At 44.2% G+C, this 144179-nt stretch overlaps 1 non-coding gene and 1 pseudogene across 1 annotated transcript; both read left to right on the forward strand.

Annotated features, from left to right (window-relative positions):
• Positions 1-40866: 40866 nt before the first annotated feature.
• LOC124596956 lies at positions 40867-40984 on the forward strand (annotated as a pseudogene).
• Positions 40985-42959: 1975 nt separating this feature from the next.
• On the forward strand, positions 42960-43034 carry Trnat-ugu. Its single transcript has one exon. It is a non-coding gene; the product is annotated as a tRNA-Thr (tRNA).
• The last annotated feature ends 101145 nt before the right edge of the window (positions 43035-144179 follow it).

The following is a 144179-nucleotide window of genomic DNA, read 5'->3' on the forward strand; positions in this document are numbered from 1 at the left end:
AAAAATTAAATCGATTTCTAACCATTGTCATACTGGTTCAAAAATGGTTCAAATGGCTCTGAGCACTGTGGGACTTAACATCTATGGTCATCAGTCCCCTAGAACTTATAACTACTTAAACCTAAGTTACCTAAGAACATCACACAACACCCAGTGACACTGGTGAAAGACACGTTTGGTGTGATGTCCACTGCTTTCTGACACAAGTTGAAATAGCGAAACAGCATGTTGGACAACAGATTGGAGGGTCTGAGTGGTCACGTTCAGAATGCCTTGCGCAGTGCGTGCCTTCAGCTCAGCTATGCTTGTAATTGGAGTAATGAACACAGCATCTCTAAGATAACCCCCCCGCCACCCCAACTGCAAGTCACACTGATGAAGATCAAGTGATCTGGGCGGTCAGCCTGTAGGGAAATGATGGGTGATAATTCTAGTATTTCTAAGATGACTCTCTAGCAGTTGCTCCACTCGCTGTGTGGAGGAGCGCGATCTTGCATGAAAATGGTTCTACTCACACACTCACGCTTTTGAAGGGTTAGACTTGGCGCACAAAAGACTGTCATCAAAAAAATGTCCATACTATAAATGATGCCACCAGCCCGAACGATACAGTTACCTTTGCCGAATGAAATAGTACCTAGTGATGTGCGAGCGGACTTTCCGTCCCCCATATTCTGCAGTCCTGTGTATTGACATATCGTTGGAGACAGAAATGGTCCTTGTCTATCCACAGAATTTTCCATGGCCATTCAAAGTCCATTTCAATTCTTCATCTTTTGCTGGTGCCTTATCCCGCAGTTGCGCAGAGTCGGCGTGGGTAGAATAGGATTTGTCAAGGTTAACTTTAAGGGGTGGCCGGATGTCCTTCCTGCCACCACCCCAGACCCCCCAGGATGGAATTAGTGTACCGCAGCCGTTTGCGTCTAGTGGAATTCATGGAATAGTGCGAACGTGTTCAGATGTCTGCGAGCCGTGTAACTGAGGCAGAACGTAGGGACCAGCCCAGTATTCACCTAGCAGGATGTGGAAAACCGCCTAAAAATCACATCCAGGCTGGCCGGCACACCGGCCGACGTCGGTAATCCGCCAGGCGGATTCTATCCGGGACCGGCGCGCCTACCTGAGCCCAGAAAGCAGCGCATACGCGCTCTCGGCTAACCTGGCGGGTCATTGTCCACTTTTATGCGAATAAGTAATTCTGGAGCAAGCGTTTGTCTTACTGACAGATCAGCATGAAACAACTCATGAACATGGGTAATACTGTATGTAAAGAAATGCTCACAGACATCTCCGAAGTTCGGGCAGTTGCCTGTGCACTGGATGTTTGCAAACTACTGCTTCATCCCTCCTGCAGTACTGTCACCACATCTGCTTACGCCGAATCAACTGTTTTGCTCCCTCTACCACACTGCACTTCAAAAGAACCTGACTTTTCGACTTCTGTAATCATTTTCTCCAACTCTTGGCAGTCATTGGGCCAATGCGTTTTTCCGCACCCTTGAGAGCCCGGTATTTCTTCAGAGTTACTGGCGCACAGTCACCGTTCTTGTAGAAGAACTTTACCAGTAGAGCGCGTTCCTGCATTGCGACAGTCATGCCGAGCTTCTTAGACTCAAACTCAGGAAGAGCCGCGTATGCGCATCTTTTATTTTGCATATTCTGCCTCTTACAGTGCTATATAGATATAAAATTTCGTTTCCTCCTGCCTCGATAATATTCCTTTCAAATTTGACATCGTTCTGACCAGTGTTTTTTTTTTTCATGGAGTTGGAACTGTAGTTGTAATTACTCTATATGCTTCCACTTGTTGAAACAGCAAAGAGATTTACTACCATGGACACTAGGTACTGTAGTGTCTGGGTATCGAATCTAAGCTAGATAGCCATAGCTGTTTATCGAACAGCGCCGGCTCTAGGCACTTCAGTCCGGAACCGCGCTGCTGCTACGGTCGCAGGTTCGAATCCTGCCTCGGGCATGCAAAATGGCTCTGAGCACTATGGGACTTAACATCTTAGGTCATCAGTCCCCTAGAACTTAGAACTACTTAAACCTAACTAACCTAAGGACATCACACACATCCATGCCCGAGGCAGGATTCGAACCTGCGACCGCAGCAGTCCTGCGGTTCCGGACTGCAGCGCCTAGAACCGCACGGCCACCGCGGCCGGCAGCCTCGTGCATGGATGTGTGTGATGCCCTTAGGTTAGTTATGTTTAAGTAGTTCTAACTTCCAGGGGACTGGTGACCTCCGATGTTAAGTTCCATAGTGCTCGGAGCCATTTGAACCATTTTTTTATCGAACAGCATTTTAGTCGATATGTTTGCCAAACTTGACAACGACTATTTCATTCAGAATCATATTCTTGCCCACTTTTCGCTGTCGGATACGTCAATGAGAATTGTATTGATGGGTGGAGCGGTAGAAGATCTTCTTCTTCCTTGCCGTTTTTCCTACGCGGTCGATGTCGTTACGTGAGTTTTGGCAATGTTGGCGGTATCTGGTGATCGGATGCCCTTCCGAAACCACAACTTCCACCAGGACTGATTCTATGTACCCAATATGTCTGTATCTAGAGTAAATCTACTTTCAAGTGTGAGAATGTTTTCTAGATGTTGGTGTAACGTGTCAAATGGTTCAAATGGCTCTGAGCACTATGGGACTCAACTGCTGAGGTCATTAGTCCCCTAGAACTTAGAACTAGTTAAACCTAACTAACCTAAGGACATCACAAACATCCATGCCCGAGGCAGGATTCGAACCTGCGACCGTAGCAGTGTCGCGGTTCCAGACTGTAGCGTGTCACTGAGGCGTGACGTGGCAGCCCGCTATTTGCTTAGTGGGATGTGGGAGACCGCCTGAAATATCTAACCACGCTGGTCAGCTTACCATCCCTCACTGTTAATCCTCAAGGTGGATTGGATGGCAACGGTACAAGGTAAGGCATTAAAAGAAAGCGTGGCATTCCTTTCGGTCCACAGGGAAGACTTTTAGGGGTAATTGTACCGATACTGACATGGTTTTATATTCTCTCCTCGGTGACACCACTGTCGATGATCACAAAGCTGAAAATATAACTGTGTGTTGAATGGTGTTTGGTCAAAAATACACAGGACACCAAAATTTAGATTTCGTGAACATACATACATTTATTCTTCACCAGCCTGTTATATGGCCGGCAGAAAATTTTTTGTTTTTATTTAATCTTATTTTTATGTTGTTCACAAATTGCAATAGCTTCTAAGCTTTTCACACTAATTAAGACCATACAAGCATGGTCTTTTCCGAATGTACTTCTGACCAAAAAGCTATTCTGATAGCTGGAGCCGGCCGGAGTGGCCGAGGGGTTCTAGGCGCTACAGTCTGGAACCGCGCGACTGCTACGGTCGCAGGTTCGAATTCTGCCTCCGGCATGGATGTGTGTGATGTCCTTAGGTTAGTTAGGTATAAGTAGTTCTAAGTTCTAGGTGACTGATGACCTCAGAAGTTATGTCCCATAGTGCTCACAGCAATTTGAACAATTTTTTTTTTTTTTTTTTTTGATAGCTGGAGTCCAAAGTTTTTATTAATCGTGTCTTTTGCGTTCTTGTAGAAATATTTCCATAGCAACTTTCACCCCTAACAAATCTGTCTTTATATCTAACCGAGGAATGAAATACCAGTTTTTATAGATTTAGCTTTAAATTGTTTTTAATGTAACGAAGTATTTTCTTAAGAATTTCCATCCCCTATTTCACTCCCTTAGGATTTGAGTTTCCAAAACGACTGAAACACGTATTTTTTATTTCCAACCGCGAAATCAAATACCTATGTTCATAGATATAGCTTTAAAATACTTCGGTAGTTCTTTAATAATGATAAATTTTCAAAAAAAGCTTCCACGCTCTGTTTCACCTCCCATAGGGTTAAATTTCCAAAAACGTTAAAAAACATATAAACCAAATACCAATTTTCGTAGGTCTTACTTCAAAATTGCCTTAATAGCGACAATTTTTCAAAAATCCCTTCATTACCTATTTCACCGTCTTACGGATGGAATTTCCAAAAATCCCTTCTTAAACGACGCCTACAGCATCAGATCAACATTTTCTGCAAATTTCAAGTTTCTGTCCTTGGTGGTTTGGGCTGGGCGATGGTGAGCGCGTCAGTCAGTCGGGACACTGCCTTTTATATACAGAGATTTCGTTCAGATATTCATAACGGTGACCAGTCTTACATATTAAAAGGCCGGCCAGTGTGGCCGAGCGGTTCTAGGCGCTTCAGTCTAGAACCGCGCGACTGCTACGGGCGCAGATTCGAATCCTGCCTCGGGCATGGATGTGTGTGATGTCCTTAGGTTAGTTAGGTTTAAGTGGTTCTAAGTTCTAGGGGACTCATGACCTCAGCTGTTAAGTCCCATAGTGCTCTGAGCCATCTGAAACATCTTACATATAAAAGGAAACGTCCTCCCTGATTTACTGACTCACATCGCCCCATCCAAACCGCTGTGAATAGGAGAACTTGTGACGCGGTGTTGATCTTATACTGTAGCCATCGATTAAGAAGGGATTTTTAGAAATTCCAACCCTAAGGGAGTGAAACAGGGGATGAAAAGTTTTTTGAAAACATGTCGCTGTTGGGGCAGTTTTGAAGCTAGAACTACGAAAACTGGTGTCTGGTTTCTCGGTCAGAAATTAAAAAGTACGTGTTTCAGCATTTTTGGAAATTCAACTTCTAAGTCAGTGAAATAATGGATGAAAGTTCTGAAAATAAATCGTGATTAAACAAAAAGTAAAGCATTTTTCAGCTACATTTATGAAAATTGGTATTTGACTTATCGGTTGGAAACAAAAGAGAACACGTGTTTGAGTTTTATTGGAAATTCAACCCCTAAGGAGGTGAAGTAGTGGACGATAATTTTCATGAAAATATTTCATTCTAAAAATTTTAAAGCTACATCTATAAAAATTGTTGTTTGACTTCTCGCTTAGAAACACAGAAAAGGTGTTTAAGCGACGAAATATCACCGTAAGAACACAAAATGCAGAATTAACAAAAACTTTCGACTCCATCTACGAGAATCGCTTTTTGGTAACAAGTACATCCGTAAAAGACCATACTTCTATGGTCTTACTTAGGATGAAAAGCTTACAACTTGTTGCAATTTGCGAGGTAAATCAAAGAAAGCTATTGAACAATCCAGAAAAAGGAATGGCTCTATAATCGTTACTGCGGGAAAGGCTTCTGGCTGCTCGGTTCCTATTTAAGCTAGGAACCTGGGGTAAAAAGTTTCTGTTTTGGCTTGGACCAGCTGCTGTTTGTATAGTCAGTGGATCATCTGTCTCACTGTATGTTTAGCAAGATTTGAACGGCCAATTGGAGCTGGCGCCCAGGTAGATTGTGCGAATCGATTAATTCCTTTTGCAAAAGATTATAATTACGCTGAAATTAATGTTTGTGCCATTTATATGTGCACCGCTTGAATTTCACGTGCAAAAACATTGACACCTGTTCGGATTTTACGTGAAAAAAGAGTCATCCCTATGTTATTCCGGCCTGGAGCGAGAAAGATGGTTCAAATCTGGTCCACCAGTGTATCCGTCCTTGGTGTAAGATAAGTTTCAACCGCTTGAATAATCTTTTTTCGTTTGGATTTTGCGTGCAGGAAATACGTTTTTCAGGAAGGCTTTTAGGGTGCGTCACACCTGTACTTTAAACATGTACTAATCGGTTAAATCTTTGCTCGAAACTGTATAAAGGGATAAAGTCAAAACGGAAGATACGATGGTCGAGATAAATGTAACACGTAAAATTTGTTCTTATGTGAATTGAATGAGCAGAACCTGTTTAAAATGAATCATACAAATAAAAAATACATTCTTATGATGAAGCTGATGACTCGCTTTGAATAATATAGCTTCGCCGGGCGGGGTGGCTTAGCGGTTCTAAGCGCTACAGTCTGGAACCGCGCGACATCCTCGGGCATGGATGTGTGTGATGTCCTTAGGTTAGTTAGGTTTAAGTAGTTCTAAGTTCTAGGGGACTGTTGACCATAGAAGTTTAGTCCCATAGTACTCAGAGCCATTTGAACCAAAAACACGTTTTTGTGAGTTTCTTACGCGAACCACTTCTGTGTTTCAGACTTGTGTGAATCTGTTTAGATTGTGTGAGAAGATAGACGAACACATGTAATTAATGGTCGTCCTGTTTTGTGAAAGTTTTATACTTTGCCATGATATAAGCAACTTGGTTCCAAGGATAACAAAAAAAGACAACATACAAGGATCAGCCGACGCCCAAGCAAGCAAATATCTACATCGGTAGCCAATCTGTGACGGTCCAATTTCAAAATTATGGTGGAGTGAAACCTCGGAACTAGATTTAAAATTGATCCTATCGTAGCAGAAAAAGACGAGTATGTTCTAGGTAAAGTCAGACATCTTGACACTTGCGCTTTTTTTACGGGTTAACACTACATCTCCAGCTCAGTGAGCTCTCTTAACTTCAAGGTATTGGCAAACCTGCATCTTGCAATTTACAGTCTGAAGTCCCTGATCCTGTTCCCAAAAAAAAGATTCGCCACCCGTAGTAAACAATATGTAATATATTATGTGGCTGAAGCGCAAACATGTAATAGCTAAAAAAAAAAATTCTGGCAGGCATAGCATTTTCGTGGATGGATTAAAAGCGTGAATTTGTCAAGATGTTTTGATTTAAATGTTTTTGAATCTACCAGATAAGATCCCCTCTTTTATGTCCTTATCTCTGCACGAGACATATTCGCCTTTCCTGTGCTAGGATAGGAGCATTTTTCATTGTGGTTCATCAATTTTTCATTAGGCCTAATATATGTCTATTAAATTATTTGTATTGTAATTACTACTCAAACGAAATCGAAGCAGCGGATGCTAACCTAGTCAATTATATAAATTTATTAGCGCGCAGAACCAGATCAGCACCTGCAATTACAGTGATGAAGTGAATTATTTCAATGTGGCACAAAATACAGTTCACAGTTACTCGACAAAGACGGAGTTTGCACATAGCACAAAACTGTAGAAGTTTGTTATGCTGGATCACACTTTGGTATTTCTTTTAATTCAGTCCATAATGAGCATTACCACTACAATTCTCATTTTTTCCATGACAACGACCTTTCACACCACTTGTTAATCACAACACAATTGACTTAGAATGTTCATTAACTTAGGTTACTTAAATCATTCGAAAGTTATTTAGCTTTAGAGTTCTTCAGTTTTGCAGATGTTGGTGCGCGTACTTCGCCTAAAGTACGTGATCGACTGTGACGTGAGCCAATACCGAGACTGCACCCGACAAAAATCTAACCCCGAACTACCGGTTTTGGGTGACGACCGAATACTTACAGAAAGGCGTAAGAATAAAGTGTTATTTCGTAAATTACGTTATGCTTTGAAAAACGCAAAGGTTGTATTTTACTGTTTTGAATGAATTACAAGAACTAATGTGACTTTGGCTTATAAAAAATTTTCCTGGTCAGAAATTTAGAAAAATACATTCGCCCTATTACTCTTACGGAATGTGAATGCCCTTGTTTACATTATTGAGCGCCATACAGCAAATTAAGGCAAATTATATTAAATTAATAATTCATGAGAGAATATCATATTTTGCACAGAAAAATTAAAGTAACAAAAGAATGTAGCTGAAGTACAGAATCTAACGGTAGTTATGACAAAATTTGTAATCGACGTTGGCATGGTTCTGAAATTTTGGCAATTTGAGATGTTACTGGAAAATAGGAATGCTTATCTTTCGGATGACATGTGTCATATGAAATTATGCTGATTAACTCACAAAGCCTTACATGTATCGAAATGTAATGCTAACTTTAATTAGCAGTAACTTTTAATTAACATGCTCCATAGCCACACTAATGTTACTCCTGGAGTAAGTTTAGCCAAAAGAAGTGTCCGAACAGTACATTTAAACGAGGAAAGCTTAATTACGTTTTTGGATTATCAGTACATATACCACATACGATTTAAATAAGAGTATTGAAAGTATAGCAGAAAATTAGAGAAACGGAAAAAACCTTAGATATTAACAGAGCTCGAAAACATAATCTAAATCACATACCTCTCCCCCCTTTGTGTTATATAGACATATGTTGACAAAAACTTACTATACAACCTAATTCCAGACAGTTAACTAGAGCTACACACATCAAAAAAAGTTTTGCATCACCCCAGATAGACGTTGACTGTGGATATTGTGTCACAGACAGAGTCCCTTTGACTGTTCAGAGATGTCACTAGACCCGCCCAAAGATGTAAACAACCATGCATGAGCAGCGCCTATTAGACGGAGGGGGTCCGAGAGCCGATCAGTTCCAGTCATTTCACCAGGAAGGAGATACACGGCTCATGTTGGCTGTAGTTCGACCGTGCCTAGACGATCAATACCGCGGTCCGATCGCGTCCGCATTGTTACTTTGAGCCAGGAAGGGCTCTCAACAAGGGAAGTGTCAAGACCTCTCGGAGTGAACCAAAGCGATGTTGTTCGGACATGTAGGATATCCAGACAGACAGGAACTGTCGATGACATGCAGCGCTCAGGCCGCCGAAGGGTACTAATGCAGTGGATGACTGCGACCTACGGATTATGACACGGAGGAACCCTGACAGCAACGCCACCAAGTTGAATAATGCTTTTCGTGAAGCACAGGACGTCGTGTTAAGATCAAACTATACGCAATAGGCTGCACGATGCGCAACTTCATTCCCGACGGCCTTGGCGAGGTCCACCTTTGCAACCACGACACCATGCAGCGCGGTACACATGGGACCAACAACTTGCCGAATGGACCGCCCTGGATTGACATCACGTTCCCTTCACCGATGAGTGACGCCTATGCCTTCAACCACATAATCGTCGGAGACGTGTTTGGAGGCAACACTGTCAGGATGAACGCCTTAAACATACTGTCCAGCGAGTGTAGCAATGTGGAGGTTCCCTGCTGTTTTGGTGTGGCATTATGCGGGGCCGACGTACGCCGCTGGTGTTTATGGAAGGCACCATGCCGGCTGTATAATACGTGAATGCCATCCTCCGACCGATAGTGCAACCATATCAGCAGTATATTGGCGAAGCATTCGTCTTCAGGGACGACAATTATTGCCCACGTCGTGCACATCCTGCGAATGACTTCCTTTAGGATAACGACATCGCTCGGCTAGAGTGACGAGCATGTTCTCCAGACATGACCCCCTCGAACATGCCTCGGATATACTGAAAAGGTCTGTTAATGCGCAACGTGACGCACCAACCACTCTGGAGGGATCTACGCCGAATCACCGTTGAGAAGTGGGACAATCTGGACCAACAGTGCCATGATGAACTTGTGGATTGTATGCCACGACGAATACAGGCATGCATCAATGCAAGAGGACGTGCTACTGGGTATTGGAGGTACCGGTGTGTACAGCAATGTGGACCACCACCTCACAAGGTCTCGCTGTATGGTTGTACAACATTTTGTTTTAAACCTAGAATAAAACATGCTAAAGAAAATTTCATTACGCAAGTTGTCACATATTACTACTATGTTACAGTATACTACATTGTAACTTCATTTAAGGGCATGGAAACTATATCATACAACCCTGTACATTTGCTCAAAGCACAGTACTCACTTTACTTAATCCAAAAGAAAAATTTCAGTACAATTTTCAGAATGTTACGTACATTTTCCAAAATTGCTACTTTACTAGTGATAGACACTGTCAAAATATTCATGGTATTTTTCAGTTATTGTAGTTATTTAATTAGCAAAACATTTTTGTCTAGCGCATCAAAACTACAAACATTAAACTTGCAAAGCGTGAAAAACCAAAGTCACAGCCCTAAATAATCAATACTTTGTCAATATATTAATATTTCAATACATTTTTCCTCGGAAGTGCCGTTAATTACATAAACAATGCTAAATGTTGTCACAGTCAGTACCGATGTTTCACCACAGAAAAAACTATATTTTTGTATACAGAGTTAATATAAGACTTTTATTCTCATCAAATTCCTTTGATAACAAACAGCTTTAACTAGGGGAGTGCGAAACAAGCTATTGCAGCGTCAGGTTCCCTAGCCGACGCTACTTCACATGATATTTTTCATTGCTTATGCTTCACAAATTCTATTATGCTTCATTATATCGTCACTATATTATTACCTCATTACTTTATTAAAAACAAATAAACAGCTGCTTTGCTTAATTTCTAAAACGTTTAAAAAACTATTAAGGTGTGCGTGTGTAGCTTACCTGTAAAGACGATTCGGTTTCACTGTACATCACAGTAATCTGTTCCTTGGTGGCGTTATACCAAAAGGGTATTTTTTGCTACCGATCTGTAACTTGTTATAAAAATGCGATACCATCCTCAGAAAATTATCGTATTCGTCAATTTGACTAGAACTTTTCTTAATTATTTGAATAAGCGGCATGTTGTGTGGCATGCGAGCCCAAGATATATTTCATAGACATGTATCGTAAGTTTCTGAATACATCGTCGATCCAGCCTTATTAGTATTCAGAGTAATCGTCGTTTTGCGGCATTGACATCACAAGGTGGCAGAAGTTCGTTCAGGTTGTTAAATCTCCAAGTGTACCTGAACTCATACCACCTGTAGTGCTCCCTTTAGCGTCTGAGAGATTCTTGAAGTGAGGAGAGTTAGGGGATGGAAGTGGTGGGGACCTTCACCTAGCGAACTTGCCGTTAGAAGTGGCTCCAGAGAGTTTCAATTAAGTGAAGATCCAGGAATTTCTAACGTTGATAAACTTCTGGCAAGGCGAATTACCCTCTTGGATAGTTTCGCCCTTCCCCAGAAGCGATAACTTCGAAGTGTGGGTGCAGCTTGACACAGTCACGTCAATTAAACGTCTAGTCGTAACGTTGCAAAGCGGTATGAAATGGAACGAGCAAGTAATACTGATATTAGGGTGACGAATGGTCGACTTTGTTTTATTGGGAGTATTCTAGGAACGTGCAGCTCATCAATGGAGTAGTCCGCACTATAATTGAGTTAAGCTTGTTCTGCGCGCCTACGTCACGCGTTCTTCGACAGCCAGTGAGTGTTCAGTAGTGTTTCGTCCGCTCTGCTGTGAATTTTGTACGCAAAGCGAGCCTTATACGCAATCTTAGCGATTTATTTAGTGAATTTCTGTGTCATTTGTAGCGAGTTGTCACGCCAAGTAATGCTGGTGAGCGACAAGTTCTGCACAAGCAACTGAAAGGCGTAATTTACGGGATAAACGCTTTCGTCAGACGCAAAGCGCGTGTGTACACTTACCGCAACTGCCACTTGGAACCGGCAACAATGCAGTCTTCATCCTTGTTTCGACCTGCGTGAACCGCTATCGTTCCTGAGCCAATCAATAATGCGTACCATTGTTTGGTACTGTTTAAATGTTTGGAATCTCCAACAGGTCGGAAGCAATTCAGAGGCTTGTCAGTGGATTTGTTACCGGTAGCTTCGATCAATAGGCGAGTAGTACGGAGATGCTTTGTGAACTTCAAGAGAAATCCTTGGAAAGAGACGACGTTAGTTTCACGAAACACTACTGAGAAATTTAGATAACCGTCAAGTGCGGCTGATTGCTGAACGATTCTGCAGCCACCAAGGAACGTATCACGTAAGGGTCACAAAGACAAGGTAAGGGAAATTGGGGCTCCTACGGAGGCATATAGACGATCGTTTCTCCCTCGTTCCGTTTGCGAGTGAAACAGAAAAGTTGATTACTGGTAATGGTACGCTGTACCCTCTGCCATGCAGGATATGTATATATGTAGATGAACATAATCTCCGAGGACGATTGCACGTACAGAAGTGTTTTGTGCGTTCAAATGCAAGCCTAGGGACTGCAATGAGAAATTTCCTCTAGTGGGCCCATTGTCAAATCAAAACTCTGTGGCGGACTGGGTCTCGAACCCAATCCCTTGCCTTTCATGGTCAACGCTACCACTAACTAAGCTATCTAGACAGGAAGAGAGAGGAACTGCCAGAAGTAAAGCTGTGAGGGAGGGTCGGAAGTCGTGCCTGGGTAGCTCAGTTGGCAAGAGCATTGCCCACCTAACTCAAGGTTCTCAGCTCGAGTCCTGGTTCAACACGAAATTTTTAACTGCCACGAAGTTTCAAAAAGTGTGCACCACGCTGCAATTAGAAAGGTTTGGTCTGTAATTGCGTAAGTGTTTGTCCCAAAGTGAACGTTCTCCGGCGTTTCTAGCACGACACGCTACCATTCATTCCTGCTATCAAGCAAACATCATGTGCACAGAAGAAATATAACAGGCAACAATTAGCAGCATCCTGTTTCGAAGTTTGACGAAAAAGCCAAATCTTTTCGGTCAAGCCACAAGCTTCAGGATGAGTAAAAACCCTTCCACCTCAGAGTCAGTTTCACAATAGGTTTTGCTGGACTATGCTGCTATTTTGTCGAAAATTGAAATTTTGTGAACTGGGCTGTGATACTATAAGGTTTATAATGGAAACAGCAACCAGCCAAAAGTATGTTTTAAAAATGTTTATTTGCATCAAATTATGACCGATTTCGGATGAGGAACCGATAAACTAAACTGCAATAACTGTCCCAAATTTTACATTGGCAAAACAGATAGAAGTTGTGAAACAAAGTTTAAAGTACACATGGATGCCCTACGACTGAAGAACTTAAGCAAACAGCCTTTGCCACCCATCTTGCAGAAAATAATGACACAATAAAAAAATATAGAAAACAGCCAGCAGATCTTAGATCTTACAGATAAAGGTGGCAAAATGAATCTCTTAGAGAGATTGAGAGTTATCGACATAAAAACACCTTCCCTGATCCCATTCTGAATGGACGAACAGAGTCGTCCAACATCTCCTTCCTAAATAATTTCTGCGAGGTTTTCTTGGCGTTTACGGTAACCTAATATTCCCAAAGTTCAAACTGGCCAAAGTACTTTAAAAGTTGTTTCATAAAAATGGTTTTTATCTATCTTGTATAAACGCAATATAAAATATTTATGCCTTTATTGTTAAATGCAAATATAAATGTCATTCGTAGTTTGAAGTATTAAAACATTCACTGCTTAAACTTAGCTTCATCACTATAGTAGAAAATGTATCTTACTGTGCTTATGTAATATACACAGTGTTTGTTAGGGTTCATAACCTTTGAATGAGTAATCATAAGTATTCAGCACATTAGAAGTTATTGTAAATAATTTTATTTCTCTTTTCGATTTTTGAGTTAATTCCAGTGCACTAGCAAAGGTATATTTTCGCAACGCTCATACAGTCTTCACAGCATCGGTAACCTAAGATATTCGCCACTGTAATGTCTTTGAAAATACTCTTCATGTTACTCACATAAAGCTGGGTCACATTTTGTAAATGTTTATCGCGTGTGCTGCCTTCAGAAAGAAAGGAATGTGGTGTACAGTGTTTTCGAGTGAACTGAGTAGCACTCACATAGCGCATGTACACGAAATATGTCGATTTTAAAATTCATAACAAAAGCACAGGGTGATTTCGTTATACAGAATCGTACACGAAGTAGGTTTTCACCACATTTAGCGTTTTAATAACTTTCAAACGCATAAATGTTTTCATACGGGAAAAAAACTAAATCTCAAGTAAATTTTCCCAAATAGTGAAGAACAAACTTTCTATCTATCCCAGTGCAACAATCCAGTAACCAATACAAAACAAGACCCCAGCAAGAAAACAACGAAACCTGTAACAACCATCTGAAGATGGATTTATCAGAAACCCGAAACCGTTCATGGTTTGAATCAAATAAACCTTTTTGAACGATACTTGCGACTGGTTGTTGTTTCACTTATAAACCTTATTTAAATATGGTAATTGGAGAGATTCTAGTTTCTGCATGGGTCACTTGGACAGATAGGGTCACAAAATTATTGACACCATAGTTTGCAGTCTGGCTGCTGGCGCAATTACTGGCAGTGTCTTAACTTTGTTACACATTTTGTTTTAATGGACTGTTATTTAATCTATTTAATTTTTTTCACAGGACATGGTTCGTGTTTTTTTATTTTTTATTTTTATCTTTAATGTTTTTTAATCGAGTTAAAGCGAACTAGCGCCGAAGGCGGTTCGTCCACTGCATAACATAGATTGCTGCTGTTGAATATGCTGCACATGCCAAAGATGCTGAGAGGACGAGCACCTTTATGTTAAGTAGATACTGTTTTTAGCTATGAATTATTGTTAGTTGTTTTTGTTGATTGATTGGAGGAAGCTTTCAAAAAAGGAATAACACTTGTTTATTAGTTCCGTTGAGTAGCGTGTAACATTAATTGTACTAAAATGTAATATGTATAGTAGCAACGAAAAAGAAATCATAGTTACATCTTTTTTTCTGAGTTAGTTGCCTTTTCTAAGAATGGATTGAATCTACTATTAACAAAAGCCTCAAAAACGACAGCCACTGTATCTGGTGACCATGACAGGACTAGCCTTGCTAAGCATATGGAGGACACTCAACAGTCACCTCCAAACAGACACCACAGGAACTCTCAAGGCAGCTGAAATTGTGTCAAAGGTACAGTTCTCTCCCATAGACTGCCTCTTCACACACATCATAGTTGAAGGTCACCTCAGACATACGGAGCGCCTAGCTGCGCGTCAGTAATTCAGAATGGTGGACTAGTCATCGGAAAGTCAACTGTCTTCACTATGATTCGACAGTGTTCGAAAAATTTGTGGCTTACAGAAAAACCTGAAATGACTGCCGCTCCCCAGAAACTACTGTCTTTCGTCGATTGATATATAGACACCGTTCACTAATGGATATGAGCATATGGCGTCATTGGCCGGGAGGCCCCTTGCGGGGCAGGTCCGGCCGCTTTGGTGCAGGTCTTATTACAGTCGACGCCACATTGGGTGACCTGCGCGCCGGATGGGGATGAAATGATGATGAAGATAACACAACACCCAGTCCCTGGGCGGAGAAAATCATCGAGCCAGCCGGGAATCGAATCCGGGCCCGCAGAACTGCAATCCGTCACGCTGACCACTCAATTACCTGGGCGGACACTGTTGCATTGAAAAGAATAGAGCTACGTAGAAGCGTTAGTGTCACTACCGGTCACCCGAGCGAATTAGGCTCATGAAACAATGTTTTAGTCAGAGTGGAAACACATTTCGGTGGGTTCACCGCAGGGTAATATCGTAAAACCCGGCGATCGTGATGTTATGGGTTCCCGTTGCCATCTACACGCGCTCGAGGCTCTGCAGTAGCGGCCGCGCCGAACCAGAGTGCACCTGCTTTACGGCCTCGGCCGCAGTTATGCCCCACAAATTGCTTCGGAACGTGCGGTGCAGCTGACGTTGTTTTGAAACAACAGCTATGGAATGCGTATTTATTTATGACGCCACACGCAGGGCACTCCAGAAGAAAAGTTGGCGGTGTTGCATATAGGAGAAGTTAATCTATTTTTATACAAAATAGATTTACTGCTAAGAAACTACTAGATTACTATTCACAGTGTCTGTATTACACAGCTGTATGAAATGGAAAAAAGTATTGGCAACTGCGAATACGATTGGACTTCATCTCTGCAACTGATTAGTGAAAATGAAAATTTGTGCCAGACCGGGACTCCAGTCAAGATTTCCCACTTATTGCGAGTGGTCACATGAATAACTTCGGCTGTCCGAGGACGCCTCTAGGAGCAGCCCAGACTTCCACAGGTCACTGTGTGTCCACGTCCTGCACTCGCGTAGTTTCGGTGCTTCCCGCGTAGGGACAGATTTTTATTGTTACTATGACGGCATGAAATACTATTTGCAGTGTGTGATACAGTGTATGATGCAATGTCAACACACACGCACCCACAGTGTGAGTGCAGGACGTAGGCAGACAAAGACATATGAAAGTTTGGGTCGGAAAAAAAAAAAAAAAAAAAAAAAAAAAAAAAAAAAAAAAAAAAGCAGCGCGGTTCCGGACTGAATCGCCTAGAGCGACTTTGGGTCGGCCCTCTTCTTAGATAGCTGAAGTGGTTAAGGCGACCTTCCACGGTAAGGGGAAACTGTGGTTGGTTGGTTGGTTGGTTGGGGAAGGAGACCAGACAGCGAGGTCATCGGTCGCATCGGTTTAGGGAAGGACGGGGGAGGAAGTCGGCCGTGCCCTTTGAAAGGAACCATCCCGGCATTTGCCTGGAGCGATTTAGGGAAATCACGGAAAACCTAAATCAGGATGGCCGGACGCGGGATTGAACCGTCGTCCTTCCGAAGGGGAAACTGTGGATTAAAGTCCTGGTTCGGTACAATTTTTCATTGTCACTTATCAATTGTGCAGCTGAAGTCTAATCGCATTCGCATTTCTCTGATAAGAAATTTTCCTGCATATTATTTCATAGCAACACGTTCAAAGTTTCAAATTTCAGTCCTTCGCTTCAAGATTTTCCATGAAAACCGCTCAGCAGCAGTGAATGTTATTTCTAGTAAAATGATGCTGTTCGAGGGGAAAAAACAAATACTTGGTGTTGTTCTTTCCAGTGAATCCACTGTCCAGCTACAACACGAATTCCGTGTCGATTGCATGAATGTATCTCTTTTTAACAGGCGGAATTACGAATAACGTAAAACAAGCGTGGCATAATATGCAAATGGATAAGCGATCTCGTGCCTCACGTAATAAGATAAAAGCATCTAATTTAAGTGAAACTTGGAAAGAAGGGAGCTCAGTAGTTTAGAATACCCATAAAAACATTGAAAATGAAAAGTTAAATCGTTAGAGAAGGAACAAGCAAATAATTTTCTTATGAAAGGAACCATATTGATGTTAAAATGAAGTGATTTAGAATTGTCAAGGAAACGCATTAGAGATATCCTACGGCTGTTTGAACTACATTTCTTCTAAAAGCAACCGTTATGGCACAAAAAAATGGTCTGAGCACTATGGGACTTAACTACTGAGATCATCAGTCCCCTAGAACTTAGAACTACTTAAACCTCACTAACCTAAGGACATCACACACATCCATGCCCGTGGCAGGATTCGAACCTGCGACCGTAGCAGTCACGCAGTTCCGGACTGAAGCGCCTAGAAACGCTCGTCCACCACGGCCGGCGTTGTGGCACAGCTCCCGCTTCAGTGAACTTGGCTTTTCCCAAACAGTGGTACGACGTGATACAGTGCACCTGCTTGTAATGAGGTCGCCTAAGTTAAGTAACTGCAGTACATTAGTTACTTACTGGCAAACTTAACAGAAGACCGAGATTCACGAAGGATTTCCGAATGCAATTTGAATAGCCATTACTTTCGGACCACTCGTCAATATATATATGAGCATCTATTTCACTTCTGTATAAGAGCTTTAGACTCTCGAGCATTGAAACGTCTTCCTGAGCAGATAAGCACGAAGAAAAAAAAAGAATCACTGAACGAAGTGGCGCAGTAATTACGGCACTGGAATCTCATCCTTACTCTTCAGACGTTCTGAATTAGGTTTCTCACAGTGCCCTGTGGGCTTGTTAAGTTTTATGGCCGCTGGAGAGAGTTGTGACTGTGCCATTGTTCACTGCCAGCCATCTGTTAGCCAACAACAAGCCTGAGATCCCTCCTGCTTTTCCTTCACGGCCCGTAAGGTCGTATGAGATGAATCCTTACTTCACTCTTTCGGCCTCCCGCAAGTATAGGCATATTACAACAATCACACCAAACGCAATGCATTGCTGCTGAGTTAACACTAGAGTTTCAACAAAATCTCAGGTATCATGTCTGATGAATTATTCCACCTCAGAATGACTTTAAAAATCTATAGATCGTATATCAAAGATAGGAGAACAAAGAAGACGACAGCTGAGGTTAAGAAAGAAGAGGTCTTACGATAGATCAGTTAGGTAAAAAGATACAATGTGATGTTATCTTAAGATATCACCTGTCTCTTAAAGCTCTTGATTACCGTGCATTCTGCCATTATAGTGACATACATCTGCAAATCTCTCTGCAGTATTTCATGGAATGGGAGCATAAGCCAAGGAAGGGAACATTAAGCTCGACTACCATCTCAGTACCAATACAAAAGAGCCAGATGTATTTGATACCGAATTCCCAAAACAACATTCTCCTTTTAAAAACTTTCTAAAGCCAAGATCTCATAAATATTTCTTTATGTACAACAACCGGTTTCGGCAGACTTTGGTGTCATCTTCAGGTCAGTCACATAGTGCTTTTACGTGAAATATATCTCATATCATAAGTTATGACGTTATTGTCTGGCATTACAAGAAACAGAAATAGAACTCTACATTTACATATCTTAAATTTTTTTTAATAAAATGTGTTCATTTTAAGTTGGAACCTCGTGCAAAGTTCTCATGTTAGTGGGCAAGCTGTCTCTCTGTCATCTTCATCCATTACTTAAACAAAACAATACACTTTATATATTCATCCCAGTCATGGAAATGAGTCAGCTATCTTTACTATATACCAGTCATAGCTTTCAAACGAAGGTGTTGAGAGTGTACAAATAAAGAGAACTTTTCCCACGTAGATAGTTGGGTCTTTCTGAGATGTCATACCACATTTGTATTTATTTGCTATAAGAAGTATACCTTCAGTCAAGACAACTAACTACGTATCGTGTCAACGAAAAAGTGATCTGAGAAAGTCTTGACATGTTGCACAGTGATAAGTATACAATGATATGTAAAAGGAGTTTAAAAACACACTATTGGTGTAATTACTCGATTAGTGGCACAAAAATTTCAAAAAGAGGTGTGGTGCCCTTTGGGAATGGTTCCCATATTCTGAATAACACCATTGACCCTCCATTGCTGAGCGAGCACTCTCTGGAGGTCAACTATTGTTCGTTGTGTCGGTTCATTGTAATCGTTAGACCTGAAGCGTTACCTGCGTTCTTAGTCAGATTTAAGATTGTGAAGCTACGTATCTGACTACTCTAGACACGTCATGTATTGTTTTTTCTTTATTTATGATTTCATTCCCCCATCGTTACTCCTATCGGGAGGAAGGGGCGGGTGATTGCTAGTACGTGCTGTGAGGTTAGAAAATGAGGATAAGGGGATACGTGGGAATACAGATGGATGGATCACTACGACTGAAACGGGGTGAATGGGGAGTGAAACAGGAAGTAACAAAGATGGATTTATAGCAGTGATCAGGAAGCTGGCAGAGGTACAGGACCTTTGATGAAAGGAAAGGTAATAGGAATTAGGGCTATATCTGGTGAGGTAGATAGCTGTCAGGACTGATTTCGGAAAGGTAATAGGCAATAGGGCTATATCTGGTGAGGTAGATAGCTGTCAGGACTGATTTCTTTATCAGGAAGAGGGAGTCCGCTGAGGTTACCTTGGAATAGGATATGGAACATGTGGCATCAAAGGAAGGTGGGAAGAAGCACGCGGTTGAGGAGGATTAGACACACACTGCGATTTTGTTCTTCAAGTTTGCATACTGTATAAAATTTATGAAGATGTACAAAGAATTGACAAGAGGGAGATGCATGATGTGCTCATGTTGCTGGTACTCATATGGACGTGTACCCAAACACTCGAATGCTGTGCACCTAACGCGCCACCAGTCACAGTCGCTCTTCTCAAGACCTCTCCCTACCCGGACTGTTGCAAGTACAGTAAGCGGTCTTCTGTAGGCATTCTACCTATGCCACATATTTCCTTTTTGTCTCAATTTCTAGCCGCACGGTGTTGTCATGACACAGTGCTCTTTCGTGTTCTATAATTCTCCTTAATTTGTGGAGGTGAGTGTACTTGTAAAGAAATGAATTTCGTCAACACTATTATCACGAGACATGTTCTTCTGTTGCAGCCATATTTTCATATGAGCTAGACATTAAACTGTTATAGCTGGTATTCACTGGAACTAAGGAGGCCAATCAGAATTGCTGGAAATTTTTCTATGAGATAGGAAACTAAGAAAAACTTAAATGACGATAGAACTGTAAAACGTGTATATTTTGATAAAATTTGGTTTTTAATAGTACCCGTAGGATTGAAACAGCCGCTATAATGCAGCAATAAATAAGGACTCGTTAAAAGTGTGGTGACTTACCGCTTTTCAGTCTCTTTCTTTACACACAGTATAGCTTTACCGAACAATCTGCAATACATAACATTAGGAAACGATTTTCAACGGAATGTTCATAGTTCTTGCGATGCTTTGGGAGGTAAACTGAACAGCTTTATCCTGAAGAGCAGCCTGTGAAATCTTCTATCACTTCCTCGACGAAAACAGCAGGATGATATATAAAAGGTGTACCGCACGGTACACAGTATCGATTACATTTTACAAGTAATGTATATTATGAGAGGCAACGTTCTTCCCTTTTTACACACCCGCAGGAGATAGGAAGGAGGTGGAATACTGCAAACATCGTTTTATGAAATCTGATGCATTGTTTCATTCCCTTGTGTTAACCTCATCTTACACAAACACTAATTTATGAAACTATAGGGTGTTTACCAAACAACAGTACCTTTCCTTCTCATGTCTCTCCCAGTGCATTAATGAGAATTTAAGCTATTGGCACAAGAGTGCACGCAATTAACCAGCGTACGCTGATGTCTGTGAAAATGTGAAATATCAAGAAGTAATCACCACAACTGCGTCAAATTTAGAACACGTATGACCGATAGTGATGCAAAATAGATTAATGTACAGCGCAATAAAGCGTAATTGCATTTCTACCACGTTAAACACTTGAGCGCTGTGGTAAAAGGCTGTGCATGCTATAACATTGAATTAATCAGGCTTTGAACCTGTTCTTGCATACTTTCTTTCCAGCAAGTGAGAATCTGAGTACAGTCACAACCAAAGAAATCACAGTACTGTTCGGAGGCCGACAGTTGAGTTGAACTGGCAGTGAAGCGACATTTTTAAGTACAGACATGAGACCTTGAAAATTACTTACGCTGCTCTGTTGGAATACGCCTCCCGACTGCAGGAGAATGTGTACCACTCAGTTATCAGCAAATAACTGCTGTTCGAAGCAGCTGCAGTACACAACGTGAGAAATTAATGATTCAGAAATGTTCAAATGTGTGTGAATTCCAAAGGGACCAAACTGATTAGGTCATCGGTCCCTACACTTACACACTACTTAAACTAACTTATGCTAAGAACAACATGCCCGAGAGATGACTCGAACCTCCGGTGGGAGGGGCCGCTCAGTCCGTGACATGACGCCTCAAACCGCGAGGCTAATGATTCAGATAATTAAATGAAATATATATGTGCAATAGTTAAAAGAGAAACCTCGAAATCAGGTAAGGAATACCGGGACTTTATTATTAAAGGAAGAAAGCAAATAATAAGTGATAAGACTCAGCTAGGCAAAGTATTTGATAATAACTTTCTGAGAGTAGTTCAGAACAATGGTGAGGGAGTGCAAGGGATAAAGCAATAGAATACATACATGAAGCAATTCCAGTGCCATGTAAAAAGGAAGAAGGAGGACAAGAGCTTAACGTCCCAGTGACGAGGTAATTACAGACGATTCACTGCCATTTACATAACGGCAAATCACAATACTCTATGCTATGCCAAAGGAATTAAAAATACAGTTAACTCCCCCAAAATAGAGAACTCTCTCAGAGTTGGTAATGTCTCAACCAAATTACTAAAACCCTGTTCCACTCAGACACGCAGTGTATTCAGTCACCCATACAACACATCACCATCACAAGGAATATTACATGAAAAATTAGAACATCTTATTGTCAGACCTCTTTACAAAAAAAAGGTAGTAAGATATTAACAATTACCGAATATTAATAATTATCGACAGTACCATTCCCTTTCAGCTCTTGCCCAGCCCATTAATGAGAATTTAAGCTGTTGTTACAAGAGTGCACAACTGTCACTGCCACAATGTTCTCCAAGAAAAGCTCAAATAATACGCTGTCACAGATCCTGGTGGCAACCAGTTTTCATTCTAACTCGAAGGGTGCCAAGTGCCGCTTTAAGAAGCCCAGTGGGTTGACACAAGAAAACAACACATTCAGAACGGAGAGCAATCACTACAGATGTACCTCACAGATCGATATAGGGCCGTTTCTTATCCTCGTTTGCAAATAAATGACCTAACGACATGCATCCAAAAAGCGGAAATAATTCTTTTTGCTGCCAGTGAGATTATATCAAGTCTAATGGACAAACCTCATCACTAGAAGACGTAAATAAAATACAGTAAGTTCTGTGTAAATGATTCGTTATCGAATGTGCACGAAACTCATTACATGTGCATTTGCACCACACAAGGTCTGATTACACCATTAGAAGTCATGATTGAGATTCGGTCAATAAGAGGGACAGAATATTTAAATCCTTAGGTGCTTGTATTGATAAGAAATTGAATTGAATTACAGGTTATACATTTTCTTAAACATCTATAACCTGCAACTTCTAAAATGTTAAAAATTTTATTTATTTTCCTGTTTCCGTTCATTAAATATCTTCTGACATTCTATTCTGGGGTAACATGCGACGTCCACTCTAGCACCTCTTGTAGGCAGCTCTTTTAACAGTTGAGCATACAGAAAACAGCCGCATAGTTCATTTGCTAGCTTATAAAATTTTTTCTTCACAACCAATTCCAATTCGAAAACAATAACAACATTCATAAATATAAATGAATTACACTGTCCGTTATTCAACCTTAGAGTGACACAGAAACGATATGAGATATTCAGCCGTAAAATCTTTGACCACCCACCCACCGATATTGTGAATTACATAGGTAGTAAAATCAACTTTAAGAACAAACTGAAATCATATCTGGTTGAACACTTCTCTCTGTGTCATAGAATAATTTCTGAATATATATAAAATGAGTGTGTCTGTGTCGGCGCACCTTCGAGAGACAGAAATATTAAAAGTAGTTAGTTAAGTACAAATTTCTGTAAGTTATAAAAGAAGAGTAGCCCAGACACTCATGATGCATATTGCTTTATTTTTGGCTAAGAAAGTTTACTACAATTTTAAAGCTTATTTGTTCCACGTGGAAGCATAAGATAGCAGTTACCTTCCATGGAATACGCCAGTCATTGAACCCAACTAAACTAAGCCTCAGTCTATCACGCTTTACGTTCGTCCAGTATGGCACTGGATAATCTATTGTGTCTAAGGAGTTTCACACCTGCTGCATTTCGAGTGAGATGGCACAGTGGTTTAGGCTCTAGACTGCCGTTCAGGAGGGCCGAGGTTCAATATGTCCTTCTGCTATTCATGTGTAGATTCTCTGCGGTAAATGACATAAGGCAAAAGCGGGCGTAGGTTGGAATTTCCTAATCATCCTTTTATTTCTTTATCCTGCGACCGTCATAGTAGACAAACTGAAACTAGAGTCATTGTAAAAATAATTTCATTCGTAATTAATACAATAATGTCGGCTTTTATGATCAAGTTACAGCAATTGAAATATTTCTTTGGAAGCTGGTATGTTCCACAAAAGGAGCGTTTTCGTGCATTCATGCGACTACATCCCAGTTCACGCCACCATTACCTGCAGGCACAACAATAGGATAGGCTATGTGTCTCAGTTCTAATGTGAACGAGATGGCTATCAACGAGCAATGATGTCACACATTTTGGCTCGTGGTGTTTAAGACTAGATCGCTCCCCTTTGGCCCACGTTATCCGCTCTTACATGAGATACGCTTTAAATCTGGAACAGGTTCTAATTTCACGATCAGGTAGGTGCACGATCAGGTAAATCGCTTCTCGCTTTCATCCTAGCTCTGCAATTTAGGCACTTGTTACATCTAAACTGAATGGCACATAGTTTTGACTGTAAGAAAGTCTATACCTGAAAAATAATAAAGTACACCTGCCAAATTTTCATTAGAGAAATTTATGCTAGTTGAACACGAATGTGACTATATCTAAAGACACAAATTCTGATTGCGAAGTAATAGGAAGTCACGAAAGACAGCTATTCAAAATACACATGACGAGAATCTGGAGAATGTGCTGGCCATGGCAGCAGTCGAACATTTTCTGTATCCAGAAAGGCCCGTACAGGACCTGCAACATGCGGTCGCGCATTATCCTGCTGAAATGTAGGGTTTCGCAGGGATCGAATGAAGGGTAAAGCCACGTGTCGTAACACATCTGAAATGTAACGTCCACTGTTCAAAGTGCTGTCAATGCGAACAAGTGGTGACCGAGACGTGTAACCAATGGCACCCCATACCATCACGCCGGGTAATACGCCAGTATGGCGATGACGAATACACGCTTCCAAAGTGCGTTCACCGCGATGTCGCCAAACACGGATTCGACCATCATGATGCAGGATTCATCCGAAAAAATGACATTTTGCCATTCGTGCACCCAGGTTCGTCGTTGAGTACACCATCGCAGGCGCTCCTGTCTGTGATGCAGCGTCAAGGGTAACCGCAGCCATGGCCTCTGAGCTGATAGTCTATTCTGCTGCAAACGTCGTCGTACTGTTCCTGCAGCAAGGTCGCGATACGATAAACCGCAATCGCGATAGGCTACAATCCGGCCTTTATCAAAGTTGGAAACGTGATGGTACGCATTTATCCTCCTTACACGAGGCATCAAAACGTTTCACCAGGCAACGCCAGTCAACTGCTGTTTGTGTATGAGAAATCGGTTGGAAACTTTCCTCATGTCAGCACGTTGTAGGTGTCGCCACCGGCGCCAGCCTTGTGTGAATGCTCTGAAAAGCTAATCATTTGCATGTCACAACATGTTCTTCTTGTCAGCTAAATTTCGCGTCTGTAACACGTCATCTTCGTGGTGTAGCAATTTTAATGGCCAGTAGTGTAGATGTCAACCATCGATTTCCAAACATATACTGCTTTACAATATGAATCAATGTTTACTGAGTTTGCTCAGCTAACCGAAACTGCCGAAATGTTTATCTTTAAAGGTTCAGTTATCGAGTAGTGATGTCATCCGAGTTGTGCGGGGGAAAAGTTGAAGCCATATGTTTCAGTTAGTACTAGTTGAGAAACCTGCGTTGCCCAGATATTAATTTACAGCTGTGCCCGGGACATTGTGCATGTGGAATATATGTTTGACTTATAAAGCTTCTTCGTAGACAACGTTTCAGGTAGTACGACTGCGTATATGAGCAAACAGCTTTTGTGGTTCACTAACGCGGGAGAGAGCCACATAGAGCTGGCCGAGAGAAGAGCAATTGACAATGAGGTCCACGCCTACAACACGCAGTGTCTGGCCTTGTACTTTGTTGATGATCATACCATAACATAAGATGATGGCGATTGTACATATTTAAAGAGAAATGGTAAACCTTTAGGAATAAGAGGGATTAGGGGTATAAATACTAGCTCTCCTGCGCCACTTCTCGTCAAAATTTCCGCTTCCATGATGTTACGTTGTGGAGCAGTAACTTTAAGACTATGTGAGTGTGGGGTTTGAGAACGAAATAATGCATGACGCACTCGATCAGAGTGACGTCACGCCTGGCTTTCCAATGAAGTTCCCAAACAGCGAGTTAAAGACAGATGTTCCCAATCCGCATGAAGTCCAGTGATCTTCACTGGAGCCTTGAGACCGCATAGTTCTCAGTCTTTTAGCCATTCTGGTGCATGTAGAAAGACTCAGTCTTTTTCTGGACATTTTTGTCTGTAAAAAGAAGAAAAGAAATCGAATTGTAATGAGGAGGCAGCCAAATCACGAAGTAAAGTTAATAAATCCGTTTTTTGTAGCAAAGAATATAAATAAAACCTATCGAAAGACGCAAAGCAATGTTTTTAAGTCTCTAATACACAAAAGTAAATCGGTAAACCCATACATCATAGCTAAGTAAATTCGCTGTTAGTTTGTTTTCATAAAGATAAGACTGTGGCGTTTAGTTCCGTCACTGACCTAAACATTTTTTGTTAAAACTTTAAATCGATATATCTGTTTTGGCGTGATCCGACTTTGATGAAATGAAGCATATAAGTCGCCTCAAGCTACGTTCAAGTTACGTATAAACATCTCGTGAAAATTTGTCTTGTAGATTTAGAGATTGGCGTGTTCAAAGAGAGACATGACGGGTTTTCACTTATATTATTAGTATAGATATAGATTAAGATCGACAACTTACGCCTACTCGAAAATACGGAGGACTGGATCTTTAATTAATAATATGTACTCTTTGTCAATTTTCCTTTTCAGACACATTGGGAGATTGGTTTTGGAAACGCTATGTCGTTCACCGAAAGCACTCCCCCACATTTTAATTCTTCTGTTTACCCTTTTTTGTTGCCCAGCAAGTCGTCGTTTTCGACATTGCTAAATACAAACTTGTTCTATGACTTCATTTGTGTTTTATCTTCGTGCTGATCAACTAGGATCATGTAACAGCTTCAGTTCCTCTTCTTTCTTTCTTGTTACCTATTTTTTCAGTACTCTTTCATCTTCTCCCCTTGCTGACTTTGCCGCGCGGAGTGGCCGCGCTGTTTGAAGCGCCATGTCACGGATTGCGTGCCGCCTCCTGCTGGAGGTGGAGTCCTCCCTCGGGCATGGGTGTGTGTCTTGTTCTTAGCGTAAGTTATTTTAAGTAGTGTGTAAGTCTAGGGACCGACGACCTCAGCAGTTTGGTCCCTAAGCAATTCACACACATTTGAACAATTTTGCTGCCTTTCGCTTTACTTTGTCCAAATTGTTTCTGGTTTATTTTCTTTATTGCCTTGAGAACTTAGCACTTAATTCTTAAAAACGTTCTTCCAGTTGTTTTCTATTCTTGTTTTTTTCATTCTGTCTCCATTCTTAATTGTGTAATCCATCCCATTCTTGACTTCTTTTTACTGAAATACAGGAATATTTCTGAGGTTAGTCTGTTCTCATTCATATTATTTTAGTCACAATGGTGGTGCAGACACAGTTGTTTCAGAGCACACCGTGCAGCGCACTCTGTTGAATATGGGGCTGTGCGCAAACCGAACCGTACGTGTTCTCGCGTTGACCCAACGACATCGTAAATTCTGACTGCAGTTCGATGGTCGTGCTGGATATCTCATCATGCAGGCAAACGGCTGCTCGAAACGTGGACAGCACCAAGGACGTAGGTCGACGGCGGAAGTATTACGCAACGGGGATCATTCACTTACGCTTCGATCGGACCTGTGGCAATGACCAAAGGCACCCTGATAGTTGTGCACTACATTACTACGAACCACCTGCACCCTTTCTTGCTTAATGTCTTCCCTGACGACACTAGCACTTTCCCGCAGGACAACTGTCCATGTCATAGTGGTACAACCATGCTACTGCTTTGAATAGAGTGATAATGAACTGACCTCGAGATGTCGACCACCAAATTCGCGCGATCTGGACCCGATGGAAACATCTGGGATACTACTGGACACCAGATCAGCACCCCCAAAGCATCGGCCCGTAATTTACGTGAACTGCGCGACCATTGCATTAAACTCCTCCAGAAACCTACCAACGACTTTCGAATCAATTCAAGCCAAAACCACTGCTGTACTGCATTCCAGATGTCGACCAACACACTATCAAGCAGGTGGTCATAGTGATTTGCTTCATTAATGTATGTTTTGTACATGTTATCCACCAAAAGTTTTGTATTTCAGTTTGTTATTTGTCTATACATAATTCTGAGTGACTCTACAGTTTCATGAATTGCAAGTTTCTGTCGAGGTTTCTGATAGTAGTGGAGCTGTCACACCTGTTTTTGTGGCATTCTGCTTCACTTTCAGTCCATGTTGAAATTCCGCTATATTGGTTGACTCATAAACACAGCCACGACATTCTAAAATACGAAAATATTCTCCAGGACATTATGGAAAACCCCTATTGAAAGTTGTAAGCTCTGAAGATGAAACTTCAGACCTTGAATACCTACAACTAACGAGAAATCGAAATATAGTGAACTGAACGATTTTTATTCATTTTAACATATTAATTATATGTCAGTACATGTTACTTTCTGCTTGCTAATTCACTTCCGGGTACGGCCTTTCCCGAAGCGTACAACAGTTACGCTTTCAGCTACGTTAGTTGCTGAAATTGAGTGGAATATGCCCTATGGTCTCCTGAAATTATCAGGAATAGCATTCAGGAAACGAAGGTTGCAGTTACGAGAACCGAAGTACAGGAAAAGGAAGCAGTAATTGAAAAAGTAGTGAGACACTGTTGTAGCTTACGTCTACGTTATTCGATCTGTACGATGAGCTAGCAGTAAAGGACACAAAGGAGGAATTTGGAAAGAGAATCAAGGTCATGGACGAGAAATAAATACGATAAGATTTCTTGATGATACCATAATTCTGTAAGAGACAACAAAGGAAGTTCAGTTGAACGGAAAGGATAGTGTTCTTGAAAATAGTCATTAAATCTAATGCAAACAAAAAGTGGCAAATCGCATGTGGTATTGTTCAAGTAAAGGACAAAAAACATTTAATCTATGCGATACTGTTAGTGCACGGCAGCGTTCGACGTGCAAGGACATCGAAACATACTCTGTTGCCATCGCTGTCTTACGATGTTGCTGCCACTCCAGCTTGAAGTTCAGCGGCGCTTGTCAGGTAAAACAACTGGATACTGTGTCGCTGAGTCTCCTGGTTCGCGGCATCGTACCGATTATCTACGCCGGAAGAGGTAGAGTTTCTCGGGAGTAATTAACTTGCTTTGGAGTAGGCCTGGGACAGAAGTGTCTCCTTTGAAATAAGAGCAGGCTAACAGGTGGCACGAGAGAGCTCTGGTGGGTCTAGAGCGGGAGGACGGAGAGGAAAGAAGGGAACGGAGGCAGTGCGCCAGACACCACGTAAATTGGATAAACGCCCAGAGCGGCCAACAGCTAACGAGCCATACTCGTGCCGCGATTGGTTCCTCCCAAACCCAAGCAGCCGCAGCCTCCATCTACAGCATCGTGACCTTTCTGTTCGTTCTCAGGTATCTTCGACAACGCTCTGCTCCAAAAGCTAGTCACTGCTGTAGCCTTCAGTCCACAGAGACTCAATTCTCCCACGCTAGTCTGTGTCGTGCATATCCTTTTCTAACTCCTGTACTCTACATCCATTTGAAAACATTGCTTTCTGCATTCAAGCCTTGCTCTCCCTTTATAATTTTCAACTCCTACACATTCCTCCAATATCAACAATTCCTTGCTGCAATTAACAATTTGGATATGGTAGTAGCGAGATAGCCGATTAAAGAAATTAATGCTAGACATAAGCTAGTCGTTAAAACTGAACAATCAAAAGATGGACCATATTAATGAACAGATGAATCAAAACTTAAATCAACTATCTATTAAACTGGACACAGTTGAGGTACGAGTGTAGGGCGTTGATAAAGGCCTTACTAAATCAAAGTTGGACAATTAACAGACGAACTTACTAGTGACAAGGAGAGTGCCTTTGATGAAGTACATTTTGAAATTACTACTGTCTGTGAAAACCTACAGAAAAATATTAACGCTATTGAAGAAAATACGAATGTGAAGCTAGTTACAATTACTAGTAGCCTAGTACAGAAAGTAAAATCGGTAGACGAAGAAGCTGAACTTTTCAAGTACAACTTAGAAAGTAATTGTACTAACCTAGCGAACATGTAGAAAACCTCATTGCGGACATTGTCAATAGAAGCCTAATTTTAACACTGGTATGACTTGGTGTAATACACGAGTCATGGGCAAACCGTTTTTTTTTTTAACTGACATATCATTTGAAGCTTTTGAAACGAAATTTTTGAGACAAATTTTGATCGGAAACAGAGCGGGCACGTGTCAAAAATCAAAAGCGAATTTTTAAATTTACCAAGAGAAGAGAGAGTATGAAATAACTTTTTACAGGAAGCAGATACGGCAATTAGCACAAGTTTGCCTAGCGAAGTTTTCTATGGCCGGTTGTGGTCAAAGATGGACGAGTGTCGCACATTATGTCTAAACAACAATGCGTAAAAGTGGTTTTTTTATAATTGTAAAGCACAAAGAAAAAGTGTTATTTAAAATTTGTGAAATGATTTCAGGAATACAAGTGGAAACTGAAATGTGTTCATTGTTTTGTGCCGGCCGGTGTGGCCGTGCGGTTCTAGGCGCTTGAGTCTGGAACCGCGTGACCACTACTGTCGCAGGTTCGAATCCTGCCTAGGGCATGGATGTGTGTGATGTCCTTAAGTTAGTTAGGTTTTTAAGTAGTTCTAAGTTCTAGAGGACTGGTGACCACAGATGTTAAGTCCCATAGTGCTCAGAGCCATTTGAACCATTGTTATGTTTAGAATTGATGCAACAAGATCAAACCCATTAATTCGTGCAAATCCGAATATTTTGTCAATATTCTACAATGAAATGTGAAAGAAGACCCTTGACGTGAACCACGAGAAACAACGAAGAAGAAGCAATTATTTCGATCAATCAACATTTCTGAACTTTACCCCTGTTTACTCAGTGTGCTGTTATGAAGGACGAAGCATATAGTCCGATGAAAATCAACAGAGACAGAAATTAAATAATTAGTAATTATAGGGTGGGGGCGGGGCAATCTATGAAGCTATCCCTTCTTTTAATCAAATTGTGTCCATAAAGCTTCTTTCTCTCCACCTCGATTCAGCACATCTTTATCAGTTTATGGACGTAGGCATCCCACGTAAAGCATTTCTTAGTAACATCTCAATTCGAAGCTTGTATTATTCTTGCTAATACTCCCAAGTTTCGCTATGGTATAAGGCTAGATTCCAGAGAGTTTCCTTCAGAAAATACTTACGAAGACTTTTATTGCTACTGCCGATCGGCATTTTATATCCCCTCTGTCATCGTCAGTCATTCTGAGAACGAAATAGCTGATTTCGTGTACTACTTTTAGAGCGTCATTTTCTAATTTATTCCTTCTGCATCATCTGATTCAATTCGACTAAATTCCATTATCCATATTTTAGTTTTGTTAATTGTCATCTTATAGCCTCTTTTGAGGACACTATCAATCCCGTTTAACCGAACTGATAGTGTATTCTCTGCATCTACATGCACACTCCGCAAGCCACCGTGCGTGGTGGAGTGTACCCTTTACCACGACAACTTTTTTCCCCCCTGTCCCTCTCGCAGATAGTGCGAGGGGAAAATGATCAGGTATGTGCCTCCGCATGAACCCTAATTTCTCAGATCTCACCTTCGTGGTCCCTACACGAAATGTATTTTGGCAGCAGTAGGATCGTTCTGCAGTCAGCTTCAAATGGCGGTTCTCTAAACTTTCTCAGTAGCATTTTTCGAAATAAATACCTTCTTCCCTGCATGGATTCCCACTTGGGCTCCCGTAGCATGTCTGTAACACCTGAATGCTGATCGAACCTACCGGTAAAAATCCTAGCAGCTTGGCTCTGATTGCTTCGATGTCTTCTTTCAATCCGACCTGCGGCGGATGCCAAACACTTGAACAGAACTATATACGATCTCCTTTACAGATACAGGAAAATTTCCTAAAATTCTCCCAATAAACCGAAATCAACCATTCGTCTTCCCTACCACAATCCTCACATGTGCGTTCCATTTCATATCGCTTCGCAACGTTAAGCCGCCGACACACGGACCGTGCAACCAAACGTTGAGACCGAGCGAGGTGGCGCAGTGGTTAGCACACTGGACTCGCATTCGGGAGGACGACAGTTCAATCCCGCGTCCGGCCATCCTGATTTAGGTTTTCCGTGATTTCCCTAGATCACTTCGGGCAAACGCCGGGATGGTTCCTTCGAAAGGGCACGGCCGATTTCCTTCCCCATCCTTCCCTACTCCGAGCTTGTGCTCCGTCTGTAATGACCTCGTTGTCGACGGGACGTTAAACACTAATCTCCTCCTCCTCCTCCTCCTCCAAACGTTGAGCGTTGAGCGTGCCGAATTTCTGACGTCATAGCGTGGAACAGCACGTTCGGGAGTCTTTCCGAACGTGACGTGCAAAGCAATATCTAGCATGTCAGATATTCTCAGCGCGCGTCTGAGCATTGACCAATCAGATGGTAGAACGCCACCTACGTCACACGCACGCCATCTCTCTTCAGCGCAGAGCTATGAGGCGCCATATTGGCATTCAGTTCAAGTCTATACGTACATATGCCGTTTCTGAGCCCCAGCAAATTGATAATCACTCGAAAACCCGTTGCTAACTGCGTGATTCGTTGCAATAAAATAATGAGAAACTTCATATTCGTGGCAAAGGAATTATTGTATGTCAATTGAAGTTAGCGACATACTGAGGATCCACCGAAAGCACATTGTTCTTGGTACAATTTGCTATAATTAAATTTCAATTAGTAACATAGCTACGATTAAAGCATTTAGCATGTGGTAACATGTTAGAATTGGCCACAGGTGCATTGCTGTCACTTTAGCGTAGTGAGCAGCGTCAATGATCCACGATGGTTGGTGTCTCGCGAATTTAAAATATTTTTTTTTCCTAACATTCGCGTGTTTAATAGGTTCTGATGCTCTATTATTAGTTTAATGTAAGTATGTACTACATATATGATGTTACGTAAATATAAGTTCACCTTTTTTTGAGGAGTGAGTTTGTTCGATTGGCTTAATCTACAGGACAGCTTGAGCTACTTGTATAAAGATATTTTGTTCCTTTTTCCTTTGAGTTTCGTAATCCACGTCTTTTAAAGATTCTGCTACTGGGTAGGAACAGTGATCTAATAAGAATGACCTTAGGGTTTTACCAAAATGTGGGAAAGATAAAATAATGTTTATCTTATGTGAAGAACTATTGCAAATTTGTGTCGCACTGTTTGTAATGGAATTTTTATAAGCCTGTGACCTTATTGATTGGACATGGTACTTTGCTTTTTGCTTAGAACATGTACATCGATATTGAAGTTTTTGTGTATATTACATATTGAACAAAGTCACTAGGATATGGACAAGGGAAACGTGTGTTTTAATAGAGCTAACGTGGGGCTTTTACGCGCGCCCGTTGAGTAAACAGTGTGATTTACGAATAGAAACATCCCACAACTGCTGCTGGAGTGCGTCGCGATCACGTATACCACGTTGGGACTCACTCACCGTGTTTACTAGTCGCATCGTTCCTGAGCGATCAGCAGCACGTTGAAGTCGGCACGCTCAACGTTGACGTTCGACCGCACGGTCCGTGTGCCGACGGCTTTACACCCAGATATTGAAACGACGTGACTGTGTCAAGCAGGACACTACTAATACTGTATCCAAACATTACGGGTTTATTTTCCCTACTCATCCACATTATCTACAAAAAATGGTTCAAATGGCTCTGAGCACTATTGGACTTAACATCTGAGGTCATCAGTCCCCTAGAACTTAGAACTACTTAAACCTAACTAACCTAAGGACATCACACACATCCATGCCCGAGGCGGGATTCGAACCTGCGACCGTAGCGGTCACGCGGTTCCAAACTGAAGCGCTTAGAACCGCACGGCCACACTGGCCGACCACATTAACTACATTTTTCTACATTAAGAGCCAGCTGCCATTCATTACACCAACTAGAAATTTGGTCTATGCCATCTTGTATCAAGCTCCATCTCTCACTGCGCAGAGCGCAACACGCAACCACAGCCCCCCCCCCCCCCCCCGTGTAATATGGTACTGGAGATGGGGAGCTGTATTCTATTGGCGCTCCGTGACTGCTCCGGGACCTATATTAAGTTTGCTAGCTGTGTGGCCGGCGGCAAGGCGGGCAGTGGTCGGGGCTCGCCTTGTGGACTAACCGGACGTGAAACCGCGGCCGACAGGCGCGGTCGGTCGCCTTTGCTTACTCTGGCGGAGGCCATAGGGTCTGGCCGCTGCTACCAGTGCGAAATTGCCGAGCTACGCGAATCCGTATAGCAGGAAGAGTCAGTTTGCCCGGTAACAAATTGTAACACCTCCGCACTTATTTCAAAGTGGCTTGATGTACTGTGGCACGCTAGTGGGTCGTGTTACTTTGATTTCTTCATTTAAACATTTGCTTGCCCTTCCTTGCAAAGATCGTTGTCGCCTTTCATTTTCACTGACGTACCATTCTGTGATTTGAATGCCCATGTGTTTTTAGTGGAAAATAGGCCAACAGATAAGATTAGCAGCACTTAGTTACTGGTAGTATTACGTTATCTACAGACGTTGCAGAAGACGCAAAGAATAACGCAAAAGGAATCTAGAGGCCGTCAGAGAAAGGGACGTACTAGTTTTAATTGAAATAGTGTCTGCCATTTGTCTTTCTATGGTGCGCAGTTACTGCAAAAAACTCTTGTGCTTCGCTAGCCAACTTTTCATTTTTATTGAGAATTGCTCATAGGGTTCTCTTTCAGACATTCAGGTTCAAATGATTAGAAGAGAAGGGTATTTGATTTTTTTTAGGCGATGATGACATTTGTTTTTTAGCTTGGGAAATCAGACGATTGACAATGAATAAACAAGAACTCTTTCGTGGCTCACAACTTGTCTACGTATTTCTTATGCTGTTTCAATTTATAATAATAAAGCCGGCCGGTGTGGCCGTGCCGTTAAAGGCGCTTCAGTCTGGAACCGCGTGACCGCTACGGTAGCAGGTTCGAATCCTGCCTCGGGCATGGATGTGTGTGATGTCCTTAGGTTAGTTAGGTTTAATTAGTTCTAAGTTCTAGGCGGCTGATGACCTCAGCAGTTGAGTCGCATAGTGCTCAGAGCCATTTGAACCATTTTTATAATAATAAAACATGTGCCTTTGATCTGGCACAAACCTGAGCGAGGAAAGGGTTGTAAATTAGGGAAAGTTTGCGGTCTTAATTCGGATTCGCTAATGTACGTTCACATGCACTGGATGTAGGCAGGTCGTTAAAACTGGACAATCAAAAGATCGACCATATTAATGAACTGTTGAATCAATTTTTGGATCAAATATCCGTTAAACTGGACACGATTGAGGTACAGGTAGGTGTCACTGAGACACGAGTGGAGGAAGTTGATAAGGGCCTTACTAAAAAAACTGAAGATTTAACAGACGAACTTGCTAGTGATAAGGAGGAAAATGAAAGTGTCTTTAATCGAGAGGATTAATTAATAACAGATAGCGATTAAAAAGTTAATCGAACAGCGCTTGATGGTGGTTATGGCGAATTATGTGTAGGTATGTGAGGCACAACTACATTCGCTTTGGCACGCAAAGAAACTCATGTTGGACAAGGAAAAATGCGTAAAATCTGGACAAAACGGTCTCATAATTAATCACACGATACCTGAATCAACTGCCTACTAGGTAATTCAAGAACTGCACAATCACAGGGATTTATGAAGGCCAAATGTCGCATTTGAAAAATCATTGGTCGCACCTAACGGAAGCCATACAGTTTCAGTTAGACAAGTCCCTATCCGACGAAAATCAATAAAATCATGACCCCTGTTCTGTTTGTTCGATGATAATAGACCTGTGAAGCAAATAATAATTAGTCTAAGCTACTAAATAAAACATTCTGATACCTTTGTCCAATCGTTCGACGCAGGCGGCTCTGATGGAGCGTCTGGTCGCTTAGCCGTCTTCTAGCTCTCTCTCCGTTAGCGGTCTCGAGGACCGGTCTTAAGTCTAGCACGAACGATGGGAGGAAACAAACCAGCCACCATGACCAACCTCTGCACACCAAACCGTTAGCGTTTGCCCATCTTTGGCTTGACCATCCTGTTCCTGTTTTTGCCTTCCCCAGACAGAAGTTGGTGCAAGATTGAGATTCCAGCTGCCCCTCTCTCGTTCGTCTACCACCGCATTCAAAACCACTCATACTTGACATCATGCTCCAGGAAACGGTAGAAAAGGAAAGAGCGGTCCAGGATGTGCGCAATATCCAATTAAAGAAAACCCATAATTGTCCCAAGGTGGTCTGTCGGAATTGAAACGCCGTAGCACATTTAATTACGTGAAAATTGTTGATGTCATGTCAAATAAAATGAAATAAATTATTTAAACGCGTAACGAATAAAATGGAAAACAGGGAGAGGGGATATATGGTAATAATAAAACAAAAATAATGAGTACATGGCAGGAAAAAAGCACAGAAGTGCCATTTTCAGTGATGGAATAGCAGCAGTTGTGGCGTTGTAAAATTCAGAATTTTTCAGATAATCGGGCGAAGGTCTCTATCTCTCTCTCTCCCTGTCTTCGTTTTCTATTTTCTTCAGTAAGCGTTTAAATAATTTATTTCATTTTGGTTGACATGATATCAACATGAATTATTCCACATTCAAAGATTAAGTACTGATAAAATATACTTAGAACAAACTATTATACACTGCCTGACTACTGTTTGTTATCACTTCTGGTTGGCTAAATAAGGGGTGTGAACAGCGTCAGGTACTTAGTGATCACAGTGAAGGACACCAAGGTGCCACACAGTTGTCTGAGACAGCGTTATCAGGAAGTGCCAGAGATTGAAAGTGGTCCCACTGTTGGTGTCAATTTGGCCAGGTGATCGAATCGTGCAATATCAAGATTTGTGAGGCATTCACATGTGACAGTGGTCGGAAATTGGACTCTATGGTAACGTGAAGGCAGGAATTCTTGCCCTCGAGGTTCCAGTGGACTACATATGACCACCACAAGGGGGAAGCACCGTGCTGTACACCAAACATATCATAACTGCTTCTCATCTGCAGTCTGCTACCTGTGAACACCCAGTGCACTTTGTAACACACTGTGTCATCCAATACCATTTGTCTGAGGCTACCAGCAGTTGGGCTGGGGAATTACCGTCCCATGGCTGTCATTAACACACAATACAAACAGCTGCGTTTGGATTGCTGTCGTCACTGGGAAGCATGGACTGCCCATGAAGGTCCAATCTTTTGGAGAGGCGCGGTGGCGCTGCTCCTAGCGTTATGGTGTGGAGAACCATCAGGTATGGCTTTCTACATCTACATCTACATTTATACTCCGCAAGCCACCCAACGGTGTGTGGCGGAGGGCACTGTACGTGCCACTGTCATTACCTCCCTTTCCTGTTCCAGTCGCGTATGGTTCGCGAGAAGAACGACTGTCTGAAAGCCTCCGTGCGCGCTCTAATCTCTCTAATTTTACATTCGTGATCTCCTCGGGAGGTATAAGTAGGGGGAAGCAATATATTCGATACCTCATCCAGAAACGCACCCTCTCGAAACCTGGACAGCAAGCTACACCGCGATGGAGAGCGCCTCTCTTGAGTCTGCCACTTGAGTTTGTTAAACATCTCCGTAACGCTATCACGCTTACCAAATAACCCTGTGACGAAACGCGCCGCTCTTCTTTGGATCTTCTCTATCTCCTCCGTCAACCCGATCTGGTACGGATCCCACACTGATGAGCAATACTCAAGTATAGGTCGAACGAGTGTTTTGTAAGCCACCTCCTTTGTTGATGGACTACATTTTCTAAGGACTCTCCCAATGAATCTCAACCTGGTACCCGCCTTACCAACAATTAATTTTATATGATCATTCCACTTCAAATCGTTCCGCACGCATACTCCCAGATATTTTACAGAAGTAACTGCTACCATTGTTTGTTCCGCTATCATATAATCATACAATAAAGAATCCTTCTTTCTGTGTATGCGCAATACATTACATTTGTCTATGTTAGGGGTCAGTTGCCACTCCCTGCACCAAGTGCCTATCCGCTGCAGATCTTCCTGCATTTCGCGACAATTTTCTAATGCTGCAACTTCTATGTATACTACAGCATCATCCGCGAAAAGCCGCATGGGACTTCCGACACTATCTACTAGGTCATTTGTATATATTGTGAAAAGCAATGGTCCCATAACACTCCCAGGTAATGACTGAGGAACTGTAACGGCACAACAGTGTGTCACGGAGAATCTACATCCTGGTGGATTACTTTTCATGTGACAGTGCTGTGGTGTCATTTTTCATTGAACTGTTGGTGTGATGATGACGTACTCCTGTGGTCAGCAAGATCCCCAGACTTGTAGCCGATAGTACCCATATGGCACCTGCTGGGACGGCAATTCCGTCCCAGTGCCAGCATCCAGGATATCGAGGGCTAGTTGCAACAATAGTGGGCCAGCTTGCCTCAGGAGAAGATACAAAGGCTTTATGACACCCTACCCAACTGAATCAGTGCACACATCCAGGACAGAATGCGTGCAACGTCATACTGATATTTGGACTGATACTGACAACCTCGTTGTGAATTTGATTCGGTCTTCGACTTCGAATAGGTGAAATAACATCACATACCGTCCCGACCCGTGATTGTTCATTCCGTTTCCTTCTCCCCTTATGGATTCTTTACTTGTTTTATGTTAGGTAGTGTGAAAATCGAAGTCACCTCTGATTTATTTAAAGATTTGCATTACAATGGGCAGTATCTACTCCTACAATTCTCAAGACATCTTATGGTGCTTGGCAGAGGATACTTTTTATACTAGTGTCACGTCCCCATTTCTTGTTCCAGCGGTGAATGATTAATAAACCTCCGTATGAAAGAATTTCTACGTTCGTGGCACTTTCGCAAGATATTCGTAGGCGGAGTCCATATATTAAATGACCCATTTTCGAACATACACTATCGGAAGCAACGCCATAAGTATTGAGTATAAGTGCGATTGTAAATTTTTGAGCGTCTACCACAGAACCTGGATGCTTAAGTCTGTGACGCTTTCGCACTTACTAAATGAACCTGTGATTAAATATGCTGCTTTGGTCTGGGTCTTCTCTGTTACCTCTCTAAATACTGTCTGATGCGAGTCATAGAGGAACAAGCAGTTTCCAAGTATCGGTCAAACAAGGGTTTTTTATGTGACACTTCGTCGTTGGATTACGGTTTCTGAGGATTCTTCCCGTCATTGTCAATCTGGCAACGGCCTTTCATGCTATTTGTTTTGTGTGGTCTTCCCACTTTAAATCGCTCCGAAATAATGCTCCCAGATATTTAATGGATCTGACTGCTTCCAATGATATTATATTGCAGAGCCTGTGTTGTTCAGAAGTACGATGCAATGTCGTTTCAGACATGCATGTATGTCGTAAGGAAAGGGGAGTGTCACAACTACATCCGTTATGAAATACACGAAATGTATTCCCAATTGCGATTATCTAAATACACATCTATACTCCGCAAGGCACCTGACGGCGTGTGGCGGAGGGTACCTTGAGTATCTCTATCGGTTCTCCCTTCTATTCCAGTCTCGTATTGTTCGTGGAAAGAAATACTGTCGTTATGCCTGTGCGTGGGCTCCAATCTCTCTGATTTTATCCTCATGGTCTTTTCGCGACATATACGTAGGAGGGAGCAATATACTGCCTGACTCCTCAGTGAAGGTATGTTCTCGAAACTTCAACAAAAGCCCGTATGGAGCTACTGAGCGTCTCTCTTGCAGAGTCTTCCAAACAGCAACATCCGCAAAAAGTCTCAGTGGACGTCCGATGTTATCCACAAGGTCATTTATATACATTGCGAATAGCGACGGTCCTACGACACTCCCCTGCGGCACACCTGAAATTACTCTTACTTCGGAAGACTTTTCTCTATTGAGAATGACATGCTGCGTTCTGTTATCTAGGAACTCTTCAATCCAATCACACAATTGGTCTGATAGTCCATATGCTCTTACTTTGTTCATTAAACGACTGTGGGGAACTGTATCAAACGCCTTGCGGAAGTCAAGAAACACGTACCTGTGAACCCGTGTCTATGGCCCTCTGAGTCTCGTGGACGAATAGCGTGAGTTGGGTTTCACACGATCGTCTTTTTCGAAACCCATGCTGATTCCTACATAGTAGGTTTCTAGTCTCCAGAAAAGTCATTATACTCGAATATAAAACGTGTTCCAAAATTGTACAACTGATCAACGTTAGAGGTATAGGTCTATAGTTCTGCACATCTGTTCGACGTCCCTTCTTGAAAACGGGGAAGATCTGTGCCCTTTCCCAGTCTTTTGGAACGCTACGCTCTTCTAGAGACCTACGGTACTCCGCTGCCCTTCGCGTACTCTGTATAAAGTCGAACTGGTTTCCCATCAGGGCCAGCGGACTTTCCTCTTTTGAGCGATTTTAATTGTTTCTCTATCCCTCTGTCGTCTATTTCGATATCTACCATTTTGTCATCTGTGCGACAATCTAGCGAAGGAACTACAGTGCAGTCTTCCTCTGTGAAACAGCTCTGGAAAAAGACATTTAGTATTTCGGCCTTTAGTTTGTCATCCTCTGTTTCAGTACCATTTTGGTCAGTGTCTGGACATTTTGTTTTGACCCACCTACCGCTTTGATATGTGGTACCATCAGCTGTATAATGGAATGATGGGAATGAAAATTTGTGCCAAATCGGGATTCGAACCTCAACTTCCCAGTTACCACAAGCGGCCGCCGTGTCACTAGTCTATCCGAGCACGCTCCACGGCCAGGCCCGACTTCCGTATGTCGTTAACGATTTGTGAATGTCCGAAGGAAAGCTGCATCGTACTTCTGAACAACATAGGCACTGCAGCATCGTATTTATCCGCCAACACCGGGCAAGCAACTTTGAATTGAAATGTATCCCCTGTGTGCGAACATACTTAACGGATGTACGAATACAAGTTGTGGACTCAAGTTGACGCCTTATTGAAGATTGCGTCTAGCCGTGGAGCGTGCTCAGGCAGTGTAATGAGGAGACGAAAGCTCGCGATAAGCGGGAAATCCGCGTTCGAGTCCCGGTCCATCAAAACTTTTTTCCTCATTCTGTTATACCGCTGATGGTTGTCCATATTCACAATTGCGAATTTATTTCATGGCTTCCAATGACTTTTTGGTATTCGTATAATCAAAAAAGACGGACCTTTTCCCTTATTTATGCACAATGGGTTGCATTTGTTTATGTCGAGGGTCCACTATTAATCCCTGTAGCAAACGTTGTTCCTCTGCAGGTATTTTCGCATTTCGCCACAACTTTCTAATGTTGTTGCCAACGGCCTTGTCGCAGTGGAAACACCGGTTCCCGTCAGATCACCTAAGTTAAGCGCTGTCGGGTTGGGCTAGCACTTGGATGGGTGACCATCCGGTCTGTCCAGCGCTGTTGGCATGCGGGATGCACTCAGCCCTTGTGAGGCAAACTGAGGAGCTACTTGATTCAGAAATAGCGGCTCCGGCCACGAAAACTGACAACGGCCGAGAGAACGGTGTGCTGACCACATGCCCCTCCATATCTGCATCCAGTGATGCCTATGGGCTGAGGATGACAAGGCAGTCGGTCGGTTCAGTTGGGCCTTCATGGCCTGTTCGGACGGACTTCTAGCGTTCTTAATTTTCTGTATACAACAGTATCAACGTTGACCAGTCTCAAGAAACTTCCAGCGTTATCTAGTAAACACTAATGGTCGTGTAACTGCATCGGGGTGTGTCCGAAATTACTTTCGAGTCATAAGATTTCTGTCTTTTAATAATGGCATTCTGTTGTCTATTTGCTAGGGAATCTACAGTTAAATCACAAAGCTTGTCTGATACACTATAAGCTCGTATTTCGTACATTAGGCGAAGTCCGGAACTGTTTCGACCTCCTTCCAGGAGCCAAGGAACCCACGGCATCCACCGGGATGGTGGCATCTACTTCTTTCTGGGACCCAGGCACAAACATAGTGAGCTGAGATTCACCCTATCCTTATTTACAAAACCCACGTTGATTCCCCCGAAGATTTTCGGTCCCCAGAAAAGCTATAATGTGTTGCAAAATTCTACTACAATTGACATCAGTGATGTAAGACTATAATTTTGTGCGTCTACTCGACGACTCTCCTTAAAAATTGGGATGTCCTACATATTTTTCCTGTCACTGGGAACGTTTTGCTCCTTTAGTGGTTAACTATAGACTGCTGCTAGAAGGAGAGCAAGTGGTTTCACGTACTCTACGTAGAATCGTTTAGGTGCCCCTGCAGATCAGTGTCTTTTACTGTGTTGAATGATTTTAGTTGATTTTCTATCCCAAGGCCGCTTATTTCAGTATCTGTCATTTTGACATTCATGTGATTGTTGAGAGAAGAACAGCAATACGATCTTTATTGGTAAAGCAATTTACTAAAAAGAAATTTAGTATTTCGACCTTCTCCCTGTCATCTCCCATTTATCTACCATTGTAGCCATCAAGTGTCTGGACGGATGATCTGGGTATGTAATGTGACGTAATAGTGCAACGTCAGAACGATTAGTTAAAATTCTTCACTTCTCAAAATGGTTCAAATGGCTCTGAGCACTATGGGACTTAACATCTATGGTCATCAGTCCCCTAGAACTTAGAACTACTTAAACCTAACTAACCTAAGGACAGCACACAACACCCAGCCATCACGAGGCAGAGAAAATCCCTGACCCCGCCGGGAATCGAACCCGGGAACCCGTGCGTGGGAAGCGAGAACGCTACCGCACGACCACGAGATGCGGGCACTTCTCTTCTCGGACGAACTAAATTAACTGCAGAGACTTTCAATTTCTCTTTCGTCTCAGCAGTGGCAATTTAAGGTATTATCATCACCCGCGGTTTACACGCTAAAAGCAGTCTTGATAGGAAAAGATAGCAACATAGCGTTACAACAATTTACGAATCCATGTATTGCGTCCTTACAAGGCCCCTAATAGCAAAAGTGATTAATCGGCTGAATTATTATGGCTGATGTACTGCTATTTAAGACACCTAACATAATTACCTACATTACGCTTTCATTTATCTGTTTCTAAACTTCCTTAAATCACATGTGACGCTGTAAAATATGATGATATTACTATGAATGATTTTTTTGAAGATGGTATCTGCTCTTTCTGACATGTTCGAAAGAACAGACACCATCTTCAAATTGTTACGGCTAATCGGCCATTGACCTCCTCCTTCTGTGCTGGATACACACGCATTGCCCGAACTCTTACGGGACTGGTAAGATAGTCTGCCGCGAGTAATAAGTATAATGTGCAGGGGCACTACGAATGAAGTGTGTGGGCATTAAGTTGGGTATGTGGGTCACACGAAGAGCGTGCAAGGGATAAATCCCTGCAGTCGCACTTTCCTCTGTGCCCTCGGTGGCTCAGATGGCCAGAGCGTCTGCCATGTAAGTAGGAGATTCCGGGTTCGAGTCCCGGTCGGGGCAAACATTTTCAACTGTCCCCGTCGATGTATATCAACGCCTGTTGACAGCTTAGGGTCTTGATTTCATTATCATTTCATAATATGAATGATGTTGTGAAAACTGCATTAGTCGTTTTACGGTTTCCACGTCATTTAGCAGGCCTTTGTGCAATATAGCAATATTCCTGCTAATGATGATATGCAGGTGTGGTCCAGTCATGGTGTACTACCACTAAGCTAAAAAAAAAAAAGTATGTTGAAGGTGAAGCACTTAATGCATGCCAATCCCAAATACATGTTTCCTCTATGTTGTACAGTAAAATACAGCGAATTTTCCGACGTACATAAGTTCAAATGGTTCAAACGGCTCTGAGCACTATGGGACTTAACTTCTGAGGTTATCAGTCCCCTAGGACTTAGAACTACTTAAACCTAACTTACCTAAGGACATCACACACACCCATGCCAGAGGCAGGATTCGAACCTGCGACCGTAGCGGTCCCGCGGTTCTAGACTGTAGCGCCTAGAACCGCACGGCCACCACGGCCGGCACGTACACAAGTGAGTTTAACGTTTATAACTACCGAATTTCAGGCCGATTTTTTTTTTCAAATCGATACTTCTGCCTGATGGAGAAACTCACTGTCTTCCGACAACGCCACATCACAAAATGCTGCCAATACCGACCTTCAACGCGGAAATCAGCAACAGGGCCTCTGGGGGTCCACGTTGCTGTTCAATACTCAGGCGCCTTTGAGTGCTGCAAACTATCAGGGGTGGAGAGGAGATCAACCGACGCAGGGCTACCAACACCAGGTACATAGCGGACGGTCGTGAAGGGTCATCGTAGAATTCGGAGTGGGACTGAGGAGACTCCAGTGGCCAGCGCGAGAACCACTTCGCCCTGGGCAACGGCCGCCCCTGCTCGCCGGCAGTCCGCAGCGGCGTCGGGGTCTCTGACACCTCTCTTGGGCGCGCAACCGCTGCGATGACTCGACGGACGTCAGCTAGAAACCAACAAGCAGCTGAATGAGCAACAACCGAGACTGGTGCGGAAGAACGACGACTTGTAAACTGTTTTACTAGCGTCGTTGAGGCTTCACAGGTTCCTAACAGCTATCCTGATTTCATGCAGAGGTGTCTCCGCTCTGCCCTCAATAAATATGCTTTCAGGGACTTAACATGTGTGGAGCTTCATCAAGTAGTAACAAGATAACAGAGCCGCAATGCACTGTCCCATGGTCTGCAGAAGAGGTCTAATCAACGTTGCCCTACTGCACCAGGCGCAAACAAACACCTAACTCAAATACGATTCGTGTGTTCGTTTGTGCAATTGAAAATCATCAATCGTTTCTCGGGTGTTATAGTGACCAAACAACTTGATCTTGAAGATATCCAGACTTTTGTAATGAATACGATAGCTGAAAAACGTATGTAAAGAAAACATACTTATCCCCAAAATGGAAACATACTTTCAATGTGTCTGATAAGATCAATATACAGTAGCCATTCCAGTGTGCTTTTATTCACATTATACTCGTACTGTGACTATTATTCTAGGATAAACAGTTATTGCAGTTCATGTATAGTAAATTAATTCAGGTAGCGTTTGTGACGTACCTCGAATTCTCTCGTCATCCATTCCGATACACACACAAAAGTGAATATCGTTAATCTTCCATCATTTAAAAAACGAAAGTATTCTCTAGTTTAGTTAGGTGCTAAAGTTGATGATAGTTCGGGGAAGGGCAACAAACGACAGGGAAGGGGAGTGGGGTGGGGTGGAGGTACTACCTAATGTATGACTGCACTCAGGGGTAATGGTCTAAGAAAGGTTGGGGAAAACTGATGTAGACGAAGCTACTGGTCCTCAAGCCATCAGTCAGCCTGAATGGTTGCAGACTTCAGACTGTATCAGTCAAGGCGAGGCCAGCCGCTGTTACACTGCATCAGCATTCATCAGCCTCCTCGCCCACTCACTCCCTGTCCGCTAGTTGCTGACTTCTCCTGGGCCGCAGTCGTCGATCTCCTGAATGAAAGAGTTGAATAATAAATAATGTTGTTCAGTAATCATTCTTGACTCACCGCCCACCAGTGTACTGGAGATGCCATCCCACGGCTCCCCGATCACCTCACTTTGGAGTGGCCATCCTGCAACAGTGGTGTCAGCGGAGTGGTCACTGCCTGCTACAGCAGAAACAGTGTGGGTCCAACTTGTTTCTTTTACGAGAGTCAAATAGAGAAAAATAAAAAGTGATTAGTTCTGACAACACGGTAGAGGTACGCTTATGAAAATTGAATCATTAAAAAAAAAAAAAAATTTCGGAATAAATCTAAAAACAGATTCGAAGAATAGCATACTAGTAATAGGTTATCGACGTAATAGGGACATTAAGCATACTAGTAATAGGTTATCGACGTAATAGGGACATTACTTACATGAAAGCCCATCACCATTCTCCATTGCATGAGCTTTGAGGTATGCATTAGGCAATCTCAACACTGAAAGAAACGTCAAACGAAGTCTTGACGAGGCCACAGCAGCTGATGTGGTCCAATGATCGTAAACGGTTCTGTTGCTTATTAGACCGATGGCATGCGTATCATTGATGGCTGGAAAGAGTCGGAGAAGCCGATCTGGAGGGGGGGAAGGGGGGGGGGGGGAAAGGGATCGGTTTAGGATAAAGGTAAATGTAGTAACACATGAAGCAATACTGATCCAACTACTTGCCATAGCAGATGGAATTCGGAAATCTACAAAAAAGTTTTGACGATGTTAATGGGAGACACAATTTACAGTTCTGATATTATCAGAGATAGAGTAAAATATAGGTGACCAAAGGTTCTCTACAACTTTTAAAGAAACCGCCCTGCAGTTATAAGGCAGAAGAACGTGAAAGGGAGGTAGTCATCGAGAATGGTGTGAGGCAGCGTTGTAGTCTTTCCTCAGCGGTATGCAATCTTCACACATATTAAGCACTGAAGGAAACCAAGGAGAAAATTGGAAAAGTAATTACATTCCAGAGCGGCGAAATAAAAATCTCAAGGCTTGTCGATGATACTGAAATCTGTCAGAAAAGGCAATGCACTTGAAAGATTAACGAAATGGATAGTGTCTTGAGAAAAGGTTTTAAAATGAAGATAAATAAAAGTGAAGCAAGCGTAATAGAGAGTAATCCACTTAAGTTAGGTGACGCTGAGATAATCAGGTTAGGAAATGAGGCGCTTAAAGTAGTAGAGCTTTGCTACGTTGGCAGCAAAATAACTGACAACGGAAGAATTGAACAGGATATAAAAGTAATGTAGACTGCTAGTAGCAAGAAAATCCGTTTTGGAAGCGAGAAATATAATAACATTGAATACAGTTTTGGGTGTTACGAAGTCCTTGCTAGTAGGATCGTTCGTTGCGCCCTGTGATTTAGTTTTTGACTTTTTAGTTGCAGGGATAGTGTCTTATCTGTTACAACTATTTGTTGTATGATACTGAACAATGTCACAAACAAGTTCGTTAAATGTTATTCAGCGGAAAGTTCAACGTCAGCTTATCGAGAGAAATTGTTTGCACTTCACGTACCCACTTTCAGAAAAATACAGTTGAGAACCGCTTCTCTTTTTTAATAAGTTCGTATAAATAACTGCTGCATATCTAAAGGTAAACAAAAACACTGACATGAAGGAAAGAAAAAGAATATGGGACATAAGGGGAAGAAATGTTGTATGGATAAGTGGATTACTAAGATACATTTATTCGCGAAGGATTCATTGCAGTAGCATGTTTGTGATTATTATCGTATGTAGTAACAGCCCGCTCAGCAAATTTTGACCTACTTGAAAGCAGTCACATATCGCTATTTACGGTTCTGTATAAATTGGGTTTTCGTCATTGATGTTTCTGCAGGTGTAAGCTGCTGATGGAGGGAGAACCGCCGGCCGGAGTGGCCGAGCGGTTCTAGGCGCTACAGTCTGGAACCGCGCGACTGCTACGGTCGCAGGTTCGAATCCTGCCTCGGGCATGGATGTGTGTGATGTCCTTAGGTTATTTAGGTTTAAGTAGTTCTAAGTTCTAGGGGACTGATGACCACAGCAGTTGAGTCCCATAGTGCTCAGAGCCATTTGAACCATTGTTGGAGGGAGAACCGTAGCTAGGTGGCGATACCAATAGAACTGTTTAAGGGTTACTTTCCAAGAAACAAAAGAAACCAGTTTCCATGCAGTCGAAGCACTCGCCAATTAACCTGTTAATGGCGTCACCTCTGAAGACTGGAAGAAAGCCACCACTAATACGTAGCGCATTATAGGAAAATGGCAGAATGATGTTATTTTGGAAAATTCGGTAGACTAAATGATCACGTCATTGAAAAACTACGGTGGCACAGTCACTTCAAAATGATACATAGGCTTATTCAGCTAAATGTTTGGAAATCACCGTTTAAGTAACTGCACAGATAAATTATATTTTCGTAAATTTTAATTTCTAGTAAGAAAGCTGTTATCAGCGTCTGTGTCCGAATGAAATTCAGCTGTGGGAGTCAGTGGCTACCACACACAAATCAGATAGTCTATCTTTCTATTGACAACACAGTTGATGCAATCATGAGGCACTGTGTAAGGTACTATCAAAAAGTTCTCGTTCGAATGCAGTACGTTCCAGAACCGGTTTACCAGTTATACAAAATCGCCGTCTTCACTGAGACTATCACCTCACCGAGGCACCAGGTTCCAGATACCCGTTTGGTAAAAGACCGCCTCCTGATGCGCGAAGAAGTCCCTAATTGCCTGCCGTACACCTACGTCGGACAGGAGTTGTCGACCATTCAAGACATTTTTAAGTGACCAAAAGGCATGACAATCGCATGGGGAGAGATCAGGACTGTAGGGAGAGTGCTCGAGTGTCTCCAGCATGAGTTGGCGTAACTTCTACGTTGTGACATTTTCGATATGGGGACGTGCGTTATCATAAACTTGGTGCATCGTTCCACAGCCGTCGTTTTAGGTTGATGTGCTGCCCCATACACATTCTTCATTCTTCGATGGATGTCTACCTATGTTTGTTCTTCGGCAACCAAGAAAAGAATAACAGCACGATGGTCGTCTTTGGACATTGGCATAGTCCAAGTTTCCACATATGCGCACGCACGTCGAAAAGTCACGAATGCCACACTGATTGCTTGCTTAATGTCGGTGCTTATATACCCGCGTCGGATTTGTGCTATGCTGCATGTACGTTGCAGCAACACCCTCGAACGTAAAGTTCTTGACTGCCCTTATATTTTTTATAATTATCCATCTTTTTTCCAGACCTACAATGGTTACTACGGTTAACACTCATAACTGATGCTATGTTACAAATTAGCTCAAAGTTTTATCACAGAAGTTGTAAGAAGTTAGTTACAAACATAGCGATTTGTTTGACGTCATGAAAAGGCGAGTGCTAAGGTTTCGAAGCGTGAGCCGAGCAGTTTGCTTTACATCTATTTCAAATTATCCCGTGTTGACAGAGTTCCTGTTAGGAGCAATTAAAGCATGATGTATTCTTAAAGTTTGGTGGACGCTATATTATCGCTGTGATTCAAGAACAAAAAGATTTCCCGCATGTCGAAAATTCGATAACGTCATCAGGAAATGCTTTTCCGTACACCATCTTAAAAATTTGCTGCTGTAAATAAAACAAAAATTGAAACACACTGTATCTATTCTGTAACAACCTGATGCCAGCTCCATTTGTGTACGACTACGATGAACAGTGTTTGAGTTTGAGCAAGCTGAATTAAATGTAAGCTAAAGCGTGTTTTCAGTAAGGAGGTGGCAGCACTGCTCCGCGTCTCCAGTGTTCCTGTCAAAATGTGAGTCCTAAAGTCGATTTGAACAGACTAAAGTTACTTCTCTCTGCCAGAGCCTCGCCTGCTCACTGGTCCAATTACACGCGGCGTCCCTAATCGTGCTCAATAACTCGCACAGCAAAGCGCTGGGAAGGCAAATCCCTGAACGTGCCGCACGGCACGCCTCATTTACCTCGCCAAATACGCAGATAAACCGTGCAGCTCGTAATGCACGACCAGCGCTCTGGCCGAGGATTATTGAAATGAAATTCCACCCCCATCTCTGCACATGCTCAGTCTGACTGCGTAACTGTCAGATTGTGGAAGATACACCAACTAAATAATTATTCATGGTTATTTACTCCGAATTTCGATTGAATACGTGATCAGCGTAACTACTTATCCTAATAAGGACACGCGTATTTCCAAAATGGAAAGGTGGCATCAGCCTCAGTTCGGCTTAAGGACTGTAGCTGAAACCAGTTAAAGTCTGTCAACTACTTCTTGTGATTTCCCTGAATCGCTTCAGAGAAATGCCGGGATGATTCCTTTGAAAGGACACAGCCGACTTCCTTCCCAATCCAATGCCACCGGTGACCTCGCTGTTTAGTCCCCTCCCCCAAATCGGTCAGCCAGCCAGCCAACCATTTCTTGCTATAACCGTCCCATCCTTTCCAGAATAGTCTTACAGTAAGTTTGGGTAGAGGCACCTGTAATATGACAACGTGTCCTATGATACCACAGCCGTGATTGCAAGAGAAATTCCCTGGAGGTAAGACACTACTTAACCACGAGAAGCGAAGGAAGCGAGAGTTAAGCAAATACTTACAGCCAAGATCTGTAGTATCACACAAACAACGATTCGTAGTTTCTCTTGTTTTACTGGTAGAGCCTCCCACAATACGTCGATTCCGGATCTAGCCTTCTTTTTTCAAACTGTACATTTGTGGTGAAATTGTACCCCAACGGATGAATTCTTCTCAGGTTATCAGCCGAGCTGTGGCGTCGTCTTGTCGCAACGTTTCAATGAGTTTCGTAACCAGAGTTTCGTACCCAGAAGACGATCAGTACGAAACTCATTGAAACGTTACGACAAGACCACTCGGCTGATAACCCGAGAAGGACTCATCAGTGGAATACGCGTAGAAACGCTGCAATCGCATATTGCATCCCAACATTTTGCCTAGGTACCGGTTGGTTATAATCAAAGTGTACCCGCTCACAGAGATCCGGTGTGGGCTGCATTTATCGTATGGCAGCAATACTTCGTAGATATGCTAATGCGTTAATGCGGATGGATTTACGATGGAAACAAAGTAGTTCCAGTTTTGGCCCCCAGGTGCAAATCTGGCGCTGTGAATGCAAGAAAATGGTATAGAAATGTCTCCATATGGAATTGATTAGGAAGGGGACGTGGGCTTTTTAAAGTCAAATAAGTGAGAAACGTATAAGTGGCTCGTAGCAGTTCCAATGGACTGTACGCAATATGTTCCTGTATACTGGCCATCAGATCAGGTAGGGACCGAACGTGTCCCTGGTACACAAGTTCTTTTAGATATCTCCCGAGCAAAAACTCATATGTGTCCAGATCAGATGACCTCGCAGGCCATGCATCTGGAAAACCAAACATTCGTGGAAGGCTGTATGAAGCAGATGTTTCACTGGGTGAACAACTTGAGCTGTTGCTCCATTTTGTATGAAAACAGTAGTTTCCACACAGTTGCTCTCTTACAGAGCAGGAGTCACATGCTGTACAAGGTGGTGTCGATAACGTGGAGACATCACGGTACTCCTGACAGGTCCTTTGGTTGTGTTCTTTTAAAAAAAGAAAGAAACGAGAGTGAAAGTACTTGTGAATCCACACCACACTGTCACGTACAGCGAGTGCAATACTATGTCGATACTGTGAGACTGTCAGAAAACAAAGCAGAGCAATCCAAACTCGTAAGCGTCGAATGCTTTCTCACGGTATTGTGCTTCTTCAAAGAAATGGTTGCCTTCACAGTGCTCCAGCAATCAGAAGCTTGCTGGATGAATTTGCGTGGAATGTTTCTGATGACCCATCCTTGCTCTTAGCGATTTTCATCTTTTCACAAAACTCAAAGAGTTCTTCAGCAGGAAACATCTCAGAAGGAATGCGAAGGTGAAGAATGCAGAGATCAGCCGGCGTAAAGCCGCCGGCTCACGAACCTAGCATTCGAACGTCAACGTTGAGCGTTCCGAGTTTCTGGCGTCATAGCGCGGCAAAAGGACGTTGAGGATTGTTTCCGAACATGAAAAGGCAATATCAAGCATGACAGATAGTATGAATGTTATCTGAATGCAGACCAGTGAGATGGAAGGAAGCCACCCACGTTACAAGCACACCATCTCTTTCCAGTGCAGAGTATGGAGACGCCATATTCGCTTTCAGTCGAAGTTCATATTTGGCGAACTTTAAATTATAACTTACGGTCTATGAATGTATGTCGTTTCAAAACGCCAGAAAATCGATCGATCGAAAAACCATCGTTTATGGTACGATTTTTGCAATAAAATGATGGGAAACGTTATATTGGCGGTTAAATAGTTTTCTAATTGTAACTTGCGTGTTATAAAAGTATGCCTCTCCGAGACAATGTCAAATAAAGATTTATCAGACACACATTTTTCTTCGTACAGTTTGTTATAATTAAATGTCAGAACCGGTAAATAACACATCTGAGATTAAAGCCTTCAGAAGATAGTAAAATACAAGGTAAGGCCAGATGTTACGGAAGCTCAGTGTAGTGTAATGAATTGAGCTGCAGAGTTACGAAGTTATGCGCGAAGTGTTGCAGGTTCGCCTCTTGCTGCATCCAATTTTTATTTCACTCATTGTCGCGTTTTCTAACAGATTCTAAGACCTTCTTATTAACTTAATACAAGTATATTTATTTAAGTGCGCTCTCTCTCAAGAGAGTGTGTGTTCAAGTGGTTTTATCTACAATAGAGCTTCCACTGTTTGCAGTAAGATATTTTCCACCTTCTCGTTTACTCTTTTATTTCACTTTGCTAAAGATTCTGCTACTGATTACAAACAACTATCAAATAAGAATGACCTCTGGAATTTACTAAAAAGAGAGAACGATGAAATATTTTTTATCTTATATGTAATACTATCGCATATGTGTGTAATTCTATTTGTAATGGAATTTTCCCTAAGCTACTGTCCTTACTAGCTGTATATGGAACTTTTCTTTGGCCTTATAACGTGTTCATGGACGCTGAAGTTTTTATTTATGTGTACTACAGATAGAACAACTTGACTAGGATACGCATAACGGAGGAAATGTGCATTTTTAATATAGATGACGAAGGAATTTTGCCGGCCGGAGTGGCCAAGCGGCTCTAGGTGCTTCAGTTTGGAACCGCGCGACCGCTACGGTCGCAGGTTCGAATCCTGCCTCGGGCATGGATGTGTGTGTTGTTCCTAGGTTAGTTAGGTTGAAGTAGTTCTAAGTTCTAGGGAACTGATGACCTCAGATGTTAAGCCCCTTAGTGGTCAGAGCCATTTGAACCATTTTTGAACGAAGGAATTTTATACCCGCCCATGTTGTAAACAAACTTGTGAGTTTCGAGCCAGATGCAGCCGACAGCTACCGCTGGAACGGGTTACGATCGCGTATACCACATTGAGACGAGCGTATCTTATGCTCAGCCCGAATCCTTTCTGAGCGTTCAGCAGCACATTTAACTCGGAACACTCAACGTTGACGTTGGAATACACGGTGCGTGTACCGACGGCTTAACGGATTGCCGACAGCTGAATATTACAATGGGAAACTAAATGTTGTGAAGAGATGTGATGAATGCTCAAATAACGGAAGCTATTGTTGAGAAAAACAACGAAAGCTTCATTATCCAAAAAGAGTCGCGTGGTTCCGGACTGAAGCGCCTAGAACCGCTCGGCCATCGCGGCCGACTCACATTAATGGATTATTGAAGTAATTCTATGCTTTCTATTTGTAATCTTGACTGGCATAACCGAAGATGAATAAAATGTATTTTGAAAACTGTATATTTTGCGTTGGTTGGAAAATGTGAAGTCCGCAGCTCGTGGTCGTGCGGTAGCGTTCTCGCTTCCCACGCCCGGGTTCCCGGGTTCGATTCCCGGCGGGGTCAGGGATTTTCTCTGCCTCGTGATGACTGGGTGTTGTGTGATGTCCTTAGGTTAGTTAGGTTTAAGTAGTTCTAAGTTCTAGGGGACTGATGACCATAGATGTTAAGTCCCATAGTGCTCAGAGCCATTTGAACCATTTGAAAATGTGAAACCCAGGGCTGATTCGGCTGAATGAATGTGTGTAACCTCGCAAAACCACCATCAAATTGGTTGACAGAGCAGTCTTTTATAAACCTGGGACTGAACCAGTGTGTCACATTTATTGTGCAGTCACAATGATTGAACTGTAGAAATGATACTACTACGCTGCATTTGGCCCTGTGTTGCACCCCACAGCGTTTGAGAAATCGTCAGTTCCGGGAGATGACATCTTTTGGACCTTGAAATTTCATGCTTATTTTACTCTTATGTCTCATAAAGCGATATTATTTGTCTTCAACGGACCTATTTACTCCAAACATGAAATATGATTATACATGCCTACACTATATCATGGCCCAATTCTTCAGAGTGCACAGGTGTACTCTGCCGTGTAAAACTGAACGTAAGCAGAATTAGCAAGACATCAAGGACGTCTACAGAAAACTGTAAACTACTGTTGTGGTTCTGTTGTGCAGCAAAGAGCATTGGATGACAGGATGGACACTTACACTGCTACAAACTGCAGGACAGAACCAAAATCGCTGCTGCATCGAAGAGTCGGTACAAATTCCTGTACAGAGAAAGAAAAAAAAATCCGAGATGTATAGTGAGAACTGAATTTCTCCCGGCGTATACAATAACTTACTGGTGACGTCATCGACAACCGCCGGGACAGGTGTACACCCTGTCATGTTCAAGGGAAAACTGCAGCACTTAAGAGCTGTGTAAGCGAATTTAAAATCTCGTTTTGCAGAGCAATTTCGGAAAGATGACACACACACACACACACACACACACACACACACTGTAACGTTAGCGTCACCACTCAACAGGGAACGACAACTATCGCTGAAACAACCGGTTTTCGGTTACATCGGTTTTCTTTAACGGTGGTTGAACCTGAGTTTTAAAACTGCTCAGAACAACCAGTTTCTGAAATAACCGATTCTCTTTTTTTATTCCTATTATTTACTGTAAAAAAAACGTAGAACTCGAACAGAAACAAAAGTATTGACTCCCTCAGTTTCAGGATACATAAAATCAAAATATTAAATTAAATAGGTGAACAAAAGAAAATTTAGTCCGTCCACCATTCGCTGCTTTTCTTGAAAAGTGGCGACTGAATACTATAAATAATCAGCATTATTCTCCTGTTGATTCCAATCTTTTAAAATCTGTTTACAAATCATATTATATTCGAGGATCCTACCAAACGAATAATTTGTGCTAAAGGGTGAAAACTGAGGTTGAAGAAGCATTTTTCATGTTAATTTGTACTGTTTCAAGGGATAAGTCAAATGAGGCACATTATGTAGAACGGGCAACACATCAGACACTTTCTATTTTTATTGTAAACTACGAGCGGATTGTTAAGTTTCATGTTTTCTCCTTATATGATGTCACAAGTTTTTAGTGGCTCGTCTCGTTCTTAATCGTTTAAAGGAAATGGAGCATTATAGTTCATTGATACCGCACGTCATAAAATACTTTCAGAGTGAGGCTGATACCATACTGCAACACGTCTAATGTCCGATGACGACAACGAGATACCATGCAAGTCTCTCACGCAGCATGTACACGCTTATCATCCAATAGGCCACGCGACATGGTAACATGTACGTTATTGTCAGTGTATCAGCTGGTATGACATGTGTTTATTACTCGTTTCTGTCGACATTGATATTAAAATAGCACTGATCGCTTTTCTCATTTTATATAATAACGTAGTATGTGAATCCCACGTAAGTTTTATGAATAAAAATTTTTCCTTTTATAAAAAAGGTTTACTTAAACAGGAAAAATTTTAGCATTGCTGTTATGGTTAACTGGTATTTCGGTTTTTTAACAGATTAGTAGTAAGAAATAAAAAACTGGTATAATCGAGACCAAACAAAGAGCGAAAAATACTGGTCATTCAGAAGTAAAATACCGGCATCGGTTTTAACCGGTCGGCTGTTCCCATCTCTACACACAACCAGAGATGACAGACGTCAGGAATTATCTGTAGCGAAAATTGATAACTATTGGTTGATGTAGCAGTAACACTGTCCCTCTGTTTTTTGCCAAGAAAGAGAGCAGCGTTACAAGCAGAATTTAAGCATGCACTTCCGGCTATTGGGATGGTGTCATTAAGGCAACAGTTGAAATTAAATTAACAAGTGACTTCATACATAGAGAGGGATGTTTTTGCTTAAACTTTGCATAGAATGGTGCTCTCTACCTTGTCAAAAGCCAGAGGGACACCGTTAATGGTACATCACCGGTTGGTTATTAATTTCACTGTCGATAACTTCTGACATCGCTCATCTTTGTATGGCGGCCTAGTGTTTACAGTGTGTGTGTGTGTGTGTGTGTGCGCGTGTTCACGGAATGTCTCTGCAAACCGGTGTCTTAAATTCCATTGAAGAGCCCTTACTGCAGTTTTGCCTTGAAAATGACAGGGTGTGTACCAGTCTGAATATCGGCGGTTATCGACCACTTCATCCATCTGCATTACTGTAAGTTATCTGAAGACATACAGGGTGTTCCGTAAGAGGCTGAAAAAAATGTAACATGTCATAGAAGATGCTCCACTGAACAATTTGGATTTACGTAAGCTGGGGTCGGAGAAGGCAACTTAAGTATACTATAGGAATAAAGTCACGTTACTGTGTTCTTTTTTGTTTACATTAATTATAGTTAACTATTTTATTTTCATAAGTTACAGTTAACTGCAAATACCATCATTGATACCATGAACGTACCATTTGTACTGTATATTACAAAATGTGCTGAGACTGACGGCCATCAGCATCAATGCAAACATGACATCGGCGATTAAGATTCTGACGCATATTGACGTATATCCCTGGTGTGTTTCGAATCGCATCACAAGCAGCTACAATTCTGTCAACAAATTCCATCTCCGTATCCCCTGCGGTCTCATACACAAGTGACTTTGGATATCCCCATAGAAAATAATCAAGGGGATTTAGGTCAGGTGACCTCGCAGGCCGTGGTATAGGACATCCCCTTCCAACCTAGCAACCAAGAAATACTGTAACGGTACCGTTCCATCGTATCGTACTGTACGTCTCTGAATAGCACTAAGTAATGAATGGGTCTGTAGTTGATTCATAAAACGTTCCGTCATGGGACAATGTAAATACGATACACCTTATGGACAAATAAAAAAAAAACTTCATTGTGACGTCTTGGTTGTCAGGCTCGCCCCTCTTGTTTCCTTCCAGGAAACAAAGAATGTACATATAAATAAACAGCACAGTAGATGTAACCTTGTATGCATGTTAATTGTAAACAAGCTGGAAAGCAGTAATGATAGACAAAGCTGTAGCGTAATTTATTTCGATACCCTCTTAAGCTAGCTACTGCGACACTAGTTTCCCTATCTCATATTGTTCAGTGGAGGATTTTCTATGTCCTGCTAAATTTTTGCACGCTGTTACGGAATCACCCTGTATAGTGGATGTCAAGGTCACGGAAGCCCGTCCGGCTCAGCAGCGTTAAACTTGCCATTCGGTAGAGTCGTTGATAATCTGTGTTAGAGTTTTCTTATGAAGAAAACGACTGTGCGGGATTTCAGGAGGGACAAATACTTCCTCGTGTCCTTTCCCCTCTGCCCCCCTTCCCCCCCCCCCCCCCCTCCTTTGAGGTGGCATCTAGCGAAGTGATTCGTTAGCAGACGGCGACATTCCCGAGACGTTATCCGCTTTAACAGCGCGAGGATTGTTGTGGTTCAGCGCGGCGGAGTGCAGCTGCGTGAGGGAGGGGGGGAGTAGGGGAAGGGGAGGGGAGTAGGAAAGGACAGAGTAGCGGGGGGGGGGGGAGGTGGGAGGAGGGGAGGGGGGAGAGGATGTCTCGGAGCAGCGCCGGGTATCCGGGTACGCGCTCGCACAGCCGGGTAGTATCGACCAGCGGCGCGGCTGCATAGTAGGCTGGGCGCGCTGCATTGTGAGCGGCGCCGGCTGCTGTCTGCTGCCTGGTGCCTGGTCGCTGTGGCTCTGCTACCAGATGAGACGAAGCGAGGCGAGACGAGACGAGACGCCATGCCGTGCCATTCAGCGCCCCTCCGCCCGGCGTCGCCGCCTCATTAGCCCAGCGCCCACTCCGGCCCGGCGCTCTTAGCTCCATCTGCCGCGAGCACGCCTCCTTTGTCTGCAGTCACTTCGGCGCCAAAGGAAAGGAATGCACACATTGATGGGCATTCCGCCGGCACGCCGCCTTCGTTACGGATTTCAGGTTTTCCCTAGCCAGGAGATGCAAGGTCACACCAGTTCGTGTCTGCACGCGAATCAAATAATGCAGGGATGGCTGGCAGTCATAGTTTTAATGAGCCGCTACCGTATGGGACTGATTCGAGCACAGCTGTAGTTTTTTGGAGATTAATAGTCAATATTTATGCAGAAAATCAGATCTCTTCTACCACCTCCAAGTAATTTGGGGCATAAATCTGTACGTACATAAAAAGGCAATGCCCTCACTGACTGACTCATCATCGCCCTCCCCAAACTACTGAGGATACAACTTGAAATTTGAAGAGACTGTTGATCTTGTACTGCAGACGTCGTTTAAGAACGAATTTTTCGAAATTCCACTCCTAACGTGGTGTAATTAGGGATGAAAGATTCTTTGAAAATACGCAGTTATTAAGGCAATTTTGAAGCTACACCTACAAAAATTGTTGTTTCGTTTCTCGGTCAGAAATAAAGAAATGTGTGTTTCATCATTTTTGGAAATTTAACCTCTATTTTTAAAGTTACATCTATGAAACTTGGCATTTGTCTTCTCGGTTACAAATTAAAAAAAAGTATTTAATTGTTTTTGTAATTTCATCACCTAAGGTAATGAAAGAGGGGATGAAAAGTTTCGTGAAATTATTTCATTATGAAAGGATTTTCAACGCTAATTCAATGAAAATTTATATTGGCTTCTATGTTAGGAATTTTAAAAAAAAATGCGTTTTTCACTGTTCTTGAAATTCAACCCCTAAGGAGGTGAAATAGAGGACGACGATTTTTAAGGAAATATTTCGTTATATTAAAAAAAATTTAAGTAGATCTATGAATATTGGTATTTCAGATCTCAGTTAGATATAAAGTAACATGTTACAGGATGAAAGTGTCTATGGAAATATCACCATTGTGTGTGTGTGTGTGTAGTGACTGAAGTGTTATGAAACAATGTGCACATTGTGTGTGCAGTGACATAGTGAGATATGAGTCAACGGTGTGGCATTACATTATTTAATAAGTTACTTGTAAAAAGAGTATTGTATACTGGGAGTAAATCTAATGATTATGTCTAACTAGAAGCCTGTAAATATATGTGTATACAAATTAGCTTATTTTAAATTGGTCTAAACTTGTAAATAATTGACATGTCCTATACCCTTGTAAAAAGAGATATACGGATGAATAAAGCTACTAGCCGGCCGAAGTGGCCGTGCGGTTAAAGGCGCTGCAGTCTGGAACCGCAAGACCGCTACGGTCGCAGGTTCGAATCCTGCCTCGGGCATGGATGTTTGTGATGTCCTTAGGTTAGTTAGGTTTAACTAGTTCTAAGTTCTAGGGGACTAGTAACCTCAGCAGTTGAGTCCCATAGTGCTCAGAGCCATTTGAACCAATAAAGCTACTACTACCACGTCTACTAGGAACGCATAAACATGATCGGTAAACACCTTGGACTACAACTACAAGAATGGCTTATTGGTCAGAAGCACATTCGGAATATACTATGCTCCTGTGGCCTTAACTAGCGTGTGAGTTTAGAATCTATTGCAGTTTGTGAACAACATAAAAATTCTATTAAAAAGAAGATAGAAAGAAATAACTATGCAAACCATACAGACTACGCGAGAGAAGGAGCGGGGGCTAAACTAGTTACAAATATAGCTTCTATATGAATGACATATACTGGGTGGCTATAATTAAAATGCAACTACTCACAGCGGTCCGGTGTGGACTGTAATTATCGCATGCCTGCGAAACTTTGCAGATATGTTAACATGTTAAAGCAGAATCGACTTACACAGCAAAGATATAGTATGTATGGAAAGCTCTGTATAAAGGAAAGTGTGGCCATCTTATTGCCCTGCGTTTGCCGCCGTTCGCAGTTCAGCACTGTCTGAAACCGTGTCACGTTACATTAGCAGCCATTGTGGGCCCAAGCGTTACGTGTGAAGCATAGGAAGTGTTGTGTATTTTCGAAGTTTTAAGTAGAATAACGCCTCAGCTGTCAGTATCGTACAAAGTTATCATGACGTAGATTGACTGGACAGTATGGTTTAAACTTATATTTAGGATGCTCCCAATAATAAATTGTACTTTGTTCCACACAACATAAAGCACAAAAGGAAAAAAAATGTTTTGCATTATGCAAGTACCTACGACCTTTCATTCAGTAACCGTTAACGTTGCCATGTATTTTTTTTTTTTTTTCGTTATGGTTCGTTGTATTTCGTCGTAGTGGATATCACATGACATCCGTCGAAGCTCAGTTCTTTTATTACAGTGGGCAGCTAATCCTCTGACCGAACACGCTGAGCTACCGTGCCGGCTTGCCATCAGACTGTTATTACTGTTGCAACCTGGACGTTAATCTACATTTTATTAATATAAGTACAGCTGTTGCTGTTTCCTAAGGCTCACATCAGATCGTAGGCCTAGTTTTTTTCTAACACATTTTAAAAATATTGTATTCTCTTGTATTTTCGTCATCATTCTCCTAACGTCATAGAACAATTTTCAGACAAAATTTGTAGGATAGATCTGACACAAATATAAAGTGTGCGAAATCATATAGGCACGTCTGTCGATTCTGTTTACTAAGGTACCACGCAAAATATATTTGAATCCAGTGCTTTAATTTGTATAACAAAAGAGACATTGGGCGAATTTTCGCAGTACCGAGTAGCAGGAACAAGAAGTAAGTCGACATAGAGCTATAAAATAGCGATGAATTTTTCCTTGCACTTGCGAACTAATATTGGTTCCCTTTTGTCCTGCTGACAACTGGTTAGGACCAATTTAACGCTAATTACGAAAACAGGTGTTCTAACTCGATACCGCAGCAAGAACTGCGAAATCTGCTTTCTCTATTAGTAAAGGATAGCACGGAAAAACTGTTTCATGCTCGCCACAACAAATGCTTATTGACTCATTTAGCTTAAATTTATTGAGATTTTTTGTTGCTAAATATCCGACATGTTCCGCTTGAGGCCACTGATAAGCTTTAGCAGTGCATTAGACGGTTGAGTGCACTGCTTTAATACACACCGCTAAAAATTCTGCAGAAATCAATGTATCGCCAGCGGCGCAGTGGGCCCATAAAGACGGGCACTGGCAAGTTGGCCGTACTTTCTCTACACAGAGCTTTATTTGTGTGACGGCATTACATCCACGCTGTCATTTGACAAGCCATAACCTGAGTGAACGGTATGGCTTTCGAGAAGAGAGACCGCGCACTGTTAGTGAAACAGTTCTATGTGAACGGCAGAAATTAATGTTCCATTGAAAGAGTACCGCTGACTGTAAGGTCCGACGAAAGGTCTTATGTTATTAAATGATTTAAAGACGATGATAATAAAATTCGAAGACACAGGTGAGCAGGGTAAGGCACCTGGAAGTGGAAGGCGTCATATCCCAGTGGAAGCTACTGACTAGGTCACTGTTGCTGTCCCTTTCAATGCACCAAGTGCCACAGGCAGTGCCAAACCTCGTTCAGCGTCACGAGAATTGTTCGTGCCATGATTCAGAAGTGTGGAAAGTTCAGAATTTTAGGTTAATGTTGTACCCTTGCAAGATCCAGACGGTTCAGCAAATGATACACTGTGTGATCAGAAGCATCCGAACACCCTTAGAAGCATTAGTTGTTCATGTTAGGTGTATTGTGCTATATCAGCGACCTCAGTTGTCATTAGATATCGTGAGAGAGCAGAATGGGGCGCTCCGCGTTACTCACGGACTTCGAACGTGGTCAGGTGATTGGGGTCACTTGTGTCCTACGTCTGTAAGCAAGATTTCCACACTCCCAAACATCCCTAGGTCCACTGTTTCCGATGTAATAATGAAGTGGAAACATGAAGGGACATGTACAGCTCAATAGCGTACAGGACGACCTCGTCTGTTGACTGGCAGAGACCCCCGACAGTTGAAGAGAGTCGTAATATGTAATAGGCAGACATCTATCCATACCATCACACAGGAATTAAAAAAAAAACCGGCTCTGAGCACTATGGGACTTAACAGCTGAGGTTATCAGTCCCCTAGAACTTAGAATTACTTAAGCCTAACTAATCTAAGGACATCACACACGTCCATCCCCAAGACTGTGGCTAAGCCATGTCTCCGCAATATCGTTTCTTCCAGGAGTGCTAGTTCTGCAAGGTCCGCAGGAGTGCTTCTGTGAAGTTTGGAAGGTAGGAGACGAGGTATTGGCGGAATTAAAACTGTGAGGATGGGGCGTGGGTCGTGCTTGGGTAGCTCAGTTGATAGAGCACTTGCCCGCGAAAGGCAAAGGTCCCGAGTTCGAGTCTCGATCCAGCACACAGTGTTAATGTGCCAGGAAGTTTCATATCAGCGCACGCTCCGCTGTAGAGTGAAAATTTTCTTTCAAGAGCACAATGAGGTTAGCAGCCGTTGACGGAAGTATCCAACGCCCTCTCTTTGAAAGGTGTTTCAGTATATTGCAGAAGAGTTCTAGGAATCGGAGTAGTTGCAAGTAGAACCAATAACTCGTAGACATAAACTGGTGAAAAGCCAAATGGTCATCATCTTCCTCACCAGCGATGCGAAAATGTACAGTGTAACCAACCAACCATATGATCCTGTTAGTCTCTGTCCTCGGAAGACAAGAAGTGGCCGCCTGCAGAATTATATCAGTGGAATAGGCAGCCTCGACAGACAGAGAGAAGAGAGCAAGTTGCTTCCTGATGCAGGACCAATTTGCTCGCTGCAGTCGTGGACTGTGCGGCAGGTCCCGGCGGAGGTTCAAGTCCTCCCTCGGGCATGGGTATGTGTATGTTTGTCCTTAGGATAATTTAGGTTAAGTAGTGTGTAAGCTTAGGGACTGATAACCTTAGCAGTTAAGTCCCATAACATTTCAAACGCATTTGAACATTTTGAACTAATTTGTTAGGTGACGTCAACAAGTACACCGGTGCTGCCGAGTATCTAGCGCAGACATACTGCATTTACCTGTGTCACTAATTCCGTTACGATATAGAGGCTCGTTATTGGAAATCAGATTGTTGACCAGCCTTTACAAGGAAGAGGCTGCTGCCATTGATAGAACCGAGAGGCTGATGTTGGTCCACTCAGTATTCCAGGAAATTCAGGGCGATAATTGTTTTACGGGACTAGTGCAGGGAATACCTTCCCACTGAGTCAATTAAAACTTTGTCGTGAGCATCGGCCGCTGCAATTTGTCAACTCCTGCTTACAGCTACATAGAACTCTCGAATGTCTTAGTTTAAAATTCAGACGACCAACGTCCACAGGGGAATCAAGACTCGTTGGACGCACGTAGGTGAATAGCCGAGACGTGAAAGAATATAATTCCTGAGTGATCGCCAGTACGGTGCGCCGAGCTTGTAAGACAGACGCCTTCCTCTTAATGTCAGGAAGACCGAGTCCGACGAGGGAACGTGTCTTCATCACAATCGCGTATTGTAATCTGAAGATATGACACTTCCATAAAAAGCGACCGGACAACTGCTTGTTTCTTAGCCATCAAGGAGGGAAGCGGGAAAAGTTGTGCGATACAATATGCCTTGTACAACACGTACATGTCCAAAATTTATACCTTCTGAAGAAGGGTAAGAGACCGTCATTCATGCCTCTAGACTCTCATAAGTGACCGATTTCCAACTGCAGGTCGCCATTTGGAGTGGGCTACAATCAGTAGTGTATTGTATGTCGGACAATAGCAGTGGCCCTGTGATTACGGCTTTACAGCTCCATTGAAACCCCATGCATTAAAAAGTTTATTTTGCCGTCGTTAAGTAGCGCACACGAGACATGGCGACAATCATCGATGATCGCCTTCAGCAGAGCTATCTCTGCACGTTGACGGAGTAAAACCATCATGTCATCAGCTGCGCGCAGTAGCGAGGGTCCTTCCAGAAAACTTCCAACCGCGAAGCTGGGACGGAAGCTTCCGAAATAGCAGCCCCAGAGATCAGACAAAGACATCGGGAGCCGGTTCCGCTGTGACGCTCCCCGACGCATGGAAATCGGGGGCGCCAGTGAACAACTTCGATAACGGTCTACTAGTCTCAACAGTAAACCCGATCACCTCCAAAATTGTCACTTACACGATCGGAAACCGTATCGAAACCTAAAATGACAAAGGCACAATGGGCAGAAGTAACAAGAGCAACCGAAACCACCCGCTAGGCATCACGATCACGTAGGAGCAACACACGACATGAAATATGAACGTCTCGAACGTCCACCTTACTCACCAAATCTTGCGCCGAGTGGCTTTATATACTGAAGAGCCAAAGAAACTGGTACACCTACCTAATATCGTGTAGGGCCCCCGCGAGCACACAGAAGTGCCGCAATACGACATGGAAGGGACTCGAGTAATGTCTGAAGTAGTGCTAGATGGAATTGACACCATGAATCCCGCAGGGCTGTCTGTAAATTCGTAAGAGTTCGACGAGGTGGAGATCTCTTCTGAACAGCACACTGCAAGGCAGCCCAGTTATGCTCAATAATGTTCATGAGTGGGGAGTTTGGTGGCCAGCGGAAGTGTTTAAACTCAGAAGAGTGTTCTAGGAGTCACTCTGTAGTAATTATGGACGTGTGATGTGTCGCATTGTCTTGCCGGAATTGCCCAACTCCGTCGGAGTGCACAATGGACATGAATGGATGCAGGTGACAGACAGGATGCTCACGTACGTGTCACCTGTCGGCGTCGTACCTAGACGTATCAGGGCTCCCATATCACTCCAACGGCACACGCCCCACAGCGTTACAGTGCCTCCATCAGCTTGAACAGTGCCCTGCTGACATGCATGGCCGTACGGGAAAATCTCACTTCATCGCTATCTCCGATATGCTGGGTCACATCGCTCGTGCGCCGAAAGTAACACCACGTTCAAACTCACTTAAATCTTGATAACCTGCCATCGTAGCAGCAGTAACCGATCGAACAACTGCGCCAGACGTTAGTTGCCTTACTTTAGGGCGTTGCCGACCGCAGCGCCGTATTCTGCCTCTTTATAAATATCTATCTATACTGCCTATTGTAACGTCCCAAGGACAAAAAACTTTAACAAACCTTATGGAAAGTAGGGAAGTGGATCATCTTGACAGTGACGGTAACTATTGACAATAATATCTACGCGGGTAATATTTTGATTAACACCTATATTATTCAAATACTGAGAACAGGATACAAAAAGGGGAGATAAAATGAAAAAAAATGGTTCAAATGGCTCTGAGCACTATGGGACTTAACATCTATGGTCATCAGTCCCCTAGAACTTAGAACTACTTAAACCTAACTAACCTAAGGACAGCACACAACACCCAGTCATCACGAGGCAGAGAAAATCCCTGACCCCGTCGGGAATCGAACCCGGGAACCCGGGCGTGGGAGATAAAAGGAAAGGAATATCCTAGATTCTTTATCAAATATCTATAGAGTAAATTCAAAATTATATGAACGAAGGTTAAATCCAAGAAAGTAATTCAGTCAAAGATAACATTTACCATGGAAGAGAGTTGTAGCCGTATCGAAAAGGAAATTCACTGCGACTACAATGCAACTCGGATATGGAAATGTTCAGTTAGTTGCTCTTGAGTCACTCTAGAGTACTTTTGCGGTAGTTGTCTGGACGCAAACGCTATTAGATTGTTTCTGTTTTGGAAGTTTGATAATTCTTGAGGTAGAGACTGAAGTATTGCTCAGTCATTCGACTGATGGAAGTTAATCTTTACCGTTCTCAACGCGACGGTATAGTAAGACGAGTGTTAGACTTAAATTGAGTGATATTGGTGTATCGGACTTAGCCCTCGTACTGATGAACAGTTATAAACCTTGAGAGCAATGGATTCACGACAGAAAAACAGTTCGTAGTCTTGAGTAGCATACAATAAAACGAAGACACATAGAAAGACAAAGTACGACAGATAGTCAAATGTTGTCGTCAGTGTCATGATTACTGAACTGAACAAAAGTTAATCTTGAATGACATATCGGTATGAATGTGTTGTAAGGACAAACAATTAATTACAGAAAGAACAATAAAATCTGAATCAAAAGGTAAATATTACGTGTCGCCTAACTCTTTAACCATTTTAAATGACTAAGTGAGTACATGGATAATGAACAGTGAAGAGTGATTACTTTAAACCAGTATTACGGCGTATTAAAAAAAATGTTCCAATGTAAGTTATCTCTGGAGTTACGTCGGACCGTTGTTAATAACTGGACGTAGCAACGGCATAGCAGCGGAATAGTAGACAGAAAATTTTTATCCTCGCTATGTATGATGTGAAAAACGACCGTAATGATGAAATCTAGAATCAAGATTTTATTTCACCATGGAAGTAACCGGGCATAAAAATAAAAATAAACGACTACAGTTTATTAGTTCGCACAAGCTGAGAAGACGGTTGCGCACAGATTACAGAATATTTCTAAGCCACGCGAGGAGTTGTGTTCTGACGAGAGTTACAGGTGCCGTTCCACGTCACACCGACGGAGACGAACATCGTTAACGAGTCACGTCTCTTCCCGGCGAGTGAAGGAGGGAAGGGACGTCACACTATACCAGTTTATTTGGCGCTTCAGCGTATGTCCGGGCGGCTCAAAGAAGCGCTGGTAGTCAAGAGTTTCAGAAGATATGAAGAATGGTTCAAATGGTTCTGAGCACTATGGGACTTAATTTCTGAGGTCATCAGTCCCCTAGAACTTAGAACTACTTAAACCTAACTAACCTAAGGACATCACACACATCCATGCCCGAGGCAGGATTCGAACCTGCGACCGTAGCGGTCGCCCGGTTCCAGACTGTAGCGCCTAGAACCCCTCGGCCACAACGGCCGGCAGAAGAAGATATGAAGAGGTGAAAACAGTGGTGCACTATGCAAAGAATTCTTCTCACTCTGTGTCCATGTACTTCCATTCGAACTACGTCGAAAAATGATATATCTGTAATTTTTATCTGCCGTATTACTTGATTTGCATAATAATAAACAAAAGAGTCTTTCGTTCAATCTGCGTGATAATAATGGAAGAGCGACGTTACAATTTGTTCGTGCTCCACGGACGAAAGCGACCAGGGACGCTGGCAGTGAAATCTGCGTTGGGAGAGCGCGAGGTGGAGACGTGGGGGAAGAGTTAGCAGACGTGGGCATACAGCGGCAACAGGCGGCCAGATCGATGTCGCGACCCCAGCAACAGCCACAGCAATAGCAACAGGCGGCGCACTCAGCTGCCGCCAGAACTCGCACACTCTTTTTATCAGCCACCACGAGACCCGCGCTGGCTTTCTGCAGCCGCGCTCAGCGTCCACAAGCTCACACGCTGGATACCTGCTCGCTGTTTTCAACCCGCTACCTGTGCTGTTTAACATGCAGGTAAACACAGGGCTATGAACCCTCTGTGTTTGTTGTTGACTCCCTGGTTTCTTCTTCCTGCGGAACATAAATCTCACGATGTGGATCACAGTCGTGTGTACTTACGATCCTGAGGTAAGTTTGTAGCCTACCTGTCTGTTTCTATCCATCCAGCTAAGTGGGAAGTCTGTCGTTATTACCGAGTCATTGTCGCAATCTATTTGCTCTAAGTTTCGCCAACGAATAAGGATTCGTTGAACCGTATCAGTGTTTACCGTAACTTGTACTAACGCAATAGTTTTTAATCAGATCTGTCAGTTCCTTGACCCAAAATTTAAACACAATCCTGTTCCTAGTACGGCAATGGGTTCTCGTCCTCAGAAAGGAAAACGGATATCATTTGTAGGTACTGTATGAGGTCCCATACTCCGAGGAGCGTAGGGGACGATGCGGGAGGCCCGCACCGCTGTACTAGGCAAGGTCCTAGCGGAGGTTGTTTGCCATTGCCTTCCTCCGACCGTGATGGGGATGAATGATGAGGATGAAGACGACACAACAACACCCAGTCATCTCGAAGCACGATAAATCCCTGACTCCGCCGGGAAACGAACCCGGGACCCCGTGCGAAGGGAGCGAGAATGCTACCGCAAGACCACGAGGTGCGGTCTTAGATGTACTGCAAAAGGTCTAATTACTGTTTTGAATTTACTCATTTATTTACTTTAGCCATTTCGAGAATATATTCACCCCATGAATTCTCGAAACATGATCTGTTTCAAATGTGTGTGAAACCTTATGGGACTTAACTGCTAAGGTCATCAGTCGCTAAGCTTACACACTACTTAACCTAAATAATCCTAAGGACAAACACACCCACCCATGCCCGAGGGAGGACTCGAACCTCCGCCAGGACCAGCTTCACAGTCCACGACTGCAGCGCCTTAGACCGCTCGGCTAATCCTGCGTGGCGATCTGATTCATTCCAAGATCCTCCCTGTAACTACAAATACTCTCGATGCAAGTTAACAAAGCTGAAGATTATCCGATCCTACTCGGAGAAACAAAACAATGAGCATGTGAGACTTGAAATGACATATTGCAGGTAATACGACGTCAATTAATGGGACTGACAATTTTAAAAAAAGGCTGAAATGTATTTAGAGGAAAACAGTTGTTGCTCAGCCATAACTGACTTGGCTCACTGCAGTGTGAAGACTGGCATCCTTTGTCCATGGGGCATACAATACCTCGTCTATTCAAATCCACGACATAACGCCAGATTACGAGGGCGGTCGAGGAAGTAAGAGATGTTTTGACACAAAAAATTTTTACCAATGTGGAAAGCCAAATTTTGTTATACACATTTTAAGGGTACATTCACTACCTGCTTTTCTACGTAATCGCTGTTCAAATTGAGGCTCTCATCGTACCGTTGTACACATTTTTCAGTACCGTCTCTGTAGAAATCTGCAGCCTGCAATTGCAACGACTGGTTTATACCGGCTTGCAGTTAGGAGCCAGTAGCAAAGCGATGTGTAGCGAGCCATGCCGGGAAGAGGTGGTAGCCGCTCGGCGCCAAATACAGGCTGTATAGTGAATGATCAAACACCTCTCATCCAAAAGCCCGTAGGAGCTTCAAAATGGTTCAAACGGTTCTAAGCACTATGGGACTTAACATCTGAGGTCATCAGTCCCCTAGACTAAGAACTACTTAAACCTAACTAACCTAAGGACATCACACACATCCATGCCCGAGGAAGGACTCGAACCTGCGACCGTAGCGGTCGCGCGGTTCCAGACTGTAGCGCCTAGAACCGCTCGGCCACCCTGGCCGGCTAAAAACAATTAAGGCTCCAGGTCAGAGGGGGGAGGGGGGCTAGAGGAGATGGACAGAGGAGGCAGAGGAATGTGAGAAAAAGAAGACAGAAAGCGGAAAGGAGAAAATGGACACAGAGAGGGGTAACGGGGAGGAGGAGATGATGGACAGAGACATGGAAGAGAAGATCCAAATCCCATAGATATTAGGGACGTGTGCTTTCTCTTTTCTTTCTTTTGTATTTAAGCAGAATGACCTACAACAACACATGGCTGGGAACAGCTAGTAAATAATGCACAGGAAAACTTTGTAATACCCTTTACAAAGGATTACACGAAAAACGAAAATCACTAGAGGGAACGAGTAGCAGAAAAATCAGTCGCGTACATAGGATAATTAATATGTGTGAGGTATGTGCGACGTAATGGCGTATTATGTGACTTCACCATACAACCAAATACTGCAGCTACGGAAGTCAGATTACCTGTGCGCTGTTTTTCTTTTCGCAGTCGTGCACCCGTAAAGACACTATGGTTCATTCAGACGTTTCTGAAACCAGAAGTATCGGTGGCAACTGGTTATTTTTCTAAATTCTTCGAGAAGACATTAAACACAATCTGTTTCCCCTTTGCATTTTAATGGTTTTACGCACGTATATTTCATTACAGAATACGAAGTAAGTTCACACATTTTCACAGCACTTAGAACTACAAGACCATGTGAATACCACCGACGGTCCATTGAAATCTGAAACAAAAACTACATGAAATTGTGTTTTAACATGGTAATTGATCAAAACAACGGAGTCTTTCAATGCTTCAGCATGCCTTATTGTGTTACTGACGCTAGAACAACGACGAAATGACTGTTACATTGTACGAATTCTTCCAGTGTAGTCGTAAGCAGTCCAAAAGAATCAACGGTCTCCGCAAGCTACGAACTTGGAACACCACAGAAAATTGTGTGAAAGATTTTGCGACAGCGGTTACAATTCAGACCGTACCCGTATGCTGCTCGTGCAACAATTCAGACCGTAAGATTATGGCCGGCGCCTTCAGTTTTGCATCACAATGCAGTAACCTCTTGAGGATGAATATTTTGCCTCTATGTTGATATTCAGGGACGAAACAACCTTCCATTTCTCTAGAAAGGCTAAGCACCACAATGTGAGACAGCGGTCCACTGAACATCCGCATGAAATTGTGGCGCGAGAACGAGGTTCGCCGAGGATTTATGTTTTCTGTCCCATGTCACATAGATGAAGCTGTAATAGATCGTTTTTCTTCTGTGGGGAGACTGTGACGGGTATCTCTTACCTCAATATGCGGTAGTTGTCGTTGTTTCAACAACGAACTTCTGTTTCCGAGAATTTCATGTTCCATCAAGACAGTACTGGCCTACATTGCAGCACGGATGTTCATCGCAGCATGTTCGCTCCCCGGGTCACTTTAGGGGTGCAGTAAGGAGAGTGTTAACGTGCCACCACTACCATGCACGCTGTAACAACTCAGAGAACGCATAAGTACTGCTGTATCGACCACCGATAGGTATAGGACGTACTTGGACTCATGCCGAATGACCAGAGGGACACTCATACAACATTTGTAGAGGATAAAATGCAAACTTGGTAACCTTACCGTTCTCTTCAAACTCAAGCATATTTGTATCTTGACCGGTGCTTCCTCACAATCGTCTGGTAATGACAATCCAGGAGTCTATTCATGACCTCGAAAACCGTAGACGTTCAGTGAAATTCATCTGGACCACAGAACATGACGGAATCCCGGAAAATGAACTTGCTGACAGACTGGCCAAATAGGCTATCGGTAAACCGACTCTGGAGATCGCCAGACCTGCAATACCGAATGGTTTCCCTCTGCAAATAAGTTACGAGCTATAAATATGAATGTGTGAAGGTCATCCATGCGAGACATTCGCAGGGACTCTGTTGTCCTTTGCCGGCTCCTGCATCGGCCGTACTTGTCTGACTCACGGTCACCTCCTCCGTCATGAGGACCAGCCCCAGTGTCGCTGCTGCTCTCGACTAACGACAGTCCACATTTCGTTGCACTGTCCCAACCTGGCCGCCCTTAGGCGGTCTTTTATCCTTGTACAAGCGCTGCCTACGGTGTGAGGCGACAATGCCTCAACGGTTGATCTGGCTTTAAGTTTATTCTAGAAAGGGGGGGGGGGCGGGGGGAGATTAATAATCAATCCAAGGGTGGACGTCTGTCCTTCTTTCCCAAGCCTTCGTCCCACCACCATTTTAACTCTTCCTCGCTCCTTTTGGTGCTATCTATTCGACTTCACGTTGGTCCTTTTGCCATTTATGTTTCTCTTGCTTTGTCCATTTTGGCTGGAGATTTTAGTGTATTGCAGAGTGATTGGCTCACCCGTCTTTACCCTTGGGACCAGCCAGTGCAGGCCATCTGCTATATTGTTTTAGCGCTTTCTACCGTTTTTTTCCCCTTCCAGTTACTGCTTTCACTTTTGGTTCGCTTAAACCGTTTTCTCCTTCTGTGCAGTTACACAGTTCGTCTTACGAATTTTGTTTCTTTCCCCGATTTTAAGTGATAGGATTCATTTGGGGTATGGTTTTCATCTGAGATCTGTATGACCTCGGAAAAATGGACTGATAACCCAACAGTTTCGTCCCTTTACCCCCTAAACCAACCACTCACATTAGTACATGTAATATCTTGGGAAATATAGAGCTGTGAATGCGAATGACTTACGCATTGCAGAACACAATTAACGCATCACATTTTCGAAGCTCTGTGACTGTCCTCCTTTGCGACACCTAAGTTTGCAGTTTGGCTCAAAGGTGCCTGCAACGTTACTCTGCAATGGTGCAAGAGCCTGGCACCCTGCGGCGTCGTCCTGTGGCTGGGCGACGCATCTAATAGCTGTGTGTTCACACATGCGACAAAACCGAGAGCTCAGAAGGTCATGTGTAAGATGGGTCAATTATATCACAATGGCACCAAATTAAACCACAATTCTGCCCAACACCACCGTCGACTTGTCACTTGCTGGTAAGACAGTCACACCCTTATACCCATATTTCGCCTTTCTTTCGATCCCTGTCCAGTGGAGCTCAGAACGGCGCTGCCGACAGATTTCTTATGAGTGACAGGCGAAGACAATTCACACAAACCGCCCCTCGGAACGACACGCAAAAGCCGTACAGGGTGGTATAAGGGGCCTCAATGAAACCACCCTTTTTCTTGGCGTTGATTCCCACAATATTGCAGCCGAAAACGACTGTTCGCAGTGCGCTGATCAACAGCGCGACTTTCTTGACAACGTCGACACTGTTCACGGTTGACCCTGATGTCACCCCTTGAGAGTGCAATGCGACCACAGTTTTCGTCTCGTGTGCAGAACGGAATCACTAGGGACCGTTCATAAGAGCTTGGTGGATGACAACGAGGATGTTGCCAAGCGGAGTGATCTCAGAGGGCAACTTTGCCGTTTTAATCACGTTGTGTCAGTGTACCACCAACCCGTGATCACGCCACAGGATGGTGCGAAATTGGAGGGCTGAAAACGCTTAAGCACCGTTTGTTGCTTTGGATCACCTTCACATTTCATCGAATTGTGTTGAACGGTCCCTAGTGGTTCCAGCCTGCACGCCAGATCAAAACTGTGGTCGCATTGCACTCCGAAAGGGCGCGATCGTGCTTAATGTGGTTGCTGGCCCACGATGTCTTTAGAGCAAGGTTGAATCGTCCGATGGGTGTAACCAGTGTCAGATGTTGTCAAGAAAGTCGTCCTGTTCATCACTCTGCGAACGTCTGTTTTAGACTGCGAAACGTGTAGGAATCAACGCCCCAAGAAAAGGAGTGGTTTCATCGACACTCTTTATGCCATTCCCTAAGACTTTTTCGTGTCGATTGGGAGCGGCGAGCTGTCTGAAAGTTGTCGACGGCCACCTATAAAGTGCATGATTTCAATCTGGGTTTCGCGATTCTGACCTCCACCGCAAAGACGTCGAAGGAGGGTGAAATGTGGGTAAGAGGGGATATGCCTAATTTCCTATCCTACGACAGATCAACGATGGCGTTGGGTATAGTTGTGTTGAAATTTGGCGCCAAAGTGACGTAATTAACCCACCTTACATCTCAGACGAACTTCTGAACTCTGGCCTATATCTCGCATGTGTCGACACCTTGCGGTTAGAATCGTCACTGAACCCGATGGCTTACGTCGCTGGGCGTCACGATTTTGCATCGATACAGAGGAGTATAGTAGGCTCTTGTGAGCTTAATTTCAAACCCATGCTCGTAGTTGAAGATAGCTCCAGGATTACGAAACGTTTACTTTAGTTGTGCTGCGCACAGTAGTAGCCCTATGCGGTGAAGGTCCACTGAGCCCTACGACCAGTCACTGACTGTCCTGAACGGGCGTTACGAATTTATGATGAACAAGTTATAGTAGCTGTCGTCAGGTTCTGTCACAGCGAGATTGTCTACCACTCTTGTAGTATGGAAATACGGGGTTTCTCTGAAAATCTCAGCTCGATTTTCAACTCGAGTGACTTTTTATTATTGGCAACGACGACATTTTAACTATAGATTTGTCATTTTCTCCACGTATAACGATAATATTTAATTCTCCACTTTTGTTTTGTTAGACTGATGTTAATAACAGTTGCATCTCATTTTCTATCCTGTAACTGTAAAGGTCAAAATAGTGACTCGTATTATTTACATGTGAATGGAGAATCGGGTAGAAGCCCAACTCTGGGAACATCCAGAAAAATGTAGGAACACGTGCGGAAGTACTGACCGCAAGACTAAATTCGCAAGATCGACTGAAGAAAGGGAAAACTACTTTATACAAATTGTACACTGATGAGCCAAAAAATTATGACCACTGTCGACCACGAGGCTGCATGCCTGCTGGTGGTGTTGCGGGCACGTGACGCAGCAAGGAAAGTATGTAAGTGGAAGAGAGACGAATGGACAGTCATTATAGCGAAGACCCGGGCCGCAAATGCGGAAATCCACTCATCTAAGTGGTTCTGACGAAGGCCACATTGCTGTGGTGCTGCGGCTGGAAACGAGAATCTGTGAAACGGAGAAACTGGTCGCCTGTTGGCGTACTACTGTCGTGAAAACCTATGGAAGGTGGCTGAACGATGATGAAAGAACCAGTAGCCTATATGGTACTAGACGACCATGTCTCATCACAAAACGTAGATGTCGGAGGATCCCCCACTGTGTCATCCAGGATAGGCAACGAAATGTGGTACGTCCGACGACAGAGTACAGTGCTGGTACACGCACAAGCGTTTCGGAGCACACCGTTCAAAGGCCATTGTTGGACATGGAGCTACACATCACACTTCCCCTACGTGTTCCTGTGTTGACCAAACGACATGGCCAGTTACAGTTGCAGTGAGCACGGCATCACTGAGTTTTTATCGCGTGTCGCCTGTCGAATGAGTCGCATTTCTTGTTACACCAGGTCGATGGTTGGGTCCTTACACGCCGTCATCCAGGCGAATGGCTGCACGAAACATGCACCGCGCCACAGATGCAAGCTAGCGTGGGCAGAATTATGCTATGGGGTACGTTGAGTTGGGCCACCATGGGATCTGTGGCGGTAATAGAAGGCATCGTGACAGCAGCGAACTACGTGAACATTATTACGGACCACCTGCATGGTGCTTGAAGTCTCTCCCTATGGCGATGACACCTTACAGAAAGATAACAGTCCGTGTGGCAAGATCTGAATCGTGCTGTAGTGAATTGGGGAGCATTATAGTGGACTCACACTGATTTCTTGGCCAGAAAATGTACCTGGTCTCAACCCGGTGAAACACGTATCGGGTGCACCAGCTGCGTGCCCGGAAACAACCGTACCGTAATTTACGGGAACTGCTTGATCTGTGCATAGAAACCTGGTAGCACATACTTATGGAATCCTGTCAAGTACTCGCAGAGTTCATGCCAAGCAAAATTGTCTTAAAAAAGTGGAACAACACGCTATTAAACAGGTGGTCATAATATTTTGGCTGACCGGTGTAGATTTAGAAACGGCTTTTCGCGATGTTGACTCTAATATATCCATTGAAATTTTGAAAGTAGCAGGGAAAAAAATACAGGAAGCGAAAGGATTTTTACAATTAGTACAGAAACCAGACCGCAGTTTTAATCGGTATGAGGGTAGCAATCTAGCCAACACCACTCAAGCCTATATGAAGGCAGGAAGGTAGCCAACGGACCGGAGAGAGAGAGAGAGAGAGAGAGAGAGAGAGAGAGAGAAAGAGGGGGGGGAGGGGAGGGGAGGAGGGGAGGGGGAGGGGGGGGCCCTTTCCGGGTCATCCAGTTTGTCGTCTGCCAGATTGTTTTTCTATGCTCGTGAGAAGAGTGGAAGGAACGCAGAGTCAGACACCTTTTGAAACTGGAGTTAAGACGTTTGCAGTGTGACAGACGAGGCAAAATTGGATTCCTCTGTAGGAAGTGAGACGCTGATTCCAAATGACGGCATGCAGTTTTCTAAGGGACAAGAGTGCTTTCTTCGAATGCCTTTTAGCGTCTGGGTGTGCACTCTGGCCGGGAGGAGTGTTGGAGAAACGCACTGAAGTGAAAGGAGGCTTTTGCAGAGGAGGAAATGGAGACAACAAATGGACGGGACGCACGATATCATTATCATCATATGTTATTTCTCAACAGTGTCTTTTTTTGTCGGTACGTGTTATCTCCCGTATTACCTAATAAAAATTAACGACTTGAGACATCATTTTCAAGATTTCGTTCGCCACGAATGAAGAAAAATACACAAATAACCTGAAGTTGTTGCTTTCGTTGAAAACTTCATTTTGAAAATCTTTTTGTAAAAACAATGTAGAAGGTACGATCTATTGACAGTACATTTAACTAAGATCCACGACAACTGTTGCAGTTGTTTAGATTCTGTACGCAAGCAAGCGTAGTTTACCATGCAGGTACCCCTACCACGAAATTCCACAATGTTTTGTGTGGTCAAAAGAACAATGAATCATTCGCAAGAAAAACACCAAGTGCTTTGGGAGCGTCTACATTCTCAACCCAGTCGACATAGAAAAGTGCAACCTTCTAGCACTATTTCTGCACGGCGTAGGACAGCAGCCTTTTTGAAGTTTTTCGCGCAATTGATGGGATGCTGTGGAACTCTGTTCTACAGGATACAGAAAAACTTCATTCAGAGATTAATGACGTCCAATGGGGAGAAATGCTAGGAGGAGATTGCCAGACACCAAATGCCAATGCAACTCGGATGGTTTTTCGCCATCATGTGCATAACCTATTCTCCTGCAATATACCTGAGTTGTGGACAACATTTCAGAACGCACTTTTAGGAAATCTGCGGAGAGAGCACACGTCATCTGAAGTCTACAACCTCAGGTTTGCAGAATTAGGGAATCTTTGAAAGTATCATGGCAAATCTTTCCAACAATTCAACCTGCTGACCCCTGATGTGAACGTCGCGCAACACACAACGGAAACCTACAACGTAGAACAAGAACGTACAAAAGAGAAGGCAGCTTACGAAAAACAAAACGAAGGAAATAGCTGAGAATGTCTTACATTCAGTAAGAAATAAGACTTTCAGTTGTTACTTTATTTGCGCAACGGGAGTCTACGGTAAAACATTTCTATACAAAACTTTGCGTCATATTTCAGATTTAACAGCTGAACGGACTGGCACTGCCACCAATATCCTGCCATGGGGACACAAATAAAAGTCGATTTTCAAACTACTATTTACTAATGTATAACTATCTTGAACATGTCGGTCTTATCAATTCGCACTCGCACCAAGGATGCACAACTTCTCCTTGACTCTGGCCTCATCATTTGGGGCGAGATTCAGTGGTTATTAAAGATGCGCTAATAAGCGTTGTACATCAACTAGTAAGAGACATCATAAGTAATAATTTCCGTAATGGAGGCAAAATTATTGTTCGGTGGAGATTTCCCTCATGTGTTACCCGTTGGTAGAAATGCAAATCGAACAGGCATTGCCGAAACTACAGTTAAACGATCACCCTTACGGTCTCATGTTAAAATTCATAAATTGACTCAAAATAGGAGGACCAATGGTGATCCAGTCTTTACTGAATGGTTACTTAAAACGGGTATCTTCAATGAAGCGGTTAAAATTCATAAAATTTTTTATTGTAATTATGATGGTTTTATTACCCCCATTTTCAATGCGACAGAAATCAATGAACAAAATTTTTCGCAATTCTGTTCAATGGCGATGACAAAGATTGCGTAACAATTAATGAATATGTCATTTCCAATTTTTTGCGTGGAAAGGCAAAGGTTTACCTCAGAACTGATTCTGTCCAGCTTGAAGAAATAAACAACGTTGAACTGTAGCCAGCAGAATTCTTGAAGTCCTTAAATCCGTCCGGTTTACCACGTCATCCATTCATTACCTTTAAAGAAAAATGCTATTTTTATGTCAATTTAAAATCTCAATGTTACTCAAAGATTAATTAGTGGTGTAACATAAATGGTAACTCACTTACATCATGTACATCATCAGTGCTAAATCCACTGGCTCCTATAAAAACTGCGCTCATACCCCACATCAACCTTAAACTTTCCGATCTCCATTACTGTATTAGCTACCGGTGATAATTACGAGACGCGCGGCACTAGCCGAGCGGTCTAGGGCACTGTAGTCATGGACTGTGCGGCTGATCCCGGCGGAGGTTCGAGTCCTCCCTCGGGCATGGGTGTGTGTGTTGGTCTTTAGGATGATTTAGGTTAAGTAGTGTGTAAGCTTAGGGACTGATGACCTTAGCAGTTAAGTCCCATAAGATTTCACACACGTTTGAACATTTTTTTGATAATTAGGACAGGTCGTGAATTATCTGCGCTGGTCAACTTGTCTATTCTTAACTGGCAACATGGAGCTTGTCCAGTGAAGGAATTCCACCCACAATAGGCTCTACGGGAATTTGGAACCTGTGGACGGTACAGAAATGTTTAACAATGATAGTGAACAATAATGTGATTGGCCAGAAAGAGAATATGAGCCAGCCACTCGAAGGTATGACCACGCCCAGGAAATATCTCTGAAGGACGGAAAGGGATCACCTGAGGCGAACGCTTGTGATAGAGCCGGGAAAGAAGAAACTTGTCGGTCATACGGAAAGTTGACAATATCTTGCGATAGATCACGCTTGGATGCTGAGTGTCCTCCATCGCGACTCCAGTGTGGAACACGCAGCATTGGCCGCCCTCAGAACACGCCTCACCCACTGACCACATGCCGCTACCGAGGCGCCGCCAGTCTTCTGGAGCGCGGTATGTTCCACGCCGATAACAGCTGGATCTGCGCCCGGTAAGAACGCACTTCAGCTGTCAGCTAAGTCCGCCTGCCAATTCCGTGTGTCTCATAGCAAACGCGATTTAAACATCCTGGTAACGAGCCTGAGAAATTTGTAATCGATAGTAGACAAAGGCTATTTACAACTTGTATGGAAACCAGACGGCAGTTATAGGAGTCGAAACACATGAAAGGGAAGCAGTGGTTGAGAAGGGAGTGACTCAAGGTTGTAGCCTATCCCAGGTGTTATTCAATCTGTACATTGAGCAAGCAGTAAAGGAAATCGAAGAAAAATTTAGAGTAGGAATTAAAGTTCAGGGAGAAGATATAAAGACTTTGCGGTTTGCCAGTGACATTGTAATTCTGTCATGGACAGCAAAGGAGTTGGAAGAGCAGTTGAATAGAATAGACAGTGTCTTGAAACGGGAAGGAAAGATGAGCACCAAAAAAAGCAAAGCAGGGATAATGGAATACAGTCGAATTAAATCAGGTGATGCTGAAGGAATTAGATTAGGAAACGAGGCACTTACAGTAGTAGATGAGTTTTGCTATTTGGGCATGAAAAAAACTGTTGATGCCTTAAGTAGAGAGGATGTAAAATTTAGACTGGCAATGACAAGAAGAGCGTTTCTGAAGAAGAGATACTGATAACATGGAATATAGATTTAAGTATCAGGAAGCCTTTTCTGAAATTATTGGTATGAACTGTAGCCATTGAAACCTTTCCGTCTCCTCTATATCTCTTTTGTTGCGCAACCTTCCCTTCAACAACAACCTATGAAACATTCCCTTAGGATTTCTATCTCTTGCTTAATAATAACAAACGAAATCTTCCCTTTGAAATTAATTCTCTTTCTCAATCTTCGCATACAAATTTAAATGCTGCTTATTAAAAGTGATTTTCTGATTATTTCGACGAAACATAGAATGTGTCGTCGTCGTGGCCCTCAGTCGTTACCTGCAATAACCCAAAACTGTTCCTTACGTTTTTTACTGTTACTCGATCGCCATCTGACTGCTATATCGAACTGCGACATGAATATACTTACTCTGTTTTACTATACTGTATTAGCTGCTGGCGGGCTGTCATAATAAGTGGCTGTATTTATTAGCAAAGCTGACTTTAGTCTTTAATAGCAAAGCTGACATTATTGTTTAATTAATTTGACTGAAGTTACGTAATTCACAGTTAAACTTTTTCTTGACAAAAATAAAATTTTGCAAAGTTTTACGTTGATGGTTTTTGGTGTGGATTATAATCAGTAATGCAATATTGCTGGCAAAAATTAATTATATTCTGAATGAAATGATCTTACAAACGTTCAAATGGGACATACTTTTTACAATAATCTTACAACTAGCATTGCGCCAACATACCTTCAGTAGTCTTGAGTTTCTCAAAAAAATAATTCAATAATATTAGTTCCTCTTATGATAATGGCTAGCTGATATCTCTGCACATCAGTTTATAAACTCTTGTAAATCATAGCTGGTGGCTGGTAGGCACACCGCTCCTCTCGCTTCAGACCTGCTACCGACTCGCTTCACTTCTCACTTACTACTGACTTCCTACGAACGCTAAAGTGCGGTCTCTCCCGCCAACAATGTTTTCTGGTGCAGACAATCCCTGCTACCATTACAAAATGTATCAGTGCGCGGTCTTTCCCGCTCTTTTCTTAAAATGTATCCATACGCGGTCTCTCCCACCCTTTTTAAAATTATATCAATGTGCGGCCTCTCCTGCCAACAATACTTTGGCGCAGACATTCCCTGCTACCACAATTATTTCCAACATGACAAATATTAATTATTCCTACTGAATCCTATTAATAAAATTTAAACATATTTCACAAATTGTGGTTTGACAATATACAATAGAAATATACACGTCTTACACCATGAACACAAGTGAAACATCGGCGTCAAACAATTTTGAGAAGAGGCAATTAGCTTTTGATGGGTGGTGCACCGGAAGAATGCTGAAGATTAGATGGGTACCTAATGTTGATGTGTTGAATAGAATTGGAGAGAGTAGTAGTTCATGGAACACCATGACTAAAAGAAGGTATCAGTTGATAGGGAACATTTTGAGATATTAAGGTATTACCAATCTAGTACTGGAAAAAAGTGTTGGGGTTAAAAATCATAGAGGGAGACCAAGATATGAATACAGTAAGCAGATTCGGAAGCATGTAGGTCGCAGTACTTATTCGCAGATGAAGCGAGTACCATGGAGAGCTGCATCAAACCAGTCTTCGGACTGGAGATCACAACAAATATGGGCAAATTATTATTTACCTTCCTTATGAATAACGTAATTTGTAAATTTATTTGTGCAACTGTCGACCAAAGACCTATGAAAATAAATTCTTATGACTGATCTCCTTGAGTTCTTCTGCTGGCACTCCTATTCATTATTATTTAATATGCAGATGCCAGACTCAAGTGCAATTTTACATATGTTGTAATAGCCCTAAAATTTCGGCCATTATACGTTCTAAGAGTCAAAGAACATGGAAAGGAAGTAATAACTGCCGAGCGAGTGAGACAACGTTGTAGTTTATCCCAGTGTTATTCAACCTAAAGGTGAAAGAAACAGTACAGTAGACCCACAAGAAATTTGGACGGAAAATAACGATTCCGGGAGAATAAATAAAGGGGATGAGGTTTGCTGATGATGTAACTTCGTCAGACACTGCAAAGGATAAAATGGGTAATGTCTTGAAACGATGTTGTAAGATGAACATCAAAAGGAAAGCAAGGGTCATGGAATGTATAAAAGAAATCAATTCCGAACCAACTTAAGAAAAGTCTTCAGAGAGTGTAACTTCGTACTAAGCTCAACTGATAAATCTAAATGCACGGTAATGAACTCCTCGGCTCCAAAACTTCGATCGCAACCGAATATTCACAAAGAACGTTGTCCTATGTGCAATACTGTGAAGTTCCAAAAGAACCCTTTCTACAGATCAGGAAAAAAAAACTCAATGAGATTCTCACCAAGGCTTTTACATTTGAAGATAATTTTTATGTAAACTAGGGCTATGAGCTTCCAGAAAGCATCAAAGAAATTCTTATACCAAACACACACAGATTTGCATCCTTTGATATAGTTAAGTTGTATGCAAATATACCAATAAAAGAAATAATCTCAATAATTAAGAATGACTTACTTAAATTCAAAAACATCAGTCTACTGAGATTATTGAAATTATATCCTTAGCGCTATTACGTAATTATTTCAGTTTTAACAACTAAATTGTTCTGTGCTCTCCAAATTTTACATTGGCCAAACTGGTACGACTTTCAACGTGCAATGCCGAGAACACATGGATGCTCTCAGGCTCTAAAACGTAAATAAACCAACTTCCGCTGCTCACTTGACCCTACAGGAAAGGATACAGACAGGCATCGATGAAAACTCAGAAATATTACGTTTTTCAGAAAAGGGAGTACAAATGAATTTGTTAGAAGAATTAAAAGTATTCAGTCACATTCACAGTAAACTTGACTGCATCCTGAATGATCGACTAGAGTTAAGAAACCAAATGTGCCTTCAGAATTTCATACATACTTATCATTTCAAACGGTTCTAAGCACTATGGGACTTAACGTCTGAGGTCATCAGTCCCCTAGACTTAGAACTACTTAAACCTATTTAACCTAAGGACATCACACACATCCATGCCCGAGGCAGGACTCAAGCGCCTAGAACCGCTCGGCCACAATGGCCGGCACTTATCATCTCGAAATGGTAGAAATAACAGAGAAAATATTCTTCCTTGAGCACTACCAGCAACTTTTAAACCTAAATAATTAAATGTACCATTTCAAAATTATCTGTAACGATATTTTCAATAGGCCCAGAAGTATGCCAAACCCATGGACATTTCATGTTCTTTGGCACATCAGATCATTAGCAGATGTAAACATATGTGCCCGCCATCTTTTATTTAGCTTAACTCATGAATCAGCATGGACTGAAAAAGAGACTCTAACCTCTCTCTTATAAAATGTAAAGGACATCTTGTGGTGAAGCATGTAAAATGTATAGAGTTTATGTAACATGTAAAACCTTTTGTAAACTATGTAATTACAAAACTTTGTTATATATTTTAGATCAGAAATGGAGAACCCTTTGTAAACTATGTAATCACAAGATCTGTGTTATATTTTAGGACAGAAATGTAAAACATGCCAAGAGATCAACGCTACCGTCTTCCGATGGTCTCAGGACCAGAACTAGTAATGGTAAAATAAAATAACGTCTAAAATAATTTTTGGGTTGTTACAGTATCTCTTAAACTATGTATACTATGGGGGCTGCTGCATAAAGAGTTCACTTCCTCCTGGTCAAATGATGGTAACGTTACGTGTGTATAGACGAGCGATTTGACCGCCTTGAGTTGGTAGGAGGTAAGGTGAATTCGCGTGTATGGCCCTGGGCAAGGAGCAGCAAGCGGTATGCAGGCGAGCCACCTGCGAGAACGGCAATAAAAACGGGTCAAATGCGGGATAAATCCCGGTACGGGGAATATGGACGACGTGTCGATCGCTTAAGAGGATCGGCTATGCTTCAAGCAATGGTCTAACAAACAAACCGAAAGATGGCTTCTTATAGCTCTTTAAGAATGTATAATAATTCAAAGTGAAGTTTTAAGGCAAATCTGAATACATCAGCGACCTCAGAAAAAATGAGGCGCATCGAGGGGCACGTCGTTTTCAATATCTTTAAAATTACAAAAAGTTAATATTTCACAGTGAATAAACATTTTCACAAAGAACCTCTGAATAAACAACTTTTAAACGGTTCAAGCGATTTCAACAAACAATATGTCAGATGATAGCACTGAACGATAGCTGTCATCCCAGAAAGCCACTCACCTCTATCTATTTTATTTATTGACACATAACGTCTTTTATGTCTTTTTTCTTTCAGAAGATCATATACTCCACAGTTACACAGTAAATGAATGCAGCAGGAATACCTCATATTTTGTCGTAGTTGTGTATTTATTGAACGAAAAGTTTACCATTTTGCCAGTAACTTTATTTAATATTAATTACAACTGGTAACACAAAATCATGGTAATTTGAGAAGTGCTAAATCACATGTGTTAGCATACACAATCTTTGTAAGATACTACCAAAACACATTTCTGACAAGAAGACCTAAATAACTGTTTGAACAATATTTAATGACAAACTGTAACCATTTATCATGAGCGCACTTGCGCAAGAGTACTCGCTTGTTTATTTGTAGAAGAACCTATATTTATATTTATTGTAAATGGTCTGAGTGCGACTGAAAGTTTATAGCATTACTTCATTTAAATATTGGTGTAGTATAGTAGTTTAGTCCAGAAAGTGATCAAGATGAGTCAGGTCATGTCTATAGAACTTGAGAAAGATGTATTTTTGTTTGGGACGGCCTTCAGCCAATTGAGAATGCAGGCAGTGACTAAACACTATGAAAGTCAAGTGGAAACTGAGACTTCTCGAGTAAAGAGCTGAACGGAGCGATTCTGGGCACTTTTCGACGTGTTATAGAAGGAGGCACACTTACCTGTGGGAACAAGTGGTTCTCGATCGCGGAGGTGTTTGATTCTGGGCGCCGAACAGCCACTGCCGCGCTTTAACTTCTGAAGGGACTTCATATTTCGAGAGATTTCAATGAACTCCAGGTAGGGCTCTAACATTGTCGCTTTTGTTATGGAACTGGGGATACTGTATGATTTACTATTCTTTGGATCATTTGTGTCAATTTGTAACTCATCATGCTGAACTGTTTTGAGTTAATGAATAATTCCTATATTATGCTTACGAAGTGGACTTAGTTCTCACGTATCTTTGGTGACTGTTTAGTTTAGAGATTTTGCTACCATTCTCCTATGGCTCTCACCGTTAAATTTACTGCACTTTATAAGGGTATTTTCTGTCTATATTTGAACTGAATATCGTAGGACTATTCCCCGTTTATCTGAGATGTCCTTTCTCGAATAAACGTTATTCAGCATATTTCTCTGTCGTCTAATCAATTGCAAACATTAGAACGGAACGCTCGTTACTAAGTTTTTCATTGAACATTTATTTTGTATTTCTGTGTATTTTATTAACGCGCAATTCTAACCAATGCAGAATCAGTGCTGCAGGATACTATTTGCTGCGATTTAGCTGCAGGACATGAAAGCAGACATGCGCAGTTCGACCCTATGGCTACATCGAGCTACTCTTTTTAAACAGATCCGTGCGTAGTCCAAGAACCTAAAGTACAAGTAACCGCAGGTAACTGATTTGCTCTTATGTGGTGCTGTTTGGATGAGCAGCTTCTTAGCAGGAACCGGTAGGTACTGTCGCATGGTGAACAATGATTTCTATCGCGATATTCTAAGACATTTGAGGGAGGACATGAGGACAAAGTGTCAGAAATTGCATACGAACGACTGGGAACTCTAGCATGCCAATGCACGATCGCTGACGATATACGTACATTACTCAGGAATTTTTAACCAAAAGGAGGATGACACTTGCTGCTGATCCGCTATATTCACCGGATTTAGCAGCGTCTTTCTTAACCTTCCTCAAGATTAAAATCGGGTTAAAGGCGAGAAGATTTTATACAGTGGAGGAGATTCAGTAGGAATCACATATCTTTTGCGCAGCCAGTATCCTAAATGCGCGTGGCGAGTGGAGTACTAAAACCTTCTACTTTCAGGCGAGCTAAACCGTCTTTTGAATTATTTGAACAATGTGCTGCAGAAAAGGAATTTATAAATAATGGAGCTTTGAGGAGATTTATATTCTGAACTGTGCCGACTGTTGAGGATATTACTTCCGTTCATGTGACTTTTTTTTAAATATATTAGGTTGGTGCATAAGTTAGTAGAGTTTTGTTTTGCCTTTTGGTATCCCGTTGCTTTGGGTTTACTTATGGTCTGTCATTTTTTATGTGTAGTTCAGTGTTGCTATTTGAGTTTACGTGTTGACATTTTGTTATTTGGAGATATGAATGGAACTGTGGATGCTAGAAAATGGAGTGCCAAATGGAGAAGTCGAAACATCTCCGACATACTCTTCTGTCTGATTTCAATAGAGGGGTGACGACTGCGAGGGCAGTGGCGGCGTGTATGGGACAGAGCAATGCAAGTACATGGTCTTCCGCGTTTTAGGCATGACCATTTTGCCGGTAGTGGCTCTCGATGTCCAGGAAGACGTTCGTGAGATTTTAAAGGTCGTATAAACGCATTAACCCACAATGATCCACGTCACTGTACTCGAGAACTCACAAATTTGAAGAACTGTGATCGTTCCACCATCGTGCCATATTTGCATGCAATGCGGCAGGTTAAAAAAATCAGGTGTGTAGGTACCGCATACTTTAAACCAAAATCACAAAAATCAGCGGGTGGCCATATATGCATCTCTGCTTGCTCGTTATCAATTGGCTCGTGAAACACACCGACCATTCTCATTCTGTATCGATACTGGTGCCGACACTTGGTGTCTCTAGGAAAAGAAAGGAATCGTTGAGAGCAAACGAAGCAGAAATTCACAGTACAAAGATCTGCGCGATCCACAAAAGATTTCATCTGGTGGAACAACGACGGTGTGGTGTACTACGAATTGCTTACCCGAGGTGTAAGCATCGCTGCTGACATCTGTTGTCAACAACTGAGACGTCTTGCAGACACAGTCCAAGAACAACGACCAGGAAGACTGCGTGAAGTGATACTACACTACTGGCCATTAAAATTGCTACACCACAGAGATGACGTGCTACAGATGCGAAATTTAACCGACAGGAAGAAGATGCTGTGATATGCAAATGATTAGCTTTTCAGAGCATTCACACAGGGTTGGCGTCGGTGGCGACACCTACAACGTGCTGACATGAGGAAAGTTTCCAACTCATTTCTCATACCCAAACAGCAGTTGACCGGCGTTGCCTGGTGAAACGTTGTTGTGATGCCTCGTCTAAGGAGAAGAAATGCGTACCATCACTTTTCCGACTTTGATAAAGGTATGGTTGTAGCCTATCGCGATTGCGGTTTATCGTATCGCGACATTGCTGCTCGCGTTGGTCGAGATCCAATGACTGTTAACAGAATATGGAATCGGTGGGTTCAGGAGGGTAATACGGAACGCCGTGCTGGATCCCAACGGCCTCGTATCACTAGCAGTCGAGATGACAGACATTTTATCCGCATGGCTGTAACGGATCCAGCAGCCACGTCTCGATCCCTGAGTCAGCAGATGGGGACGTTTGCAAGACAACCCTTGACGCTGCATCACAGAAAGGAGCGCCTGCGATGGTGTACTCAAAGACGAACCTGGGTGCACGAATGGCAAAGTGTCATTTTTTCGGATGAATCCAGGTTCTGTTTACAGCATCATGATGGTCGCATCCGTGTTTGGCGACATCGCTGTGAACGCACATTGGAAGCGTGTATTCGTCATCGCCATACTGACGTATCACCCGGCGTGATGGTATGAGGTGCCATTGGTTACCCGTCTCGGTCACCTCTTGTTCGCATTGACGGCACTTTGAACAGTGAACGTTACATTTCAGATGTGTTACGACCCGTGGCTCTACCCTTCATTCGATCTGTGAGAAACCCTACATTATAGCTGGGTAATGCACGACCGCATGTTGCAGGTCCTGTACGGGCCTTTCTGGATACAGAAAATGTTCGACAGCCGCCTTGGCCAGCACATTCTCCAGATCTCTCACTAATTGAAAACGTCTGGTCAATGGTGGCCGAGCAACTGGCTCGTCAGAATACCCCAGTCACTACTCTTGATGAACTATGGTATCGTGTTGAAGCTGCATGGGCAGCTGTACCTGTACACGCCATCCAAGCTCTGTTTGACTCAATGCCCGGGCGTATCAAGGCCGTTATTACGACCAGAGGTGGTTGTTATGGGTACTGATTTGTCAGGATCCATGCACCCAAATTGTATGAAAATGTAATCACATGTCAGTCCTAGTATAATATATTTGTCCAATGAATATCCGTTTATCATCTGCATTTCTTCTTGGTGTAGCAATTTTAGTTGCCAGTAGTGTATTACATGATAAGGCCCGACCTCTTTATGATAGACTGACAAAAATACTCTATACAGGAGCTGTATGTGGATGTCATTCGAAACCCACCTCATTCACCTGGTCTTACACCCTCAGATTTTCACCTTTTCCGCACTGTGTCGAACAACCTTAAAGAAACTTCCTTTCCGAAGAAAAATGCGCTTAGAATATGGCTCGACAAGTTGTTTGCCTAAAATTTGCGTGGTTTCTACAATCGCGGAGCCGAAAAGTTACTCTAGCGTTGGCAGACTGTCGTAAGTAGTGAAAGAGAATATATGATTGATGACTGAAGTATCTGCTAGTTGCATCTGTTGTGTGTATTAAAATTACGGGAAAACGCTACGAACTTATGCACTAACCATATACATGCAATTATTATAAACATTGAACTTTTTATTTTCCGTCGTTACTTCCTCACTCCCTAAAGTAATGAATAGGGATTTCTTTTTCAGCCGCAATTGAAATGTGACAAGCGGACTGGCAGTTGCGAGTAACACTTTTAGGACCATTTTCTGGCGTGGATAAAGACCACTGTAGGAAGCGAATATGTAGTAAAACCATCTGTTTCTCACTAAGTTTCAGTCTCTTTATTTAGAGAATAAAAAGTTAACGTGTGTTGGAAGAGGGACGCCCAAGTTTCCTTCAATAAACTTGAGAAATGTGGATAAAATTCCCGGTACATTTCATTGACACACATGTGATATTCAGATATTCAGATGACTGTCAAAAAAGCGAGACAAAAAGATAATGATTTGCTGATATTTGATTTATTGGAATAAGGCCGTGGACGAAAGGCATAATCCTCTGCCTAGCGTTTCGTCTTCCACCGTTGGAGACTTCATCAGGGACTTAAATGACCCAGATAACTGTTAAAGACTCAAAACAGTCTCAGCAAGCCGAACTGTTTATATATATCCACGCAACGGTCGGTTCGTGACGTTATCAGATGGCTGTGTAAGACCGCGCAGTAGCGCCGACTCATGCTACGGAGCCTATAGTGGAGAAGAGTTGTGCTGTTTGTTTCATTTAGTACTAGGGGTCACAACTCGACTACTTTGAAATTGTTTTTGTGTTTGAGAATTTCTATGGCCTCTCTGAACATCTTGTCTTAGTAATTATGAGATCTTGCTAAACCACAGCGTCAGAGAAACGAATTTGGTCGTTTTCCGGTCCTAGATCGTGATCTGCTACTACTGTTTTATCCGTCTTGCTGAGGCGACAAAATCTCTTGTGTTCCTTGAGTCGGGTCTTAATGCTTCTTTTTGTAGTTTCTATGCACACTTGACTGCAAGTGCATGGAATTTTATATACTCCTGCTGTGGCGGGCGTAGGTCCTTTGCATTGTTCAAGTGTTCGCGGACATTTCTTGTTGGTTTAAACATCGTGTCAACACCGTGTTGTTTGCATACTTTGCTGAAGCGATCTATTATTTTTCTTAAAAATGAAAGGACCGTAAAACCACTAAATTCGTTTCCAGGACACTGCGGCTTGAGCAAGATTCACCATACTAATTACTACTCTGGATGTACAGAGAGGCTATGGAAGTTCAAAAGCATGAAAACAATTCCAGCAGAAAAGAAATAGGATTGAAATAGACAAAGTGTGGGCCTCGGGCTAAATAAAACAGACAACCCCAACTCTTCCCCCTGCACCCGTATGTGTCCCGTAGCATACGTCGGCACGACTGCGCGGTCTTAAGCCGTTTTACAAGGGACGTGAAACACGTCAAGAAAGTCGTCGTGTGCTGCAGCTCTCCACGCGACAAATGCTCCAACTACAAAAAAGACTTTACAGGGTACGTACCTATCTTGTCATCTACTCTCCATGTCTGCTAAGTTTGTTGTTAACATCTTAAATTCACTTTTATAGACTAATGATTTTATGTCCTTTTGCAAAGATAACTATATTTATTTGTATTTTAAACGTACACTGTGTCGCTGTATTTAACTGTTTTCATGCAGATTATGTGGAATTAAGTCGCTTAAATGTGTAAACGACCTCATTGTGAACGCTGGAGAAGATGGACAAACCAGTAGAAATGATGCTTTTCTGTCGACAGTGTTAATTTACTCGATTAGTTTTTTCTCTAATAAGACCTTACCTCTACTTAAATCTTGAATGCGCATGCAAGTGAACAAGAACATACTTTTTAAGGGTAGTTCCAGATAGATCAGGTTAGCTGAATTACATTAACTTCCTCGAATCAGCGTCTTATAGTTTAAATTCCAGTGAATGTTTATAGCAGATGTTTCACACGTTAACTATTTATCAAACGAACTACACTGTTTCGATGAACAGAATACACAGTTCACGAAGAGCTTCGCGCTGTTTGTTAATTGGGCTCCCCATTCGATCGCCTGCGCATGCGCAAAACACTTTCATACTCCTGAGAAAAGGGTACGTCGTATTCCGCCTGAAGACGATCGTACACATGAATCTCGTGAAAGTGCCCCGCCTACACGGCAGAGGCCAGCGGAACCCATACATCATGGATGATCTTGCATGCTGAAAATGTCTGATATTGTCTTCAGTAGTGCAAGACGATACTTTGGGCAGGCCTTGTATCCATTAATCAAATATCAGCAATATCGCAAATAACGGCCGTTAAAGCTTGCATTGTATGACAAAATACACTCCTGGAAATGGAAAAAAGAACACATTGACAGCGGTGTGTCAGACCCACCATACTTGCTCCGGACACTGCGAGAGGGCTGTACAAGCAATGATCACACGCGCGGCACAGCGGACACACCAGGAACCGCGGTGTAGGCCGTCGAATGGCGCTAGCTGCGCAGCATTTGTGCACCGCCGCCGACAGTGTCAGCCAGTTTGCCGTGGCATACGGAGCTCCATCGCAGTCTTTAACACTGGTAGCATGCCGCGAAAGCGTGGACGTGAACCGTATGTGCAGTTGACGGACTTTGAGCGAGGGCGTATAGTGGGCATGCGGGAGGCCGGGTGGACGTACCGCCGAATTGCTCAACACGTGGGGCGTGAGGTCTCCACAGTACATCGATGTTGTCGCCAGTGGTCGGCGGAAGGTGCACGTGCCCGTCGACCTGGGACCGGACCGCAGCGACGCACGGATGCACGCCAAGACCATAGGATCCTACGCAGTGCCGTAGGGGACCGCACCGCCACTTCCCAGCAAATTAGGGACACTGTTGCTCCTGGGGTATCGGCGAGGACCATTCGCAACCGTCTCCATGCAGCTGGGCTACGGTCCCGCACACCGTTAGGCCGTCTTCCGCTCACGCCCCAACATCGTGCAGCCCGCCTCCAGTGGTGTCGCGACAGGCGTGAATGGAGGGACGAATGGAGACGTGTCGTCTTCAGCGATGAGAGTCGCTTCTGCCTTGGTGCCAATGATGGTCGTATGCGTGTTTGGCGCCGTGCAGGTGAGCGCCACAATCAGGACTGCATACGACCGAGGCACACAGGGCCAACACCCGGCATCATGGTGTGGGGAGCGATCTCTTACACTGGCCGTACACCACTGGTGATCGTCGAGGGGACACTGAATAGTGCACGGTACATCCAAACCGTCATCGAACCCATCGTTCTACCATTCCTAGACCGGCAAGGGAACTTGCTGTTCCAACAGGACAATGCACGTCCGCATGTATCCCGTGCCACCCAACGTGCTCTAGAAGGTGTAAGTCAACTACCCTGGCCAGCAAGATCTCCGGATCTGTCCCCCATTGAGCATGTTTGGGACTGGATGAAGCGTAGTCTCACGCGGTCTGCACGTACAGCACGAACGCTGGTCCAACTGAGGCGCCAGGTGGAAATGGCATGGCAAGCCGTTCCACAGGACTACATCCAGCATCTCTACGATCGTCTCCATGGGAGAATAGCAGCCTGCATTGCTGCGAAAGGTGGATATACACTGTACTAGTGCCGACATTGTGCATGCTCTGTTGCCTGTGTCTATGTGCCTGTGGTTCTGTCAGTGTGATCATGTGATGTATCTGACCCCAGGAATGTGTCAATAAAGTTTCCCCTTCCTGGGACAATGAATTCACGGTGTTCTTATTTCAATTTCCAGGAGTGTAAATTAAATCAACCGAAGTCGCATCTTTTTAATACTTTTCGTGAGCAAAGTAACTCGGTAGTGAGGAAGCTTGCAGGCATCAAGCACATGTGTGGCACTTTTAGGAAGCGGGTGTTTCCCTTTGGCGACAGCTGCTTGATCAGGATCACCGTGAGGGTTTCTCCGGCCACGTTGGCAGCGGCACTGACCGTACTGCTCTGTATGTATGGCCCGCAGGGGCGGTTGGCCGTTTCATACGCGGATGCCAATTACCCGCTGCTGAGCACTGCCCGATCAATAGCCTGGACCCGGTGGCTGGGATCACATCGACCTGCTGGCCGCATCCCGTAAGAGTTCCTCGTCTTGGCAGCTGGCTCTTCGCGACACAGTAGTTACCCATCGAAGAGCAGCACCCTGAGAAAGAACTTGCTTTCGGGAAACTCATACACTGAGGTGACAAAAGTAATTCGATAGCGGAAAAAATACAGATGGCAGTAGTATCGTATAAGCAACATATAAAAAGGGCAGAGCGTTGGCAAAGCCGCCATTTGTACTCTGATCAATCACGTGAAAAAGTTTCGGACGTGATTATGGTCGCAGAACGGGAATTAACAGACACTGAAAGTGGAATGTTAGTTAGAGCTAGATTTTGGAAATCGTTAGGAAATTCATTATTCCAAGATCCACAGTATCAAGAATACCCCGAGACTATCACATTTCCGGCATTACCTCTCACCTCGGAGAAAGTAGTAGCCGACGGACTTCGTTAAACGACCGAGAGCAGCGGCGTTTGCGTAGAGTTGTTAGTGATTACAGACAAACAACATTGCGTGAAAAAACCGCAGAAATGGATGTGGGAACTACGACGAACGCACTCGTTAGGACAGTGCGGCGAAATTGGGAATTAATGGGCATCGTATCATACGACCGACGTGAGTATCTTTGCTAACAGCACATTGTGTGCAATCACTCTTCTGCCCTCGTGACCATATAGGTTGGTTGTTGTATGTATGGTATATTTTAAAGAGCCTGAGGATGACTTAGTTACAACGTTGAAACTAGTTTCCTAAATAAAATCGACACCTTAAATACAGCTGGAGGAATTCCTTTGCCGGCCGGTGTGGCCGAGCGGTTCTAGGCGCTACAGTCTGAAACCGCACGACCGCTACGGTCGCAGGTTCGAATCCTGCCTCGGGCATGGATGTGTGTGATGTCCTTAGGTTAGTTAGGTTTAAGTAGTCCTAAGTTCTAGGGGACTAATGACCTCAGCAGTTAAGTCCTATAGTGCTCAGAGCCATTTGAATTCCTTTCTTTTTTAATATAAATTTATACCAGCTGACGTCCCATTGTCCTCCATTTCAACTATGGATGTACGAAGATATTGGTTGGACTCTAGCCGACTGGAACACCGTGGCCTGGTCAGATGAGTCCCGAGTGTAGTTGATAAGAAGTGATGTAAGGGTTCAAGTGTGGCGCAGACCCAACGAAGCCATGGACTCAAGTTGTCAAGAAAGCACTGTGCAAGCTGGTGGTGGCTCCATAGTATTGTGGGCTGTGTTTACATGGAATGTACTCGGTCGTTTGGTCTGTTCGGCTACTCTGAGACCATTTGCAGCCACTCATGAACTTCATGTTCCGAAACAACGACGGGATTTTTATGGAGACATGTCACCAAGCTACATTTGTACACGATTGGTTTCAAAAACATTCCGGACAATTCGAGCGATTGAATTGGCCACCCACATCGTCTTACGTCAATACATGACCAGCGGTCAGTTCGTGCACATAATCCTGCAACTGCAACACTTTCGCAATTCGGAACTGTTGTAGAAGCATCATTTCTGCAGGGGGCTTCCAACGACTTGTTGAGTCAGTGCCACGTTCAGTTACAGCACTGTGCCGGACAAAATGAGGTCCGACACGATATTAGGAGGTATCCTACTACCTTTGACACCTCAGTGTACATTGTACATTTTTGGATGTACTGTTGGTCTGTGGTGCCAGGATCTACGGGAATACCTGTCACGTTCTATATGGGGAATGCAAATGAAATGTTTCCGCTCTTGACTGCAATTTACTCCAGATCCCTCAAGCAGAGCCCTATGCCAAGCGACTGTAGAAGAGCAAGGGTCATCCTCACATAAAAGGAAGTAAGCAGAGTGTGTATGCTCACGCAGTTACCAGCAACTATCACTCTCCTTGGTTTATTATGGAGCTCTGCTACCGACTATGACTTCTGGCATAATGTCAAACCTGGGACAAAGTGATCTACTACTTGGCAACTAACACTGGATCTGACGACACCGACTATGTGAAACTCGTCTTCATTTTTCTACATACAGTACTCGAATAGCTGTGGATAAAACTTATCAGTGATGATTTCTCTAGAGTCCTTAATAGGGTACAGTTGTGGATATCAATGACGCCTAATAAGGAAAATCATTCATACCGGATATTTAGACAGATTAGGGGCAAAATAAAATTGTTTTCTATGATTTCTTGCCAGGCAAAGTGCACCGTGTTATCCTCCACTCGAAGTCAATTGCAGACACAGAAATAATTTCAACTCTGACTCAGGATCTTTACTACACGTTAGGTACTTAATGGATACTTCTAACTGAATTCAAGACTTCTCTGACTGAAATTAACTATAGTAAAGCATTACCCAATGAAAATTAACATTAGTCTGATCTTGTTTGGTATCATGTATTGATACCATACTACCAGCGTCTCTAAGTTGGAACGGAATTGCAAGTTTCTGCCAGAAACCAGTGGCTGTCGTGTGGGATCTGGCGGACCCAGTGGTGCATGCAGCTTGGTCATGCCTTCAGTGGCTCTCTACCACGTGCACCTTCTGCCCGGTGAAGAGCCAAAAAAATGGGTACGACTGCCTAATATCGTGTATGGCCCCCCCATCACGCAGAAGTGCCGCAACACGACGTAGCGTGGACTCGACTAATGTCTGAAGTAGTGCTGGAGGAATGGACACCATGAGTCCTGCAGGGCTGTCCATCAATCCGTAAGAGAACGAGGGGGTGGAGATCTCTTCTGAACAGTACATTGCAAGGAATTCCAGATATGCTGATGTTCATGACTAGGGAGTTTGGTGGCCAGCGGAAGTGTTTAAACTCAGAAGAGTGTTCCTGAAGCCACTCTGTAGTAATCCTGGACGTGTGGGGTGTTGCATTGTCATGCTGGGATTGCGGAAGTCCGTCAGAATGCACAATGGACATGAATGGATGCAAGTGATCATACAAGACGCTTACGTACATAACACCTGTCAGAGTCGTATCTAGGCGTATCACAGGTCCCATATCACTCCAACTGTACATGCTCCACACCATTACAGAGCCTCCACCAGCTTGAACAGTTCCCTACTGATCTACAAGGTCAGGGATTAATGAGGTTCTCTCCATACCCATACACGTCCAACCACTCGATACAATTTGAACGAGACCCGTCCGACCAGGCAACGTGTTTCCAGTCATCAATAGTCCACTGTCGGCGTTGACGGGCCCAGGCGAGGAGTAAGGTTTTCTGTCGTGCATTCATCAGGGGTACACGAGTGGGCCTTCGAAACCGAAAGCTCACATCGATGTTTCGTTGAGCGGTTCACACGCTCGCACTTGTTGATGGCCCAGCATTGAAGTCCGCAGCAATTTACGGAAGGATTGCACTTCTGTCACGTTGAACGATTCTCTCCAGTCGTCGTTGGTCCCGTTCTTGGAGGATCTTTTTACGGCCGCAGCGATGTCGGAGATTTGATGTTTTACCGCATTCCTGGTATTCACGGTACACTCGTGAAATGGTCGTACGGGAAAATCCCCACTTCATCGCCACCTCGGAGATGCTGTCTCCCCTCTCTCTCTTGCGCCGACTATAACACCACATTCAATTTCACTTAAATCTTGATAACCTGCCATTGTAGCAGCAGTGGCCGATCTAACAACTGAGCCAGACACTTGTTGTCTTACATAGGCGTTCCCGACCGCAGTGCCTTATTCTGCCTGTTCACATCTCTCTGCACTTGAATATGCATGGCTAAACGAGTTTCTTTGGCGCTTCAGTGTAGGACGGCTTGCGGCAGACAGACACGCGTCTCGCACTTTGAACTTCTTCGCTTCTTGATGCTACGCAGACGCAACCTAGTCGTGGCTCTGACACCATCGTACATGTCCTTGATCAGAGAGCCTCATTATTGTTGATGTTGAGAGCTGGACTCTATTTCTTGTTGCACTATTTGGACTGAGTCTTCATGCACTTGGAGAAATACATGTTACTTAAATCTTCTGTTGTCTGTCTTAGCTTATTCGCTAATCATTTCTACACACGAAATGTAATAATATACCAGTTTTTCTTTGCAATATACAGGGTGCTACAAAAAGGTACGGCCAAACTTTCAGGAAACATTCCTCACACACAAATAAAGAAAATATGTTATGTGGACATGTGTCCGGAAACGCTTAATCTCCGTGTTAGAGCTCATTTTAGTTTCGTCAGTATGTACTGTACTTCTTCGATTCACCGCCAGTTGGCCCAATTGAAGGATGGTTATGTTGACTTCGGTGCTTGTGTTGACATGCGACTCATTGCTCTACAGTGCTAGCATCAAGCACATCAGTATGTAGCATCAACAGGTTAGTGTTCATCACGAACGTGGTTTTGCAGTCAGTGCAATGTTTACAAATGCGGAGTTGGCAGATGCCCATTTGATGTATGGATTAGTACGGGGCAATAGTCGTGGCGCGGTACGTTTGTATCGAGACAGATTTCCAGAACGAAGGTGTCCCGACAGGAAGACGTTCGAAGCAATTGATCGGCGTCTTAGGGAGCACGGAACATTCCAGCCTATGACTCGCGACTGGGGAAGACCTAGAACGACGAGGACACCTGCAATGGACGAGGCAATTCTTCGTGCAGTTGACGATAACCTTAATGTCAGCGTCAGAGAAGTTGCTGCTGTACAAGGTAACGTTGACCACGTCACTCTATGGAGAGTGCTACGGGAGAACCAGTTGTTTCCGTATCATGTACAGCGTGTGCAGGCACTATCAATAGTTGATTGGCCTCCACGGGTACACTTCTGCGAATAGTTCATCCAACAATGTGTCAATCCTCATTTCAGTGCAGATGTTCTCTTTACGGATGAAGCTTCATTCCAACGTGATCAAATTGTAAATTTTCACAATCAACATGTGTGGGCTGACAAGAATCCGCACGCAATTGTGCAATCACGTCATCAACACAGATTTTCTGTGAACGTTTGGGCAGGCATTGTTGGTGATGTCTTGATTGGGCCCCATGTTCTTCCGCCTACGCTCAATGGAGCACGTTATCATGATTTCATACGGGATACTCTACCTGTGCTGCTAGAACATGTGTCTTTACAAGTACGACACAACATGTGGTTCATGCACGATGGAGCTCCTGCACATTTCAGTCGAGGTGTTCGTACGCTTCTCAACAACAGATTCGGTGACCGATGGATTGGTAGAGGCGGACCAATTCCATGGCCTCCACGCTCTCCTGACCTCAACTCTCTTGACTTTCATTTATGGAGGCATTTGAAAGCTCTTGTCTACGCAACCCCGGTACCAAATGTGGAGACACTTCGTGCTCGTATTGTGGGCGGCTGTGATACAATACGCCATTCTCCAGGGCTCCATCAGCGCATCAGGGATTCCATGCGACGGAGGGGGGATGCATGTATCCTCGCTAACGGAGGACATTTTGAACATTTCCTGTAACAAAGTGTTTCAAGTCACGCTGGTACGTTCTGTTGCTGTGTGTTTCCATTCCATGATTAATGTGATTTGAAGAGAAGTAATAAAATGAGCTCTAAAATGGAATGCAAGCGTTTCCGGACATATGTCCACATAACATATTTTCTTTCTTTGTGTGTGAGGAATGTTTCCTGAAAGTTTGGCCGTACCTTTTTGTAACACTCTGTATAACAGCCTCAAGTTGAGCCAATCAAGACGTGCAAAGACCAGGGAAACACAATGCATGGGAACGTGAACTGGGGAAAACGAGTAGGCTCAATTAGTCATGGAAAGAATCCCTTCAATTTAGGACAGTGAGAAACTACAGTTTATCTACGAATGAGATTATTCAGAAAACAATTGTATTTTGGATTATTGCCAAGGTATGTGGAATCCATATCAGTCAAGAATATGAGGGACAACTAGCGTAACGAAGAAGACTGTCGCGAATGACGACACGTGTGTCTGCACTGCGTGAGAACGCATCACAAATGCTAAAACACCTTACCCGGTACGCAGACAAAGAGAAACAGACCACAGGAACATTTAAGAACTTTCTTCAGGGCGGAGTACAGAAATAATCTTTACCTCGTTTCCTATCGCCGCCTTAGAGACAAGCTACATAGAATCAGACATAGAGAAGCATCTTAATAATCATAACTTCGGCTGTTTAAGGAATAAGGAGAAATCGGTATACGGTACGCCAAAATATACAGGGGCAGTGAAATGGAAACGACACAGATTGAAAAAAGTAAGTAAATTATTATTTCAAAAGTGATAGACATACATGTTAATAGATTTATCCTACAGTGAGACAAGACTCGCCAATGCCTTAATGGAAAAATGTTTTCGGTTGCCTGCGGAACCATGATCCTACCCAGGCGTACATACCTTCGTCCGAAGGAATTCAGCGGGCACGAATGTCATTCTTCAGGGCTCCAATATGTGGAACTCGCGTGGGCAGAGATTATTCGAAACAACTTTGACAACATGCTAGTGACAAAAAAACAAGAAGAAAAAAATGGCTCTGAGGACTATGGGACTTAAGTTCTAAGGTCATCAGTCGCCTAGAACTTAGAACTACTTAAACCTAACGAACCTAAGGACATCACACATATCCATGCCCGCGACAGGATTCGAACCTGCGACCGTAGCAGTCGCGCGGTTCCAGACTGTAGCGCCTAGAACCGCTTGCCCACTCCGGCCGATATAAAATCCTAACGAGCTGTGTTCTCTTTATATTTTTGGGTCGCTGATTGCGAACCCGATGTCCGGAATGAGTAATCCAATTTGGCGGATCAAAAAGTTATAAATTTAGCGGTTTCGAGTAACGCTTGTGGAATAAAGTACTTTAGGGTCGCTGGTAACGAATTAGAAGTCGAAACTGCAATATTGAAATGTTTTATTCGATAGTTTACATTTTTCAACCGAAATTATAGTCACATTCGTCGCCTGCGTCATTATCGCTATCAGAAGGTCGTAGTCGAATTGTCCACTGGGAGGGTTGTTCTGAAAGCAGGTCTTTTGCCGGAGGCATGCGTTTATCTTGTTGAATTATTGTTTCCGTAATCTCTAGTTGAGTGGATCCGAAGATGCTAAAGCCGACGGAATATGTCACGCATCGTTATCTCAGGGGAGTACATGCGCGCAAAATCTTCTCGGTAACGCCGGATATCATTTGGAGCTTCCTGCGCGTTTTCAGATAGCCTACCACTCGGCAGTGGAGCAGGTTCGATTACGGCATATCCGTGCATCAAAGCTATGTGGGCTGATTGCAGGATACTCTGCATTATTGCACAATAATAGTCTAACGTGTGGCACTGTCGCACGGCTAGAAAATGTCCGCCCACTAAAATCGCACAAATATGCGCACGCAAATACGTTTGGAGAGCCATTTACAGAAGAGGGGCCACACACAGAAAAATTTGTAGCCAACGATTTCTGATAACATCGGTAGTAGTTTAGTTTTAAGTCAATATGGATCAATATAACTGTTAAAGTATCATAAACATGTCTTCTGGAGTGCTATCTCAATTATTTTATCCCGGTGACTGGGCGGGATCGCTGCCATATATTAAACAGGCTGCACAAACAATATCTGAAAAACAAATCGTTGCCCAGGTCACTCTTTACCGTATTTGTCACGATGTGTATCATATCGACTTATGACTGAAATGGCACTACAGCATTCGACTAGTATGTACCGGTACAATCTATACAACATCTCACGAGGCTAAAGACGGAACCATCCTTTGTAAGAGTCGCTTACGTCAGTAGATTTTCCCTTTTGCTGTCGGTACAGCCGCTAGAATGATTCGCCATTCGTCCCTGATCCTCTTATGTAATTGCCTCACCGCGTCAGGTGCTCACAGCGCCACAAGGCGGCATTCAGTCTTGTGGTGGGAATGCGTCATGAATGGGTCATAGTGTTTGGCTCATAACTATTATCTAATCCACAAGTCATTTCACAGGTCATGGCGTAAATATGTCGTACCAATTTTACAGGTTTTCTTTCAATTTACATCCGCGTTTTGAGCGGGGGAAAAATGACTGTGTGTACGCGCTGTAGTCCCTCTGACCTTATTTTCATGATCCATAAGCCAGATGAGCGTAGGTGACAGCGTAATGGTCGTACAATTTTCTCCTAATGTATGATCCCTAAAATTATCAACCAACGCGTCGCAACGTGGAAGTGAAGGAGTAATGTTAACAAGCAGTATTAATTGGTACGAACACGTAAATTCAGTAGTAGTTTAAACGAGCAGAAGATTTATATTTGTTGGAAGGATTCTGGGAAAATGCAATCCATGTGTAACGGGAACTGCATAAAATACAGTTGACAGACCAAATCTAGATATTGTTCTAGTGGTTGGTTGGTTGGTCGGGGAAGGAGACCAGACAGCGAGGTCATCGGTCTCATCGGTTTAGGGAAGGACGGGGAAGGAAGTCGGCCGTGCCCTTTGAAAGGAACCATCCCGGCATTTGCCTGGAGCGATTTAGGGAAATCACGGAAAACCTAAATCAGGATGGCCGGACGCGGGATTGAACCGTCGTCCTTCCGAATGCGAGTCCAGTGTCTAACCACTGCGCCACCTCGCTCGGTCTGTTCTAGTGTTTGGAGTCCTTATCAAGTATGCATGACAACCTATATCCAAATAGTTCAGAGATCGCTATTAGGATAATAACAAGTCGATATAAGTTATGCGAAATTGTAACGATGGCGAACAGTTGCACCGAACAATTCGAAGTTGTATCCTGCATGCTCGTCATACAATATGCTAGGTTCTGTGAGTGACGGTAGAGGATAACTAGATATTTAGCCTTTCTTTTCTGACGATCGGATTGTACTAGCAGGAGATGAAGATGATCTGAGCTGTGCTGGAACAGATAAAGTAAGTAATTTGGAGGTAGATGGAAAAGTAATTGTATATGTAGACAAGTCAAAATATCTTGGGGTATTAATTAATAAATAAGGAACAAGTAATGATGAAATCATTAGTAGGAATCAGAAAGGACGTGCTGTAAAAACGACAATGAAATCCAAAAAGATTTACCCAAACAAGTTTCATGAGAACCAAGTCATCAGTCATCCAAGGACAGCCATTTAAATTGCCCGAGTATTTCTGTTACACTTCCCTCTTCCACTTCGTCTTGCGGCAAATTATCTACGGCTGGCGTCGCTCCTCCACCTCCAGTCTCCTTCTTCACCTGTCTTGACTTTCCTCGACGTTCATATTCCTTGGTTCCAGTGTCACCTACACATCGTCTTGCTGATTTCATCGTGGGCGACCCCTTTCCTTCCTCTGGGATGGGATCCATCAAAGTACCCCATTTGGTATCCTGTCTTCATTCATTCTATTCATCTGGCCAAATCATATCAGCTGTTTTCGTTGGATGTTTTCACAGATATCCCTATCCATTTTTATCGTTTGTCATTTTTATCCTATCCATCCTAATACCGTTTGAGCTTCGTCTTAAGTAATCCATGTCAGTGGCAAGCAGTTTATTCTACTCCATACAAAACTACACTTTTCATCTCGTCCTTTCTTACACCTAATATTGATTTCATCATTACTTTTGCCTTGTTTATTAAATAATACCCCAAGATACTCCTCATCGGATGAAGTAGAGGACGCCACTGTGCTACCGCCTAATGCCGCAGGAGGGCAGGTCCTGATGGAGGCGTCTGGCGCAGCCACGATACAGTGACTGATAACAAGATGGATGCAGAGACTGGTCTACCCTGGACGGCCACCGCTCGTCGGAACAGACGGCACTTTCCAGACGGACGTGGATACCCATCAATACCGACTGGCGACTCTACGTCAATAACATCCGCGCGCTCCATAAACTTACGATGTTACAAGATACACTGAATGCGGCAGGTATAGACATAACTCTCCTTCAGGAGGTTTAGTCACCGATTTTGTCTGCCCTTTCGGACAAATCGCTTACGTCTTCTACGCGTGTGCTACTGGTAGTGGCGTGGCAATTCTTCTCCTTGATGCCTACTTACGAAGATGTCGCTTTGCTATCTGACACAAGAGGGTGTGACGCTCACCCTCCTACGTCTACACTAACTCCTGTTCGGGCCGTCGCCATGAACGGTTTCCTTCCATCACGGATGCGGTCGCGCCCCTCTTTACGGGACTTCAGGACGCCTTGATCTTCGGTGGGGATTTTACCCCACCCAGGCGCCAAAGCACCCATTGCCATACTACAATCCGTGTGTAGTGCTCTCCACTATCACAACCAACCTTCGACTCGTAGATATGTGAGAGTATATACATGGAAATAGGAAGGGTTTCACGCACTAGCCACTCCTTCAGCTGTGTAGACAGCGCTCCGTTGTTCAGGGCACTAAGGCCACTGAAATATAGCCCACTGCTTTTCCTGACCAAGTGGCCTATATATGCACTGTCAGCTTGCGCCGCCTGATGGTATGGCATGGGCGGGGCCCCTGGAAATTGAACATGACACGCCTACATTTGCCTGAATGCCGACAGCTCGTGGAGGCAACGTGGACATCTGCAACCGTCGGTGGGGACTTGCCCGATCGCACTCTCCTGTTGGCTGCAGTGCGCAAAGCTGGCTCTTAGAAAGATCACAGCAGGGAGGCGGCACTCACAAGATTATTATTATTTCGTTCAGCGAGATTGTTCCACAATGCCACACTCGCCTGCCCATCAGCAAGAAGTGATCCGCGCGACAGTACGGATCATGGCACTCACGAAGGGAGACGTAAAAACGAAGATTGCTCGTGTGCTCACCATGGACAGAATGGACCACGAAGGGTCGTCGATGTATCACATCATTGCTGAACGCCAGGACAGACGTAGGCTTATCCATGCTGGAACTTTGGCCGATGGTCGCTGTGTCAATACGCAACTTGAGATCAGAAATGCTCTCCACGCTGACTATAGTCAAATAGTGGCAGACCACCATCATCCTCAGCACGTGACTGAAGGGGTCTCTTGCCTTACTTATGCCAAGCTACCACGAAATGCGAAAATGGAGTTTCTTGAGGACGTGACAGAGATCTATGCAGCTACTGGTCGGCGCGCCTCACAAGTCGCCAGGACGCGATGGCCTCCCACTAGAGTTGTATAGGACATACCGCCAGTTACTGATGCTGGCCTGGACGGACATTTCCCGTGCGTGTGTGTGTGTGTGTGTGTGTGTGTGTGTGTGTGTGTATTCCGAAGGGACCAAACTGCTGAGGTCATCTGTCCCTAGACTTACACACTACTTAAACTAACCTATGTTAAGAAAAACACACACGGTCATCCCCGAGGGAGGACTCAAGCCTCCGGTGGGAGGGGCCACGCAATCCGTGACATGAGCCGGCCGTTGTGGCCGTGCGGTTAAAGGCGCTTCAGTCTGGAACCGCGTGACCGCTCCGGTCGCAGGTTCGAATCCTGCCTCGGGCATGGATGTGTGTGATGTCCTTAGGTTAGTTAGGTTTAATTAGTTCTAAGTTCTAGGCGACTGATGACCTCAGAAGTTAAGTCGCATAGTGCTCAGAGCCATTTGAACCATTTTTTGAATCCGTGACATGGCGCCCCCAACCGCGCGGCCATATGCCGTGACGTGATGTCTTATGCAGTAGAGCTTCCTGGTGTGTTCCTCGAAGGGTTGCTTGTTCCTGTGGAACCTGCATCAGTGACTATTGCCTGCTGTCGCTGCTGAACTCTGACATGAAGATCTGTACGTGGCTTCTGGCGGCACGCCTGAGAAGGGTCGCCCGCTTTGTGGTCTCCCACTATCAAGTGTCTGTCGGAGGCGATCGCAACATCCGGACTGCCTTATGTCGATACCGTGATATCATTACTCTTTCCTGGGCACGTGTCAAGGCGGGAGTCTTGGCCTCTCTTGATTTCAGACAGGCCTTCGATAACACTGATCACTCCTATCTCGCCGCGATGATACCTTTTTGGAGTGAATAATTCGTCTGCTATGATGCAGTACAATGGGCGTCTTACGCCGCCCATCCTGGTACAGTGATCGGTGCGGCAGGGATGCCTTATTCCCATGATCCTGTACGCTTTCGCCATGGAACTGCTACTTTGCGGCCTGTGCCAACGTCTCACTGGAATGACCCTTGGTGGCCACACTTTTGCTTCACGGTCTACGCGGACGACGTTGTCCTCCTCCTGCGCAACGACATCAACGTTCATGCAGCGTTGGCATGGGTGGGGTTCTGTAGCTCTGGTTCAGGCAGCGTCATTAACATGCGCAAATCTCGAGCGCCACCTATAAGTCATGGGCTGCCTGATGAATGCGTCGCTCCCCTGCGAGTGATGTCAGGGCATTGATTTTACTGCCGACTTGCGGCGATCTGTGACTCTTAACAGTAGATGCGGGTGGAGCTCCTTGACCACTTCCTTTAAAGTCAGTACCGCCATTAGACTGTTTTTTACTGACTTTAAAGAAATATATTATGACCGTGGCCCCACATTATGAAAAAATCCTTGACCACTGACTCCGATACCTAGACATGCTGCAATGGTCCCGGTATGCTAACGTTAATGTCGCATCGCGAATCCCTCATGTTCCCAAACTTCCCATCCGACTATTGATGGCTAGATGCGTGCTGGGAGCATTTGGTTCGTTTTTGAGTCAAGGCATGTTATTTAAAATCAGCTATGGGTCACTCACCGTCCCAAAGGCCAAAAGCTGCTTCAGTCTTTGTCATGCCCAACATCGAACAACAGCCCTCTTTGCAAGCACATATGCCAGTATGTAGTGGCGTACTATTACTTGCCTCACTAGCCTATTGAGAAGGACCCTTACCCCGAGCTCGCTCGTTCCTACAATATCGCTGACAAACGTCCCAGCGCCCTTTCTCTACTTGAACTATTTGTTCTTTATTACAGCTACACCCCGACCACATCTACTGATTGCCCAGATAGTGTATGCCTCTCTACATTCGCAACTCTCGTCCAGTGAAATGCCATGTGGCGGGCAGCGCACGGCCCTAATCTTACGTCACATGTCCAATCGACCTTGTACGTGACGGTTAATGGGAAGCAGGTATGCCTATCGCCTTCTCCGGGTATATCTGGCAGCTTCGCCAGTAAGTGCCACGTGTGGCCTGCAAGATGACGGTGGCCATAGCGAGGCGCACGGTGTTTGGCGTTTGGTCCTCCAGATGCTGGTGTTCATCACACGCACGACTCTAGACAGCATCACCGCACCAATGCTTCTCTTGCCAGACACGAACTACTTCCCGCTGGTGAAGACCCACTCAATGACTTGGATTAGCGAGCATGCTTTTCACTACCAGTTTGGTGCCAGTGAAAAATCAGCCCTCGATTTCTGCAATATGTTAATGGCTGACATTGTGCAATTGTCAGGAATCCTAAATACCAACAATATTTCTCGAACTTTCTCCAGACGGCTTTCTGCAACCCCTTTCGCAGCTTCATCATCAATTCTAGGAGTGGATGACGTATGTACCTTCTGCCAGGCACTTAAATGTGATTTGCAGAGTATCCGTGTAGATGTAGATCTAGAAGAGTTAGGTGTACTTGGAGACGTGGGGAAAAAATGTGGAAAAAGAAATAAAAAGAAGATAAATGAAGGTGAACCCACTGGGCCCAACCAGGTCACGAATGTTACAAACCAGAAGGTGTGGCCAGTACTTGGACTGGTGGCCGTCCGGGTATGCCATGTGCTATTGACAATTTTCACTTTTCCTACCAGACAGAAGAGTTAGGGGCGTGAAGTTCCTGATGATTAGTCTTGCGCCAATGTCCTAGACTAATTCCAAACTATCTGCAGTGTCTCATGAAGTGTCGACATCCGACACTGTTGATGATGATCCAATCATCGGATGGGGATCTTAACCTCAGCGGTCCCGTTGGTGGTATTCGAGAGGAATAGACTACGTGCCAGGACCAGGTTTCATCCTCGCCCTTCTTTCGTCACCTCCAACACGAACATGACACTACACTACAAGCAAGTAATCACAATAGTCTATGCCTAACAGAGGGGTTACACACACACAACTCTCGTACGTCGCGACGGAAAGGTGCATCTGGGCGTGGAGGACAGGGAAACCCCTTCCAGTTAAGCAGCTGGACCTTGCCTACGGAGTTCCGCATCCATTCGTGCCAAGTGACTGTACTTCACCTTTTCCTTTTCTGTAGGTATATCTTAGATATAGACGTATTTGAAGAGAGCTGCCAGTCATTAAAACGAGTGAAAATTTTGTCCCAGACCTTCTGCAACTCCTTAATCTCTTCCAACGACGGCTCTTCCTTGTACGTGTCATCTTCAGGGAAAAATCTTATAGGGATGCTGATCCTGTCACATAAATCATTAAAGTACACTAACTGATCAAAAGTTTCCAGACATCTGTTAGTGGACATCAATATGGGGTGTGCCCACCCTTCGCCTTTATGACAGCGTAAACTTTACTGGGAATGCATTCAGTGAGAGGTCTGAATATCTGTGGAGGAAGGCCAGTCCATTCTCTCTCAAGAGTCTGAACCAGAGAAGATAGTGTTGTAGGACGCTGATGTTTGGAGTGAATTGGACGTTGTAACTCAGCCGAAAGGTGTTCCATTAGGTTCAGAAAGAAACTCACGGCAATTCCATTTCAGAAATGTTGTTGTTCAGAAACCATAGCCTCACGGACTGCATTATCATGTTGATACTATCATTCTCTACGAAGTCTTTTTCTACTGTACATAGTACGCAATGCTGTAAAATATATTCGTGTCCTTCCTCATTCAGCATTTTCTTAAACTTGGTAAATGGACCACATGTAACCACGAAAAACACGTCCACACCACCTCCCCTGTATTTCACTGTTGAATCTACACATGATGACAGGTAATGTTCTCCAGGCAACCGCCAAACCCAAATCCTTCCGTCGGATTGCCATTCGGCACAGCATGATTCAGCATTCCTAATCACTCGTTTACAGTCACCCAGTTGCGTCACCACCCTCAGCGTTGCTTAGCACCGAGTACAGAAATGTGCAGCTCATGAGGAGCTGCTCGGTCATTGTACCACATTCGTTTTAACCTCCGACGCACTGTGACTTTTCTAGATGGGCTGCTGGCAGGACTTGGAACTCACGAGTAATTCCTTCCATTGATGTCAACAGACTTTTTTTACAAACACCCTCTGCAATCCAGAATGAGATTTTCACTCTGCAGCGGAGTGTGCGGTGATATTAAACTTCCTAGCAGATTAAAACTGTGTGCCAGACCGAGATTCGAACTCGGGACCTTTGCCTTTCGCCATGTCTCCGCAATATCCTTTCTCTCAGGAGTGCTAGTTCTGCAAGGTTCGCAGGTTCGCAGGAGAGCTTCTGTAAAGTTTGGAAGGTAGGAGACGAGGTACTGGCAGAAGTAAAGCAGTGAGGAGGAGGCGTAAGTCGTCCTTGGGTAGCTCACATGGTTAGAGCAATTGCCGGCGAAAGGCAAAGGTCCTGAGTTCGAATCTCGGTCCGGCGCACAGTTTTAATCTGCCAGGAAGTTTCACCCACTGCAATGGTCGTCGGTGCCCGTTCGTTACTACATTGATCTTGATTTATACGTGTTTGTTCTTACGCTTTTGCACTTCATAATCACTTCACCAGCCATCAACTATGGAAGCCTGAAGAGAGTAGAAATGTCCCCTGATGCATTTGTTACTCGGGTGAGATCCAGTGACTAGTCTACTCCCGAAATCAATGTCCTCTCGCGACGACCACTGTGTTGTTACTGATTCTCTAATGACAACACAACACTCCACGCGTTCTTTTATGCTGGCTGCCGGCCGCGGTGGTCTAGCGGTTCTAGGCGCGCAGTCTGGAACCGCGCGAGTGCTACGGTCGCAGGTTCGAATCCTGCCTCGGGCATGGATGTGTGTGATGTCCTTAGGTTAGTTAGGTTTAAGTAGTTCTAAGTTCTAGGGGACTGATGACCACAGTAGTTAAGTCCCATAGTGCTCAGAGCCATTTGAACCATTTTTTTATGCTGGCTGATCTGCCTCTCGAGACATATGGTAGCCAATTAGCATTATGTAACGGTTTCTGGGTACTTTTGGTCAGATAAAGCATATTAAAAACAACAGAGGTCTTATTACGACTCCTTGGAATACACCAGATATTAATTTTGTTTCTGTGAAACATTCGTCGTACAGTATGACGTACAGGTTTCTGCTACTCAAATATTGCTCGAGTTAGCCACATATTTGCATATATATTCCTTATGGTCTTACCTTTGTCGGTAGTCAACGGCATTACAGAGTCAAAAATGCGTTTTCCAAGTCTACCTAGCTTTTACGGCTTGAAAGATATTGTGTATGGATGAAGCTGTTTCCACCCGGTGCGGTGCTGATATCCGAAGGAGTCTCACACAAATGTACTTTACTTAAAAAAGGTAGGCATCAAGCTGAAACCAGTAGACGATTTAATGTGTGAGTTAAATGCAATTTCCAACCAGAACTGTCTTCACTATTACTTACCACTGCAAGATCTCACTCAGTTTGATACCAATCGAACTTGACACGTCGAAACATCTGACACAAAAGCAAGTAAAACGGTCTTGTTTCCGATGCTTCTCCTCATCATTTTCACATGAGTTTTGTATTATGCTTTGTTCATTTGCTAAATCCTTACTATTACTTTCGCAAAATGTTATTGGCTACAAGAGAAACACTAGCTTGAAGAGCTGTAGATCAGATTTCTTTTGCCCTTCCTCAAACACGATTTTATTGGCAAATGTCTGCCTAGTGTTGAATTTTGTTTTACCGCAGAGTACGGGAGCTTTCTGCATATTGTTGGTAGTGCTTCATTTGCGATGCTGCTGTTTGCACAATGTACCTCTGTGATGCGCCTTACTGCTACTGCACTTTTCATCCAGTTGAGGCTTTGAACACGACGGGAGCCACAGATTAAAGAGGCGTCTCTACTTTGCTCCTAATTTACATTATTAATTACGATCGCTGGAAGCGTAATCTCCAGCGGAACAGGGGTTCAGATATTTTCCATCCAAAGTACTATAAGCCCTGAAACTTCTCCGGCCGTTACAGAGTATCCTAGCTGTGCAGGCCGGATAAAACTTTTATATCCGGCGGCAGACTCCTAACATTGGCGCAGGTTATCAGGAGTCACGCAGAGTTTTAAGAAATGTAAGAATTTATTAACACGCAATGGAAACAAACATTTATCTTTAAAACTTCAAAGCAGCTTTTTGATTGAATTTGACGGTAACAATTTCTTTGCTCAGATAATACCGTGACCCTATAGGATTATGGACTCTCATCTTGACGAGGCTATACGCTCCTCTTGCCGTTTATCCACGTCTGCGAATTAAATTTGTTTTCTTAGGAATTCATCATTCTGTAAAACACTATTTTTTTTCTTTTTTATTGTTATTTACAAATATATGTTTCGGCTTCTATGTTGTTGTTGTTGTGGTCTTCAGTCCTGAGACTGGTTTGATGCAGCTCTCCATGCTACTCTATCCTGTGCAAGCTTCTTCATCTCCCAGTACCTACTGCAACCTACATCCTTCTGAATCTGCTTAGTGTATTCATCTCTTGGTCTCCCTCTACGATTTTTACCCTCTACGCTGCCCTCCAATACTAAATTGGTGATCCCTTGATGCCTCAGAACATGTCCTACCAACCGATCCCTTCTTCTGGTCAAGTTGTGTCACAAACTTCTCTTCTCCCCAATCCTATTCAATACTTCCTCATTAGTTATGTGATCTACCTATCTAATCTTCAGCATTCTTCTGTAGCACCACATTTCGAAAGCTTCTATTCTCTTCTATGGGTCATCTTATTTTTCTGAAATTGTACTAATTCAAATGTCGAGTTTTATGGGGTGGCCTGCGCCCTTTGTGTAGTTCGTGGTACATACACTGCCCAGTCACATTAAAGTTACCCCCTGTCAAAAACCTGAATGACCACCTCTGGCAGCGGGAACCGATGCGAACCGTGTAGCAAGAGAGTCAAAGAAGTACTGGAATGTACCGACTCCAGTCCTATGGCCAGCTGTGCTAGGTGTCTCGATTGACTGTCCATGGTGCGAGTTGCCCAGCTGAGGTGGTTCTACAGATTCACTATTGGGCCTAAAGTCGGGGAATCTGGTGGTCAGGGGGGTTCGGAAAATCCATGCTGGTCTTCGAACCACTCACATACACTGCGAGCATTGCCCTACTGGTAGATGCCCTCGTGCCGAAGAAAAGCAAACTGCATGTACGGTTGGAAATGGTTCTCAGTGTTAGTTGCATACTTGTGTTGATCCACTTTGCCTTAGAGAATGATGAAGTAACCCAGGGAGTGCCACTAAAATATTCCCCAAACCATAACGCTCGCTCTTCCGACCGGCTAGTGTTCGACGGTGTTTGCTTTCAGACGTTTCACGACGTACACGTCAAGGGCTATCTGTCGGAGGGTGCATAAAACTTGAATGATATGAAAATTTCACCTGTCACCACTCAGTGAACGTCCAACTGTGGTATTGGCGTGAAAATTGCAGCCTACGTCGCAGACGAACAGCACTCAGCATGGGTGCATAAACCAGGCGTCTGCTGCGGAGACCCATACGCAGTAACGTTTGCTGAACGGTCGTTGAGGAGATACTGTTGGTAGCTTTTTGGTTCATCTGGGCGGTCAGTTGCTCGATAGTTGCACGTCTACTCGCTTGTACACATCTCCACAGCCGTCGTTCAACCCTGTCATCTGTGGCCGGTCGTTCACCACGGCCGCCTCACCACCAGTTTTGGATAGCGCCATTTTGCTATGCACGGTGTATTTCAATCACGGCGGCACTCGAACGGTTTAGAAACTTAGCCGTTTCGGAAATGCTTCCGCCCTTGGCCCGAAAGCTTGCACTGCTGTTGCGCACGTTCCCTCGACACGCTTTGTATACTTTCCACCGTTAGAGTTGTTACATGCCATAAGTGAATAATTTTTGCATGTTGGCGTCAAACATAGGCAGTGATCACATTAATGTGACTGGACCGTGTAATTACACTCACTGTATTTCAACCCTTTTGTCACTTCTGTGTTACGTGGTATCAAACATCCACATTTACATCTATCACTTCGAAGTGCATGGCAAAGGGGACTTCCCATTATATCCGTACTAGAATTTCTTCCTGTTCCATTAATGTATGGAGATAGGGAACGATGATTGCTTAAAAGCCACTGTGCACTTTGTAACTCATCAGACGGGCGTTGTGGCCGAACGGTTCTAGGCGCTTCAGTCCGGAACTGCGCTGCTGCTACGGCCGCAGGTTCGAATCCTGCCTCAGGCATGGATGTGTGTGATGTCCTTAGGTTAGTTAGGTTTAAGTAGTTCTGAGTCTAGGGGACAGATGACCTCAGATGTTAAGTCCCATAGTGCATAGAGCCATTTTTGTAACTCGTCGAATCGTATTTTGGTGATACCTATGGGAGACAAACGCAGGGAGTTGTGGTCTTTGAAACTATGTAAGCAGGCTTTCATGGGACAGTTATCGTCTGTCTTCAAGTAACTTCCAATTCAGGTTTTTTTAACCTTCCCCGTGCCATGGGTCTAACAAACCGCTACCATTCATGCAACTCTTACTTGCATACCTTTGATGTTCCCTCTTAGTCCTGTTCGGTACGCAGCTCGCTAACTTCTAGGATAGGTTAGACGAGTGTTTTGTAAGGAATCCTCTTAGTAGACTGACTGTATTTTCCTTATTTTCCCAGTATTCTACCAATGAACTAAGCCTGCCACCTTCCCTGCCTACAACGGAACCCGTCGGGTTTCTATTACTTATCCTTACAGATTGTTAAACCTAGGTATGAGTATGAGTTACCCGCTTACAACTGTGATTCATCGATTCTATAGTCATAGGATACTACGTTTCTTTCCTTTTTATGAAGTGTATAATTAACATTTCTGTACATTTAAAGCAAGTTGCCAATCCTTGCATCTTTTCGAAATCTGCAGGTTTTTTCAGAGTGTTTCATCAGGAAAGTGTTTAAGTTGCTGATAATACTGTCTGCCTGGTAGCTAAGGTGCAACAAGAAGAGCGAACGTCCGAACTCAGTTCCCTGCGGAATGCCTGAAATAGATTCTACGGTCATGGAGGATCTTGATGCCACTAGCATTGATAGATGTTTTGTTATTGCTGTCAGGTCATAAAATGTCTAACAGCGGAGCACCACGTAAAACTCAAACTTAACATTAATCCAGCTTCAGAACAACAAACGATGCCCACAGAATATTACATATTGGTGTCGCAGATTGAACAGGTAAATAATAAAAAAAAGAAAAACACTGTGTTTTGCAGCATAGAGGCAGTTGTTTTAACCAAATTTTTGACTGCTTATAGCCGTTCACTCCAGTTCAACATGAGGTAGCTAACGTTCTCAAATCTCTTCCAGCTTAAAATTATCTCAAACGATAGCTGTTCCTATCGCTAGCAGCAGTGAAATCATGCGTTTTCATGTAAGACTGTCTCCCTCTTTCCTTCTCTCTCTTTCTCTCTCTCTCGACTCGTTGATTGAATCTGTCTTCTAAACAACAAACAACGTGATGCGTTCAACAATGGCGGTCGAAGCTCGGGGAAATTTTTTCATAAGCATGAAAAATTATTACAGGTGAAGGTTGCGTTAAGTTATCGTACCTGCCTGGTGGCCTTTGCAAGGAAGAGAAATGTTTTTCGCCGGTCAGGCTGGCATTTGGATTTTATCAGTGTACCTTCAGACGAATTGCGGGTAGCCGATTATCCATCATGGGCGCTGTTGTTGGGAGCGGATGGCAGAGTTGACATCTCTGTGCCTAGGAGCTACTGTTACGTTTAATGTTAGACAATGACGAAGTAAAAAGTTAGGTCACTGTTGGTACGGGTAGTACATCACTGAAACGGCCATCGCTGTGTCTTTAGTGAACGCAGCTTTCAGTCTGATTGATGGAGACTACTGTGAAGTGTTGACTTCCTGCTTTGCGGACGGACTTCCTTCAGCTACTCTGACACTCTTCTGCTATGTTACAGCCTTAGTGCGTTAGTGTACCTTTGACATGACGTTTTTGGAACAATATATATCCTCTTGTCGGTGAGCAGTGTGTGATCTGCCAACTACACTGTTGGAAAGGTGGCCGGGGGTAGAGTGGTGGGGTCGATGTGACCGAATGCAAACACTGTTGGCAGCAAACAACGTCCTTTTTAGCTGTGTTACATGTTTCTTTGTGGCTCCGTAAGCAAACACCCCTCTCCTCATTGACAATGGCCAATGGTGACATTTGGACAGTGACATATGGGCGATAGTAGCACTCCCTCTGGATGGACCACTCCAGCACGAGTGCATTCACCGCAGTGGGCCTTGAAGATTGCTCTGCTCGGAATTCGATCCGCTGCTCCTGGGCAGGAGTCAGATGGCGGCTGGCTCTGTGGCACTGAGTCGACCGCCGCGCAGGGTAGCCTCGCGGTCTGGGCACCTTCCCACGGTTCGCGTGGCTCTCCCCGTCAGAGGTTCGAGTCCTCCCTCGGGCATGTGTGTGTGTGTTTTGTCCTTAGCGTAAGTTAGATTAAGTAGTGTGTAAGCCTAGGGATCGATGGCCTCAGCAGTTTGGTCCCATAGGAAATTACCACCACAAATTTTCCAGTGAGTGGATCATGGAGCCCCATGCCAGCGATAACAGGCGACGGCGGCAGTCTGGCGGGGCTGGGGCGCTAGGTCCCACCAGGACCTTAGTGCTGAGGGTTATCCTACCTGACCAGAGTAACAAATGGCATATTCCAGCAGGATAATGCAAGACGCCATAATGCAGTTACACCGCCAACATCTTGAGGAATGTATCTTGAGGAATGTATCTTGAGGAATGTATCTTGAGGAATGTATCTTGAGGAATGTATCTTGAGGAATGTATGTTGAGGAATATGCTGGTACCATGATTTTTTCACACATAGGTAATGTCTGGAATGCTACGGGAAGTTGTATACTCGCATACAAACTGAAACAGAATGTACTAGTACTTCATGTTAGGTGATTTCTTCCTTGAGACGACGTTCAGTGGCTGTCAGCTTCCATACCGCAACGAACACAAGAGTGTATTTGTGCTCGTCGGTGTCACTCGTCATACTGATACTCATTGTCAACATCTATTTTGAATGGAACGAGCATTTAATCATTTAACATCTGAAATGAATAACTCGTAAACACGATGCGATTCAGTTCAAAAATGGTTCAAATGGCTCTGAGCACTATGGGACACAACTGCTGAGGTCATTAGTCCCCTAGAACTTAGAACTAGTTAAACCTAACTAACCTAAGGACATCACAAACATCCATGCCCGAGGCAGGATTCGAACCTGCGACCGTAGCGGTCTTGCGGTTCCAGACTGCAGCGCCTTTAACCGCACGGCCATTTCGGCCGGCCGATGCGATTCAGTCAATTACTTTTTAAAGTGAGGTTCTCAGAGGTGAACTCATCTCTTACGGCTTACATCTCCCCCCTCCCTTCGCAACATATAATCTTCGAGACTAATTCTTCTCTTATGAAGCCTTGTAACAAGAATATGGTTAACTGAGTACGCCCTTATCATTGATACCGGTTGCTGAATATAAAGAATCCATTTCTTACGAAAATCTCATCTAAACATTCTGGGCAAGGTACATCATCAGAGCTTCTGAAACAAATTTGTTACAAAGCATCGTATTAAGTGATATCTTTAACATCGATTTGAAGCAATGTTGCTGGCTGCTCGTTTAATGGTATAATGGCCATAAGCCTCCTGTGCGATCTTGTATTGTAAGTGAAACTGTGTGGTAAGTAATTCCCTTTCTTCTTTGTTCTCTTTGGTCAGAATTCACGAATCGGCGCGTGTACAAACCTGTGAGTAACCCAGTTATTAAAATTATGTCACCCTTCGCAATGGAAAGCTTGCGATACCCCGTCACGTGCTGCTCGGCGTGAACAGCGCCAACTACGTACTGGGTGTTTGAATGAGTGTCTGGTCAATATTTCCCTTCTTCACCCTGCAGCTTCCTTATACCACCAAACGCAGTTCCTAACTGTTCTAAAATCATTAGCTGCCCCGAAAATTTCTGAAGCCCTTCATGAATGCGGATCAAGTTCCTCTCTTCAGCATTTAGAAATCCGAAAACAATCCGTTATCTAACATGCACACAAATATTGGAAACCGGGTGTTTTCTGAAACACTACAGTGCACCTCATTGCTCACGTAGCACGCTAATATTTTCAGAGTATACAGTGTCGACAAAAGAAGTTCTTTTTTGTATTGTTAGAACATTTTAGTGTACAAACAGCAGAGTATTGTTTTTCTTGCCCGGAAAATATCTTTTAATGTTTTGCATCCCAGTATCGCATCCTATACAAAGTTTAGTTCTTTTCAAGCCGTAGATCGTCAAGGATAAATCTCGTTGGGGTTTGACTACATTGTAGATTATCAAAAAATGGTTCAAATGGCTCTAAGCACTATGGGACGTAAAATCTGAGGTCATTAGTCCCCTAGACTAACCTAAGGACATCACACATATCCGGGCCCGATGCAGGATTCGAACCTCCGATAGTAGCAGCAGCGCGGTTCTAGACTGAAGCGCCTAGAACAGCTCGGCCACAGCGGCCGGCGAAGATTTTTCGTATCTTGGATTTCACCACAGTCGCATTTATTGTCTGCTTCGTCTTTGAGGCCACACTTAATTAAGTTTGTTTTGACTGGCGCTACACCAGTTCTAAAGCGATTTAGTGTTCTCCAAATCTTCCAACTTGATGTATTGTGATGTCTTGTAAGACATGATATTCCTTCAAGGACTCTAAGGAATATCTTGTGGGATTTATGTCTTTCTGTTTCGATTGAAGAACCGGGCAGGGAGTAGCACTCATCGAAAGTTTGTCTGCACATTTACAATTTCTCAGAATTCAGAATCTGAGAATCCAACAGCTTCATATAAATTCCTAAGTTATGTGGGTTTAGTCGATCCTGTTACTAGCCTGCATGTGTCACTTACGTCTTTATTGACTTTATGGGCACATGCAGAGCTGGACCGTAGGAACATCTATATTCCGCCGTGGGGAAGCAAAGTGTTCGGAAGTTGTTTTTAATACATTCGGTCTGAGTCCCCATTTACTATTCGCTAGTTTCCTGACAGGGCAACCTTTTGGCCGGTTTTCTGATGGACCTTCGTAATTTAATAAAAGATGGAAATTTTATACTTTCCTGCAGGTGGCCCTCACAGCTGATAAGACAAAACATTATTCGCTACCAATTAGAGCGAAACGATCATCATCAGCCAACATAAAAATGTTATGATTGCGTATAGGGTATTCTCGCACTGGCATAAATAAAAAATTAAGTGTACAATGTCATGCCCCATCACATGAAAAATTTGAAATACATTTATGCAGCGCTGAGTTTACCTCAGACAGCAACAGGTAAACATAGAAATGGGCAGTTCATTACGACTGCCAATTTTTAAAATGGATGTCACCCTTGCTTGCAGTGATACAGCTGAGTTTGTATAATTTTGGTTTTGTTAGCTTCACAGTAATACACACCTGGAAATTGAAATAAGAACACCGTGAATTCATTGTCCCAGGAAGGGGAAACTTTATTGACACATTCCTGGGGTCAGATACATCACATGATCACACTGACAGAACCACAGGCACACAGACACAGGCAACAGAGCATGCACAATGTCGGCACTAGTACAGTGTATATCCACCTTTCGCAGCAATGCAGGCTGCTATTCTCCCATGGAGACGATAGTAGAGATGCTGGATGTAGTCCTGTGGAACGGCTTGCCATGCCATTTCCACCTGGCGCCTCAGTTGGACCAGCGTTCGTGCTGGACGTGCAGACCGCGTGAGACGACGCTTCATCCAGTCTCAAACATGCTCAATGGGGGACAGATCCGGAGATCTTGCTGGCCAGGGTAGTTGACTTACACCTTCTAGAGCACGTTGGGTGGCACGGGATGCATGCGGACGTGCATTGTCCTGTTGGAACAGCAAGTTCCCTTGCCGGTCTAGGAATGGTAGAACGATGGATTCCATGACGGTTTGGATGTACCGTGCACTATTCAGTGTCCCCTCGACGATCACCAGTGGTGTACGGCCAGTGTAGGAGATCGCTCCCCACACCACGATGCCGGGTGTTGGCCCTGTGTTCCTCGGTCGTATGCAGTCCTGATTGTGGCGCTCACCTGCACGGCGCCAAACACGCATACGACCATCATTGGCACCAAGGCAGAAGCGACTCTCATCGCTGAAGACGACACGTCTCCATTCGTCCCTCCATTCACGCCTGTCGCGACACCACTGGAGGCGGGCTGCACGATGTTGGGGCGTGAGCGGAAGACGGCCTAACGGTGTGCGGGACCGTAGCCCAGCTTCATGAAGACGGTTGCGAATGGTCCTCGCCGATACACCAGGAGCAACAGTGTCCCTAATTTGCTGGGAAGTGGCGGTGCGGTCCCCTACGGCACTGCGTAGGATCCTACGGTCTTGGCGTGCATCCGTGCGTCGCTGCGGTCCGGTCCGAGGTCGACGGGCACGTGCACCTTCCGCCGACCACTGGCGACAACATAGATGTACTGTGGAGACCTCACGCCCCACGTGTTGAGCAATTCGGCGGTACGTCCACCCGGCCTCCCGCATGCCTACTATATGCCCTCGCTCAAAGTCTGTCAACTGCACATACGGTTCACGTCCACGCTGTCGGGGCATGCTACCAGTGTTAAAGACTGCGATGGAGCTCCGTATGCCACGGCAAACTGGCTGACACTGACGGCGGCGGTGCACAAATGCTGCGCAGCTAGCGCCATTCGACGGCCAACACCGCGGTTCCTGGTGTGTCCGCTGTGCCGTGCGTGTGATCATTGCTTGTACAGCCCTCTCGCAGTGTCCGGAGCAAGTATGGTGGGTCTGACACACCGGTGTCAATGTGTTCTTTTTTCCATTTCCAGGAGTGTATTACCATTTATACGATATTGCAGCGCCTTGTCCGAAGGAACAGCACTGCGGTGACTACAGCCGCTATGGAATACATGAAATGTATTCGCAGTTGCGATTGCGAATGACCATCACTTGTATAAGGCGTCTACGAAAGCCTGTGCCGGACTGGGAGCCGAACCCAAATTTCCCGCTTTACGCGACGGTCACTTTAACCGCTTTGGCTATGGGTGCGCAACTCACTGCCGGATCCAGACTTACGTATCTCGTTGGTCCTGCGACACAACCGGTACTCGCACACGCATACGTGTCCGAAGGAACAGTGTATCGTTCTTCTTAATTACACTGAAGCGCCAAAGAAACTGCAATAGGCATGCGTATTTACATACAGAGATATGTAAACAGGCAGAATACGGCGCTGCGGTCGGCAACGCCTGCATAAGACAACAAGTATCGCACGAAGTTGTTAGATCGGTTACTACTGCGATAATGGTTGGTTTTCAAGATTTAAAGGAGCTTGAACGTCGTGTTACAGTCGGCGCACGAGCGATGGGACACAGCCTCTCCGAGGGAGCGATGAAGTGGGGATTTTCCCGTACGAGCATTTCAGGACTGTACCGTGAATATCAGGAAGCGGATAAAACGTCAAATCTCCGACATCGCCGCGGTCGGAAAAAAATCCTGCACGAACGGGACCAACGACGACTGAAGAGAATCGTTCAACATGACAGAAGTGCAACCCTTCCGCAGATTGCTGCAAATTTCAACGCTGGGCGATCAAGCGTCAGCGTGCGAGCCATTCAACGAAACATCATCGATATGGGCTTTCGGAGCCGAAGGCCCACTTATTTACGCTTGATGACTGCACGACATAAAGCTGTAATTCTCGCCTGGGATCCTCAACACCGACATTGGACTTTTGATGACTGGAGACATGTTGCCTGGTCGGAAAAGTCTTGTTTCAAATTGTATCGAGCAGATGTACTTGTAAGCGTATGGAGACAACCTCATGAATCCATGGACTCTGTATATCAGCAGGGGAGTGTTGAAGCTGGTGGCGGCTCTGTAATGGTGAGGGGCTTAGGCAGTTGGAGTGACATGGGGACCCCTGATACCTCTAGATGCGACTCTGACAGGTGACACGGACGTAAGCATGCTGTCTGGTCACCTGCATCCATTCAAGCCCATTGTGCATTCCGAGGGACTTGGCCAATTCTAGAAGAACAATGCGACATGCTATACGTCCAGAATTGCTACAGAGTGGCACCAGGCACACCCTTATGAGTTTAAACATTTCCACTGGCCACCAAAGTCCCCACATATGAACGTCATTCACCATATCTGTGATGCCTTACAACGTGCTGTTCAGAAAAGATCTTCGCCACCTCGTTATCTTACGGATTTATGGACAGACCTGCAGGTTTCATGGTGTCAATTCTCTCCAGAACTACTTCAGACATTAATCGCGTCCATGCCACGTATGTTGCGACACTTCTGTTTGCTCGTGTGGCCCTACAAGATATTAGGCATGTGTGCCAGTTTTTTTCTTTTTTGGATCTTCAGTGTGTATGGGCAATGTATAATCGTATTTATAAGCCGATACTAGGCAGTGACTTCCAATTAAAATGTCCCCCCCTCCCCCTTTACGGGATTTACGTAATGTGTGGCAGTGTACTGGTTGTGACGCAGGAACTATGACAAACGGAAGTCTGGCTCTGGCCGTAAAGTCGTGCACTGATACCCAAAGCTATTAAGGAGACCGCTGGAGGTTAGGGAAAAATCAGGATTCCAGTTCCGGTCCGACACTGATTTTCATTATCGTCTTTCCTTTATACAACTCACGGTTATTCGTATTCACAACTGCGGATGCATTTCATGAATACCATTAACGCTGCTATAACAATTTCAATTTGATTGTTAATTATGACTTCGTTCTATACTGATAGCAAACAATGATCTATTTTACCTGAATCTCCAGGTGATACATCAATCAGATTTTCTTCAAATTTAGACAGTATGCTACCTATAAAACAAATCAGCTCTCGTTGCGATACTGAACTGCGTTCTGGTACGTTTTTACAGGTCTGAAGCCGCAAGTTCAAATTCAACGCTGGAAACAGAGTGTTTAGTTTCGGGGCGAGGGTATTACGGAAGGGCAGAGTAACGCTGTTGTCGCCGTACCAGTCGACAGACAAAAGCGCCGAGCGCCGGCCGCGCTGTGACCACAGCGGCGAGTTTGAATGCCGCTTGTTGCCGTGTCGCCGTGAATAAATTGTGCCTCAATGGCTGCGGCGAGGGCGCCGTAATTAACCCAATTAGTTGAGATCACGTAGCGTGGAGGCCCGATAGTAGCCAGCCGCACCAGATCAATGGCTGATAGCGGCGGCCGGCGCAGCCGTGACTGCCGCAGTGTGCACCACTCAGCCGGCGCTTATCCGGCGCCCGCAGGCTGCTCTGGCATTCCACCCCACCCTGTAAGCTCCCGTTATGGGTCGCAAAGCAGTGCTGTGACATGCTGGTGAGGGGCGCGAGGAAAAGGATACTGTCTGACGTGGTCAATCTCCACAGACACGGGAGCAATTTCAGGTGTGTCCCCCGTAGCTGAGTCCAAGGGTCTGTGACATGGGAAAGTCAATGTAGGCGGCAAGAATTTCACGAAAGATTCTAAAATATAGATCACGGACTAGAGCATCTCCGAAACCGACATAGATTCGTTTTAAAAAGTTGTTATCTCATAATTCGCCCTTTTCTTGGTTTTAGTAAAAGTGTAGTGGACGTGCACGTATAGTGGAACAGGCAGCATAGAGGCTAGTGAAACAGGCAGATTGTAACACGCCCGAGAGTAGTAATGGGTGGGGGTGCTTTAAACTGGTTGTCGTTTGGACTTTTCTTGACAGTGCGCCCTGTCCACACCACGTACCTGATAATCCAGCAGCGGTCATACTGTTCTGCTCCACACTGCTGCGGACTTGCCTGAAATTATCTATCGAATTATGCAAGCGGGTTGAGGGGAGCCACTCAACGTTAAAAAACAACACTGTTCAACGTCTGGTATGAACAACTACATTCTGAGACGATTAAAGGAAACCGCAGGTTGCACTGTTTAAATTCTAATTCATAACTGTTTATCCCAATTAATGGATCATTAACAGTCCACAATATCGCTCAGACGAGCGTACGCGTAACCGACATGACGCGGGCGATTGTTGGTGATGCGGAACCCGAATGATAGCACGGAAGTTCTTACGCTCGTCACACATACACGTATATTTGGCGCCAGTCCTCCTTGACACTAGTAATAAGTTTTAACACTGTTCACAAGTTAAATTTACAGTTCACACTTCTCAGTTGTACGAGCGTGCGCGTAACCGTCGCGGCGCGGTTGATTGTTGATAATGCGGAATGCGATGATCGAACGCACGACCTCACGCTCGCTACAAGACACTGGCACTTGTTTGCATTCTTTTATGGTAACTATTTTTTTTTTATTACGTTAGTTCATTCTGGGAGACCGAACACGGCGCGGATGATTGATACAGTATGGTACGACACGCAACGAGTGAATACACCAATACGTTATCAGCAGCATTGCACATTTTAAAATTACTTTTTGACGCACTTTCCTCTGAACCATTTGCTTATTTTATCACTTTACTGTAATAGCACTTGTAGCAACACTTCAACTTCCATAGTAACAATGCCTCTCACATGCAGAGCTACACACAACACAACAGTTCCATGTCCCGCGCTCGACTCGACAGACGCGAGTGCCTGAAAAGATATTCTACAACTAAGCCAGCGATATGACAATACAGCCCCCTGCGGGTTCGGGGGTAAGAATAGGCCCGTGGTATTCCTGCCTGTCGTAAGAGGCGACTAAAAGGAGTCTCAAACGTTTCGGCCTTATGTGATGGTCCCCTCTCGGGTTTGACCTCCAACTTTCTAAATTCTTCCGAAGAGCGAGCCAATTGGGGAAGGGCGCCTTACTTGGTGCGTTGTGTCCATTTTGCGTTGAGAACTTTCGCCAACTTATTAGTCGTTGCATTGCAGTCCCGCCCGCTCTCCATCTCTTGGGCATGGATACGTTCCTGCGTGCACTTTCCACCTTGCGCTGTGCAGTGCCACTTTCTGCACTGACGACGACCGTGGACGACATGTCACCTAACATCCAGCACGGTAGCCAGTCCGTTGTAGTGGGGCTGCCATGTACCCTGTTGGTTGTAGCCCCCTGACTACACAGGGATCGCTCTACTGATGCCTGCGCCGTTAACTTCCCACGTATGCCAAGGAGTAGATGCCCATCTCCCTGGGGCATCAGGACTCCCGGCAATGGCCAGCCTGCCAGGTGGCTATTGCTGCGGCTGGGTGGCGCCCGTGGGGAGGGCCCTTGGTCGGAGTAGGTGGCATCAGTGCGGATGACCCGCAATGAAGCGTGGTACATCATCTCTCGCTGGCGGCCAGCCGCCAGCAGTCTCTAAGCGTTCTCGGGCTCAATTTAATGCTCAGAAGTACGATCCGAAAACGTTCCCCTCCCTGGCCACGCCGTGGGAGAAGCGTAAGTCTCAGGATGGAGGTAACAGTTATTCGCCCCGATTCTTAGTTTGCACGAGAGCTGATGGGGAGTCTTTTCTATATACAAAGCCTCAGTTCTTCGTCGAGCATTTCGAGGACAAGTTTGGGGAGGTGGAGGGCTTGTCCAAAATGCGCTCTGGGTCAGTACTGATACAAACGGCATCCTTCGCCCAGTCACGAAGGTTACTTGCTAGTGACAACTTGGGGGATGTTAACGTTACCATCACACCACATAAGAGTTTAAATATGGTCCAGTGTGTTATCTTCCATAGGGACCTACTTTTGCAGTCTGATGACGAGCTGCGCGCCAACTTAGAGCATAGAGGTGTTCATTTCGTCCGGCGCGTTCATCGGGGTCCGAGGGACAATTAGGTTGCTACCGGTGCCTTCATCTTGGCCTTCGAGGGTGATACATTACCGGAGAAGGTCAAGGTGATGGTCTACCATTGTGACGTCAAGCCCTATATCCCTCCCCCGATGCGGTGCCCTAAGTGCTGGAAGTTCGGCCACATGTCTTCCTGCTGCACTTCCAGCCTCACATGTCGAGATTACGGACACCCATCACATCCCAATACTGAATGTGCCCCGCCTCCCATCTGTGTCAACTGCGGAGAGCATCATTCACCTTGCTCGCCTGACTGCAAGGTCTCTCAGAAAGAGCGCAAAATCATGGAATATAAGACCCTGGACCGGCTGACCTATACTGAGGCCAAAAGGAAATATGACAGACTACATCCTGTGAGAATGACATCTTCTTACGCAGCTGCTACAACAACTGTGCTAGCCCCATCAGTTTCGAGACTTCCAGCCAGCTCGATGAGCAGTACAACTCCTCTTGCCCCCTTGCCCGTGGGGGGCTCTACCCAACCGGTTGCTCCTGCACCACCTACCTCAGGAGCAACATCCTCCCACCCGTCGGGGACGTCCGTCCCCGCTTCTCAGCCGGAGAAGTGTCTAACTTCTTCGGCTACTCTCGCCCGTAAGGGTTCCCTTGGGTCCCTCCCTTCCCAGGCTTCCACAGCGGGAAGGATGACGCCCGACAGTGGCATAAGTCCCCACCAGCGGCTGGTCATAGGGCTTTGCGATCCTCCTCCGTCCGGGAGACTGAATCGGTGAAGCCTTCCCAGCCGGTGAAACCCAAGGTTCAGCGAGAGAAGTCCAAGCGAAAGACCTCTAAGGCCAAAGAACTTGCGGTGGCACCGAACCCACCGCAACCTTCGAGCTCTGAGTCTGAGGATGAGGACGAGATCCTGGCGTCCGCTGAGGACCTTGATCTCGCCGGTCCCTCAGACGCCATGGATGTCACTCGCGCGGGTCCTGAAACGGTGGCAGCGAGTGAACACACGGCGTAAACGGCCTCCCCAGTCCCTTCATGCCTTTATGAGCCTTGGACAATACCATCCTCCAGTGGAACTGCAGCGGTTTCTTCCGCCATCTAGCTGAGCTCCGACAACTTCTCAGCCTTCACCCTTTCTTCTGCATTGCTATTCAGGAAACTTGGTTTCCAGCTACGCGAACCCCCGCCCTCTGTGGCTACCGGGGTTATTATAAGAACCGGGCAGCTTATGAAAGGGTGTCTGGTGGGGCCTGCATATATGTCCTTAACTCTCTTCACAGCGAGTCTGTCCCTCTACAAACACATTTAGTGGCTGTCGCTGTTTGGGTGTGGACGCCACAGGCTGTTACCGTCTGCAGTCTTTACCTTCCACCGGATGGTGATGTCTCGCAGCATGTCCTGGCTGCGCTGATAGCCCAATTGCCGCCACCTTTCTTGTTACTTGGCGACATCATCGCCCATAACCCTCTGTGGGGTGGGTCGGTGGCGACAGGTCGAGGCGCCACCATTGAACATTTATTGGCACAGCTCGATCTTTCGCTTTTAAATGATGGTTCCTTCACACACTTCAGCGTGGCGCATGGCACGTACTCTGCCTTTGACCTTTCGATCTGCAGCCCTAGCCTCTTACCGTCTGTCCAATGGAGAGTGCATGACGACCTGTGTGGTAGTGACCACTTTCTGATCTTTCTGTCACTGCCGCAGTGTCAGTCTTCTCTGCGCCCTTGTAGGTGGGCTATGAATAAGGCTGACTGGGACTTGTTTTCCTCCACTGCCGCTATTGAGCCTCTCTTTAATGATGACATTGATGTGGTGGTTCAATCGGTCACCACCGGCATCGTTACTGCCGCCGAATCTGCCATTTCCCGTTCTTCTGGGTCCTGAGCCCACCGCCTTATCCGCCAACGCAAGCAGGAGTGCTGGGAGCGGTATGTTTCCACCATTGGCCTCTATGTCTCTCCATCGCAGGTCTGGGCCAAGATTCGACGCCTCTATGGCTATCGAACCCCTGTCAGCGTCCCAGCGCTCTCACTGAATGGAGTAGTTTGTACTGACTCCGACGTCATTGCAAACCGCTTGGCAGAGCATTTTGCTCTGAATTCCGCTTCTGCCAATTACCCCCTGGCCTTCCGCTCCATTAAAGAGCGGATGGAACGTCGGAGCCTTTCGTTTCGCACCCACCATCCAGAATCGTACAATGTACCATTCAGTGAGTGGGAATTTCGCAGTGCCCTAGCCGCTTGCCCTGATACCGCTCCTGGACCAGATCGCTTCCACTGTCAGATGCTGAAACGCCTTTCAGTGGACTGCCAGCGACGGCTCCTCGACCTTTACAACTGTCTCTGGGTCGAGGGTGAGTTTCCGTCGCAATGGCGGGAAAGTATTGTTATCCCCATTCTGAAACCTGGCAAGCACCCTTTGGAGGTGGACAGCTACCGTCCCATTAGCCTCACCAACGTTCTTTGCAAGTTGCTTGAACGGATGGTGAGCCGGCGCTCGAATTGGGTACTGGAGTCTCGAGGCCTTCTGGCTCCATCACAGGGTGGGTTCTGTAAAGGCCGCTCCGCCGCCGACAATCTGGTGAGCCTGGAGTCAGAGCACCTGGTCGCTGTCTTTTACGACATGCGGAAGGCATACGATACGACATGGCGTCATCACATCCTTTCTATGCTTCATGGATGGGGGCTTCGGGGCCCTCTGCCGATCATTATCTGAAATTTTCTGTCGTATCGTACCTTCCGTGTGCAAGTCGCGGCCTCCCATAGTTCCTCCCGAATCCAGGAGAACGGTGTGCCACAGGGATCTGTTTTAAGTGCCTGCCTGTTTTTAATAGCCATTGACGGGCTCGCTGCGGCGGTGGGAACGTCTGTCTCAGCGTCCTTGTATGCTGACGACTTCTGCCTTTCCTACAGCTCTATTGGCATTGCAGCTGCTGAACGTCATCTACAGGGCACTATCCGTAAGGCGCAGTCTTGGACTGTAGCTCATGGGTTCCAGTTTTCGGCAGCCAAGACCTGCGTTATGCACTTCTGACGGCGACGCACTGTCCACCCGGAGCCGCGGCTTTATCTTGACGGCGAACTTCTTGCAGTGGAGGAGTCACATAGGTTTTTGGGGGTGGTTTTTGATGCCCGGTTGAGTTGGCTGCCTCATATCCAGCAGCTTAAACAGATGTGTTGGCGGCATCTAAATGCTCTGCGATGCTTGAGCCACACCTGCTGGGGCGCCGACCGATCTACCCTGTTACGGCTCTACCAGGCGTTAATTCAGTCCCGTCTGGATTATGGGAGCCTGGCTTATGGCTCAGCATCCCCATCTGCGTTGCGAGTGCTGGACCCAATCCTCCACAGCGGGATACGCCTTGCCACTGGTGCCTTACGGACCAGCCCTGAGGACAGCATACTTGTGGAGGCAGGTGTCCCTCCACTGCAGTTACGACGCCAACAATTACTGGCTGCTTATGCTGCCCATGTTTTTAGCTTGCCCGGGCATCCAAATTATCGTGTCCTATTCCCACAGTCAGTCGTCCATCTCCCAGAACGTCGGCCCCGGTCGGGTTGTCCGGTCGCCGTCCGCGTCAAAGAGCTTCTCTTCGAGCTTGGAGTTTTCCCTGTTCCACCTCCTTTCCGGGCCCCTCTGCATACACCCCCGTGGTGTGTGCCTCGCCCTTGCCTTCGGCTCGAATTGGCACAGGACCCGAAGGACTCAGTCCCTCCGGAGGCCTTCCGCCGCCGCTTTTATTCCATCCTGGCCACGTATCAGGGCTCTGGCGTTGTTTACACTGACGGCTCGATGGTTGCTGGTCGTGTCGGTTATGCTCGGACTCTAGGGGACCACTATGAACAAAATTCATTACCAGCTGGCTGCGGCGTTTTTACTGCTGAGCTGGTCGCCATCTTTCGTGCCCTAGAGTACATCCGCTCCTGCTCAGGTGAGTCCTTCGCTATCTGTAGCGATTCCCTGAGCGGTTTACGAGCTCTCGACCAGTGTTTCCCTCGTTCTCATCTGGTGATGGCTATCCATGAGTCCCTGCATACTCTTGCCCGTTGCGGCCGCTCTGTAGTCTTTGTGTAGACCCCCGGTCATGTCGGTATCCTAGGCAATGAACATGTTGACCGCCTGGCCAAACAGGCCACCAGTGAACCCACCCTGGACATTGGCCTTCCGGAGACTGATTTGCGAGCAATCTTCCGCCGCAAAATTTTCGCGCTACGGGACGCTAAATGGTGCGGTATGACCACCCCAAACAAACTCCGTGCCGTCAAGGAGACAACGACTGTGTGGCGGTCATCCCTGCGAGCCACCCGCAGGGACTCAGTAGTCCTTTGCCGGGTCCGCATTGGCCACACCCGCTTGACGCACAGCTTTCTACTGCGGCGAGAGGACCCACCTCTACGTCGATGCGGGTCGGCTTTGACGGTGGTCCACATTTTGTTGGACTGCCCACTTTTAACCGTGTTCAGGCAGCCGTTTGGGCTGCCTGATACGCTCCCTGCCCTTTTAACTGACGAAAATGCTATGTCTAGCTTAGTTTTACGTTTTATTCGAGCAGGGGTTTTTTATCATTTAATTTGAGTTTTTGTTTTTAATGTTGATTCTGGCTTTTGGCCTCCGATTTGAAACTGAGTTTTTAATGTGTTCTCGGTGGTTGGCTTTTCCCTTTTTTCTCTATGGTCGGCCAACCACCGTCACACTGTGTGTGATTTTAATTAGTTTTGTCTGATCTCTGTTGGAGTATTTCTTGTCCTCCGTCGTCTGCCGTCTTTTCTGTTGTTCGTTTTTTATTCTCTTTGGGTGGTTTTAGTTTTTTGGAAAAAGGGACCGATGACCGTAGCAGTCTGGTCCCTTTCATCCCACAAACCGACCTATGACAATACACTTACAAGATGAGCTGGACCTGAAACGAATCCGCACGGCGGATTAACGACGGCAGCTATTGAATTACCCAACATGACTGTGGCTTTTAGCCAGTTCCCCATGCTCGTTAAGGCAAATGATGGGCTGTTCCCCACTTTCTACCACATATGTAATGAAGCTCCAAAGAAACTGGTGTAGGCATGCGTATTCAAATACATAGGTATGTAATGAGGCAGAATACGGCGTCGTGGTTGGCAACGCCTCTATAAGGCAACAAGTGTCTCGAGCAGCTCTTAGATCGGTTACGGCTACCAAAATGGCAGCTTATCAAGATTGAAGTGACTCTAATCGTGGTGTTGGCTTGGGATGTTTGGGGAAGGAGACCAGACAGCGAGGTCATCGATCTCATCGGATTAGGGAAGGACGGGGAAGGAACTCGGCTGTGTCCTTACAAAGGAACCATCCCGGGATTTGCCTTGAGCGATTTAGGGAAATCACGGAAAACCTAATCAGGATGGCCGGACGCCGGATTGAGCCGTCGTCCTCCCTAACGTGGTGTTATAGTCGGCGCACGAGCTATGGGACACAGCATCTCCGAGGCAACGATGAAGTGGGGATTTTCCCGTACGACCGTTACATGAGTGTACCGTTGATATCAGGAATCCGGTAAAACTTCAAATCTCCGACATCGGTGCGGCCAAAAAAAGTTCCTGCGAGAACGGGACCAACGACGACTGACAAGAATCTTTCAACGTGACAGAAGTGCAACCCTTCTACAAATTACTGCAGATTTCAGTGTTAGACAATCAACAAGAGTCAGCGTGCGAACCATTCAACGAAACATCATCGATATGGGCTTTCGGAGCAGAAGGCCTTGATGACTGCGCGACACAAGGCAACATCGACACTGGACTGTTGACTGGGATTCCTGTTAGGTCTAGATACGACTCTGACAGGTGACACTTGAGTAAGCATCCTGTCTGATCACCTGCATCTGTTCATGTCCATTATCTGTTTTGACGGCACTAGGCTATGTTGTGTGTCGCTTGACGAAACTTGATGATTTCTTTTGTTGTTGTAAAGTGTTTAGAACGTTTAAGTTTTCCAGACGTAACGCAACGGGTGGTGAGAAGTTCCTTTATCAGAATGGCAGCAACGCCAGCAATGCGTTTCGTGAATATCGTCGACAGAAACAGGTGTGAAGAGCCTCCATGTTAATAAATGGAGTAAGGAATATAATCCAGAAATTAGAAGAAACAAGTGAACTAGGTAGTTGACCAGGGAGAGGGAGGCAGTCCACTCTCATGGCAGTAGTTGATGAAGTTTCTGTAGGTATAGCCAACCGCACAGCATATGCCTCAAATTTTGCAGCCGGTGCTCGAGCTGCGTCACGGGAATTCTCTCTCCCTTGTTCATCAGTTCAAAAGCTTTCACGGTGTATTTTGCACTAGTATCCCTAAAAGATCCAGAATGTGCACCAAATGAAACCCCAAATAAGCTACAACGCCGGGACTTTACCCTTCGTTTTTTGAAGCGCATGGCTATAGATGAAATATGACCAGGAAATATTCTTTGGGCGGACGAGACAAGGTGTCGTGAATGTGCAAACTGTCGGAAATGGAGTTTTACTCTGCCACTTGTTGTGCAGGAACATCCTCTGCACTCAGTCTATGTGAGTGTGCGGTGTGGTTACACAAGCTCCTTCATTTTCGGTTCGTTTCTTCTTCGTGGGCCTGTTACGTTTACAGTGAGTGACATCTGTACGTTATAAGGACCTTCTTGTCCTACAAGTGATTCTACATTTGCACGAACGTCGACAGCATCGTTTTCATGCAAGATGGGGCGACATTATATGTCACTTTCCAGGTGAAAGAATTTCTTTGAGAAGCCTTCGGTAACGCTTCCATCATCACTAGGCAATTTCAGTGGCCTTCCAGATCCCCGGCCTAAATCCATGTGACTTCTGGTTGTGGGGATATTTGAAACATCGTGTCTATCAGGGATGTATCCGGACGCATCCTGATCTGAAGGACAGCATATAATGACATATCACTCTGGTTACACTGGATATGCTGCGAGCAACTGTCGACCTTGCCTTTTTATGGATGCAGCATGTGGCTGAGTCGAAAGACAATATTGAACACCTGTTGTAACTTGTGACCATATCCTAATAAACTTGCCGGAACCACCGTTACGATGTGTTCTATCGTTCATCCCCTTTTCCTGCACGCACGCCACTGTCTGACTGTTATAGCGCCATAGTTTCACCTAGCGGCAGAAAGTGAAATTATTATGTGTTTTCAACAGACTCCGCGAGCGTAGCGATTAATGCGTACTGCGATATATGAAGGGCTTATTTCAGTAGTGGTACAAGTCAATTACTTCCACTTTTCTGAATATAATGCTTCTGAAATTAATGGTCCAAACAAACAGAAAAAAAGGTTCATTTCTAGCAAGAAGCCATATGCGTGAATATTTCTAGTATCTCAACTGCAGATTTTTCAGCGCTCATTTAACCTTAGGACTCTCTATCTAAAAATGAACAAAAATGGACTTGTAGCCCTATTGAAATAAGAACTCCATATAAACCCCGCACTGCAGCACACGGGACACTTATCAGTTTAATTATAACCACCCGGTACTACACAAAAGCATTTAAAATTCGATCACACGTAGAACAAAACTTACACAATTGACAGAGGGGTAGCGCACCCGTCTTCCCTCCATCACGTAATTGGCGACTCTGGCGAAAGCCACGGTATCCAGCCACAAAGTTAAATACTCAAATAAATTTGACGAAACCTGAGTACAGCGGAGTCCGCAACTAGACGGGTAAAAGCTAACGAAAAGAAGAAGAAGAAGAAGCAGAGAAAGAAGTAATGACGTAGCGGCCCGCCATCTGTGAAGTTTGGTAGTTCACAAAACTTCCGTCCCATTACGATTCAAGGGATCGTGAAATCTCCGCAATCGCATCAGTAACATATTTCCTCCGTTTTATTCCCTTCATAATATCGATTAAAATCAAAAGACGCTTCAAGCAATATGATTACAAAGTTGTTAAATAATGCGAGTGGAAAAGTGACGGTGTGACATGCTGATGAGGAGCAAGTGGAAGAGAATTACTGTTTGCCGTGGCCAGCCTCTGCAGACGCGGAATCAATTTCGAACGTGTTCCCTAAGGAATCGTAATAGGGATTTTGATACGGTAACGTGAATTTTAATTAGACGTCGCTGATAAAGAAGTCGCGGGTTGTACATCACATTGTAGAGTGTCTTAGAAACCACTCTACAATAGTAGTAAAAGAAAGTGTCTCGTAATTTGGGTTTTTGTTGGTTTTAGTAATGACACAGCACACCAGCCCTTGTGAAACTCGGTACTATGCTTCGATCGGGTTTTTAATTAAGTTAGCGCCGCATCTCCATTACAAATAACATCCTTCCCCCATTTATTGCATTTATAATATTCTATTAAAATCGGAAGACATCTCAAGCGCAGCGAATACGAAGTTATTATACAACAAGGGTAGGACGCCATGTTAGCAGCACGTCCCATGCGATGCTACAGTAATACACAATTCCGCAAACTTGAGGACGAGATAAATAAAGTAACTTAAAATATTAACTGCGCAGATCGAGGAGCTCTTGGAACGAGAAGATATTCGGTGAGTGGATTGATGTGCACATTTCCCCCACTTCCATTCCTAAAAAATTGTTCAAATGGCTCTCAGCACTTTGGAGTTAACATCTGGGGTCATCAGTCCCCTAGACTTTGAATTACTTAAACCTAACCAACATAAGGGTATCACACACATCCATGACCGAGACAGGATTTTAACCTGCAATCGTAGCAGCCGCGCGGCGCCTGACTGAAGTGCCTAGATCCGCTCGACCACAGCGGCCGGCACTTCCATTCCACCCAGCACGTGTGCGAAGTGGTCGGAAGGCGTATTGCACCACGTCCATGTGCACCAACGACCATCCGGCAATTGTCAATCGCGTTGGTGAAGGAATGGAAGTCCATGTCACAGCTGCTCCTTGCCAACCTTTCGGTCAGTATGGGAGCACATTGCACAACATGCATTGTCGTCCATAGTGACCACACATTCTATAAAGGACCACGCCCCGCCTTTTGTAATGTCCAGGGGACCATCACGAATCGCAGTAACTTCAGTGTTATTATTATTTTTTAATAAAAGTGTCACTTCTGTTCGTCTCATTACTTATTTGTTTCAGTTACGTTATGTACTGTACTGGAGCAGTTCTTCCTATGTATTGTCCATGATTCATTGAATCATGTTACCTGACGGTGGTGCATCATGAGAAACTTATTCTCATTATTAAGTTTTGCACATCATTGTATGTTAATATCAATACATCACTTTTAACAAGAACACCTGACGTTACTAATGCGAGACGAGTATACCTGAACTAAAACTAAGATGTACGAACTAGGGTTCAAAGTATGATAAGGTTAATCGAACTGAAATGTCGTTAGCCGGCTGCTGTGGACGTGCGGTTCTAGGTGCTTCAGTCTGGAACCGCGCTGCTGCTACGGTCGCAAGTTCGAATCCTGCCTCGGGCATGGATGTGTGTGATGTCCTTAGGTTAGTTAGGTTTGAGTAGTTCTAAGTCTAGGGGACTGATGACCTTAGATGTTAAGTCCTATAGTGCTTAGAGCCATTTGAACCATTTTTTTGCAAATTGTCGAGCAGTGGGTTTCGCCGAACTATAGTGGACAATGCGGTGGATTTTCTGACGGAAACAAGTAACTTTTATAGTTCCGCACCTCAGTCGGTAAAAATGGAAACGATTACGGTGCTTTTCTGTCCGTCCATGTCTGTCTCTCTCTCCAACCGACTGTTAAAAACCAGTTTCCTCAGGACGGCTAGACGTAATACGTTGAAAGTTATGTCACGTTCAAGATCTACGGCTCGATGCCGGTGTAAAAAACTGAAGCTTCTAAGTCAATGCAAGCAAAATATAGAGCTATTTACGTCATGGATTTTGATATCCGCAAACTCACTCACCAAAACCAGCTGGGTGTTTCACCTTGACCTCGAATCAGGAAAGGTAAGAAGCAGTGTTTCATAGTACAAATAAAGGAAAAAATCTGAAAATTATTATTTTGTAATTGTACCACATAAAAAAATTGACATTTGCAATCGGACTGTCCGTCCATCTGCCAAGACGCCTTTTCCTCATGAGAAGGTAGACATATCAAGAGCGGTGACAAGGAAGAACAAACCTATAATCTTCAGATACTGTACTACTAGTGTCCTGGTTGACAGTCAAGTCGTTTAAATATCTGGGCGTAACGTTGCAAAAGCGGTATGATGTGGAACGAGTACGTGAGAACTGTGGTAGGGAAGGGGAATGGTCGATTGCGGTTTATTGGGAGAATTTTAGGAAAGAGTGATTCACCTGTAAAAGAGACCGCATATAGGACGCTGATGCGACCTATTATTGAGTACTTCTTGAGTGTTTTGGATACGTACTAGGTCGGATGGAAGGAATACATCGAAGCAATTCAGGGGCGGGCTGCTAGAATTGTTACCGACAGGTTCGAACAACTATGAAGCGTTACGGAGCTGTTTCGAGAATTCAAATGGGAATTTCAGGAGGGAAGGTGACTCTCTTTTCCGGATAACGCTATTGAGAAAATTCAGAGAATCGAAATTTGAACCTGATTTGTGAATGGAGCACGATAATAAATGACAAGTAGTGGTACAGGGTTCCCTCCGCCACGCACCGTACATTGTCTTACGGATTATCTATGTAGATGTAGTCACTCGAAAAATTGCTCATCAAAAGCTTTAGTGTACTTCCTGTCAATCTAGAATCATGAAATTTTGAAAGGAGGTAGGGCTCTCAGTAAAAGTAAAAGTAAGAATCAGAGAATTGTTAATTTGCCATTATATCACACAAAAATATTTCTTTTCTCACTTGTTATTCTATTTCAGACTTGAAATTAAAACATTCTCGAAACTGTTAGAATTTCAGTGACCGATATCTAGCCAGTATGAGTGCCGATAACAGGCAAAACTGATAGAGGTTCTCGATTCCCGGGATGGATGAGCTCGCAACACAGGCCTGTGTTATACGGTATTTCACCCCTTCGGTCTTCGTCGGCTGCAAAGGGAAACCATATATTCTTTTCCGACTGCCGTATGCGTTGGGAAAGTCTGAATAGCTTCATAAACAAGTTGTCTGACCGCTACAACAGCAGACCACACGCTGATTCCCTTCACGCGACCCTTTTCTGAATTACATTTGGTACAGCATGGCTGACGTTTGCGAAACGAAGGGACGAGGGTCTGCGGCGCTGTTACCTTGTTAACATTTCATAAAGATCCACACACGTTATGTCGCTTATAGTCCTGTTTAAAGGCTCTTTACAGAATAAACTTTATTTGTCTAGATCGCAAATTTATAAAGTGATACGTCCAGTTTCGATTGTTCTGGCAATGTTGAGATCAAAGAGACACAAAAATTTTTTGTGTCTCTTTGTTGGTGAGCCAGTCGCAACCTGAGGCCGCGAGCTGAGCTAACTACACAGCTAAGTCCAGGGCCAGCATGCGCGGCTGAGCGCTGACCGAGGCAACACGGTGTTTTGACTGCTGTACTGCTTGTAATAAGAAACTGTGTATGGTTTCCTCACCGGTTTTTTTACGTAACTACGGCTGCCAAGATATCTTTACATACCTGCTGCCCCACCATACATACTACATTATCGCAACCTCCAAGGAGGTTGATAAATACTCAAGACATTCGAACCAATTACAGTATCCAGAAATAATCTTTTACTCTGGAGCGGAGTGTGCATTGTTTAGAAACTTACTGTCAGATTAGAATTGGGCTGGACTGAGGCTCAAGCTTTGATCCACATGCTTCAATTGCTTTGGCAGGTAGCACAGAGGTACTGGCAGAAGTGCAGTTGTACTGTCGGGTCGTCAGTCGTTCTCGGAAAGTTCAGTCTGTAAGGCTGTTGCTAAGTCATTTCTCCACAATATCCTTTCTTCCAGGAGTGCTAGTCCGACAGAGTGTATAGGAGATCTCCTTTGATGTCTGGAAGTTAGCAGAGAGGTACTTGTGTAAGTAAAACGTAAAAGTGCTTCGAGAGCCGTGCTTGGACAGCTCAGCTGGAAAGAACAACAGCTCACGAAAGATAAACTTCCCAGTCAGAGTCCCATTCCAACACACAGTTTTAATTTGTGAAGGAGCTGCCAAGGTTCAGTCAGTTTGCAGGTTCTTGTATGTAAACAACCGGATGCACACGTTCGAACAAAGGTACGTTTGTTACAGAGAGATAATGAATCACATGGGCTGTAAATATCTCCCACAAGTGAATTACCCCACCACCTATTAAAATGGTGCCCTGTGGTTAATCAAGATATCTCCCCTTGATATGGCGTTTAACATACTGGTACCCTATCTACAACAGCATGTACTGACATAATTGCGACTCATCGACAATGGAGACTTTTCCCACACTTCGAACATTTAGTAATGGCGTTCTTGTGCTCACGTTAATGTCTGAGCACTATAACTGGCAGTAAGGAAGGGCAGGAATAGAGTGGCTGTAATGCAGAAAGGTATTCGCTTCTGACCGCTGGATAACTCCATCTTTATATTTCGAAGAGGCGGTGACCTGCCGAACTGTGCACTTGGAGCGTTATCGTGGTTACCTCTTTGCTAGGCAGCATGGCACCGCAATATTCACGCACCGTAACTGCAGAAAAAATTCTTAATAATCAGGTAGGAGGATTTTACGCAGTAAGATTTAATTTATGTCGGGAGAGGCAAACGAGGAAGTTAAAATTTCATTGGAAACTGTGCTAGAGAAGATTTCAGGAAACGATAGCTATTCCAGTCGCATAGTGAAGAGGGTAAACGGCGAGAGGAGAAACACAGCTGAAAGGACTTCCAAAGGCTTCAATAGTGCAGAAAATATGTGGAAGGAGGAGATGAAAATTATGTATTTAAGTAATCTCGATAAGCTGGTTGTCTTGGGACTGAAATATTCATTCTAAGTCAAAAAAGAAAGACGAAGCAATTATCCGAATGGGATCGATATCGGTAGATGTGACGTACATGCAATGAAAACATATCATTACAGTTTCAGAAAAATTGGATGCTTTATTCAAGAGAAAGAGCTTCAAAAATTGAGCACGTCAGTAATGCGTTAATCCACCTCTGGCCCTTAAGCGTCCAGTTATTCCACTTCACATTTATTGATACAGTAGTTGGATGTCCTCCTGAGGGATGTAGTGCCAAATTCTGTCCAATTGGTGCGTCAGATCGTCAAAATGCCGAGATGGTTGAAAGGCCCTGCCCATAATGCTCCAAACATTTTCAATTGGAGATAGATCTAGCAACCTTGCTGTCGGATAACAACCAAAGGCGTCCTGCTATGAAAAGAAATGGCACCCCAGACCACCACTGCTGATCGTCGGGCCATATGGCGGGCGACAATCTGGTTCGTATCCTATAGCTGTCCGGGGCGTCTCCAGACACGTCTTCGGCCTAGAATCTCATTGACTAGAGTAGAATTATCGTCAGCGATGAGTCTCTCTTCACACTGAGCCCTCAAGACCAGCGAAGACGTGTATGGAGGCGCCTCAGACAACGGTGGGATACCAACCTGACTGTCGCTCGCCATATGGCCCGACAGCCATGAGTGATGGTGTGGGGTGCCATTTTATTTCGTAGCAAGAACCCTTTCATTGTCGTTCGCAGCACCCTTACTGCACAGCAGTACGTCGACAATATTCTACGCCCATTTTGTTTCCCTTTGTGGCATATCATCCTGGGCTTATATTTAAGCAAGATACTGCCTGCCCGCACATGGTGAGAGTTTCTACTGCTTGTTTTGGAGCTTACGAAACCCTACCATGGCCAGCAAGGTCGTCGGATCTCTGCCCAATTGACAACATTTGGGGCATTATGGACAGGGTCCTCCAACCAGCTTGCGATTTTGACAATCTAACGCGTCAATTGGACACAATTTGAGACGATATCCCTCAGGACGACATTCGAAAACTCTATTAATCAATTCCAAACCGAGTAACTGGTTGCATAAGGGCTATTGATGGACCAAGGCATTATTGACTTGCTCAGTTTTTGAATCCCTTTCTCTTGAATAGAACATCGAATTTTTCTAAAATTGTAGTCATTTGTTTGTCTGTACATGTACATCACAACTAGTGATTTCCCACCCTTTCGAATAATTCCTTCGTTTTTGTCCCCTTGTTAAAGTGTGTTTAGGCTGGAAGACTGTTTCAGTCACAGGGACCTCGACATGTACTTACACAACAGACCGAATGTAGGCCAAGGGTAATGTTGCAGCATAGGGACGAGAGTAACAGACGGATCAGCAGCAGCAAGGAAGGGTGGGAGGGCTGACAGCTGTGTCGGGATTTGCTGAGGCGTCTTCAGATGAGCTGGAGTTAAATTTGTGATATTTTGGAGATCGTTTTGATATTCTCGTGTTATTCAGGTTATTTATATGTATATTGATAAGTCCGTGTGGTTGATTTTCATTGTCATTAAGGGTTAGTTATATTGCGGATACATGACACGAACCTAAGCTCACAAAGTGACACTACACACAATATGAAGGTAGTGATACATTTTACACTTCTGGCCAATAAAATCGCTAAACCACGAAGATGACATGCCACAGACGCGAAATTTAACCAGCAGGAAGGAAATGCTGTGACATGCAAATGATTAGCTTTTCAGAGCATTCACACAGGGTTGGCGTCGGTGGCGACACCTACAACGTGCTGACATGAGGAAAGTTTCCAACTCATTTCTCATACACAAACAGCAGTTGACCGGCGTTGGCTGGTGAAACGTTGTTGTGATGCCTCGTGTAAGGAGGAGAAATGCATACCGTACCATCACGTTTCCGACTTTGATTAAGGTCGGATTGTTGCCATTCGCGATTGCGGTTTATCGTGTCGCGACATTGCTGCTCGCGTTGGTCGACATCCAATGACTTTTAGCAGAATATGGAATCGGTGGGTTCAGGAAGGTAATACCGAACGCCATGCTGGATCCCAACGGCCTCGCATCACTAGTAGTCGAGATGACAGGCATCTTATCCGCATGGCTGTAACGGATCGTGCAGCCACGTCTCGATCCCTCACTCAACAGATGGGGACGTTTGCAAGACAACAACCTTCTGCATGAAGAGTCTGACAACGTTTGCAGCAGCAGGGACTATCAGCTCGGAGACCATGGCTGCGGTTACCCTTGGCGCTGCATCACAGACGGGAGCGTCTGCGATGATGTACTCAACGACGAACCTGGCTGCACGAATGGCAAAATGTCATTTTTTTTGGATGAATCCAGGTTCTGTTTACAGTATCGTGATGGTCGCATCCGTGTTTGGCGACACCGAGGTGAACACACATTGGAAGCGTGTATTCGTCATCGCCATACTGGCATATAACCCGCGTGATGGTATGGGGTGCCATTGGTTACACGTCTCTGTCACCTCTTGTTCGAATTGACGGCACTTTGAACAGTGGACGTTACATTTCAGATGTGTTACGACCCGTGGCTCTACCCCTCATTCGATCCCTGCGAAACCCTACATTTCAGCAGGATAATGCACGACCGCATGTTGCAGGTCCTGTACGGGCCTTTCTGGATACAGAAAATGTTCGACTGCCGTCGTGGCCAGCACATTCTCCAGATCTCTCACCAATTGAAAACGTCTGGTCAATGGTGGCCGAGTAACTGGCTCGTCACAATACGCCAGTCACTACTCTTGATGAACTGTGGTATCGTGTTGAAACTGCATGGGCAGCTATACCTTTACACGCCATCCAAGCTCTGTTTGACTCAATGCCCAGCCTTATCAAGGTGGTTGTTCTGGGTACTGATTTCTCAGGATCTATGAACCCAAACTGCGTGAAAATGTAATCACATGTCAGTTCTAGTACAATATATTTGTCCAATGAATACCCGTTTATCATCATCATTGGTGTAGTAATTTTAATGGCCAGTAGTGAAATTTAAATGGACTTCTTTAGTGCCTGATGTGACGTACTTGACTATGGATGTTATTGGCAGTCATTTGAGGTTAGGGTGGTACACTGGTTGCCAGTGACACTGGGCTGACCCGTTATTGCGATAGGTTAGTTGTAGGATAAGTTAAGTTGGAAGAAAAATTATATTACGTTAGGTTTTTGTTTATAATTGTTTTTGTATTTTCTTCATCACTTCTGTATTGTTTAAAAGCCTGCTTACGAATTTTAAGTACCACAAAGGGCCTGTTTTAGACAGTAAATGGTGAATCAATCGGCAGCTAAAAAAAAAAAAAAAAAAAAAAAAAAAAAAATAAAGCACTTGGATGGAAAGAGGTACGGGCGTTCACTGTGGCTTGCTGGGAAGTTGGTGATACTGAAATAGGTTTATATCTTTAATATCATCCGAAACGAAGTGAACTGTATCTTCAGCGGCGAGTACAGAACAAAAGGGGGGGTGGGGTCTTGAGAAACTAAAGAAAGGAACAGATAAGCTAATGTATAGTTGAGAAGAGAGCTATGAAAGTCGGGGCGATAGAACAATGACCTGAAACTTAACTTACCACGTGCTGTACGTTCTGGTGCGAAGGCATTACTGCGATAAACGTTACGAATCTCTAACGTCGAATTTGCCTCGTGAGTAAGATGGCACCGCTCTTAGATGACAGGCCCGGGCGACGAGGAAGTAAATCCTAGAGGACAGTCTGTTAAAGTCGAGAACAGAGCGCGCCAGCTGAGCTGAACTTGGACGAACCGCACCGTTAACACCAAAGCACTAAAACGCTCGGAAGGAAGACGGGCATAATTGAAAGAGTAGTAGGGCTTAAAGCAGAGGGCCCTAAGTAAGGCAGCGCACCAGCTGCAGCACTAAAAACGCTGACTCCATTACCAGCGTCTGGGGACGAAGTAAAATTGGCCGCTCTTCTGTATTTAACAGTCTTTTCATGCAGCTGTGTCTCGCAGTTCGATTTTATCGTCTGGCAGCGTGCAGACCATTAAAGTTACGGAACGGTTACTTGATTCTTCAGAAGTGCTCCAATGATTCTTTCATATTCTATGACGTTTGCTGTCCGCTATTTACATGATATTTTTTTCGATCTAAAGATGTGTCACATTCATACGCTGCGTTTGCTGGACATGAAGAGAAACTCACATTGCTTTTTTCGCGAGATCCTCGAACTGTTTCGCCAATAGTACCACTGCTGTTAACGTCATAAAAAAATTGTATTGTTCTTTTTTCGAAAAATCTGTATGAACTGGACGGTGTGCTTTTTGCATATTACTCGTTCTTAGCATTCCGTACTTTGATGTATACATAAAGATTGGAAAGCATGGAATTCTATTATGGAGGTGCACCATAGAAGTAGCAACTTCACCACTGTTCCATAAAAAACAACGGTACACATCTGGTATTCGAACACGCGAAATCTACAAAATGTACAAAACTGAACGTGTTGCGCTACGATAGAGAAAGACGTCCCAGATGCTGTGTTGCTGTGGTCTTCAGTCCGAAGACTGAATACAAGCAGTTCACCAAGCTACTGCGTTCTGTGCAAGACTTGGCAGCTATGCTTAACTATTGAAACCATCTGCCTCAACCTGCCTACTATGATCATTCCTTGTTCTTCCTCTACAACTTTTACTCCTCACACTTCCTCCGTTACCAAACTGACTATTTCTGAGACACCAGATATCAAAAGCTGGTACTCTCTTCTTGTCTGCGATGTTTATCGTCCATTTTTCACTACCTTAGAAGACTACACTCCAAATACCTTCAGAACAGACTTTCTAACACTTAATTTTGTGTTAGCTGTTATCAAATTTCTGTTATTCAGAAATGCTTCTCTTGAACTCAGCGTTGTATTGGCGAGTGCGTTCTCATCAGGCACAACAGTTTCTGCTTGCTTTTGTTTACTATTTGTTCAATTTATAGGTTGAACAATGTGAGGAATAAACTCCAACACTGTCTCATTCCCTTCTCAATTATTGTCTCCCTTTCTTGTAATTCCACTCTTATAATTTGTCTGGTTTTTATGCTAGTTGTAGATAACATACCACAAGTTGTATTTTATTCCTGCTTCCTTCAGAGAGTATTCACGTCAATATTGCATTATTTGTGTTTCTTCAGTCTGTCTTCTAAGATAAGTCGTTATGTGCGTACTGTCTCACATGTTCCTTCATTTCTTCAGAATGCACACTCTATAACAAGACAATATCCTGTTCCAGTTACCACTATGCTAAATAATGTGAATGGGTCTTAACAGTATTCAAAGTCCAGGAAGAAGACGGCACTGAATTAGAAGCTCGATTATACAGGGGTCGAAGCGCACAGCTTTCAACAGAACTTCAATCACTCAGTTCGAGCAAAAGTCGAAAGTCTGCTTAAACCCGTTACACATAAACTGCGAAGCTTAGATAATTGCGATCCGTAACATGCAACTTCCAGTTGATTTTCTTGTGAACATACCAATGCAAGAGATAGGTAAACTCTGCTTCGTTTATTGATTTTTCCCGTCATTCATTATTAATAGAATTTTGGTTAGCGTTTAGCTTGTATTATATTGTATCTAAACTTAGTAAAAGTCAGCTCAAAAAATGGTTCAAATGGCTCTGAGCACTATGCGACTTAACTTCTGAGGTCATCAGTCGCCTAGAACTTAGAGCTAATTAAACCTAACTAACCTAAGGACATCACACACATCCATGCCCGAGGCAGGATTCGAACTTGCGACCGTAGTGGTCACGCGGTTCCAGACTGAAGCGCCTAGAACCGCACGGTCACACCGGCCGGCCAAAGTCAGTTCATAGAGACTGGCAATTTGAAAAAAAGTATTTGCATGTATAGTGTTAAAGAGTCTGCATTAGGCTTTATTGTTAACTGTGATTATTTTACGCCGGCCACTGTGGCCGGGCGGTTCTAGGCGCTTCAGTCCGGAACCGCGCTGTTGCTACGGTCGCAGGTTCAAGTCCTGCCTCGGACATGGATGTGTATGATGAGCTTAAGTTAGTTAGGTTTAAGTAGTTCTAAGTCTAGGGGACTGATGAGCTCAGATGTTAAGTCCCATAGTGCTTAGAGCCATTTGAACCATTTTTTGATTATTTTACCTCCTTGTAAATATGGTTGCAAATTTTTATACAGTTGTATGCCAAGAATAACATCGATCCAGTATTGATCTCTGTACTTCACACATACTGCTTAACTCCCACCCTGGAGACGCTAATTCACTACGTACACTGACCGAGTTTCGCAATCCAACGCTCTCCATTCTTCTAATTCAGGCCTGGCCAGGATTTGCGCTCCCACAGAACACTCGCGCTGCTAGAGCGCAGATGAGGCTGTTTGCCCAACAGTCCGGCTTCCTCCACCACTGCGCCATTCCCAACAGCTGCGTGAGTGAGACTCCCCTACGGGGAAGGATCCACGCGCGCGGAACTTACGAAGACGTGTTTGCAATGCGATGCAACGCAACTACTTTTAAAAGGCGAATATTGCAGCACTCTTTTATAAGCAGGGGTTTATCATGTGTGTTTATTTTCAACTTCCGTTTTTTCTGCTAAGACAATAACTTTTATTACTTGATTAAATAAGAACAGTAGATAATGTTAATATGGTGATTGTAACTGCAAAACCCTACACATACGGGCATTTAACATTAAATTACGATGCTCATATATATACATTTCAATATTAGAAATATGAAATATATCTGGAACTATGCTTCATGTTACAAAGAAACGGAGTTATGCAAATTACAATCTTAAAATCTGTTAAACCCTAACGTTGGCTGCGCTTTGTCAGTTTCGTAACAGAAAAAAATACCTTCGTACACATGTGTCGAAACAAACATTGAAATAAGTTTAGCAGTTTTTCTGTGCAGTCGAGGATTTTGCTCTTAGGGTCACATTTTATGAAAGTCTTGCAAATTCTTGGATTGGACAAACAGGTCATTGAGTTGGATGCTCAATTGTGTGTCTGTCAGCTCAAGATGGAAGTAATGAGGTACTTCAGCAGCCAAAAGTGAGAACAGTCTGACAAATAAATTGAATCCTAGTTCCAGTCGTGCAGTGTGTTGGAATCTCTTTGACAAATCACGACGAAATGTTTCAGTTACTGAGAGATAGTCATGTCTGGCCCACAAATGTTTGATTCGAATTCCAGGAAACGTCCCATGTCATGAACTTGAAGCTGGGTTTTCTATAGGATAACTTTTTGTTCGATAGCGTCACACTTATACGCCATATCTGTTACCAAATAGTTCTCCCGTTGGCCTAAGGCCCTTGATGAATTCATATAATTGATGATGTCGACCACAAAAGATTTGTCACCATTCTACTTGCTGTTCACTGAGATATTTCCCTAATGGCCACCTTTCTCTGTTGATCGTCAGAAAACAAGCGCGTATACCGTTTTTATGGCTGGTGTTGTAATGATTGTACAGTAAGTTTTGTAGATTGTAATGGTGTGATGGCATATTTAGCAGTTTTCATGCCATTCAAATGATACAGGATGCAAGGAAATTCCCGTTCTGCATTGAATAATGTGGCTGCTATTTTTTACTTTTTTTTTTTGGCCAAGTGTATAGACTCCATTCTGTTCCTAACGCAGAACGTAAATCTAATATAATACGTGTAGTATTGCCAGCAAACTGCTTTGAATGAGTCCGGCTGCAGCCTCCATTTGCCTGTTCCTCTTCAACCCTCAGCTGCAGTGGCCACTGCTCTCGGAGCCCTAGACAGGGGCGCGGCAGGGAGCCCCTGCGCTCGCGAAACGCTGTTTGGCCATGCCTGTTCTAGCTAGAATGGAATCAGTTAGTAACCAGGTTCCTAACACTATCCTATTTGATTTTCTCGCTGACATTACCGTGAATTACACAACTGAATGCCTTAGAAAAGTCCAGAAAATACACTTCATCATGACTGTGACATTTAAATTTTGATTTTTCCTTTTTTAAACAAAAAATCGGATGTTCCAACTTTCTATCCGAAAATAAAAACTGGGAGCAACTAAGTATCCCAGTTTGGCAGGTGTTTGTTTCTGTTCCTCGGTACATTGTCTTGGAGAAAGGAATAAGCAACTACTGATTGAATCAAATATGTGTTTCACAAAATTGATTGTACAGGATCCTGCCATGCTCAACATATTTTGACAATTACAGCTTTGAAATGATCATATCTTAGCATCCAGATTTGTGACGTTTCCAAAATCAGAACAGGACTCTCACTTGGACTGCAACACGGGGAAGTGCCAAGCACAGTCATCACGAACAAGTAAGAACACGCTCTTAATCTAGCGTTTTAGTGGTTCAAATGGCTCTGAGCACTATGGGACTCAACTTCTGAGGTCATTAGTCCCCTAGAACTTAGAACTAGTTAAACCTAACTAACCTAAAGACATCACACGCATCCATGCCCGAGGCAGGATTCGAACCTGCGACCGTAGCGGTCTCGCGGTTCCAGACTGCAGCGCCTAGAACCCCACAGCCACTTCGGCCGGCTAGCGTTTTATTCAGCTCTCACTAACTCGCACTCTGTTCAAGGTACAAAGATGAAAGTAATATTAGTGCGTTCTTGCGGCAAAGCATTTGTAATGGCATTACCGGAATTCCTCCTGCTGTAAACTATACTAAAAGTAAGTGAATTCATCATTGTAATTATGTCTTAAGAATAAACCACATTTTCATCTGTTACAAAACGGAAGCCTGTTACATCTTTAATACAGTATGATTAGGATCCAAGCTTAAGCTAATGCTCTGTTTACGAGCTCAAGAGCTAGACGAACACGAGCACTGTTTTATTAAGCGAAAAAGATTGCTGGTGTTATTTACTAGTTCTTACTTTTTAATAAGACTGCTTATTTCTAAAGTAATAAATATTGCCTAAAATTTCAGTCTATTAATTAAGGGCAGACAAAGTATCTCTAAAGTTCTCAACGATAAAAAGGCGAACAGCAACACAAAAGAGTACCACACAGTATATCAGTTGTGACGGTTCAAGCAGAGTGGGAGGTTTGTTTGGTTGTATTTATGGTATAACACCAGGAGTAGTTTTCTGTCAACAATAGTCACGTGTGATCTTGAGTCTTCTCGGCGAACCAGCTGTTTGTGTTACTCTCGGGTGACGAGTCGGTTGGCGTCGTCTGTGTAAAACGATATTTCGACAGTGTACTTTGCATCATCTTCAAGTGACACCTGAAGTCTGAGTGTTTAACGCGTCCCATTCCTTCCCTCACCTCGCGGCCGCACGGCGCCTTGGGTCGAGTAGTT

Source organism: Schistocerca americana, chromosome 2, assembly GCF_021461395.2.
Source record: "Schistocerca americana isolate TAMUIC-IGC-003095 chromosome 2, iqSchAmer2.1, whole genome shotgun sequence".
Taxonomy (NCBI): Eukaryota; Metazoa; Arthropoda; class Insecta; order Orthoptera; family Acrididae; genus Schistocerca; species Schistocerca americana.